This window comes from Cibotium barometz, chromosome 63 (genome assembly GCF_041138505.1).
Source record: "Cibotium barometz isolate CiBa-2024 chromosome 63, ASM4113850v1, whole genome shotgun sequence".
NCBI classification, from domain to species: domain Eukaryota; kingdom Viridiplantae; phylum Streptophyta; class Polypodiopsida; order Cyatheales; family Cibotiaceae; genus Cibotium; species Cibotium barometz.
In genome coordinates, this window is record NC_141108.1 from 3147531 (window position 1) to 3291709 (window position 144179).

Genomic DNA, 144179 nt, shown 5'->3' on the forward strand with positions numbered 1-144179 from the left:
ATGGGTATTACTCAAAAGGGAGTGATAATGTTGTAATGCGACAACTAGAGTTGCAAGAACTTGGTGTTTCATGACTCTATTTAGTGCTGGTTTGGCTTCCTTATAACTCTTTTTAGTGTTAGTTGGTCTCCCTTAGCCATAGAGTCTTTGGATGACGTATCCCCTATCTCTTAGTTCTGGTGAATAACTTCTATATCTCTATCTTGAAAATTGTCTAGTATGTCCACTACCTTGTGGCAATACTCAAAAAAGATAGTGTCTAGACATGGAGAGATGCTTGTGAAGCCTCTTTCTCTTGATACTGATCTCATGAATGAGTTTTGATGAAATGGTAAGTCATCTAGCCTTTCTCGAAGACTACATCTCAAGTGGAGATACACTTGGCTATGGTATTATAGTCCCATATGCTCCTTCCTCTTATTTATAGTTTTATAGATTTGAGAAATGGGGCTCCATCTGGCTCCCCACACTGGGTGAAAATCCACAATGAAAGTGTGCCTTAAGGCCTTATAGTCAGCCGTTTCAATTGGGTCCAGTACCTTAAATCAGTGGCCTACTTTTTCTTCAAGAAAAATTCTAAATGAGTAGTCTAAATGAGAAAACCTTGGTGGGATCATCTATCCTCGATTGAACTTTATCCTTGAGATGTGGATTGGCTTAGTCTTACATAAATGTGAGCATCCAAGTGATATATTAGTGGAAAACCCCCCTTCAAATCTCATCCTTAGCACATCTTCTACATATTCACATGGCATTGGTGGGAGAATAAGGGAATGGTTTCCCAAAGCCTCTCTATCTATGTGTTTGATGTTCGTTCATGCCCCATGGGTTTGGGCTGTGTGGTTTTCAAATGGCACTACACTTGCCTACTCTATGGTTGACTAAGTACACATTAGTTAATTTCCCTTTTGTAGAACATTTGGGTTGGAATTAGTCCCTAAAATTGGTCCTCTACCTTTCCTTATGTTGTTCCATGTTCCTTGTCCAAATGGAGAGGAACTAGAACTTGGTTCCAATTGGTGAAGAAGCTTCCATAATGGGCTCCTTTTGAAGGTGGTGCTCCTACTTGTAATGTGTTGTTACGACCCAACTCAAGGTCGGCACCATAAGTTTAGAAAAGTATGGCATACGACATAGTTTCACATCATGCTTTTGGCTAGAGAACGAACCTTAATTATCATTGTCTCCCTCACTAGAGCTTCACCCAAACATGGGTGGCTCAATGCCCTTTTCATGATGTTTATAACACTATTTTTAGCCTATTAGTAAATCTAGGGCTTGGAGAACTATGACCTCCCCATTTCAAGGTATTCCATGGTTTTTCCTCTCATGTATAAGTTTAATTGGCTCTTTCTTATCAAAACTCCTTGCTTGAGGTAGGTTTGAGGAGGTATCAGTACATTTGAATAGATTATTATTTCCAATAAAGGGTTTCTCTCTAGTGAATTGGACTCTAACATGCAGGTCTAAATAGATTCAAGACATGTATGTTCTGCCCATGCCTTTTTTGTATAAAATAGTCTCATGTGGGTTTGGTTAGTCAGACTCATGTCATGCCTAGTAGGCTCATGTCTATGGACTCATAGGATCATCTTTGTGGACTTAGGTCTTATGAGCTCACGCCCTAAATTTGGCTTTCACCTCATTCCTAGCTGAGGGCGCACAGACTTTATTATGAAATAGACTCACATATTTTATATAAGCACACTTTGTGTGGATTTAAAGTAGTGCATGGGGCTCAATGTCTATGAAACAGTTGGTGTGAAAGTTTAAGCAATAATTATACTTAATTATCTAATAATTATAAAGAATTTTTTTTGGAATTTGTTTGCTAGCACATATTGTATGAGAGGAAATTCTTTATTGGACATGGTAGGTGTGTCCTTTAGTCTTCAAGGTAATTTTAATTGGTAGGTACAATATTAGGTTCAACTACCTCTAAATTCATGTCATGTCTCTATAGGCTCATGTCTCATGTCTAGGATCCTCACATCTCAGATCCCATGTCACGTCTCTATAGACTTACATCTTCTATGATGAAACTGTTGTGGCTCAATTTGAGAGGTGCTTTGTTTGCTCTAGTTTTTTGAGATTTTGTGGTTTCTTTAACTTGAAAGGGAGTGATTAAGGTGCTTAATACTAATTAATGGTGTTCATGCAAGTGGTTTGAGTGTTTTTTGATTGATTTTGGTTGATTTTACATGCTCTCTATGCTACTAATTTTAATAATGCATGAACAAAAATTATGAAAAGCATGAACACAAATCACAATCACACAAAATGGACTTATAGCTTATGTTTTTAGAGTCAATTACACTCCTAAATCACAATTGATAAGTTATTTTTTGGCTCAATGTTTAAAAAAATCAAACTCTTTTGGCATTCAAAAAAAATCATGTAACTGGCCAAGGAAATAAGGGTTTTCCCCAATTTCCCTTTTCAAGATATACAAATAGAATAACCTAATATAAATAAGAATGAAAATTAAAATACAAACAGGAATGAAGGGTTTTTCCCTTCCAAGAGATGCATATAGAATAACCTAATACAAATAAGAATGAAAATAAAAATTAAAAAACAATGAATCTAACACATTAACATCCAAGACGTTGAAACCATATGGTTTTTTAAGTGTGACATCCTCATCAACATTGAGCAATATTGGGTGATACCAAAAGCTCAAAATGGATATAAAAAGGGAGGTAAGCCCTATGCTAGTCCTTAGCCAAATATGTTCAAGATAATAGTTTACTTTTTTGAAACAAGTGTTGTTTGGTACTTTGCCCTTGGGGGCTACACTACTAAGAAACCCTATGTATCACGTGCATTCAAGGAGTGTTTAAAAAATTGAGGTTACCTATTGTGAATTTCTCATGAATAAAATGACCTCTTTTTCTTTATAGACTTATGGAGTTTTTTCAAAATCTATTTAAAAAAACCCTTCTGTAAAAAATTAAAAAACCCCTTCATTTATACTCACGTGCTACACATATATTTTTAGGTGAACCCCCTGAGACTTTGATATAGAGGTGCAAATCCAACTTTCCTTATGGGTGTGCTAGCTTGTTGTTGTCGTCATTATGTTATCACCTCAGAATGCTTCCATGGCTATGGGGGTGAAGGAAGAGCTTTGGTGGTTTTCTCTCAAAAGAGGTGGGTAGAGAAGAAGCTCGTGTGAGAGGGAGAAGCCTACACTCAAACCTATTTAAGAAAAAAAAAATCCAACATCATGCACGTATTGTCACACCGAAATGCTTCCATGGCTATAGGGGTGAGGGAAGAGCTGTGGTGGTTTTCTCTCAAAAGAGGTGGGTAGAGAAGAAGCTTTTGTGAGATGGAGAAGCCTACACTCAAATTTATTTAAGCAAAAAAAACAATCCAACATGCAAGAATCCAAGAAAACACAAGCAAGCAAGAGAGAAGAGAAGAGAAGAGAAAGAGAAGAGAGAAGAGAGAAGAGAGAAGAGAGGAGAGAAGAAAAGAGGAAGAGAAGAGAAGAGAAAGAGCTCGCAAATATTCTATTATAAGGGAATGAATGTGTTTTTTTTAATGTCAAAGTTTACTTATAAACAAATGGTTAGTGTTCACACTGGCCAATTAAATGGCTAGTATACACATTTGGCCGGTCAAATGGCTAGTGTTCTTGGCTAGTCATCACAAGCAAGCAAGAGAGAAGAGAAGAGAAAGAGAAGAGAGAAGAGAGAAGAGAGAAGAGAGAAGAGAGAAGAGAAGAAAAGAGGAAGAGAAGAGAAGAGAAAGAGCTCGCAAATATTCTATTATAAGAAAATGAATGTGTTTTTTTTAATGTCAAAGTTTACTTATAAACAAATGGTTAGTGTTCACACTTGGCCAATTAAATGGCTAGTATTCACACTTGGCCGGTCAAATGGCTAGTGTTCTTGGCTAGTCATAACTTAGAAATGGTATCAAGCTTCTAGTTCTAGCCTTAACAAGTATATACATGCGATTTATCACTTCCCCATCTGACATTAAGCTCTAGGTAAGGTAGCTTCATACAATCCAGTGTCATCCGCCTTACAAAAGATGGGTTTTTGCTATATGTGGGAGATGGCAAAGAACCTTATCGTAGGATGGGAAGGTGAAACCATGTTTGCCTAAAAAGTGGTTAACATATGGATACATATTATATTAGATATCTCTAGGTTGCTAATTTGGGGACCAATACACATTGTGTAAAAAACACTTGAAGCCATCAAGTCTTAGGTGGCTTTTCCATGGCCAAGTTTAGATATTAATTGATCATTCATGATGGGTCCATCAATGCATTCTAATGGTAGCCAAACACAAGTGGACTTTATTGATCTTAAAACATCTAGAAATCCAACACCACATAGAATATAACATAAATATCATTTACATAAAGTCAAAATTAGCATGCATCCTTTGCATGCTAATTTTGACTAAAAGAATAAAAGAATCGCCTTCCAGAATTGCCTAGTTTGAAATCACTCATTCTTTCCTAGACATAGACAACATTATCAAAGCAGCCTTCATGTTGAGGAAGATGATACGAGAATAAAAGAATCGCCTTCTAGAATTGCCTAGTTTGAAATCACTCATTCTTTCCTAGACATAGACAATGTTATCAAAGCAGCCTTCATGTTGAGGAAGATGATCATGATCATCATTAGACACATCTATTGGAAATTTGAAGTGGTGTGGAAACTAGACCTAAGGGTGTGTTTCCACACTTTCAAAACCTCAGCAATGAAATAATTATTAGATTAGTTGTTGAGGAAAATTTGAAATTTTTTTCTCTCTTGAGTTTAAAATGCATTAAATGTGCTTTTGGTGGTTGCCAACTCAAAGGAGAGCTTAGCTACTCAACTCACAATCGAGTTGTAAACTTCACAATTTCACCTCCAAAAGGATGCAACAATTGAAAAGTTTAAACTCTCAACTCCAAAATGTTGCAACCCAATTATTGGCAATGGAAACAAAAACGTGGTTGCCATTACACCTCTAGGTGCATTGGGAAAGGCAAAAGGAACATAAAAATAAGCCCTAACTTTTTAAAAAACAAGGTAATCCTTAAAATAAGGGAAATAAAAAATCTTAAATGTTTTTTCATAATTCCACCTCGTAAAAATACATGAAGTTGCTAGTTTTTTCAAGCGCTGGTCCCACCAAAGTTAATAGGGTGGGTGGGGCCATCCCAAGCAAGGGCCACACAAGAACTTGGAGGGAGGGGTAAGCACTTTTGCTTACCACACACCGCAAAGCAATGAGAATGATGAAATGAATAAAGCCACTTTAAAATTAGCTTAGAACCCTATTTTTGGTAAGGTTAGCATTAGAACAACAACAAAAAATTCAAAAGCCCCTTTTGGGGGATGCAATGCAAGCATTGCACCACTCACACACACCACAAATGTTAGGGTTTGAACCTAGGTCCATTCATTTGGGTAGGGTAGAACGGCCTAGGCTAAACCACTCAGGCTAGAGCTCGCTGACAATGTTAGAACAATTTTAAAAACTAAGAGATCTAGTTTTTCCATGTAAACAATTGTTTGCCCATTTAAAAAACTAAATTTCTTAATAAGAAAATAATGAAAATGATTTTTGGGAAACTACTAAATTTCACTCCAAATACACATAGCTTTCAAGCCCTCACTCTACAAAAATGCACAGTTAATGCCCTTGGGATGAGGGTCATTAACCTTCAATTTGGGTTTTTGGTACTACAAGAGGATTTAGGTTGGAAGCTCTAGAGCATTTACTCAAGAGGAGTTAAAGAAACATTAAGAGTAGAAGGCTTGGATGATCCACAAGCCTTAGACGTGGAGGATTTCAATTTGGAACAAGACTCAAAGTAGGAAGATCAACAGAAAGATTTGTCCATGGGGAAGTGTACCATCATCTCACTATGGCCCTGCACTTGTGGGTTTTCCTTGTACTACTACTATACACCAAAGCTAGCATATACAATCATATACACATGTACCATATCATTGTAGCCAGCACCATCATATACAACCATGTACACCTATATCATATGACCATTTACAACCATATACAATCATGTACACATATACCATACAACCATATACACTATTACCACTTATGGGGTAATACTACTATACACCAACACCACACCAATACCAATGCTGCTATATATACATCCATATATGCATGTACCATATCCTTACCCACCACCTCCTCCACCATCCCCCCTCCTATAGAGTAGGATGAGGGGGGCTTCTACTATACAAGGAGGTTATTGAAGATGTGCTTAGATTAGCCATTGAAATAGGGAGAGGGTCACATAAGGGAAAGCACCAACATTATCCTAGCAAATCACTTAGGAGAATGAAACCACACCATATCACCTATCCTAGAAAATCACGTAAGAGAGTGAAACCATCTATACTAGCAAATAGCTTAGGAGAGTGAAACCACTCCATATCTCTAAGCTAATGTCCAAGCTTAATTTTACTGGTGATCCTATTTTGCATCTGAAGATGTTTAACTAGATCTATAAGACTTATAGTCATATGGGTGACCAAGTTAAGATAAGCAACTTTGGCCTCATAATGGTGGAATGTAAAGCAAGGAAGTGGCTTTATTCTTTGAAACCCAAAGATAAGGCATATTTTAATGCATTTTTTTTAAGTCACTTTTGGGTGGGCACTTCTAACAAGGAACTTGGACATCTTGGTCATGTGAAGTAAACTAGAGGGGGAGTTCATTAGAGATTACATCGATTGTGTACTTCTTTAAAGGAACTTTTGGGTGGGTACTACAAGGAACTTGGACATCTTGATCATGTGAAGTAAACTAGAGGGGGAGTTCATTAGAGATTACATCAATCATGTATGATAGTAACTCCATTCTCATTATGCCAGTAGATACAAGCTCTACGTTGCTAACATGAAGATTCCTACGTCATCTCCACTCCATAAAGCTCTTTATGCCCAAGAGCACATGTCTTTTGAATAGCGCTACCACAGTACGCTACCATAGTATTGTAGTGTAACTAACTTATGTTGAGAATGCAAGCTCATTCATATCTGGGGACACCATTAGATGTGAGTCTAGCAATGTTTGGACAATAATGGCCATGCCCAAGTAGCCAAGTGTGTGTGGACATTAGTACTAGGTTATGTACTATGTTTTGAACTTATGACTTGTAGAATGTGCTGATTTTGGAGAATGAAGCTAGCTATGGAGCTTCTCAACACTCTGTCAGATAGATTAATGAGAGCAATAAGGGTTTTTGTGTATCTCCTTTGGTCGTCTTATCTATTCACTTTTCATGGTAACAGATCCTGGTGCTCTCATTCTAGGGTTTTTTGAGTGTGAGAAAGAGTGGTGCAGAAAAAGCTATTTGGAGCAAGGAAGAATTTATAAAGATTGTTTTGTGCTTTCATTCTAGGGTTTTGTGAGTGCGAGAAAGAGTGGTGAAGAAGATGTTTGGTGCTCTCATTCTATGGTTTTGTGAGTGTGAGAAAGAGTGGTGAAGAAGATATTTGGAGCAAGGAATATGTTAAAAAGAACCATTGGAGTGGAAAATCAGAAGCAAATCATAGAGCTTGGTCAAGAGGTGAGATAAACAAACCCTTCCCTTGTGGATTGCAGGTATTTGGTGAAAAGAGAATAAATGGGAACACAGGAAACACACCTAAAACATACTTGCTCTCATTTCATCAACACAAACCAAGTAGAGAAGCTCCATAGCTTTCCTTCATTGCACTCCACAAAACACAACACATTTCTTAATGATAAGTTCACACTAAAATAAACCTAAAGCTAATGTCCACACACTTGGCCAATTGGACACGGCCATTATTGTCCACACACACACTACTAGACTGGTGTCCACACGCTACCGCTATCCTCCAATTCTTGATGAGCTTACATTCTTAACACTTCCCTCAAGCTCACCATATATCCATCTGATGTACTCCAAGCTTGTTTCTCAAGTACTTAAACTTCTCTTTATACCAAGTGGTAAGATATCTGCAACCTGCTCTTCAATCTTCACATATGTCAACTCGATTTTCCCATCCAACACTTTCTCCTTGGGATGAAATGATAGTGGACCTCTATATGTTTGGTCCATGCAAGATAAACCGGATTACTTGTTGCCGATTGTATGTTGCTCATGTTGTCACAATGTATATAACAACTTTCCCATCACATCGATATCCCAAATCTTTGAGTAGCTTTTTTAGCCATACCACCTCACCTGCAAGCCAAAGCTGCTCCTCTATACTCTGCCTCTGTGCTAGATAAAGCAACTGTGGGTTGCTTTTTGCTACTCCAACTTACCATTGCACTTCCCAATGTGAAAGCAGAGCCACTAGTTAGATCTTCTATCATAAGAACTACCTACCCAATCTACGTCTATATATCCATGAACATCCTTAGCTTTACCGTACTCATAAATGAGTCAAAAATGTACTGTAGCTTTCACATACCTCAAGATTCTTCTCACTGCATCCAAATGTGGTTTCCTTGGGTCTTCCATAAAATGACTCACAAGCCCAACCGCATAGCCTAAATTTGGTCTACTGATAGTCATGTATAACAAACTACCAACCATCTTTCTATACATTGTCACATCCTCAATATTTTCACCACAATCAACCCTTAGCTTCACATTTTTCTCCAATGGTGTACTCATTAGTTTATAACCTATCATACCATATTTTTCTAGAATATACTACCTTTGAACCAACCAAATGCCTTTCTTTGTTTTCACCACCTCAATGCCAAGAAAGTATCTCAATTCTCCCAAGCCTTTCATGTCAAATTCACCACATAATGAAGCTTTCACATAAGTAATATCCTTGCTTGAATCACCTATTCACAATCACGTCATCTACATAGATAACAATCACCACAATACCATTTGTTGTCTTCTTTGCATATGAGTGTAATTTTTTAGGGAGCTTGGTGGAGGAAGCTTTTCTTGTGGCTTCCCTCTCTCTCTACTTGAATAATCTCTCTCTAACTATTGCCACCACCATCTCCGCCCACCACCACCCAGCCTAGCCCATCCCAACAACCCACACCACCCTCTCTCTCCTTCTCCCACCCACTTCCCTCCACCTCTCTCAGCCTAGCCCAGCCCAGCCTAGCCTAGCCCAAGCTGTAAGATTCCTCCTGAGCCTGAATATCAAATAAGCCTCTACTTCAATCCCTTGTAATCATTCTATGTTTCTTAATACAAGAAAATATCATTTTTCCTTGTTTTGCCTAGTGAGATAAAAAAATTCTAGAGAGTGGTAAATCAAAATTGGGATATTTTTGGATAAATAAACTCTTCAATTATCAAAAAAAATGTTTCCTTGAAATAGAAAATCAAAATAGGTTTTCCAAGGTGCAATTGGAATTGATTAAAATTGATTCAAAAGACCTTAGCCCTAAGGGTCTAGATTTTCGGGAAAAAATTTATTATGGTCCAATTAAGGTTCCTATGGACCAATAAGATTAATCCAAGTGTTAGGACAAGATAAATCCAAAGAATAAAAGAAAATACCCAAAAATGAGTAAATGCCCACATAAGATGAAGAGTTGACCAAGTACTAGGTTTATTAGTTAAAAATTATGGTGTATTAATTAAAAAATGAGATATTTTGGAGTAATCATTCATTTTGACACATGTGTAAGGAAAAGGGAGACCTTTAAGAAGGCACCTATTTCACATGCTTGGATGATTTTAAAAATCAAAAATAATAGGATATTTTTGTCTCTCCTCTCTCCTAAATCAAACCAAATAAAAAAGGGAGCCAAACTGGTCCAAAACTTGTCCAAATTCAGCCAAACTGAAGCTGAAAAATTCTAGAACTCAGTTGGACTCACTTAGTGGCCTCCCTCTCCTATAAATCAACCCTCATTCCTTTGTATTATTATCTGTGAACTAAACTATGCCGGTATTACTCTAAACCAAGCTTAATTTCTATTATCTCTCTAAAAACCTCTACAAAATTGAAGAGATTGGAGCTTCTCTCTGTCTTCAATCTTCCTTGGTGACTCCTACGACATACCAAACCAATTGATTGGTTGGGGGCCTCTACAGTGACTAAAAAATCAAGCATTTTAGGAGGTAAAGAGTGGATTATGGTCTTTTTTCTATAATTTCTAAATGTTTCTTTCTTCTCAACCCCTCTCAAGCTTGAGAAGCTTTAATTTGAATGGCTTTTGAATATTATTGAAATGCTTTAATGTACTGTAGTAAAGAAGCACATAAATTTCTATTTATGCTTAATTTTAATGGTTTTTAAGCATTTCTCTCTTTCACCCCAAAGAAAGGTCATTCCTATGACCTATTCTCAATCCAAATGAAGCTTCTCATGAAGCATTTCTCTAATCCAAAAGTAATTTTTATGCTTGTCTAATTGGAGGCCAAAATAATGGCTTTTTAATGCTTTTATGATATTTATCTCATAGAGAAATTATGAATCAATCCATAATTGGATAATGATCCAATTAGTGGTCATTCTAATCATATTAATAATATTAAACTTTATTCTCTCAATTAAATTGAGAATTATCAGTAATAGCAGCAGTGGAGCTATGGTAAAAATTTTATAAAATAAACACATAAAATATTTTCATTCATAATATGAAAAGAAGACTTCCTACCATATTCTAGGAATTATCATCCTAGATTAATTGAATGATTCTCATTGTAATCATGAAGAAATTTATTTTTATGATTATACATAATTAGTAAATTAGGAAAAAGAGGAATTTTTGATCATTTATTTTTATGTTAAAAGAGTAATTCCCAAGACATTGGAAATCCATGTATTCCAATTATTTAGAGAATAAAATTGGAATGCTAAAATAATGTATAATTTATGAAAGATTTTAGTTAAATTTATCTTTTTGTATAGATAAACTTTTATGATGAAAGAGGAATTCCCACCATATTGAAATTCAAATATTTAAATAAGAAAAGTATAATTCCTAGTGCAAAGGAATAAATGAAGATTTTTATTTAATTTTAAGAGAAAATATAGTTAAATTTATCTTTTTGTATAGATAAATTTTTATGATGAAAGAGGAATTCGCACCATATTGGAATCCAATTAATTAAATGAGGAAAGTGTAATTCCTAGTGCAAAGTAATTAATGGAAATTTTTATTTAAATTTTAAGAAAAAAATTTAATTAAATTTATCTTTTTGCATAGATAAGTTTAAATGATAAAAGAGGAATTCCTACTATATTGGAATTCAAATGTTTAGATGAGAAAAGTGAAATTTTTAGCTTAAAGGAATTAATGGTTATTTTAATGTAATTTTTAAGAAGAATTTTAATATATTTAATTTAAGAAAAAGAGGAATTCCCATGATAATTGGATTGCACTCATTGAAATGAGAAAAAGAAGAATTTCAAGTTTATTCAAAAAAATAGGTATTGATATTTTAGTTAAAAGGATAAATGGGCTCACGATTGCTAGGACACCCATGCGTACGTCAAGGAAGATATCTGATGGACAAAAAGGAAAGGTTTTTGGGAACAAAAATTTGATATTGGATCTCGTTGGGTGGCCAGCTTGGTCTTCAACAACGGAGAGTTCAGATGATGCATTTTTGTAATACAATGGACTTGGAATTTTGGAAAATGATCATCAGAAATATTATGATTTTATTCAAGGATTGTCTTAACGCCAGTCGAATCTGTTATAAATGGCAATTTCATATTGGGTGTGTATGTGGTGTGCCTATTTGATTTTTGTATGAATCGCAGGCTAGGGGGTCTGGGAACTCTTTTCCTCGGTACCCGAGCAAAAACCCAATCAAATCTTTATAAAGGAATCCCACCAATTCAGTGGTCGAGTGGTTGGCTAACCCATGGGTCGGATCGGGTTAGGCTGGATCGGAGGATTCCTGAGAAACAACTAGATACGATTAGTTACGTTAATCAGTTTAAATCTTGAGAAGACCTTGTTCTGTGGGAAGGGATCATCGACTCTGCCTCGGAAATGAGGAAAAAAGCGGTGATTCCATGGACCAAGTGCAAGTCTCTTCTTGATTTGACCATGTGACTTCAGGTTTGGTCAAATTAGCTTAAGTTAGTCAAGACTTGACTCGTTAGAGTAATCTCCTAGTTAAAAGATTTTTCACCTTCCTGGCGGAATTGCCCGTGCCTTCCGAGCAAGGAGAGTCTTCCGGGCTTGGTCTCGGAGGGACCGCCCCCCAGGCTAGCCTCTCGTCCCGGACATCCGCCGGCGGCAGGCAAGGCCCCGAGTGTGCAAGACCCCCCGCAGGAGCCCCAGAGCGGGCGGGCAGGGACCTCAGCTGGTATCGGAGCATTGTTGTTGAAAAACTGATAAGGATAAACAAATTCTTATCAGAAATTGATAGTAAAAACTCAGAAAAAGCATTCTTCATAATGTGTTTTCATTCCATAAGCTTCTTTAATGAAGAATTTTTAATCAAAAAAATTATTTTTATAGATGGAAGTTCCCTATTTATCTGGTATTCCTGACCTCACCCAGTCTCAAGATATGAATGTGTTCGCCTTCGAGTATCTCATCTCTTTCGCTTCAACTCGATCAAGCCGAGCAAGGCTCGCACACCATTTCGAGGATTTACATTTTCTTGACCCAGCAGAGAGACGAGAGCATAAGTGGTTTGCAGGGCAATATGTCCACGCCTCTTGCGACCGGCGTGCAATGCTGAGGCGGCAAAACCTCTCATTGGCAATGATTCTGTTAAGGCTGAAAATGGTGTGTGGTGTCATCCTATATCATTCAACGCCTCGGAATTTCAAACTTTCATGCCAAGTCTACAGACTCCTTAGTTGCTTTATTCCTAAGGAGAAGATAATAGCTCCCTTGTCAGTAAGCGAACGTTTGTATCAAGGTATGGCTATGGCCCAGTACTGTTGTCTTATGCGTCTCCTGAGGAGATTTTGAATTTTGGAGCCAAGCTTCTCTATGTACATATTGAAACTTTTATATAAATAAAGAAATGTTTTCTGGAGAAAAATTCCCTGTTGTATAAGTGATTGTTTATGGACGAACTGTTAAAGAAAAATCTGTTATCAGACATATGTCATAGATCTCCAATAAGATCATTGTCTTGTTTAAGAAATTGTTTTCCGAATCTCTTAAGTCTTAGGATCTCGTGGACGATATCAAAATAAAAATTTAATAATATATAATTTTTGGCAGAATCATGAGACGAGGAAACCGTGGCCGTCAGCCAGACCCTCTCTTTGAAGATGATGAGCTTGACCCTGATGTTCGCAAGGCTCTTCATAGAACTCAGCCACCAGGACCCTTCAAAGGAGAAGGGGAGAACCTGGGCGAGGCTGTGGAGAAATGGGTGGAAGCCATGGAAGAATATTTTGACGTCACAAGCGACAATGAGCGGAGCAAAATGGCTCTTGCCAGACTGAAAATAGTGGAAACAGCCAGGGTGGCATGGAGGAACCACTGTGACACCAATCGTCTGGATAGAAATACTCAGTCCTAGACCGACCTTAAAACCTATTTGAGAAAGAGATTTTGTCCCCCTGGATTTTTGGAAACCAAAATGAACGAATTCTTAGAGCTAAAGCAGGGGAGCAAAACCATTGAGGAATATCACCAGGCCTTTGCTCTTCTACTCAAATATTCACCACCTCTAGATGAAGAGCAACTCATGGCCAGGTTCATTCCTCGGGGAATGAACAAACCCTTGGATACACTGGTCAAAAATGCCAAGCCAGTGTCCATGGCAGAAGCTGTCAGAATGGCAAAGGACTTTGCCAAAGCCTTCATCATAAAAGTTCCACCAAAGCGAGCTCCCTCATCCTTCAAGAGATTTCAGACACCGAGAAGTTCTTCCAACTTTCCGCCTCCAAAGAGACACCAAAGTCCTAACCAGAATGTGGAGACAGGAAGCTTCAGAAATGAAGGAAGACCTTTCCCCCAAAGTACATTCTTAGGAACTCCGACTCTCTCCAGAATGTAAAGGGAAGGCCTTCGAAGCGAGAACAGATGCTTCGGATGTCAGGGACTTGGGCAACAGCTCAAGGATTGCCCATCTCCTTCTGTGGGCCAAGGAAGCCAGGGTCCCAGAGTTCCGAGATAGACTCCTTCATGTTAGTCTAATCAGGGTCCCCAGCGCCAAAATCAGGGTAACCCCAGAAGAGTGCTAGCTCAGCCTACAGCCTCCATGCAAAGCAGTCTCCGAACTCTCTCCCAGAGAATTGGAATAACCAAGAGAGAGAGTTCCACCTCAGACCGCAGCAGCCAGAGCAATCACCATAGCTGAGGAAGTGGAGGAAGAGAAAGGACGAATCTATGCAGCAATTGAGCATCAGGGGAATAACCGTCAATTCTCAGTCCTCCAAACTCTAGCAGAGTACCAGGGTAAGAAATTCAAGCTTTTGATTGATTCAGGCAGTACTCATTCTTTTATTTCCCCAGGATGTCTGCGTAAATTAGTCCTAAATAAAAAATCAAGGAAACCTATGCAAATTAGCCAGTGGGAAGATTCTTTTCACTCACCTTGAGACTGACCTTATTCAATTTAGCTTAGATAGGAACGTAGCAAAGTGCCAATTGAGAGTCCTACCCCTGGGAATATATGATGGAATCCTTGGAATGGATTGGCTCCAAAAGAATCTTTGTGACATTCATTGTCACAAAGGAAAAAGGGCATCAAGCAAATAATTGTTGGATCAAATACCCCAACAAAATGAAATGTAACAAATGTAAGCAAAGTGGACACATCACTTCTAAGTGTCCAAATGCATCTTCTTCTATGGGCCAAGAGGCCAATTATGCCTCCAAGCCTTGATCTAGGAGTCTCTTCTAAAACACATATCCCCAAAAACATCCTTGTAAGCCTATGTTATAAAGACATTCCACTCATAGATTTAGGGGGGGAATCTTACCACGTAAGCCAATGCCACCCAATCTATGCCGTGAGCATTGACATTAATAGCATTGAGAGAGGGGGTGTTAGAAAATAAGCTTGGCATATAAACAAGGGTGTAGGTAGAGAGTGTGTGTGTAAATTCACCCTAGGGATTCAAACCTTAACCCTAGGTGACCATGCCTACATAAAGGCATATTGTGTCTCATTTTAAGAGATGAGCATAGTTGTAAGTGTGAGCAACTAATAAGCAAGATTTTTCTTGTATACGTGAGTCTCCTTCATTGTGATTGTGTGGATGAGTTTTTGAGCACCTTATCTCTTTCTTCTTCACTCAACCTTGAGTATGCTCTCACCAATGTGAATCTTCTCATAGGCTATCACCTCCTTTGATATTGAGGTGTAATGTCCTCGAATTTGTTTCTAGCTTCACTAGGCAATGTCCAATGTTTCACATGTGTGCATACAATGACATTAAGTTCTCCAATGATTCAACATCTTTCATACATAGCCATGGATAACCACCTCCGTGTTGGGCTACCAAGTGCTAGATTCCTTTACAACCAATGCTTCAAATGTTGCTATAGCTTCAGATCTAAATGCCAAAACTATTTGCTAAATTTTCATACATCAATACATCAACTCCTCAAGGGTCTACAAAGCCATAAGCCTTATCACAGCTTCCACACTTAAGCATTTGTAAGACGATAAGCACATTGACATCTCCGGCCTTATTCATATATTATTAAGGTATGTGCACTTCATTCCTTCATTCTAAGGATTCATTCTAAGGACAGGGCTTTTGGTGTGGTAGCTAGCTGGCTTAAAGTTAATATCATCTATACACTATAACTCACAAAGACGCAGCCACGTGGTAGAAGTGTAAGTGTGGGGCAAACTGTGCATGGGGTGGGGGTAGTGTCGCAGGCAAAAAGAGGGTGCGGCACTAGTTCTAGTTATGGAGGCTACCTTGACGAATTGCTATGTGAGTATGTGGATAATCTCCCAACCTATATGTAGCACATGCAGCTCTGAAAAGGCTACACATATATGAAGGTATACGCTGAGCTTTCAACAAATCTCATGAGTGCATTCTTCCCATCCTACAAATCGTGCTAAGACCCATTCAATCATATGGCTTTCCTGATTTTAGCTATTCAGGTCAACACTGACTGAGTTTTTGATGCATTTTCTTATGTGTCATTATTGTCCTATAACCAGTAGCCACCATAAAGACTATGACTGTTGTGTGTGGTTTACATTGATGGGTATGTGTAACCCAATAAGGTAGGCATGGAAACACATGGTTTTTTTCATATTATTGATTGCATGCATGTATGGCTCTCCCCATCTCTCCCAGTCTGTATATTAGATTTGATCAATGTAAATCATAGCCTCCTAAGTGATGTAAGGGTGGTTATACAGTAAGGATCCTCACTTTGGTACACCTTCCAAGCTATTTTCTAGAAAAAACAATCATTTTTCACTAAAAATAGCTAATCTCACCCAATTGGCAAAGGAATTTAACATTGAGCTCTTCTAATGAACATTGAGCTCAATGTTCATTAGAACACTAAAAATTAGCTAATCTCACCCAATTGGCAAAGGAATGTAACATTGAGCTCTTCTAATGAACATCACATCCTTTTTTCCTCCTAATAATTTATGGATGGTGACAGTTATCTCCAAAAATAAATTATGAAGCTGAAAGACTCAATAAATTATTCTTCATATTTGTTTACTTTTGTAAATTTTTATCATTGTGCTAATTCCACCAATTCTCATATGATGTTTTAAATAAGAAAATTATGTCTTGAAAATTAATCTAATCATTGAGCTCATTCAACTAATTCCATTAAAAAAAAGATAATTGTGTCTTGAAAATTAATCTAATTTGTTAGTTCAATCCAAAGGGAGTGTCTATGCATGCCCCACCCCCCCACACACACACACAGACACGTTCATGTATATGTATATGTACAAGTATATGGGTGAGGATGTTAAAGCTTGGAGTTTCCCCTTATCAAGTGGTGCAATAGTAGGCAAGTTTACCTATTGGTCGGCATGGTTTATAAAGTTGAGTGCAAGATTTAAGCAGGTTATTTTGGCTCCTTTATTTTTTGGGAGAGAGTTAGTGTGGTTTGCTTGCTACTACTACTTTATCCTCCACACCATGTGAGACTTTTGTGCTCTTGTCATCACTAAGGTTGGTTTTGTGTGAGGCTTTGTTTTTTATTATTTATTTAGGTAGCCATATGAAGGAATTTCCTTCTTGAGGATTTATTTTTGCTGATTTATTTAATTAACCATGCCATATGAAGGAAATGCCTTCATGATATCATGGAGCATGGAGTAGGCATGTGGGAACCCATGTTCTTTGAACCTTTTGGATTGGGTGTCACTATCATTTTATTGTTGAGGTTTATTCTTTTATGTAATCTAAGGGAGTCCTATATTTATTTGGAATTCACACTTGAGCACTACTTTCATAGTATCCTTGAGTTATGCTTGAGTTACAACAACCCACAACATTTGAGTCCGTGGAAGGGTGATGTCAAGCTCTTGTGGGTTTCCAAGGAAGAGTTAATAGTTGGGAACGTTTGGGAGTTGAGTGTGCAAATTATGTTGGTGAGGTACTTTTGAGATTTGCATTGAGTGAGCGGATTGGGTTGGTGAGGTAGCCAAAATGGAATTCCACCTTGAGCTACAAGCCCCACTATTTTTCTACCCATATTTTGATACTTTTGGATATCTTGAAATTTATTAACATTGTAGATTTGCCTTCTTGAGTGGAGTCAAAGGTTTGAAACCCCTCAGCATGAGATTATGAGGAAGTGTTGGTGTTTGTGGTTTAGATAGCTTTGATGATGTTGATGCTTGGGTTTGTAATCTATCTATGTCAAGGTTGATTTACCTTTGTCAACTATAGTAATTACCTTTGGAGTTATATTGGGGATGTCTTAGGGAGGTTTATAAGAGGGGATATAGCAATGACAGATTTTTGATGATAGAAACCTTTTTCTCCTTCTAGTGAGGTTGGCCAAAGGGGGCTTCTTAGAGGAGAGGCTTCATGATTAGGGACTGCAGATGTAGAGGGTAGGACTTGATTAGCAATTACAATTATTGGAGAGGAAATACTATTGAGAAGAGTGTCATGGCTCGTGTTATCTCACTAATGACTTCTTCCTTATAGTAATTTAGCATACTCTTCTCATTAAGCATGGCTCATGCTATCTCACCAATGACTCTATTCTTTCTCTCAACAACAACTACATTTTGTTGAGGTGTGTACTTGCATGTAAATTGCCTTCGCATCCCATGATCTCTCAAGAAATAATCAAATGCATGTGAGGTGAACTCATATCCACCATCTATCCTCAAACATTTGATCCACTATCCATATTGCTTTATATATCTTGAACTCTGTGAAATTCCCAAATTCTTCACCTTTTCCCCTCAAAAAGTAGATCCATGTCATTCTACTATAGTTAACAAAATGAACGTGACATAATACCTTCAAACCATTTATGGATGGGATTTGTGTTAGACCCCATTTATGGATGGGGTTTGTATTGGACCCCAAATATCACTATGAATTATTTTCAAAATCCTCCTCCTCATTTGACCATCCTTTGAAAATGGAATTCTTGCCTGGTTCCCAAACTAACATGCACCACATACATGATTACTTCCATCGTACTTGAACCATGGTAAACCACCAACAATGCCTTTGGTTTGCATAGACTTTAACTTTTAATATTCACATGTACAATCCTCTTATGCCACATATCAATGTCCTGCACAATGCCATGTCTATGATGTGAAAATGCACTGATTTTAACTCCAAGATACTTGCATCCAAAGTGAATAGTCTTCCTTCCTTTTTTTCCTTTGCAATGAGCTTACATCCATTCTTTAGGTCCCTTTATAATGAGCTTACATCCATTCTTGAAATGAGCTTAAATCCATTCTTTTACCTTCCTTTTTATCCCAATGAGCTTACATCCATTCTTGAAGTCCTCAACAAAACAACCATACTTATTGAACCTTACTTGCAATCCTTGCTCAACGATTTGACCAAGAGATGCAAGATTCTTTGTGAATGGCACATACAATTTTGAGATTGTCTTCACTCTCCCATCATGCATCTTTAACATCACACTCCTAACATGAGCAATGAGATGTTGTGTATCATCTCTAGTAACCATATATCCTTGCATTTTTGTGGGAAACTTCCTATCAAACCATTCACCATGACATGTCATATGATTTGATGCACTAGTATCCATGTACCAAGTATCATCTCCTTCACTACGTGAAGTCATAGTTTCCATCACATACTTTATTATAAGCAAATGATCTTCATTCCCATGACTTGCATTACTAGAGGATGCATAGTTACCATGTTGAATTTCGCCATCTCATAAATAATTTTTCTTCTTATAACATTCCCTAGCCATATGTCCAATCTTACCACAATAGTGACACTCAATGCCACTTCCATACTATTGTTAAAGTTGTCATCTACCTCTTCCTCTAGAATTTGATCACCCCTTGCCTTGGGATTACGACTCTCTACCTCCTTGTGTAACAAGGGCTAAAAATTCTATTATTGTTGTGGTGATCTATCCTACCAACCACGTCCGTCCTCTAGATGAGAATCTCCCCCTACTTCTTGCACCTCTTTGTGTGTAAAATGCTAGGTCCCTTACATGCCCAATGCTACTTGATGATGTACCTAATCCAAGCTTTAACTCTTGCATAATATCCAATGAGATGTGCTCTTCAAAGTCTAGGGGATCACCACTACTCACAATGATAGAAGTGGTGATCCTTGCCCAAAACTTTCAATATAATAGCAACCAAATCATCATCATCCATTGGTGCATTGATAGATGCCAATATATGTGCACATGCTTTGATCTAATGTACATAATCATGCATACTCCTATTGTTCCGTGTTACACTATGTATCAACTACTTACCCTTGTGTTCATGTCATACATATTCACCAATGTATCGCATACATCCTTAGGATTATCCATATCCACAGCCTAGATATGACATAAAATTCCATCTATCACACAAATCTACAAGTAATGCAATACTTTAAATGCTCTTTCTAGCCAATTCCTATGTATTGTAAGTTGTGCTTGAGTTGCATTAACTGCAGGAACCCTTGGCTCCATCTCTTCACCATTAATTCTCTTTCCAACCAATTCCTATGCGCTAGAGTTGCATTAATTGCGTCTATCTCTTCATATGTCACTAAATTACAAAGCCATTTGCCTTTCAAGAAGTTTACCATGTGGTACTTCCAAATTTGGAAGTTTTTCTTGTCAAACTTTTCACCAACAATTTTATATAGACCGTCACTCACCTTATCCAAACACAATGCCTCAATAGGCACACTCAACAAATCAATGTAACTAGTGTGATACCATGCCACCTGCTAATACATATACAAGTACAAATCCCATTAATGTAGTGTCAACATCACTTGTACATTTACTTGCTCAATGTAAAAGAATTTTGGAAATCAGTCTCAAACCATGTACATGTCCACATTGCATTCCCATATGCTCATTTTCTTGATACATACACATATAGTTGCATTGCGCAAAAATTGTTCTACCGAAATTCTATAAGCTCCAAATAAAATCCTTCTTACAACCACCTTTAAATCAACTTCTCAAGAGCTTTCCAACACCATGTAGCAATAACAAATTCTTTTAATAATCACAATGTAAACATTACAATTTGTCAAGTTCAACCTACAACATCAAGCTTCAACCAATCTTCTCGGCAATACTTCACATACATCAACACTTCAATTAAATGTTATAGGCAGGCATTCCAAATCTATACCCTTTCAATTAAATGTTATAGGTAGGCATTCCAAATCTATACCCTTAGCTTGATCCATTTATAACTTGAGCTACAAAACTCTAAATCCAATGTTTGAGTAGTCTAAAAAAATCTACGCAAAACAAGCTTTCTATCTATCACACAATACAATTGGTTTTTGAGCAGCACTATGGAAGTTATGGTTATGGGTATCAAAGATACACAGGCTGTGAGGGAGGATTTAAAGAACAAAACTATAAACCATCTCTATGGCCTATTGTAAGTCCTAAAAGAGGAAACACAACTTATCATCACGTACCATGGGTACTAACAAAGGATGAGATAAACACTATTAATGATAGGATGAGATCAATATGTACACCTACAGGCTATGGTGCATCATTGCAAAACATGTTTACTATGGACGATAACAGTCTTTCCGGATAAAAGACACATGACTGGCATAACTTCCTAAAGGTAGGCCATGGCTCTATCTTATTCTTAACATTTGTTAATTTGTGTGGATACTAACATCAAAGGTGGACTATTTGCTAGCATATATTGCCACTTTTAAAATTAATGGTACTTAATCGAGGGAATTCGAGATATCGTATACCGTTTAGGGTCGCTTGTGGAAGGTACTTCTCCTTCAAAAAAGTGTTTAGGGTTCTTCTTTGCAATTGAAGTTAGTTATCAATTATGAGTACAACTTTTCATCTTGTAACCTAAATGAACTTGAATCAAGCTTAATTACCTCATTAGATTTATTATTATGTTATTAATTAGGCACACCCACCATAGGATTACAGTTTCTTAATCATCATAAATAGGGTCTTCATTAGGTAGCTTCCATAGCCATTGCTAAGGTACTCATTTTCTCAACAACAAGACATCACCTCCTCTGGTAACCCCTAGCACTCAACATTCCTCTCACCTTACCATGTCAAACATCCCCTCAAATCATTATGGAGATCCAAAACCTTGCAGGTGAAGACGAATACTACCTCCCAAACTACCTTTTAAAGAGGTCGCGAATGAGGAGTGTGTACCCATGAGTATCATAGTAGTTAGCCAAGGAAAGTAAGATGCCCAAGCAAAAAAGACTTGGCACCCACCATTTAGTCAGAAGCCTACCTATGAGCAATGGATTTACCAAGTGGGAGCCCCATGCAACAAAGTATCCAACCCCCAAGCCCCATTAGATCCCCGTCAAGATGTTAGAATCTCGAGGCTTCTATGGTGGAAACCCTTATGTTTATGTACCAAAAACCTCATGAACCACACCTGAATCTCCAAATCCTAACAGAGTCAACCAACAACCTCGAACACCAACTCAATCTCAGTAAAGTGACATTCCGCTAAGAGCATAAAGCTTCCATGAAGGTAACCCCTACATTTAAGTTCCGAAGTTGAGAAAACCACAAGCCTTATAACCACACCATCATGGAGTGCATCTGGAGTGACTAAAAGCTATGCCCCCAAAGCTTAAGCAGCAATGTAGAACAATGGATTCCACCTCAGTGCATGTGCTGACAACACCTTCTGAGAAGTCAGAGGAGTCCATGGATGCCAAACAGCAAGATGCAGTACCTTGCCCCCATGTGGAGTTGCCTTACCCATCCATGTTCCCATTAAAGAAGAGGCACCCATGGTGCCAAACCACAAAGATAGTCATGCACTCACTTTTGTGAAACCGATGAATAGGCATTGCCGATCGAGTAACCCTAAGGGTCACCCCATGACTCCACAACACCTGTGTTCCATGCCACAACACCAACTTGCCAACTGGAACTAGAAAGACAAAGCTAAATCAAGTGCGACTCCAAAGCCAGTGGCAATGACATCAAGGCTTTCATTGCACAAGTGGGTAAGAAACTCTCCGTTTTACTCCATGCAGTCACACAGTAAGCCCCACTGTACATATAAGACATAGCACTTTATATTAATTGTACATACACATATACCTAAGAATAATTAAAAACTTGAAACCCAAAATAAAACTAAAAATGATAAAAATTAAAGACATGAAAATGCACCTAAGTGCACAAGCACACGGGCACACCCACATTTGTACAAGTGTGCCCTCTGTACAAAAACATGAAAATTAAGCAAAAATTAACAATTTTCACTCTACGTTAAACTAAAAAAGAGAGCTAAAAATCACTAAAAATGCATTCTATTGCATTTTTTACTCTATGGAAGCAAACAAAGCCTAATACACTCTATGTGCAAGCCCTAGAAACATTAAAAACCAAATGAACAACAACAAAAACAATTATTTAAGCTAAAAATTAAGAAAAAAATATTTTTTACAAAACAAAAAAAGAGAGCTATTCCTCACCAAATCACACACAAATCACCATCAAAACCACAGCTTTTTCATGGTAAATCATTACTAAAGACAATGGGCAATATTTTAAAAAATATTTTTTACAAAACAAAAAAAGAGAGCTATTCCTCACCAAATCACACACAAATCACCATCAAAACCACAGCTTTTTCATGGTAAATCATTACTAAAGACAATGGGCAATGGGTAATGTGTAGATTAGAGAAATACCATGGAAAAAGCCAAGGGATGGCTTCCCGACAACAACGACACCAAAAATGTTATGGCTCGCCCAAACCCTCATCGAAACACATCCAACAAGAAGATTACCTAGTGAACTGCAACTATCGTGGGGATCGATTGAACTCATAAGCCTTGAGATCTCCAAGCTCCACCACTCCTTGAGTAACAATTCCAGTGTAGCCTCCCGCATGCGTTGTCACACTGCTGCATTGCACTACATGCACTCGCCCTCCTCTCAACTCACTTCACTCACACACACTTACTAGCATGCATTAGAGATAGATTAGCAAGAGGATTAGCAAGAGCCACACTCAATTGCACAATGGGGAGTTCTTTGTATTATGAGAGATTTTCACTTATATACATGGCCATAAGTGTTCACACTCACTCATTACAAGTTTTCTTAACTGTAAATGTAGGGTTTTAAAACTGTATATGTGGGCTTTTTAGCTATATATGTAGGCTTTTTATGCACACACACGTGTACATACATATATGTATATATATATATATATATATATATATATATATATATATATATGATCAAAGAGGCTTGGAATTTAGGCATCATGCCTTCTACTTGGCAAGAGGGATTAATAAGATTGGTGCCAAAAAAAGATTTGTGTCAAAAACTTTCTTATTGTCACCCTATTACCTTGATGCCAGTGATTTATAAATTGATCTCACTACAATGATCACTAATCGACTTGAACATATTTTGAATGGGGGTATCCATCCAATGCAATATGGTTATGTGCCTCATAGACAAATAACAGATAACATTGCTAATGTCTATGTTAGCATACAATATGCAAAATATACCAAACAAGATGTGCTCTTATTGCACATTGATACTATTAACACCGCAAGACCGCACACCGCAAGACCACAAGACCGCAAATCTGGAGTCTGGACCGCAAGTGTAATGCCGCAGTGCGTACCCTACATGAATAGTCATGATTGGATCTCAAGGGGTGTAAACGGGAGGTCGCGCCTGTTTGAATCTCGTGGCTATGTAACTCTTTAAAAGGCTATATGCCTCTGTATTTAGAGCAATCAATCAATCAATATGTGTTTCATGTGATAATTATGTAGTTTGTGTTAGTGGAGCATTAACCATGTCGCACTGTGTATAATCGTTCATGTATTCATTTAGCATTATAAGTCACCTTTCCAATTAATGTTGTATGCTAAGAGGGTAATCATTCTTGTATTACTGTACTAATGTAAGCACATAATACATAAGGCTTTTGATATAGTCCAATGGGATTACATTGCAAAAGTTATGGCAAAGTTGGTTTTCAGTCCAAAAATGTAGAACATAATTTACTAGTTATATCCAGATAGCACGGCCATATGCATTTTGGAAAAAGGCTTATTATCTAGATGGTTTTTGGGTAGATCTATTCAACAAGGCAACCCTCTCAGAGCCTTGCTCTATGCTATTTCTACTCATCTCTTCTTGACATACATGGATAAGGTCACTAAGGTTGACAGATTACATGGGCTTCGTCTCCCTAATGGTTGGCATTTGGTTACCTAGGCATATGATGATGAATCTTTCTTCTTTCCTCAGAATATACAATTAGATCTGCAATGTCTCATGAGCGCTTTGCATATGTTTGGATTGGGGTAGGTCTTTTATCAATTTTAAAAATCAAAATTGTTGCCTCCTTTCACCAAAGAATCAAAATAACCTTCCATAGGCCAATGTATGGTAGCGCAAGGCTCCAAAATTCATTCAAAAGTCATATGATCCAAAGATACAAAAGTCATATGATCCAAAGATACAAATGAGGGTCCATGAGCCCCTTTTATACTTGAGCCCTATGACCATAAACCTAAGCTATATAACTATAAACCTAAGCTAACTATTAAAGTTGCTACTTCATTACAATGTGTGTGTGTGTGTGCGCACATGTACTTGTGTGCGTGCATGTGTGTGTTGCTCAATGGCACAGTATTCTATGGCATTGGCAAATCATATCGCCTACACAACATGTCAGACATTTGGGATATCCTCTGGGATGGAATCTTTCACTTCATGATGCTACAGATTAGGTGCTACAAAAACTTATGATTAAATTGCAATATTGGAAACTCTCTACTTGGACACTTCATGTCAGATTGAGAATAGTTCAATGGAATTCGATGGCATACATTCAATTTTTTCTCCCTCTTCTAGCATGGTCTAAAAACCAGATCTCTTGTTTTATGACAAAACACATTGAAATATTTTGGAAAAAATCTCATTATAAGGCCTTATGTCTCCTTAAGTATGAATTCATATGCTCTCGCCGAAAATGCATGGTGGGCTTAACATTCTGAATATCCATTATCATGTCTTGCCATGCAAAGCCACTCTGCTTCCAACTTTTATCGCATATTAGCAACAACCCTGGAGGCTTATGATTGCAGCTCTTTTCTTTAATGTGAATATAGATGCATCGACCACCTCATTGGGAAATTTTATTCGGCTATGTGGAGGGTAAGATTGCTTGATGTCCTTATGTCGCTCGTCTCAATGCAGATCGGAAGCTTGTTCTGCAATATATTTAGTGGGTCAGGCAAACCTCTTGAGATTGGTAATACTTTGAGACAAGAAAATATCTTTTGGACCCATGCATTCCCTGCTCCTTTAGCTTTGTGTTCTCCTCAGCAAGCTTAGATTCTCTTTCCCTTAGGTTTCGACTTCTTTAATCTATAGTTAGGTTAATATTTTCCGCACCTTGGTTTGTTGATCGAGTTAATAAGATTTTGCTCCTCACTAAGACAACCCATTGGTGGAAATAAGATCTGAAGAAAATTTGGCATAGTAAATTGCCACCCAAATCTAGATTGATATAATAATGGTGATGCTTGTTTGGGAGTGTTCCAAGTTGGAGAACTTCTTGAAAAAAGACTCATAGTTGCACACCAAAATGCCCTTCTTGTCATTGCACAAAGGAAATAGTGATGCATCTTCTTTGGTCTTGTCCGCAGACCAAAAATTTCCTTTGCCATTTTTCACATTTTCTTCAACTCTGAGGGTATTCCTTCTCTATATTTTTTTGGCTCTTTGACAGTTGGCCTTCTACATTGAATCATGCATAGCCCTTTCTGATCTAGACTAGATATTGGGCTTTGGAGTGGAAAATATGGCATGCGAATCAATGGGTTTTTCATTCCGTAAGGATTGCATGCGATCCCTACTTTCGTCAATCCTTGTGTCAGTGTTTTTTTGACACCATCCACTTGGATCACATCAATGATGGCCAGTTGGCTTTGTTTTTTCAGTGCTTTTAACTTTTATGACTACTCTCTAAGAAGTTTAGCTCTTTTTTGAGGACTTATTTCTTTGTACAGTGAAGCAATAGAACATAAATTTTTACCCAAAAAAAAAGTGTGGCGACCATTTTACATTAAACACCTTTGCTATGTTTATCATTATTCTCTCTCTCTCTCTCTCTCTCTCTCTCTCTCTCTCTCTCTCTCTCTCTCTCTCTCTCTCTCTCTCTCTCTCTCTCTCTCTCTCTCTCTCTCATCAAGCCTAGACCAATGTGATCCTTACATAACATCAACGCACGATGGAGGCCTCTTCTTCTTCTTCTTCTTCTTCTTCTTCTTCTTCTTCTTCTTCTTCTCTCTCTCTCTCTCTCTCTCTCTCTCTCTCTCTCTCTCCCTCTCTCTCTCTCTCTCTATGTCTCTCTCTCTCATCAGGCCGCTCCCAAATCAATGTGATCCTTACATGTCATCAATGCACAATGGAGGCCCCTTTTTCTCAGCCTCTCTCTTCACTATTTTAGATCTTACAGCCATCCTCTCCTGCCTGATGATGGACCCCTCCCCTCCATAGATTCGAGATAGAGTGCATTATGATCATTCTTGTATACTTTATAGCATGCGCCCCTGTTTGTTCTTTGCATTTACCTAGCACTTAGCTTCAGTTACTAGGTTTCCAGTTTTAGTTTCAGTTTTGTTTCAATTTTCCATGATGATAATATTCCATGGATACTTTCCATCGAGCCTTTTGTAAGAAATAAATATGACTTTTCTTCTTCTTCTTCTTCTTCTTCTTCTTCTTCTTCTTCTTCTTCTTCTTCTTCTTCTTCTTCTCTCTCTCTCTCTCTCTCTCTCTCTCTCTCTCTCTCTCTCTCTCTCTCTCTCTCACACACACATGCACATGCACACACAAATCTTAACATCACTTGCAAGACATGCCTACATGCCTTTGCATGTATAGAAGTATGTCAAATGCACCATTGTCTTCTTTAGACTAATGCCTCATCTCTTTCTCTTACAACGTGTTTAGCATCCTTAACTCCTGTACATTTGGACTTGTAATGAGATACATCTCTCTTATGTTTTCTACTTTTATTTATTTTTTGAGAAACGATTGTTTATTATTATATTAATACATTAGGTAGCATATTTTTTTATTGACAAAGCACTCTCTTACATTTTCCATTTTTACACACGCACACACTCCTGTCTCAATCATATACTCTAAACTTTATTATTTACATAACCACCATTAACTAAGATTAAGAGCCTTAATCTCCTCCATCAAGTCCAAAAAATCTCAAAAACTTCAAAAACCTAGCCAAACTAGCCCTCAAAATTGGGGACGTCAGGCCACCACAGTCCTAAAAAAAGATGTCAATCTAGACATGTGAGCCTGCATATATGAACCTAGGGGATGAGCCTGTAGACTCTCTCTCCTCAGAAGTGTTGCGCTCAGCTTTCCTTGCCTAGCCTAAGAGAAGCAAGCATAGCAAGTGCTCAAAATGTAGCGCAGCTCACAACCTCACAAAGAAAGTGTTTCAGTGCCCACTGCATAACATTTTGATCCTTAGGGTTTGCTTATCCTAAAACCTATACATATGGTCTTGTGTGATTCATACACTTAGCATTTGTGGAGTGTGTTCATACGCTTTTGGGTTTGTTTGGGTTTTTGCACATTGTGAGCCTTGTTTACACATGAGTACATTTGTGTGAGGTATTCGTACGCTTTGAGCTTTCATTGGGTATTGTTCACATGCTTAGGGCTTTTAGTGTTCACGCATGTTAGCACATTTTGGGCTTGTGTCACACCATTTGGGTATTTTGTGAGTTTGTTTACTCACCTAAGGCTTTATTAGGGGTTGATCACACGCAACCATGGATTGTTCCTATTACTTTTATCCTTCATTTGATCCTCATGGTATGGATTCACATCATCATCAACATCATTTTGAAAGCATTTCTGATTGGGGTGGTAGGATACTTCTGAGGATGATGTGGCTATAGATGATTATATGGGTGATGAGAAACATGGTGATCATTCATGGGATACATTTCACGAGTTATGGCATGACAGGATTAGATCCTTGGAGGACATGTGTCGAGCATGCTTACACTTTCACCGCTATCACAGTGGTGTTTACATGGGCCTCGATCACTTCTATGACTCACCCCTGACATCAACTAGCCGTCATCTCATTGATTCTCATTTACTTAGACCGACTCATTCATGTATTATGATGGGGATGATGAGGATGATGTTGTATTGTACACACACACAAATGATAACATTGATGTATCACGCACACATGCACATGATCATAGTGATATACGTACACATGATGCTATTGATGCATATGCACATAATGATGATATATGTAATAGTGATGTGCGTGAGTCAGATCATGTGGGCATGATCTCGAGGGTAGAGATGGTAGTGACCATACCGAGCATTGACACTTCTATGCTTATCATCTTTCCTACAGATCATGTTGACACTCTAGTTAATCGTGGTGACATTCCAGAGGATAGAGTACATTTGATTAGTTATCCATTAGCACACTTGAGGATTATAATACTCTGCATATGGGTGAGACAGAGACACCTGTGAGCATAGACCTAGGTTCCTAGTGTTAGATGCATTAGGCTATTCTTCTAGGATTTCTATTTGTAGAGATATCGTTGATACAACCACTACTCCTAGTATTCATAGCATTCTTGGAAGTGTCTAATGCGGATAGAGTTCTTGTATTTGAGCAGTCAAGGATAGTGCATGATGAGAGTAGTGATGATTTTTCTCAGGTTAGACCTCGTAAGAGAGGTAGAATTGTGCATATGATGTAGAGAGATTTATAATTGATTTAGGTTAGACCTCGTAAGAGAGGTAGAATTGTGCATATGGATGTAGAGAGATTTATAATTGATTTAGACATTTTCTTTGATCCAGTGATTAGAGAGATTGACCTATCTTGGGATATAGGTTATACATGGATTCCATTGATAGACACAGACCATGATCATGATGATGACTTCAGAGATTGTGAGGATGAATGGTCAGTGATTTGATGGATGATACCACTTTCATCTCATGTGTGGATACACTATCAGTATTCAGTGATGATGATGCTTAAGGTGATCCTATTGATCATGCTTTTGTTTTGGAGGACCACACATATGCACAGAGTTTCACACATAAGAGCATGTTACATATTTTTGGGTCATGCCTATACACACGTTAATGTAGTGGATCCTAATCTAGATGATTCGAGCTATGCTATAGTGGATGATGGCATTGATTCATGATGCGAGTTCTTGCATGATGCCAACTTCAAGATGTGTTTCTTTGGTGTCCACCATGATTGTCTACATGACCCTAGTTTCTCTAGAGCCGAGACATTCATCTTCGGGTGCATCATATGCCACACTGGGGATGTACGGTAGTTGATTACATGCCATACCATACTGATGCACTTGTGACATCTCTTGGCCTTGATCTACATGGGCCATTTGACATTCGAGTTAGAAGTTTTGCTTCCATTTGGTGGATACCCTAGATGTCACTTCCATGTTTGTCACGAGGATGGGTTTATAAGCTATCCCTCGGGCTTGAGCTTTCCTTTTGACCAAAGAGATTGTCACATTGGATTTGAGGGTTCGTGATGTAAACTTCTTTTATCCATTTGACCCAGGACGATTCATACCTAGCCTCGTCGACATTGGCTTCTTGCACTATACTTTTGACCCTGGGGGGATATTCAGCTACTTTAATCATTGACAGTGGTCTCTTACACTTTCCCTTTGATCCAAGTGGAGATTGCTTAGCTTCATCATCAATAGGATGCCCTCATCCTTCGATTCATCATCGATGGGAGGCCGTCATCCTTTCCATTTGATCTTGGGAGTCATACTCTTCATGTTATGGTATTTGGGTCCATGACAGTGCCTTGGTCATGATTTTTGGCTCATATAGACTTTTGTATATATTTGATTTTTGCATGACCACCCTTTGATTTCGAGGAGGACGAAATCATTATAGGAAGGGATGGTTGTAATGAAGCAACAACTTTAGATTAGGTTTAGGACCTTGGTTATGGGTTAAAGTATAAAAGGGATCTCATGGACTACTATTGCGCCTTGATATCTTTTGACATCTTTTGATATTGGTCATCTTGACTCTTTGAGCCTCGTAGCTTTCATACCTTGGCTTGTGGAAGTTCATTTCCATTCTCTTGGTCGGAGGTTAACTCACTTAGACATCATGGCCATTGTATGAGATTATCTCTTAATCTTGTATTAATCCATGGTAATTATCCCTTATCTCAGCTTTATGATCACTCCATTTCATGGCATTATACGAGTTAGTCATAGGGCGAGTGAGATGCCCAGGAGGATTATCAGAGGAGACCTCTAGTACCATTGAATGAAGCAAGGATGCCCACTGTCCCCCACTCTCTTTGGCCTCTACATCAACGAGATTTCATCCTTCATTGATAGAGGAGGGAGAGGAGGCCTATCACTAGTAGCAAGCATCCTTATTTCCATACTACTTTGATGACATTGTGCTTATTGCAAACTCTCTAGAGGCATCTTGATACGTTTACAGGACTTTTGTGCACAACAAGATCTCATAGTAAACCTTGGGAAAACCAGGGTTATGGTCTTCTCAACACATCCCCTCTTTTCACATCTTGATTGAGTTTCACCTACATGGGTAGCCTAGTGGAGATTGCATACTCATATGTGTACTTGGGAGTCACTTTTACAGGACCGGTCCTCTTGTTGATGAGCCATGATACAAAGGCTAGACTGATACGAGGGTATGCTTCTCTTGCTCTCATGGAGAGACAGTGCTTCAAGGCCCACTTCCAGGAGCCACCAAGGACCAAGACATGGATATTTGATACCTTGGTCACTCCAGCATTAATGTATGGAGCACCCTTCTGGGCACCTAATCTTACAGCGACCAAATGGTTGAGGATAGAGAAGCCTCAAGTCATGATGCTCTCCCGTATGATATACAGCAAACCATCAGTCCCACATGATATTATCTTGACAGAGTTTGTTACACCCATGGTAGTAGAGACACTCTTTGAGACAGTCACATACATTCACAGGATCAATGCCATGCCCCCTAGAGACTCCCAAGTCTCGCCCCCTACTACAGTCCTCCCAGCAGCACAGCAAATGGGCACGAGTCATGGTATAGCCGAGTATGCACCTGGTTCACAAGGTAGGAACTTAGGATGGATCACCTCCCCCCACTCCAATATGACCTAGACTCCCCATTCATCAGGCTTTCTCTAGATGATAGGAACCGGGTGATCAGCTATGATTTATTGGTGCTATACATACAGGATACCAGCTGGATCACAACACATGAGCCACTCTCGCACAAATGGTAGTACTACATAGATACTTTCATGAGGCTTACAGAGGACTCCCCATTCAGGATGATAGGAACCGGGTGATCAGCTATGATTTATTGGTGCTATACATACAGGATACCAGCTGGATCACAACACATGAGCCACTCTCGCACAAATGGCAGTACTACATAGATACTTTCATGAGGCTTTACAGAGGACTCCCCATTCATCATGCTCTCTCAGGATGACAGGAACCGGGTGATCATATATGATTCATTGGGGCTAGACATACAGGATACCTGGATCACAACACATGAGCCACTCTCAGACAAATGGCAGTACTACATGGATACTTCCATGAGGCTTATAGAGGATGGTTTCATACTGAGGACCAAATATCTTGACATATACATTTCACATGCCATGCACATTGCAGTGGGCTAGTTGTGGGTGTCATCGCACCGTCTGAGGATAGAGACAAGGAGAGCCGTGTAGATATCTCATGAGGAGAGGATATGCACTATGTGCCAGTAGGATGTCGAGTCATAGGAGCACTGCATATACTAATGCGCCATATATTATGAGATTCGAGGGAGGTTCCACTGCCTCATCATAGAGGGGTTTGGACCCTTATCTAGGATCATGGATTATCCAGATCAGTGGTGCATGGGCCTCTTCCTACTAGAGCTTCATCGCCACACAGACACTTATTGCTTAGGGAGTCAAGACCCCATGGGAGACATCCACCCCGGTCCCAAGCGACCATCACTCAGTTCTTCCGACCCCACGAGAGGACGCCCCACCAGCCATGGAGGACATACCCACAACCTCATTGAGCCACACATTCTTGATGAGTGCCCAACCACTGCCAAACCCCACTCTGGCATGACTCTAGACCGGGCCACAACACTACAGTGAACCCGATGCCCCAAAGTCCCTAGACCTTGTCAACAACCAGACATCATCCCCAGCTTGAGGAGATCTTGGAGAGGCATAGAGCCACCTTCCCACGCCTAGTGGATTTGCAGAGCCTTCTACAAGCTAACCCCATGCTTGATATCCTTGACAGTCCCCTCCCTTACTAGGGGTTAGCTCCATAGGTTGTACAATGATGATGGTCCCACTTTGTATCATACGGCTCGGATTTGACATTCCTCGCTCATAGCTCTAGTCTTTGTTTTCTTTTGTACCATGATGAGATTACATGGAAACTATTGTATCGCTTTTGGTCTCATAGACCCATTGGGTCTGACGTTTAATATAACTTTCTTTCTTTCTCCATGCACACGCACACATGTGACATATATGTATAATAATTAGGTCTAAGTAATACATAAATGTTTGTTTGATCTTGTTGAGTTCAAACCTTGACGCCTATGATATACTTTATTGGCTTGCCTTTCTATTCATTTAAACTCTCTCTCTCTCTCTCTCTCTCTCTCTCTCTCTCTCTCTCTCTCTCTCTCTCTCTCTCTCTCTCTCTCTCTCTCACACACACACACACACACACACACACACACACATTCATTCCCATTCTCTTATGTCCCTCTTTGGATACTTAACAACACTAGTAATGGGTGGTGTTAATGCTTCTTTTGTAAGCTTACATTTAGATAATTAGTACATATCTTAGTTATAATCACAAGTCTCATTTTCATATTAACACTTTTAAAGTTGATCTATGTTTAAGTCAAGAGCTTACCTTAGCCTTACCGAATCATGTGTCATTGGTCCTTGCGTTTGAGCCATAAATGAAACTTTTCGATGTGGGTATGCTAGCTCGTTTGTCGCGTCCTCACTCTGTTTTGTCGCATTGGATTGCTCCTTTGCTACCAATGGGATGAAGGAAGAGCTCTCTGCACTTAGACGGAATCAAAAAAAGATAGCCTTCATCATGGTTCTCTCACACAAAAGACAGGGGAAGAAGAAGAAGCTAATGCAAGAGGAAAACCTACAAACAAACTTATCTAGCATGCATCCATCAAAGCAAGTAAGATCCAACAATGTACATGAAAGCCAAAAGATAGATCACAAGTATTTTACTGTAAGAGAATTAAAGCCAGAAGACAGAAGAGAGTTCCCACAAGTATTTTATTGTAAGAGAATGAATGCATATTGCTTATCATAAAAGCGACTAGTTTTCACGCTAGGTTGGCCAAACTTAAAAATGGTCCAGTCTCTTATGTAAATCTTAAGCAAGTATGTACACAAAGTCCATAGAATTTTCCTATTTTACGTTAACCTCTCGAGATAAAGTCACTTTATATGTTGTAGCATTCAAGTAGATAAGATGGCAAAACATCTTACGGTAGGTCGACGGGTGAAAATACATTAATCTACAGAGAGTGGTTAACATACACCCCTTTATAATGGCAATGTGTTCTCTTGTCACCCAAGTCGATGTGGAGTTGTTTCCGAGGTGGAAAGGTGTGGATGGTCCACGATGCATCATGAAGTTGGCATGCGAGGTTAAGTGGTATGGTTCGAGACCAATCCATAGATGGATGTAGGGTATATTGGTGAGCAACTTTGGGTAGTCTTGGCAGTAGACACCTTGTGAAGGTGGCATGAAAGGTAAGGATGATGTAGAAGTTCTTCATGATGCGAGACGTTTTGTTTTGAAATCGTTAGTCAAAATTAGGTAGTTGGTAGAAGTGATATGTACTCTGTGATTGGCAGAATGAGTGTCAGGACCACCATGGAATGATTTGCATGGAAAGATGATGATCAAGATTTTCTTGGGCAGCACGACGTAATATTATACTCTGAGCTCATAACATAATGCTTAGAGATTGGGCTTCTTCGTGGAAAATACATCAACCAAGGCAAGGTTTTGTTGGTGTTAAATTGGAGTTAAAGTAGAGGCTACATGAATTGAAGCTCTTTGGAGCTACCCCCTAGGTCAAGGGTGCTGTAGGCAATGGCTCGTACCGTAGTGCAAGTCCCCCTATATCAAGAGATATATCCGGAGGTTAGTTGCAAGTGTGCATATATGTGCATGTGCTGTGAGGTACGAGATGTGGAAAAAAAATATGATGCTCGTAAAATGAAATATGTAGGTGACATGCATGAAAAATGAAAGGATGGTGTACCCTGTGCATGTGCTCCAAACTTTAAGATTTCTCCAATTCACTACTTTCTTCGACATTTACTTGACATCCCTTTTTTTGGGGAGCCAAGATTTCCAAGATTATTAGATTGTTGAGGCATGGCAATAAACTTTTCCCATAGTAGCTGCATGGATCTAGGTGGTCTTTGTGGCTTGAGATATTTGGCATTATCGAGCATTAGGAATAGACGCAGTGTGGATCAATGGGTGGTGGAGTCCAAAAAGAGGCTACGCGGAAGGTTTTTGCAAATTAGAGGAAGGTCATGTGAGACCGTTTGGACCCTCAAATGGGCTCGATAACTCGAGAAAAATGTTTTCTCAATTCGCTATTCAACACTCACTAATGCGGTCACATAGCCCGCATAAGCATGCATCCTACTTGGTAGCGTGCCAAGTCTACATAAGTTGTCGCCTAACCATCTGGCCACATTTGACCCCACCATCTAGTGTCTAAGCTTGAAACTGTCGGTGGGTGCCCAAGTACTTAGCACAATGGCTACTCCTCATAAAGAGAGCCTTACAAAATAGATCACATCCATCACCCACAATAGCAACTGAGAGTAGAGCATTGAGCAAATGCTTTTTCAACACCTCCCTCCTCTCAATATCCACTATTAGGTGAACTATCTCTTTAGTCCAACACTGAGTCAATGAAGATGGCACTCTAGCAAATCTCTTCCCATAGCCTTTGTGAAAATACCTGTACAATTCTCTATCATTGGATAGCAACCAAGCTCCACCACTCCATCCATGATAAGCTCACGCACAAAATGATACTGAGCATGAAATTCCGGGTTCTTGGTGATCACCATGCAACTCTAATTATCGTGCACAAAAACATTGTCGCTCCCTTTTGAGCAACACCCATGTCTCCTAAGATCCTTCTCAACTAGACTGCTTCACATGAAGCAAATCATGCTGCCTATGAGGGATCATATGACTTATGATTTAACTGATGCTTGTTATGTAAAAGCTTATGAAATTGCCCCTATATCTTCCCCACTGCTATCGGCGGCCAGTCCCCTTGGACAACAAAACATGAAAAATCCCATAAAATAGTACATTAATGCCTAAGACAGAATACATAATGTTGAAGAACCACTTGGCTTCATTTTTCTCTATGGACCCCAAAAACAACCACCTTTATATTGTGCATTTTCTAAATCTACACCAATTCAACATCTCTAGGATTTTCATGAGGCTTTGGTACCAATGTAAGCCTATATCAAGAACTCTGTAAAAATGTGGAGATGAATAGAGAGAAGAGAAATAAATATTGATGTAATGTGTTGTGTGTGTGTGTGTGTGTGTGTGTGTGTGTGTGTGTGTGTGTGTGTGTGTGCGCGCGCGCGTGTGTGTGTATCAAGATGTAAATTCATCTATGAGGGAACATATGATTAATGACTGATGAATTGACCCTTGCTATTTATAGGCTCATAAAATTACCCCTACATCTACTTGACTACTATTGGCAAAAACCGTAAAATATCATAAATAGTTGGTTAATGCCTAAAAAAGGCTCCTAATCCTAACTAAAAGAGAGAGTTAATTAAGTATGTCCACATCTGTGCATGTGACATAGGCCGCCTATATGAGAAGGTTGATGTACAATTATTAGGTATCATACTTTAATGTCCCAAGAATTTTTCTTTGAATTTATTAGCTGTTACAGAGACAAGAAAAAGTTGCTAAGCCTCAGAATGAGGCGCGATGAAGGTGTTGCTTCTGAGCCTCCACGAAATGACTCTCCATGAAACGTCTGAGCCACACGAAACGATTGGTTCTGAGCCTCCACGAAACAACTCTTTTTTTTATTGTCTGGTTATGAGCCTACGCACAGTCTTAGTCTACTGCGAGTTGAGATTTGCAGGCAGCAAGGCCATGAGCCAGTTTTAATGTTCTGTGTCTTGGATGCAAGCGCGACTGAACCGGCTTGCTGAGGCGCTTGCAATCAAGTGTTTGCTTGTGAAACTGCACTCACCACCATGAATGTTGAACTAGTCGTTTGTGGTGTCTGCTGGGCAACCCTAACATTGTTGCTCTCAACAGCATACATAGCAATTCCACAGCTATAGCAAAGGGTGCCAATCGTCGAATGATCATGATCTGTTGAGACGCTACAAAAGAACTTATATTGTTAGTAGACGCTGATTACTTTGCCTTTTTGTCTCATGAACTTGTGTGTGTGTGTAAGAAGCCCTTCAACTCCTCTCTTCCTTGATGAATGCGTGAATGTCTTGCATCTTCAAGAATGCTCTCCACTCACAAGACTGATCAATGATCCTTCTATTTGCAGCATGTTGTTGTGACCCTTTGCTTGTTGAGCTCTCTCGAGTGTTGTCGACCCTTGAGTTCTTCCCCAATTGAGTTGCAGTAGCGGTCGCTTATGATGATGGTACTTGTGCAACAAATGGTGTGGTAGGGGTCAGTGTAACACAATAGCTCTTCTCCATTCTATTCTTCATCATTTTAATATACAAGCATTGTGCTTTTTTGCTTGCTGAGCCCCACAAGGCTATGATGCTTTGTCCTTTGCATTCCAATAGTGCTACAAACCACTATCCGAGGGCTATTATAGCCCAATGAAGAGACTATGTGAGCTTGCTACTGTTGTCTAGATCTGCTCACTAGAGCAGTGTTCTTGTTGAGCCTGTAACCAAGGGCAATGATGCTTGTGAAAAGTCTTGAATACCATGTATGTATGGGTTTTACACCACCTTTTTGTGAATGTTGAGGTCTTCTTGCTTGCCTCAAGCCTTGAATGCATTGAACTTCTTAATCTGACGTATATTTCACCAATCTTTGCATGCATACATGGAAACTGTCTTGCATGCATCAGATTCCCTTGCATTTGAGACACAAACTTTTCTAATTTTACCAAGATTAATCACTTATCATAAGCTAAGTACTAATCTTGCACTAATTGCTCAATTCTTGGCAAAGAAATTGTTCAAGTTGCTCTTAAGCATATATAATTGTTCAAGTTGCTCTTAAGCATATAATTATTATGCATTTTACATAAACCTTGCAAGATTAACAACCTTGTAACTTCTAGACATCAAGAGTTGTGATAAACCACAAAAAATTGTTGCAAGCTTTTGTCTACAATCAAGTGTATTGTCCTTTTTTGCATGGAAAAACATTTTGTATAACACTAATTTCTTATAAGATAACAGTAAAGATAGGATAAAGATTGAAAGATTATTCAGGAACACTAACTATTGTCTATTCTTCTCAAGATTTGATTTTTGCACTGTGTCTTTGCAATCTCTTGACAAATCTGCACAATCTTCAATACTTTGCACTGTTCCACTGCACAAACTTTGAAAAACTGTGCACAGCAACCTTTGAAAACTGAGAACTGCTCCAGAAACTCTACATAAAAACCAAAATCTCTGCACATCAGCCTAGAAAACTCTGCACAGTAATCAAAAATTTATGTACCAAATCTTGCACAACAATCTGAAATTTCTACATGCTTCTTGAAATTGCACCAAGATTATACACAACCACTTTCTCCTTGTAATATTCCTTCTAGAACTCAAAGAATTGGCAATCTAGGGTTTCAATCTTAAAGAAATAAGGGCTCTAAGGATTAATCTCTCAAAAATTTTGCTATGAAAAATTATGCTCCCTAAGCAAGAAATCACTCAATAGTGATTGTTAAAATTTTTGTAAACCCCAATTTCGAAAATCAAGAAAATTTCAAGAAATCAAGATCAAAAAGATCAAGAACTTCAAGAAATCAAACAGTAAGGTGTATTAAGGTTCCCAAAATAGTGATTAATACAAATTAAAAAATAATTAATACAAATTTCATTGAAAATCTTCTCAAATTAAAAATTTAACAAATTTAAAATTGAGTAAAAATCAATTCTGAAATTTATTAACACTAATCATGATCAAGAAAATGCATTCTGAAACATTGGATTAACAGTAATACAAAAATGATTATCACTAATCATGATTTAAAAAATGCATTTTGAAAATTAAATTAAGAATAATCTAAAAATAATTATCATCTAATCACTCCCTAAACAAGGATCTAAGCCATGAGCTCTGACACCAATTAAAATGGAGTGATCATAAAGCTTAGATAAGAGACAATCACCATGGATTAATACAAGATTAAGAGATAATCTCATACAATGGTCGTGATACCTAAGTGAGTTAACCTCCCACCAAGAGGATCGAAATGGCCTTCCAAAAGCCAATGTATGAAAGCTATGAGGCGCCAACAGTCAAGATGACCAATATCAAAAGATGTCAAAAGATATCAAAAGGTGCAATAGTAGCCCATGAGCCCCCTTTCATACTTGAGCCCATGACCAAGGTCCTAAACCTAATCTAATGTTGTTGGTTCATTACATGCCATGATCCCCCAAATCATGTCTGATGGTACCCCAAATCCTGGAGTCTTTGGAGTAGTCTGGCTCGAGGCACTATATCAAATGCTTTGCGAAAATCCACAAAGCAATAGTAAACCCGTTGTTTTCGTGCTTTGGCCTCTTCTATGATGGCTCGGAGGGTGAAGATGTGATCCAAAGTAGAGAATGACCTATGGAAGCCTCCCTACCCTGATGCTCTGTGCCCATGTCTCTCTGTTAGTGTGTTGAGCTCAAGCTCAAGTATTGACCCATAAAGTTTGGCCAATGTGTGGCCAATCATAATAGTCATGTAGTTTTTGGGGTCCATGGGATCTCCAGCTTTATGGATGGGTGTGATGATATGGGTTGTCCAAGTGGGCGAGAAGCCCTCCAAAAGAGCCCGGTTGAACATATGGCTAGGAAGGGTGCCAGAGTATCCCCTGCATGGGAGATGTGCTTTGCCAAGAGGCCCTCATGGTCCTGTGATCTACCGTTTTTGAGTCTCCGGATGGCTCGGGCTACCATGTCGAATGTGAAGAAGGTGGATGTGATGGGACGTGGATGTGATCGTGGTGGGATGGGGGGAATAATTTGGTACTTCGTATAGGAATCGTGCATATGTGTGTCATATGGATGGAGATGTGATGGGTGTGGGTGGACATTTCTCTCGGATTTTCTTCCAGCCCTCAGTACAGCTCACACTTTTGAGAGATTGGTATAAGTCCTTGTACTGGCCCTTAGCATGTACTCTTTTCTTACGTTTGGTTGTGTATTGGGTAATCCTTTGAGAATCTCACTCTCGAATTGGGCCAGTTACAACCTCGCGTAAGAGATGCTCACGTGTTGTGCAGCATTCCTCATCATACCAATTGTTCTAGGGCATGGTGCCGGTGGGGGGGTCTGGCAGTAGATTGATTTGGAAATGGGGCTATGGTAGAGGTGTGTAAGATTGTGGTGAGCTGAGAGGTGAGGTTGGCTAGTGGGAGATTGGGGTCTCCATATGTTAGATGTCGGTAGAGATGGTTGGAGTAAGTCGAGTCCACATCATGGTGGAAGTGAATCTGGGTGTAGTGGGAGATGGGCGGTGGTGGTGACAATGGTCGAGAAAAGCTGTGGCGAAAGAAGAGATGGTCGGCTTCAGGGGGCGGGTGGGAATGGTGAAGGTATGTATGGATGTGGCTAAAGCCAGAGATCCCATCAGGTAATCCATTGTACTCGAGCCTCCGCCATGTGGGAAGCATGTGAGAGCTCTAGAGGAAGGCCAGTGGGACATCCCATTGAAGATGGCTAAGCCATGTGTGGTCCCCAGCATGAGGAACTCTCTCCCTGATGCCATAATGTCCCCTCTTTCGTGTGATGCTCGCTGAATGCCAAACTCCTCCAAGTCTATCTTCTGCATGGTCGGCTCCTCCTGGTCATATAGAGATGCATGCTCGCTCTAAGTCCTAACGTACTCCCCGAACTTCGCCCAAGTGTAAACTCAATGATGTCTGCCTGGAGGGAATAAAATTGTTCTCCCTCCTCCAGAATAGCATATGGGGACTTCCTAGGTGGGAAGTAACAAACTGCGATGTGCCACCCTCACATAAGAACTGAGTCAGCTGCAGTAGATAAGTCAATCAACAAGGAGTCGGCATGGATGTGGTGGTAGGTTTTGTGAAGTTCTAAGGCAAGTATTTGAAGTTTGCTAATACTGGACAACAGTATGGAAGCTTGGCGGACATAATTCTAATTGGGTTCAAAAGCAACTGTCTGATTCAATTTTCAATCAGCAATTGATCAATTTGTGTCAACTGGGAGTGTTTTTGGTCAGCTGGTAGCCAATTGAGGGGTTTTAAGTGAAGATCAGCTATTAGAGGTCATGATTGACTTGGGAGGACAGTTGGAGTCCTCAACTAAAGTGGTTTGAGAGATTTTTGAGAGCTTTTCTGTGTCAACGGAAGGACTAAGGATATTAGCTAAGTGGATTGGTGCCCTAGATCTGTGTTGTGCTAGTTTATAGAGCCCTCCCTACGGTGGTGTGTTCGGACGAGCTATAGAGGCAGGTCTCCCCCGACATATCAACATCAAGCCGAGATCACATTGGTCCATGTTTCTCCATCCTGTCAATAGTAGAGAGAGAGAGAGAGAGAGAGACTCTACTAGAATATTATCTTAATTTTAAACTAACAATGTAAAGAACATGAAATTTTTGGAAAAGGAAGGTGGAGAGAGAGTGCATGAGAGAGAGAGAGAGTGTGTGCATGTGTGTGTGTGTGTGTGTGTGTGTGAGAGAGAGAGAGAGAGAGAGAGAGAGTTGGAATAAAAAAGTGAAAAAGGAACGCCCATGAAAAGCCAAATAAATGTAACATAAATGCAGGCCAAAAATGCAATGACAAACTTCTTGAGCCTGAAACTGGAACTTCTTCCCTTGAATATTGCTAAGAGTTTGCTCATTGCATTCATTCACCATTAAAAGGTAAGCTTCCTGTCTTCTTCATGTTGACGTTGTGATGGCCTCTGTTGGTACAGCCACTATATTATGCATAGCAAGTGAAGAGAAGTCCTTATTTGTGTGTGTGGCAAGTTATTGAACAAGCACTAGATGACCTTTTTCATCTGGCTGTTCAAGAAAAATCTTGCACTGGCATGCACTTTGCATGACACCAATTTCAATCGTGAGGTCATCCACAGAGAACATCAATACAGAGAGTTCTCTAAGGACCCTAGAAACCTTTGACAAAGGTCCCAATGATTATATATTACCCCTTCTACAAACACACTCATACAGGTACTCGAAAAAGGCCGTAACATTTGCAGCTTGCACAGCAGGAACAATCTTCAGAGCCTCTGCAACTCTAGTAAATCCCATGTGATGATGCAATTCAACTTCCCTGTCCATGGAAGGAATTCTGGGAGCCTCCAAAATCCTCTTCGGCGGATAAAGAGCCCAATGCATTGCCCATATTGCAAGAGGTCGCATATATGCTAGCGACCTGAAATTACCACTTGTAGTCCATGCCTCTGGTGTCTGGAACCAATAGCTGAAAAGAAAATGGCTTACATCAGTTAGTGTTCAAAATATGGCTACTCAAATACAGGACAAAAATATGCAGGACAAGCTCACTAACATGTCTCTTAAAACCATAATTTGAGGACAAGAGTCTGCTCATAAAAAGGGAATAAAATCCCTCAAGGTAATGATGCACTCGTGTTTTGTAGATCTTTTTTTTCCCCCGACTGACCTTAGCCCAAGATCCTCCCATAGTTACCATTTTTCACCGCCCATAGGCGATGCCGCCGAGGAAGCACCATGTGGGGTTTAACCTAGGACCTGCTGGTCCTAGACAAACACCTCTACCACTTGAGCTATCACCTCATTGGCATTTTGTTTGTTCATTTATGGTAGAGAGGGTGCAAAACCAGGGTAGTTTTATTCAGAAAACCATTGAATGTAGATAGAAATGGCTTTTGGCACAAAAAGGACATCTTTTAGCCCTGCCGGAAAAGGATCCATTGGTAAAGAAAATGCATATCTGGAAAAAATAATAATAATAATAATCCCTCTAATGAGATGAAAGTCTGTAAAAGAGAGAAGGGGCTACTCCGTTTATGATCGGTCACCTTCAGAGGGACATTATACATGCAGGGTGGGGAGAAGAGCCACCACCCAAGGCCTGTAATTCAAAGTGATCTCATCTTGTACCTACAGACAGAGGTTGAATTCCAGATACCAAGAAAGCCTACCCTCTGTTCTGCATAGCCCTGGTAGCTGCCCTAGAGGTGCTCTCCTATTGCCCATGGAGGATGTGAATGAGGTCGACCATACCGTGCTGATGGACTTGGCACACAGCCGTCAGGCCTGGAAGTGAACCCGTGTTCGCTGGCCTCCACTAGTTCGTCAAATGGAGTGCCAAGCCACTGCCGGCAAGGTAAAGTTCCATCTTGCGAGGGTCAATGCACCACACAACTGTGCAAGGTGGAGGGAGACCAGTGACTAGCCATTCCTCAAGCAGTCGATTCCTACTGGTTCTCTCTCACCTCTGTGGAAGGCAATCTTCTCTCTGTGGTCCTCTGCCTTTGGGAAAACCTTCCCCTTTTGGTCTTCTCGATAGGACATCAGGACACAGACCTGAACCTTCCTTAGGACACCACGGAGGATCTAAAGATCCCCTTTTAGTGTGTTCAGGTTTGGCTCTTATGGTTCACACCAATTCTTGGAGGCAACGGATTCCTCTTTCCCCCCAACCTATGCACTGCTCCCCCCCCCCCCCCCCCCCCCTTTTATAAATTTTATAAACACTACAGAAAATCAAGAATAGATCCTTCATTTAGTCAAAAAGAAAGCGCCTACTCAATGCAGACTACAACCCTCAAGAAAGGAAACAAAATACATAAATCAGGTCAAAAAACCAAAAAGAACACGAGGGGAGGCTCCTGGTGTCCCCCAATGGACCATAGAGACCCATGTGAGCTAGCATCAGAGCTCATCAGCAGCATTGCAGCCTGGCACATTTGGTGAGACCAATGCAACAAGGTTACCAATGGTTCTATTACCCTGCCTGCAGAGATGTCCACTCCATTTGGAAAGACTTCACCCAGTCTCCAGGGGCGATCAGAGCACCTCACCGGTGACTCAGACCAGATGCAGCAGGGCTGAGCAGCCTTCTTGTGCACTTGGAACCTCGTGCCCATCTTCACGCAGCAGCCACCAAGGAGGCATGGATGCTGGGATCCGAAAGTGTGTGAGCTATAGGCAAAGACTTGTGCCATCCTCATAGAGTAGAACCAACTGCTCCCACCTCCGTGGCCCAAGCAATCACACCCCAGGTGAGGCAGTAGAGAGTGCTAGGTTTGGAGGCAAAAAAACAATAAGTCATCCATGAAACCTGTTGTGCCTTCAGCTGGAGGAGAAGCATCTCTTCCCCTTATGATCACTTGTTTCCTGCCCTTATATGAGACGAGTTTGTATTTAGCCCTTCGTTGTTGTACTTAGCCCTTTGTGGCTGTTTTTTCTTTAACTAATTGAAGAATCTTTTTCCCAGAAAAAAAAAACACCTGTTGTCACTTCAGGCAGTACCACAAGCAGTGGCAATGCGACTCCTGGAAGGCGCCAAGACTGCATGAAGCTGGGGGGCTGCAATGGCTAACCACATGCCCACCGGAAGGCTCTAGTGAGGGACTAGCCAAAGGAAGAGGGTAATCTTTTGAGGTTGAAAGCTCTCCCAAAACTGACTTCAATAATTCAAAAAACAAAAAAAACAAAAAAAAGAGGCCTCGCGCCTGCCTAAAGGTGGTGGCTGCAGGAGTGTCATCTATCTCCTGCAACAAAATGGGGCGGCCCATTCCCGGAAAAGAAAATGCCACAGCCTTAGCCGAGTCTAAAAAAAGAAATACCTAGGGCCTCTGACTGAATAGTGGGGTTTTGCCAATACAACTCTCCTAGGTCACACTACAAACACAAAAGGGGGCGGTTCTCCCAAAGCTTACGCACCTTTTGGGCAGTAAACAGCCAGGGTTAATGTTAGGGATTTTACCCAAGGCAGTTAGAAAAAGCTAGAGGACATGTACTAGTAGTTAGGCATTTTATGTCTATTTTTGCATTTTATTTGTCCAAGGACCTAGCCGACAACAACTGTTGCATTGGCCGACGGCTATTGCATAGGGGTAATTAGGAGCCTATAAATAGGCAAGATCACTTCCTTTTGTAATCGTGTGTGTTGGCCCAAGAGGGAAGCTAGAGGAACTAAATTAGGGTTACGCACAGCAGCGACACATTCACAAGCAGGCACACACAAGAGATGCGAAGAATAAATTGCATTGGAATGTGTGGAGCTAGAAGGTCAACTCCATAATATCATAATACAACTAAAGTAGAAGGTGTCCTTTCACACCAGATCTCCAAGGCGAAACCCAAAGGGAAAAAGTGCCCTTGGTTAGCCCATGTTCATACGTGGCACTACTCATATCATATATACCAATAAATCCCCCTGTACTGGTAATGTAAACCTATACAAGGTGGGTAGCAAATCACTCTTTGTAGAAGAGTAAGCCCAACTTTGAGCTTCAAACTTCTCTCAATACAACACCTTCGTGAACAAAACTACGACATTGTCCTGTGTAGAGCAGTAAGATAATGTGATCTCCCTTGCATATAACCTCTCTCTAACATAATGATAATGAATCTCGATGTACGTAGTACGTTAGTGGGTGTCTATTGACACTCACGAAGATCAACCATCGATCTCCTCAGCCATACACAATCTAATGTGACTGTAAAAGCTGCCTTGTACTCAGCCTCACAAGTAGATGTGGCAACAGTGGATTGCTTTTTGTTCAACCATGATATGCATGAATGCCCCAAAAAGAAACAATTTCCACTAGTGGATTGCCATGTATCATAATCACCAGCCCAATGTAACTACAAGCTGCCCCCCCTGGAATATACCAAAGCAACATCCAAGGAGCCCTCAAGATAGCCGAAGATTCGCTTCAGTGCTTACCAATGCTTTGTACCTAGGCTATGCATAAATTTACTACACTAGGAAACCCCAAACTGAATATCTGGGCGTGTGTTACATAAGTATATGAGATAGCCCACTCCTTGGCTGTAAACACTCATATCAAAAGGCTCTCCAACATCATACATGCTCAATTTGAGCCCTGCTCCATCGGAGTAGAGATGGGCTTACAATCTTAAAATCCAAACTTATGCAACAGCTTTTGAATGTATTTTGATTGTTGTACATAAGTCCCAACATCTGTCTGCACAAATTGTATGCTCAAATAATAATGCAACAATCCTAAATCTGTCATCTCAAATGAGGTTTGCAATTCAACTTTGAAGGCTGAAATTTTATCCCATTCCCAATGACCAACGTGTCATCCAAATAAAGAATGAGCATAATCAAAGTGCCATGATCCTCTTTCACATAGAGGGTGCTCTCTATTGGACTATTGCGAAAACCCTCATTGGTCAAATAAGTATGTATCTTCTCATACCAAGCTCAAGAAGCTTGCTTGAGACCATAAAGTCATTTTCGAAGCTTGCATACTTTGTTTTCACGACCATGCATCACAAAACCAATGGGTTGATTTACATACAGTTCTTCCTGCAAAGAAAAGCTGATTTTATGTCCATCTGATGCACTTTTCATCCATGATGGGCAGCCAATGCAACAAGACATCTAACTCTGGCCATACGAGAAGTAGGTGCGAAAGTCTCATCATAATCAATGCCCTTTTTCTGGGCATACCCTTTGGCCACAAGCTTGGCCTTGTACCCATCAATGATACCATCAGACTTTCTTTTTAACTTGTATACCCACTTTGTGCCAATTGACTTCTTGCCAAGAGACAAGTCTACCAAATCCCAAGTGTTGTTTTTGTGGATAGAATCCATTTCATTTTGCATGGCTTTTACCTAATGCTCATCTTCATGAGCCTGTTCAAATGAATATGGAATGACCTCATCAATATTGAGCAACTGCTCTCGGAGATCTTGGATCTTCGTAAGATGATCATTACTGTCACCAGGGTTGTTAGAGGCGTCAAAGGCGTTTGGTACAAGGTGGATATGGTACGCGCCTCGAAAGACTCATTTTTTTCTAGAGATGTTAGAGGCGTGTTAGAGGCATCTATTGAGAGAGAGAGAGAGAGAGAGAGAGAGAGAGAGAGAGAAATGAAATGAAATGAAATGATATATTAACGTCTCTAAGAGGCCATAATGGCCTATGAGTCTAAAACTGAGAGTACATCTGAAGTTGGTGTCTCATCAAAGAGAACAACTAAATGAGACTAAAAAGTACCATAAACTGATTGTCCTACAGTTATAAAAACAGAATTGTAAGACTCCGAGATGATACTAAGTAGAAAATACTGAAAAATGTATATCAGGTAGATCCATGTATGCTGATCAGTTGAAGTGTTGCCTTCTCCTTAGATCAAGTATCTCCGCCATGAGGCTGTCTAGAATGGAGAGGTCGTAGAAGCGAGGTAGGTGCCTCCGATGCCGAGCAATAATGGCTCTAATCCGGCGATGGTGAGGATGCCGTGGTCGGGATCCTGGTGGGCGTGACCAACGAGCACAACATAAGATAACTGCTCTATCAGTGGTGACTCCCTAGGAGCGTGGTCGGTGCCCTGATGGCCCAATGGAGGAGGTATCAGGAGGTGTGTGGGCTAGGTTGCTGGCGCCGGTACCGAAGAAATCTGTGAGGGTCCTCTGTCTAGGTACATCATGGCTCGGCCTCCTGTCTGCCAAGAGGGTCTCTCTGTGTCTCCTGAGCTCAAGTAGAAACAATCCCAAGCATCTCTGATCCTCAAACTCCATGACTCTGCGTAATAGCCCAAAACCCTCTCGGAAGAGGCAGTGATATCTCCCTTGGATCTCATATAGACTGTACATCGGCAAATGTAGTGTTCCTCTGTCTCTACCTCCTGGTAGCATAGCTGACAAATGCGGTCATCCAAGATCTGATGCACATATCGCCCTATCTCAATCCCCAGCTAGTGTGATGAGGTCCGGATCTGTCCAATGGCACAACGTATCCCATGTGATAGGTGTACATCCATGTACGTCGGGTGGGTGATAAAATCATCTGGTGAGAGGTGTAGAAAATGGCTCTTGTAATGAGTCATTTTCGTGTCTAAGGGCTCAAGGGGGCTAGTCCATGTCCTCTCTGTGTCCACTCAAATGATATCCATCCTGATCACGCGGTTTTGTTCTGAGCAAGTGAGATCCAAAAATGAGCAATCCAGACTGTACTGAAAGGGTGGTAGTGCCTCTATCCGCAAACCATGTAGGTCAAACCATGATCTCATCTGAGCGTTCGCCGTACCAGCAATGAGTATCTCCATCCTCAGCCAACTGTATGGATGAGGTCAATGCCAATCGGGAGTACCTCTGCTGAGGGAGCTCCCATAGCCCTATAAAAAGGTAACTGCCTGGAATAGGGCCTCAGTTACTACTAGTGGGGCACCCAGCTCAGCCCGAACAATCTCATGTGGTACTGATGATTTGCTCCGAATCATGCGGGCAATCATCATAATCAGTGGTCTCTCCATTTGCCTCCATCCCTCATCTGTCCCTCTCTGAAATCTGTGATGTATACTGTATACCGGGACCCCAAATTGGAGCTCTGTACAGGAGGGTCGGTGTGACAAGCGTATCAAATAGCCACAATTTGCTGCGTGGCTCCTGAAACTGTATGTGTGCACACTACCTCTCAAGTGCCCCCAAGGTTGCATGCCCTCAAGCTAATCTAGCTGCTGTGCTGCCTCCTTCAGGGAGAAACGCGGTCCTGTGAAAGTAACTCTCAAGTAGACATATGGCTTAACGTACTCTACCGGCTCCCCTCGGAAAGTGAACTGAGGCTCTGATCTCATCACCCATGCCTGTGTGGTGTTAAACACCATAACCTTGGTTTTCCCAAGGTTCACTATCAGATCTCTATCCGCACAAAAAGCCTATAATGCATCCAGGTGTCTCTGTAATCCCTCCGGAGATTAGAACAATATCATCAGCATATAACAAGATGGGTATCAACACCCCTGCCAGGCATGCCCCTGGGCCTCCCAATCTGTCTACATAATCAGAGACCGCATCAATGTACAGTCCAAAGAGGGTGGGCGATAGCGGGCATCCTTGCTTCACCCCCATCGTGCTGGTCACCCTATCAGATAGTTCGCCTGGAGCTCGGACTCTGCCTGTCACAGACTCATACAGAGCATATATCCCCCACTGCATATCCTCAAGTACCTCAATGTCATGCAATCTATGCATAAGCCTGGCACGTGGTACGGTATCGAAGGCTTTGCGGAAGTCCACAAAGCAGCAGTATGTCCTTCTCTTATGTGCCCTGCCCTCTTCAATAAGTGTCCGAAGTGTCAATATGTGATCCAAGGTAGTAAATCCTTTCCTGAAACCAACCTGTCCATGTGCTCGATGACCATGCCTCTCTGCCCATCGGCTCAGCTCCGACTCCAATATGGAGCCATATAGTTTGGCCAAGTAATGACCCATCATGATCGTCCTGTAGTTGCCTAATACCATGGGGTCCCCACTCTTATAGAGTGGTACAATGATATGCTCTGTCCAACTTGTCGGGAAACCCTCACAAATGACACGATTAAACACATGTACAATGAGCGGAGCCAAAGTGTCTCGTGCATATGAGAAGTGCTCTCCAACTAGCCCATCATGATCCTGTGCCTTTCCATTCTGTAACCTGTCTATCGCATCTAGCACCATCCGCATAGTAAAAAAGGTGCTGCTAGCCGGTCTAGCTCCCAGTGGAGGGGGGGTGGGGGGCTGTCCTGGTGCATCATATAGCTCTCTAGCATAAGTATGCCATGCCTCAGGTGCAGTAATCGGAGTACCAGGCTGTCTCTCCTGAAACATCTTCCATGCCCTCTTGTTGTCCTTCCCCAGGAAGAGTTGGTAGATCTCCTCCACTAGCTTAGCCAGATAGGCTCGTTTCTTCCTCCACACAAGGCGCCGAAAGATCATCCTGGCCTGTCTATGCGTGTGAGACCCAATGGCAATCTCACGCTATAGCTGAGTTCGTGTCTCACGACACTCATCATCATACCAACTGTTTTGTGGGGCAGTGCTGCGGGGGTGGGTGGAAGGGATCATAGTGCAGGGAAACGCATATGAGGCGGATGCATGTAGTACACCTGCCAATCCTCTCGTGATCTTGTCCAGAGGGCTATGCAGGTCTAAAGCGAACAAGCCATCAGATACTGCATCTCGAGAAACCCCAACTGTCTCTCGTGTAAACTGATATCTCGGGTACCTAGGTAGATGAGTGGCTGGCCCATCTCTCGGGGATCTACCTACTAGTGTGAAACTCAGGTATGCATGATCGGCTGCTATGCCAATGGGCCTACTAGAAATCGTGAAACCCCACACATCAGGTATCAATGAAGGAGATCCCATCAAGTAGTCCACTGTGCTCGCTCCACCTTTAGAGTTCCAGTGTGTGAGAGCATCTGATCCTTGCCATCTCGATAAGCCATTGTATATGACCAACCCATGTGCACTCCCGAGTGTGAGAAAATGCTTGCCATAATCTGTAATCTCCCCCTCATCCTATGTTGATCTCTGCAACCCTACATCCTCTGCCGTGATCTTCTGGTACATAGCCTCTTGAGTATCATACAGCTCTGTCTGCTCTATGCCTGTACGTGCATTAAAGTCTCCCAATAGTAATATGTCTCCCATGCTGGCAAACCTCATGATATCATCATATAGTGGTATATAGGGCGACTCTCCTGATGGTGCAAACCTGGAGTGGGCTAGGGGAAAGTAGCATACCGCCACATATAGCTCGCAGAGCCCCCCCTCTGCATATTTGGGCCCACATGTACCTCGCATCTACGTCTCTATGTACCACATGTATTTTGTCACAAAGCTCCTCCCTGTAAAGTATTGCCACTCCTCCAGATCCTCTAGTATCTCCCACTGTGCGTGGCTGAGGGCGGAAAACTGATTCCCATCTATAACCCTATACGTCAGGAAGCCTCTTGTTTGTGCACTGATGGGTTTCCGTATACATAGCAATATCACTGTGTCTGAAAGTATCCTCAAAGTATCCTGCATCTGTTCTAAGGGCTCTGTTGCAATTCCCACACCGTGAATCGCAAGGTCTCATAGGCCGCGCACCGTCAAGCGGGCCTCCTCTCCGTAATGATGACTCCGCCATCTCTGTATACCGCCCATTTCCCCTCTTTCCTTGCCTCAAGCACACACGGCATGTGTTCCTTCCGGTGTGCTATCTGTGCCGGTGTAAGGTCCTCATCCAAATAAATCTTTTCCCCCTTAAGGGCCATCCTTTTGGAGAGGAAGGCCTTCTTCTTCTCCAAGTCACCAAACTTGATGATCAATATCTTCGCCTTGGTTTCATCTCTACCTACTCGCCATGCTCCGGTAATGGGTACATCAATGGCTCCAATTTTTGTTGCAAGAGCTTTTGCATCCTCTTGGGGATTTCCCTTATCTTTCCACCCAACTACACGTACATGTAAGGCACGTGCCCGTCTCTTGGCTTCCTCTTCCAATGTAGCATTCATCACCTCTACTTTATTGACTGGTGTATCCTTCTATATGTATGAGCCTTGAGGCAGGAAGAGAGAGGGTGTGTATGAGAGAGGGAAAGAGAGTGTGTGTGAAAGAAAGAAGAAAGAAAGAAAGCTGTATTAAACGTCTGCAAAAGGCCAAAATGACCTATGAGACCAAAATAGTACATCCTCATCATCTAGATACATCATCAAGGATACAAATTAAAATGAAATGAGCTGGGATAAACCTAAGTAGGGTATGATGGGGGCTAAGATATCTACGCTCTAAAGTCTATGAGCTGAGGTTGTAACGGATCCAAAACCGGGATCCAACTACAAAGTACATGGTAGAGTTATGAGTATAGAGATAGCTCCAAAAGTGGGTATAAAAAACATCATCATCCTAGTGTGTGTGTTTGGGTCTTGAGAAAGGCTTAAGGGAGAGAGGAAGAGAATGTATGAGAGAGGGAGAGAGAGTGTGTAGGAGAGGGGCTGCCTTGGGCCCCTAAAGCCCCTGTCTATAGACTCAAACCGGCAAAAAATAAAAAAGTGGACGCGTCAACCAGGGAGTCGAACGCCTTGTACGTTAGAGGCGCGCCTCGTAATAACTATGACTATCACCATCATTCATGTCCAAGTTCTCAAGTTCCTTCTTGAGATATGCAACCCTGACCTCATTCTTTGCCTCATACATGGTTTCAAGTACATCCCAAGCTCGCCGTGAGGTCCTACAAGACCTGATATGCACTATGGTTGATCGCTTTACTGACAAAGCAATCAAAGCCATTGCTTGGGTATCACGAGTATCCCATCTCTTCTCCTCCTGTGAGGAAGGAGTAGGTATTGCCACTTGCTGAGCACCACCGCGAGGTGTGTTAGGTGCTATGTCTGCAAGGCGTACATCTTCACCTGATACATAACCCCATAAACCTTTGGCAACAAGAAGGTTTCGCACCATGAAACTCCACAAGGCATAGTTATTGTGTTACGACCCTGTGTTTTTCTCTGGACAACAAGCCGAGCACGGGATGGACAGTGTACATCAGTTTGGATATGAAAAGAAAACCCATATGTGTGGCCAACCCAAGTGTGAAAGGAACAAAAGACGATTTTAAAGTTTATAAGGTTTTTAAACCTTTGATGACTTAAAATATTATTATTGGAAGTTTGCGTTTTTTTTGCTATTTTGCTTTTTGGAGATAGCAGGCGGAATCACATCTCTGGTTATAAAAGCGAAGGGAGTGTCGGGTGGTATCGTGTGGCGCATCACCTTGGCAATCATCTATTGAATCTCTCTCTCTCACTCTTAGACGACTAGCAGGTCTGCAAGACAAGAAGCGCTCAAGCCTGTGTGATTATTGTACAGTAATTTATCCCACCTTCTCAAGCAACTCCTCGCGCTCGCTGAAGCTCACGCTCCCCCCCCCCTGCTCGCACTGCTGCCTGCACACCCTCCCCCCCTTCCCGCCCACGCGTCTACTCCCCCACCCCCGCCCTGCCCTCGCGTTTGCTCCCCCTCCTCTGCCTGTGTTTTTTTCTTGCGCGCCCCTGCACTGTAGCGCCCGCCCCCTGTTCTTCTCTTTCGCGCCCCCCCTCCTTTCTTCAGCGCCCCGCCCCCCCTCCGCCAGCCGTCGCCCGCTCTTCCCCCCCCACCCCCCCCCCTTTTTTTCACGCTGCTTCCGCCCCCCCTAGGGTTTTTTTGTCTTCGCCGCCTTATTCCTGTTTTTTCATCCCCTGGGGTTCTTTTTCTTTACCTTCCGCCTTCCCCCTCCGCCCTTTGTGTGCAGCTCGGCTCTTGCAGGATCCGCATTCGACATAGCTTCAGACTCTGATGGAGGCTCCTCCCGCCCCACCTCAGAGGGACAGCTTTGCTTCTCTACAGGAGGAGACCCCAGCGCCGACTGAGGACCAGGAGATGCCAGCACCCCCTCCTTCGCCCCCACCCCCCCTCCCCCGTCCCCCCCTCCCGCCTCGCTTCCACCTTCGCCTCCTCCCGTCCCTGCTCCAGTTTTGGCAGCCGCTCCTTTTCCACCCCCTTCTCCCCCCCCCCCCCCCCCCCCCCCGCTCGCCTCAGCTCCCCGGGAGGCCTTGGCAGTTCCCTGGCGCTCACCTGCAGTCCGGCGGACACTGAGCACCGACCTTGCTCGAGCACCGCACAGGAGACTTACCATGCCGATTCGGGCTTCACGGATATCCTCTATCTGCAGTCAGCTGAGTCGCCTCGACATTAGACACCACTCGGAGGCTTTTGATTATTCTTTCACACGGCTTTTTGGAGCAGAGGGCCCCCATGAGCCAGCACCCATCAAAGTTCATGTAGTGATACCTCCGGCCCAAGGAGAGGAGGCACTTGATTCAGCGGTGGCCTTCTCATTCCCTCTCTGTGGCCCTAGCGACCAGGAGTGGACTATGGATCTCGCTCTTAGCACTTTGAAGACTCAGGCAGTTGAGTTTTCTCACCATGTGAGCGATCTGGAGGTGACAGACGTGATAGGCCGACTATGGGAGTTGGCTCATTTTTTCTTAGATTCCGAAAGTGTGGATGCCTCCAGGATTCGACATTTGGTGGTTCGCATAGTGACAGACTTAGCACGCGACCCTGGATATGTATGCATACACGAGGGTGCTCTGTCTAAGCGGGAGGCAGTCGCCATGGGTCACAGCCACTCGCGCCTGATCCGAGATTCTTGCAACACACCGGGTGGGCAGATTCGTAGCCGCTCGGATGGGGACTATTCTCCATCCAAGCCGCTTGCGAAGACCCGCCGTACGGCTGAGACAGCATCCACCTCAGGCAGGTCATCCATGAGGATCATCTCATGGAATGTACAGGGCCTTGGCGGCGCACACTATATACGTTATCGTGGTTGCTTGAGGCAGGAGCTTCAGAGATGCCTGGTTGGGGGCAGTGTTGATATTTTGATGTTGCAGGAGCACCATTTGGGTGAGAGCAGGATCCGGAGATATGGTTCGGTGATGCCTGGTAGATGGGACACCTTTTGGTCTACAGGGTTTGGCCCCTTGGGTGGGCAGGGAGGAGTATGTATGGTCATTGCGGATGTATGGCCGCATGCCATTGTGGATCGCGGGATCATTGTGCCTGGTAGAGCACAGTATGTCATTCTGAGGATGCATGATGAGCTCTTTGGCGTGCTCAATGTCTATGCGCCCAACCATGCTAGTGCCAGAGCACAGTTCTGGACCCAGGTTACGGATGCATCGCCAGAGGCCGCACATTGGTGTGTTGGGGGAGACTTCAACATGCTTGAGGACCCGGCCGATAGGATGGGAGGCAGTCATGTTACAGTGCACAGCACGGAGCTTGCAGCTTGGGAGCGATTTTGCATGACACTGAGGATCACTGATGCATGGCAGCATGAGGCTTTCTCCCGCTCTCAGGACAGTCTTAGTTTCTCTCGGTCGGATCCCCAGCAGGGAGGGACTAATCTATCACGGATTGATCGCTTCTATGTGGGCGACTGGCTAGGGGAGCGAGGGGGTTCCGTTGGCATTCTCGCTGGCACCTCTTTTTCAGACCATGCGCCAGTTATTTTGACACTTGAGGAGAGGACACGGGAGATCAACTTGCAGTTGAGGATCCCAGAGAGGATACTTACAGATCCTAGTCTCACTGAGGACATTGAGAGGATATGGCATGATAGCCAGAGCCCTGACCAGGATGCAGCATGCCAGTGTGCCCAAGGACTCATCGAGCTCAGCTCTTTTTTGCACGCTGCAGCCTTGACACGGCTGGGAGAGACACGCGAGCGGGAGCGTCGGTTGAGACATAGCCTTGATTCGCTTCAGCGCCTTCAAGAGCAGCAGCCTACATGTGAGTGAGTGGCGTCCCAACTGAGCCAGGCACGTCAGGAGGTTAGAGAGGCACAGAAGCAGAGACATGAGTTCTATTATCGTCGCCAGGCCTCTCAGTGGACGCAGCTTGGTGATAGAGTGACTGGGGAGTTTTTTGAGATTACTGGACCTCGCCATGCTTGAGCAGGAGTCCGCCAGCTCAGGAGGCAGGACGGATCGGTAGCCACTGAGCCCGGGGAGATCAGAGCCATTGCCACTGAGTTCTATAGAGACCTGCTTTCAGCGGAGCCAGCCACTGAGGCTCGGGATGCTTGCAGACAGACTGTGTGGGCCTATGTGCAGAGGAGGATCACAGATCGTATGCGTACAATTCTGGGTGAGCCTCTTTCAGGGGTTGAACTTGCTGAGGCCTTGAGAGTCCTTCCGCGCCACAGTTGCCCTGGGGAGGACGGATTGACGCCTGCCTTTTTTATGCGCTATTGGGACCTTTTGGGGCCAGGCCTCCGCAGGGGCTTTCAGTATGTTTTGGACACTGGGGTGATGCCACAGAGCTTCTCTGAGGGTTGATATTTCTTATCCCCAAGGGGGAGGGAGTATCAGATGATATTCGGCATTGGAGACCCATTACGATCCTCAATACTGTCTACAAGGTCTTAGCAAAGGCCTTGAGTTTGAGGATCCAGCCCTTCTTGGGGGAGTTGATTCATGCTATCCAGACAAGATTCGGACGACGACGAGTAGGGAGGTAGACAAAGACGTCAACTGAGGACGTGTCAGCAACGGGGACGACAACCGAGCGGCAAACTGGAACGGCATTGGCAAGTAAAGGCAGTAGTAAGGATGGGTTTTATATACCTAGATGAATCCAGGAACATGCCCAATTTCACCTTTTAGGAACGTGCATGTTATATACTCATGGTAATCAACCCACAAGACTATATAACTATCAACTCCATTATGCATAGTATGGACTAGATACGACGACATTCCCACTAACGTCATCAGTGCCCAATAGTGGGTGTAGAACTCTGTATCAAGATATGCTCTCTCTCTCTCTCTCTCTCTCTCTCTCTCTCTCTCTCTCTCTCACACACACACACACACACACATAAGAGCATATGTTCACACAAAGCCCTTCGTCGTGAGTTTCTATCAAACCTCCAGAGATGCAGGGCAAACTCAGCCATAATGAAGCATAGCACTAGGGGAAGTAGCAAATAGAAAGAATTAGTACAACAAATAAGTAGTTGATAGGGCAAATGCACTGCTAAAGATAGAAAGAATTCACACTATCAACTGGCCGCAACTCGGACGAAAACTTCACAATGTGAAATCTGCGTGTCCACTAGTACGGCTAAATTATATACCTAGATGAATCCAAGAACATGCCCAAATTCACCTTTTAGGAACGTGCATGTTATATACTCATGGTAGTCAACCCACAAGACTATATAACTATCAACTCCATTATGCATAGTATGGACTAGATACTACGACATCCCCACTAACGTCATTAGTGCCCAATAATGGGTGTAGAACTCTGTATCGAGATATGCTCTCACACACGCACTCCACACACACACACACACACACACACACACACACACACATATAAGAGCATATGTTCACACAAAGCCCTTCGTACTAAGTTTTTGTTAAACCTCTAGAGATGCAGAGCAAACTCAGCCATAATGAAGCCTAACACTAAGGGAAGTAGCAAATAGAAAGAATTAGTACAACAAATAAGTAGTTGATAGGGAAAATGCACCGCTAAAGATAGAACGAATTCGCACAATATCAGCTGGCCGCAACTCGGACGAAAACTTCACAATGTGAAATCTGCATGTCCGCTAATACGGCTGAATTATATACCTAGATGAATCTAGGAACATGCCCGAATTCACCTTTTAGGAGCATGCATGTTATATACTCATGGTAGTGATATGCTCTCACACACGCACTTCTCACACACACATAAGAGCATATGTTCACACAAAGCTCTTCGTACTGAGTTTCTGTCAAACCTCCAGAGATGCAGGGCAGACTCAGCCATTATGAAGCCTAGCACTAAGGGAAGTAGCAAATAGAAAGAATCAGTACAACAAATAAGTAGTTGATAGGGCAAATGCACCGCTAAAGATAGAAAGAATTCACACAATATCAACTAGCCACAACTCGGACGAAAACTTCACAATGTGAAATCTGCATGTCCACACAGTAAGGATGGGTGTTATGTTATAGCTAGCAGATAGTTGTCTCGCGGCGATTCCGGTTTTCAATTCCTTGAGGAGTTGGATGATTGAAAGATGCTTTATATTCTCCACAGACTTGCTAAGGTTCTATTTTTTTTTTCTTGTTCCCTAAGTCATATGTTGGAGGAACAACAGCTACACCTAAGCCGGTTCCTTGATACGTGGCTATGTAAATTCGATAGACACATATAAACCTGATTTCGGAGCCAGTTGATGTAAGTAGCTAGATTCTCCATCATTTATTTTCAAGAGTGGAAATGTCTTAAATGGGGAGAAATGTTACGTACCTAGCACTAACCCTTGGGGATAGGGACTAATCCAACAGGGTTAGGAGAGCCCTACGATTAGGAATAGCGGATTCAAGTGACTAAGGTTTAGATTTAATAAATCCGATGTTATTGGCTATTTATAACCGGACTATTATTCATTGCAGCAATAAGCATTATATAAGTGAGTCTTGGGTTATTATTGATTCATTGTGGTCTCAACTTGGACCAAGAGGCTTACTTCTACCATGCACATGGCAAATCACGGGTAGTCTTACCGAGGACCCTTGTGGGCAGGCACTGGTGGTATGGAATGCCAGGGCTGACTAGCATGAACTCATGGAAGTGAAACCTTAGCCCCTGGCTTAGTAGGGGAGGTTTGCATGTAAGATTCCTCCCCAGCCTCTCAAGAAGTCCAGTATCTTCCCCTGTAATCAAATCCCTCTTCAGAAATATAAAAGATCTTGTTTCTACCTGTTTTGATCTATAGAGAGAAAATCTTCTAGAGAGAGATGATTCAGTTTTTAAATATTTTTGGATGAAAAAATATCTCATCTTATTAAAATAAATTCTCCCAAAACAAAAGTTCAAAAAGAATTTCAGAAGGTGCATTAGAAATAAATTATAATCTGTTCAAAAGGCCTTATCCTAAGAGTCCAGATTTTCTAAAAATTTTAGATTAAGGTTATGAGGGACCAATTAGATTAATCCAAATATAGAGAGGAGCTAAATTGAAGAAATAAAGAAAATCCCTCCAAAAATGAGTAAATACTTACATAAGATGAAGAGTGGACAAAGACCAAAGGAAATACTAAAAAAATAAATTTTTGACACCTCAGAGTGGGGATTCCCCCTCATGAAGTAGGCGTCTTTTTTCCATCATTGCTTTTGAATTTTAAATCAATAAAATTAGATATTTCATCTCTCCTCTCTCCTAATTCAAAACTGGATCCAAAAAATGAACTAAACTGACCCAAAAATAGTCAAAAATTGACCAAACTAATCTGAAAAATTCTAGAATCAGTTTGCTTGGTTAGAAGCTCACTTTTTCCTATAAATAGAAGCCTCCCCCTTTATAGAAGCTTAATAGTGTTTTATGCACTGTTATTCTACTCCTCCCCAGAGCCAAAAACAGTGAGTTTATTGATAATTCATTAGTTTTTTACCATTTTCTCTTCAAAAGAATTGGTGGCCACTCTTGTTGCAAACAAGAGTAGATCCCTCAAACCATCAAGCCAAAGAAAAGCTCACAAAAATTCATGTAAGCTAGAAATCCTACTTTTTCTTTATTAATGGTTTTTTAATTTTTGTTTTCTTAAAAATGATGTTATGCCTTGTTGCAAAGGCTTTTCCCCTCTCTTCATTCTTGAATTCAGCCTTTCTTTATTCTAGATATATAATTAAATTGTTAGAATTAAACTTTTCATATTGTTTCTCTTTAAAAAGTGAAATTTGATTAGTTTAGAATGCTTAAAACCATTTGGGATAATTTCTAAGTAACTTGAGAATGAAAAAATTTAAAAAATGATCAGCCATACAAAGGAGGTTATGGTAAAATTTTCTTAAATTTCGTGAAATAAGTTTTATTTTTTTATTATTCAAAAAGAGTAATCCCCACCGTTTATGTATTCTAAAAGTGTTATTTTCATTCTAAAAGAACTTTTTTATTATGAAAGTGTTGCTTTCATCAAAATTAATTTTTATGCATAAATAGATGCATAAAAGAATTTTTTTATTATAAAAGTGTTACTTTCATCAAAATTAGTTTTTATGCATAAATAGATGCATAAAAGAATTTTTTTTATTATAAAAGTGTTACTTTGATCAAAATTAATTTTTATGCATAAATAGATGCATAAAAGGATTTCCTTTTATATAAAAGTGTTATTTCTATAGAAGTTGGATTTTATGCATAAATAGATGCATACATAATTTTTATATCAAAATAAGAGTTCTCTTTAATCTTATGTTTAAATCCCATGAATATTGATAAATGAATAAGTAAATACTCTGTGAGAGAAAACTCTACCGTTTCATATTCTCTAAGATGGTAATGAGAAAATTCAAAAAAACTATCGAAGTCGGAATTTTAGATAAATGATTAATTTATTCCTCATAGGAATTTGTGATTAGTTTTGAATTCAATTAAGCAAATACTCAATGAATGAAATTCAATAAAGTAGTAATTGAAATATTACCCTTCGAGAAAGATAGTTTAGGGAGAACCTTTCCAGACTCAAACCCTGAATCAGACTATGACCAAGACATGACTCCTTCGTCAGTTTTAAGAAAAGACGATGTGACCAGTTCAAGAAAATTCACTCAAATCACCCACCGAATCTGAAATCAAGTTAAGACCCTTTGATTCTGATCTGAGGATCAAGGTTATAGAATTTAACAAATTCTGTTGGAATTCAGACCTGCGATCTAAAAGTATTGGGATACGGATTTAAGATATACTCATTATATTCAAAAAAAAATCAAAACTAAAAACTTGCATAGAAACCCTGTTTTCTTAGTGGACTGTCTTATGCCAGAATGCTGGAGGAAGCATTTGGTATATGAGTTTTTCTAAGAGAAGTTCGGTTGCAACAGCTAGCGGGGAGTGTTCAAAGGACGGCTCACGCGGCAAAAACCTGCCCAAGTCTTGACCAGTCGTGGTATGGTGAAAAATGATGTACTTCCGGTACGATGGGCGAGGGTCAACGAAGCGGTCCCTGAGTGAAGTGCCAGGACACCTAAGAAGGATCCTGGAGGGTTCTGACCAAGCGATCCACTCGCGGTGCTTAAGACACTCATGCGTATGTCGTGGAAGATATATATTATATGATGAACCAATGTTTATTGTAATCTGTTACTGGATCTCGTTGCTGACCAGTTGGTCTTAATGGAGAGTCCAGAGTGATACTGTTTTTTTAATGAGAAACAAGGATTGAATGAAAATTTTGAGTTATAACATCTGTAACCAATAATTGTTTGTCAATGGATTGTTTTATAAGTTAAAGTTTAAAGAGGAGTGTGTGCGTATCTGTATTCTAAAGCAAAAGTTAAGAAAGGCATTCAATTATAGGTGGGTGAGTACTTGTCTGGTTCTACCAATCCCAGTGGTTGGGCGATGGCTAACCTATGGGCCGGATGGGGTTAGGCTGGAATCAGTAGAGTTTTAATAATAAAATTGATTAATAGGAATACATTTAGAACTCGAGTAGTTAAATAAAAGCCTGAAGACTTCTCTAATGAATAGATCAACGACTGTGCCTGATTCAATTAGGAAAAAAGCGTTGATCCCTTCAAGTTAAGTCTGTAATAGTTTCCCTTCTATCTGGTTTATTCATATAAAGGTTAGTTCAGTATCTTGATTTCGTTAGAAAAATTCGTTAAGAAAATAAAAAATGGTGGAATCATCCCCGTTTTCCGAGCATGGAAAATTTTCCCGGTTTCGGTTTTCGGAATGACCACCAGCTTAGTCTCGTGCCCAGACATTCGAGGGCGAGGCCCCGAGTGGGAAACCCTGCCCCACGCATGAGAGAGCTACTTCCGCTACCAGCTACCGGGAATCCAGTGTGCGGAGGGGGCAGTGGGATCTCACATTGCATATGCGAACCTATGGTTGGGTGTTCAGCTTGCCTCCACCCCTTTTCTTTGGTTTCTCTAATCTTGTTTATGCATGTGCATTAGGTGATATCCTTGGGACGAATCCCTCTCATCATCTCATCCCAAGTTTGTGAGACATGCCATAGGCTTAGGTGTTTCCTTTTGGAGGCCATGTTGGCTAGGATAGATGTACATATTGGTACATATCTACAAAACAGTGTTACAGCAACATCTCTCTCTCTTCTTGTTCATCTTTGTGCTTTGTACAATTCTTAAAATAGGCAGTTCTTCCGCATGTGACACATGCTCTGGAGGTGAGGCAAAACTTCTTGATCACCGCAGAAAAGCGCTAGAGATTCCCAACCAAACCAGCAAGGTAAGTTACAGTGTCATCTGCAAACTCTGCAACGAGCACCACCAGGGTGCGGATAGAGAGACTGGGTCTCTCCAAACCTATGTCTTGCGAGCATGGGCTCCACAACCAAGAGGGAAGAAAGCGTCCATGGAGCAGCCCTACTGTACCAAGATGGAGATAGGTAAGCGCTCCCTTCTCACCCCCTGATTAACGACCTGGCTGTAGGCCAACGAGTACAGTGCCGAGACCCCCCCGAATCAAAGACACCGAAAAGCCATCTGCACCATGGTGCCCTCCAACAAATGGACTTGTATTAGCAACTGGTTTTGGGAGTACCTACCCCTGACCTGGCAGTGTGAGACTGGTAAAGAAAAATTGGTGGCCTGGCTGTGTGAGACTAGTAAAGAAACTGGTAAAGAAGAATTGGTGGACGCCCTTTCATGACAGCTATCCCTTCTTCGCTTACTCAGCCTGCCAAGAATACCAGATCCAGCTTCGCTAGCGAGGCATCACCTCTCTCTCTTAGCAGCTCAAACTTCTTCGCTCAAGTGGTGAAGGTGTTTGCCTAGGACCACTTTCCATAGAAAAAAGATAAAAGCTGCTTTCTCTGGATCAAAATCAAGCTTACCTCTACCCTAAGGTTTCTTCCTTATTCCTTTGAAGTTAGCCCTAATTCATACTACCTAATAACAGCTAGCAACAACCATATAGATTACTCCTACATCGGATCCAGAAGTGGACTGATGACAATGCTTGCCTCATACACGACATCCAAGGTGCGTACACCATTTCACCTCTAGCTAATGATGATAAAACTGACTGCAAGAAAAACTTAAATCACCTGAAGAACAGTAGCAACAAAGTAAGGACACAAAAGGCACTAACAACCAAAGGCCTTCTCCATGTGCAGGAGGGGGCAGGCATGCATTAGGAAGCAGCAAGAAAAAGAGGCTGCAGGAACAGCACATGCTAAAGCGAAGCTAAATAGGGCAAGGGGGGAAACCAGCAGGCTCCCGGCCATGAAGTACCAGCCCTGCCTGTAACTAGATCATTGGAAGCATGCCCGAAGACCTCAACAACAAGTCATCCTTAACCCTGATCAAAGCCCAAGAGCACCTAACCCTGATCAAAGTTCAACTACGTTAGGATTCAAATTACAGCCTCAAACTATAAAGAGTTTATTATTAAGGCAACAGCACTTACCCAAAGCCATCGTTAGACCATCCAGCTCTAAAAACTCCCTCAGCTGTTTTGAATGCTTCTTCCACTAAGCCTTCATATATCATAGCTGCAGCAACAGCATATGTTGTTCCCGTCCATATTTCACGTGATTGCATGCATGACTCATCAATGCTGCCATCTGGATTCATTCCGTTCACTGCACCCATTTTTCCCCCATTCATTCTCATGACGTTGAACAGAAAAACTTTCTGCAAGGCGCTTCGGGCCTTAAAATCATCAAAAAGGGCAGGCAAACCAGAAGCCCATGCATACCATTGGCCAGCCATCTGATCTGCCTGTATTGAGGTGCTACTGCCAAATGTTCCTTCATCATAATTGAAATATGAACCATTCCAAAGCTTGTTCTCGTACACTTTTTTTGCACGTATAAATTTTGAACGGAAGTGTTTAGCAGCATTCTCATCATTAACTTCAACAGCCAAAGCTGCTGCTGCCTGAAGTGCTGCAAGCCATAGACCTCCACAATAGGCACTAACACCAGTTACAGACCATGTATCATACGTCTGGTCAGGGAATCCATCATTTTCGATCATGCAATCTCTATCTCTGTCAAACTGATCCATGTAAGCCATGGCAGTATACACAGCTGGCCAAACGGCTCTTGCAAATGATTTATTGCCCGTTGCAACAAAATCCCTGTGCACTTGAAGCACAAACTTGGGGTTGAGATCCTTCCACCTGCTGGTATCATGGAGATTGTAAGCATTTACTTCAGTCCAAGGATCATGAAGACCAAGATCATGAGGCACAGCTCCCAAAACTTTCCTTGCGCCTGTTTCTCCTTCGGCAAGGAACTGCACTTGCTCATTATTGTATGACAAAGTGGCAGCAGCAAAGTCACGCTGGACACTAAGTTCAAGTTCAGGGAACAGGGAAAGCAGAGCAAATGAAGCATAGAAGTGCACGTCATATGTCGACCACATAAGATACTCCACTCCTTCCAAATACAAAAATTGTCCAACATTTTCCTCCCCATCTTTAAGCAGCGACGTACCATAGGAGAGCTGTAAAGTAGCAGCATCCTTTGTTTTGTTTGAACCAGTTATTAACATGGCTTTCAAGATTGTAGAAGAAATTTCTGATGTTGGCCCCTCGTCTGTATTATGATCAGAATCCTTGGCATTTCCAGCACCCGAGAATAATTTCGATTCTTCTGGTAAGCTGGTGGCTTGCGGGTTGAAATCTGCCCCCTCTTCCGTTGCTGATTTTACAAAATTTCCTTTAGCCTCCATGCAATCGTCTGTCTCAGAAGGGGAGTCATCAGAGTAAAACGATGTTGCAGAACTTTGATCATCCCCAACATCCTTCTCTTCTCTATTGATAGGACCTAAACCATCTGCGGACACAACCAAAAAGCCATTTAGAAAGGAGCAGTTCTGAATTAACATTTCAGGAGTTGAGTCTTTTGATAACATACCCGTCCATACAGTACCACCTGCAACCAAATAATAAAGCTCATTGAACAAGGTAACCCTGTACCTGCGTCCCCCCCCCCCCCCAAAAAAAAAAAACAAAAACAAAAACAAAAAGAGAAAATGTCAATGCAATTACATTCAAATCTTCTAAAAACTGTCTAGAGCATTCAAACTGAACTTCTTTTGCTGTGTCAAAGTGCACCAAGGATCTCTACCACTCTGGAAGATTCTCATCATTTAAAATTGGCACTTGCCAATTTTCAATAGCCCGTTCCCAACTTTCATGATCTGAAAAAACAATACAGCAACACAACATGAGATTGATATCATAACTTGAAAGACTAAGCACATAGTCATCTGATCGGATTCAGAGCAGCAATTATTCACTTACAGTGTAACAAAGATTTATTGCAAGAAAAAAATCAAACTAGATGCTCCTATATGGCGATTCCTGCTCTATCGATCGTTTGCTCCATCTATCGCCCCCCCCCCCTCCTCCCCCCTCCCTTTGCTTTTCTGGCATGCACACCTTCACTTCTTAGAATATCAACTGATTCAGTCATTTTCTCCTACCCTCATTGAAGATATTGGTGGATGTCATGGAGATTCGCGGTTAAATTTGGGTGAGTGGGTTTGGCAAAGACACAATTGAGTGCTTTCACTTGAAGTCCCTGCTGAGAAGAGACTAGTCAAGCTCCTCAGTGAACTGTTCAGTGGCAGTCTCTTTAGGTGATATGTTGGCAGGAGAATTCGAGAAGTGTAGAAGCCATAGTTGAGGGAAACGGAAATGGAAACAAAAACGGAAACGGAAATTTTGAGGAGAGCCAAAACAGAAACGGAAACACCACATCAGCAAGGAGGGCTAAGGGAGGGGAGGGGTTGAAAGTTCATGATTGTTTGTACTCACATGTGATCCAATTATGACATGAATTTTATGGTTTATACGAATAAAAGGGGAATAAAATAGATATCAGTTGTTGTAGTGTGACGTTTTCTTGCTAGTGCATGTTGATTTGGGTGGAAAGATCTCCGAAACGTGCTGTTGTGGGATACATCAAGTTGAAACGTTTCCCCTGTTAGCTGAAATGTTTCGGGCAGCCGTTCGGGCTTACCGAAACGCGTTTCGGTCCCCTACCTATGTCAAAACGTGTTTCGGCCCTCAAAAACAGCCATTTCAGGCCGTTTCCTGTAACTATGGTATAAGCTAGAAGGACTCATTCGGTCATCTTGATCATGAGAATTTCTTGGTTGCACCATTGCAAGGATGTGATGTATTGCTAGGAAAGCCGTGGCATCACCGCACTGAGCCACGCAAGGAGTAAAAGACCACCCATATTACTTTATGCATATAGGCCGCATGCATGTTATTGATGATGGCCAAGAGGAAGACTCCATCCCAGTTGTATCTCATGTTCATATTAATAAAGCAATGAGAAAGAGTGTTTCCGCATACTTAGTCTTTGTTCGTGATAAGGTTAAATGTAATGATGTATGTGTAGATACTCTCACAAGTAAAAGGCTGAAATTTTTTAATGCATACAAGGATTGCTTTGCAGATGCATTACCAGGAGAGCTACCTCCTGAGATACCCGAGGATCATCGCATTGATTTGGTGCTAGGTAGCTCCCCACCAAATTCCTGCATATAGGGTAAGCGAAGCACAGCAAGAGGAGATTATGAAACAAGTGACGCATCTTTTGGACCGAGGTTTGGTTCAGCAAAGCTCTTCCCTATATTACTCACCGGTCTTGCTAGTGCAGAAGAAAGATGATTCCTTCCGTATATGTGTGGATTACCGGGCTTTAAATAAGCTTATTATCAAGACCCAGTTTCCAATCCCGCGCATAGATGACATCCTCAATAAACTTAATGAGTCTGCATGTTTCAACCGCATTGATCTTTAGTGTGGGATCACTAGGTGCGTGTGGCACCATAGGATATACACAAAACGGCATTCAAGACGTCATTTGGACTATATGAGTTTTTGGCTATGCCGTTTAGTCTTACGAATGCCCCAGCCACATGATGGATCGCATTTTCCGTGAGCATCGGAAATTCACATGTGCGTTTTTTTATGATATCTTGGTATTTTCCAAGAATGAACAAGAGCACCGCAACATTTGGCCATTGTTTTTGAAGAGCTTCATAACCACAAGCTCTTCATTAATGCGAAAAAGAGTGAATTTTTCTTTCCGAGATTCACTATTTGGAACATATTGTATCAAAGAATGGCATAAGGATGGATCTTGCAAAGATTGAAGCCATTCGAAATTGACCTGACCTATCTTCTATACATCAAGTACGAAGCTTTTTGGGTTTATGCTCATATTACATGCGTTTTATCAGACACTTTGCTGAAATTGCTTCACCACTGCATGAGCTCACCAAGAAGAAGGCAGTCTTTAAATGGACAATTGATGAGAAGGAGACTTTTGTTCGTCCCAAGGATACTGTGATAAGTAGGCCTATCTTACTCATTCCAGACTTGCAGAAACCTTTCTATGTGGAGTGTGATGCATCCCCGGAAGTTGCATTGGGGCTATCCTAAATCGAGAAGGACATGCCATAGCTTATAAAAGCCGTCGTTTGCATGATGCAAAACTTTCTTTGGGCATTTATGAGAAGGAGTTGTTGAATGTGATTCATGCCTTGACTATTTGGAAACACTACCTTCTTGGGGCTGATTTTATGGTCAAAACACATCATCAAAGCCTAAGGTACTTCTTGATGCAAACAAAGCTTTCGGAGAAGCATATGAGGATGGCAAACTTATTATCTATATTTCATTTTCAAATTATGCACGCTCCAAGAAAGAAAAATGTGGTGGCGGATGCATTGTCTAGAAAACCATATGTGGTTGTAGCGTCAATTACCTCACATGGGGACTTGTCTACCATGCGTGAATTCTACCATACCGATGGTGATTTTGGACATATATGGACTAATTTAGTGGCTGGACATGCACATGTCTCTTATGTGATCAAAGAGGGGTATCTCATGAAGGATAACTGCCTATGTATTGTGTCAAACATGAGACAAAAAGTCATTAATGAGTGCCATGCTCCACTGTATGCACGACATAGAGGCATAATGCCTACTACATGCATGATTGAGCGTTACTTCTTTTGGCCAGGAATGCGCAAACATATAGATGCATATGTACGTGCATGTATCACTTGCCAGAAAGTATCATTTTGCTCAAGCATTTGCAAAAAGCTCACCTTGAGTTCCCTATTACTGATTGGAAACTAGTGCTTGATACACTAGAAGAAAAATCAAAAAGTCAAATAAACAGTTTGTTTTTTTACAATTTAATAACAAAACAAAACCATCTCTAACATGTATGCATGTGCTGCACATTCCAAACCAAATGTCTAGGGGACAAGGACCAAATCATGCATCAGATAGAGAGATCTGAGGCTAGGGTTTGCTCGAATAGCTTGACTGAATGCTGGTAGGGGTGCTCCAGGGGAGCTAGAAATAGGTGGTGAGTTGTGATATTTACTGCCTGTGTATCTCTCAAGTGTAAAACACACAGGTGAGAGCTTGGTAAACCTAATAGAGATTAGAACCACCTGCCTTGGAGGAACAGATGAGGAATGAGAAAATACCGCAAATGGCATCATGAGCAAGATTTCCTGCAGCATTCCCAAAAGTTCCATAGAACTGTGTATACCTTCTGCATATAGAAATCATTCAAAAAAAAACAAACTATCATTCTCAGATAAACTAACAAGAATTCTTTAGTCTCTTATTTTCCATATTTAGCACATATCTATATAGACTAGAATATCTTCACACTTAAATATTCAGAATTAACTTTCAATTGCACGAACAAATGTGGAGATAGAGAGAGAGATTTAACATCTATGAAAGACCCAAAGGGCCTATGAGACCAAAAGTAATACACATGATCTGTGGATAACTATATGTCAAACAAAACGTGAAAGGAAGAAAACTAGCTACCCAAAGAACAAGACCCAGGTATTACCAGAGAGAGAGAGAGAGAGAGAGAGAGAGAGAGAGAGAGAGAGAGCTATATTAATGTCGACGGAAGACCCCAAGGGTCTATGAGACCTTGAGTAATACAGAGGTACCATGGATATACTGAGCCATGGAAGAACTGGAAAGGGTTTATGTGATCTATCACATCTCCCTCTCTCTCTCTCTCTCTCTCTCTCTCTCTCTCTCTCTTCACCATTGTCATGGATTAAACTTCTCCTTGAACCCTCATCTCTCTCCCTACACTCACATCATGGAAATCTTTCACCCTCCATAGCTTGCGCTTCAGATCTTGTAGATACCATTATGGTATCAGAAGCACATTCGTATGTTTCATGCTGTTTTTCTTATTTCTGTGTTTTAAGGTTTTTGTCTACGTTTTAGGGTTTTTGTCTGTGTTTCAACCCATCTTTGTGCTGATTGACCACCTCCTACCTACGTTTTCTAAACTGAATCATCATGGCTGCATTTTTTATGCTGTTGCTGCTGCCTGAGTTTTCTTACTGCTGTGCATTACACTTGATGCACTGCATCTACATGTGTTGTGCGTTCAACCACTGCAGCAATCAAAACCTGCCCTGCCTGCTCTGCTGTGATCCAGCATCTGCGCCGCCTGTCTCAGCCTCTACCAGCCATCGTCCACACCGTGCCTACAACGGATCCTCAGCTCCAGATCGTGTCGAACTCTAAGTAGGGAACGTAAGCTAAAAAGAAGCCAAGCCTTTTATAGAAACAAGGCTTACAAAAAGACGCCCAAAATATTCAAATTTTGGGGGACTTCAAGGGCGGAGAACCCATGACTACAAAATATTCAGATTTTAGGGGACATCCGGGGCATAGAACCCTTAACTCGTACAAAAAAGGACTAGAAAGCCCAATCATAATCTTCCTCGTCAAGAGAAAGATTTTCCATGATAGTGAGGGATTGATTGCTCTTTGGCCATCTTCTTAAAACACCTGTCTTCTGTACATCCAAGCTTTTTGCAATAGGTGCACTAGATGGTCCTTCTTTCTTGATTGCCTTTCATCTTGAAGAGGAAGGCTTTCTCTGACTCAGGTGTTGCTTCAGTCAGCTCTATAAGACGGCGGTCTTCATCAATGAAAATTGCTATCAACTCGTCATATTCCATCTTACGAGACATCCTTAATACTGGTAGGATCTTATTGTATTTTGAATTCATCAACTTGTGCTTTGCGCCAAGTGCACCAAAAGGGGGTTCCCTTGTGGACACATTTTTGTGCACTTTTGGGGCCTAACCAGTCCCCAACCCTAGTCAGCCAGATCTCAACCACTATATATGGGGCATTTGGGCTCATAAGCAAGGTAGTTTTCACGCATTGCAGACCCCAGCTCTGGTGGCCACCTCCAAGCAGCCTGTCAAGAGCAAAAAATGAAAGCAAGAAGGGTTTTCCATCTCTGAGATCTCTCACTACCTCTCCGCAGCCCGCAAGGAGAGAACACAAGTCACCAGTTCAGTCCCATCCAAGCTGCTGTTTTCCAGCAGTTTCAACCTATGCTTCATGTGTGTGTGTGTGAGCCTCCATCTCTGAGAGGTAAACACATCTACAATTCAGTTATGTGTTTTGGGCAGATTCAGCCCCGTTAGTGTACTCATTCATCACTGCAGTAATAAAGTGAATACTCCTCTCAAAGCAGGAAGCAAGGGGAGGGGCACACACGCATGTGCGGAGAAGGGGGAAAGAAGGGGGGGTGGGGGGGGAGAGAGAGAGAGCTTCAGTGGGTATTGGGAGCCCATCTAGTATGCTGTACATACTACACGTTCTATCTCTCTCTCTCTCTCTCTCTCTCTCTTTCCCCAATCACTATTATTAGCTAGTTTTCCTTTTCATTCAATTTCTTTCCATGACTCAATATTCATGGATTCACTGTACTACTTTTTCGACTCATAGAACCTTGGGGTCTTTCAAAGATGTAAATATAACCTTTCTTTCTCTTGCATGATTAAATTCACATTGATTCCTATCTGCAAGGCTAACAAGAAAGGCCTACAAACTTTCCACATGTTACATCAGCATGAGATCAAAAACAGTCCTTCATCCCCAAGTGGCAAGGAGGTGTGTCTCGGTGTGGCATCCCATGGAAAGTCTCTCTTCTGCTAAGTTTTGGGTCTCTTATGTGTTCAGAGTGAGTGAGTGAGTGAGTGAGTGAGTGAGTGTGATTGTGATTGTGATTGTGACTGAGTGTGAGTGTGAGTGTGAGTGCGAGTGCGAGTGCGAGTGAGAAAGAGAGAGAAACCGTGCCTGTGATATGACTTTCCCTTCACGAACTTAACTTCTGGAGAATCCCATGCCAAAGCAAAAACCACAGTCCTCTTTTCATGGGGCGGAACCACCACTCTCGCTGAAACTGCTGCACCAATGGAGGAGCCTTGTGTTGAAGGTGGCAAAGGTTTTATATCCCAATTACCACAGTCAAATGAACCATGCTGCCAAAAAATTTGTTTCAATTGACCAAATTAACATCTAGTTCTTTCCCTACCACTTGTCTTAAATAGAGATTGATGTATGCAACAACTGAACTGACCTCTTTCATCTCCGACCACATCTCTCTTGCAGAAAGCTTATTTCTTTTTCCTAATAAGCTGTATGAAGGGCAAACAGATACAGAGACATCAGAGGTTTCCTGAGCTGCGATGGCAAATGTAATGGGAGAAGAGGTATTCGCTATCCTGCACAGCATGATTGATAAAAATGAAATGAGTCAAACGTTCAGATAACGTCAGTTGGGTAATAGATATCAGATGGAAATGATACATGATCATCCAGCTTACTGAAAGGAGGCATCTATCAAGCAAAATGAGATCACATACTTATGGTGAAGAAGTGCACCACGAACTCCATCTTCTTCACTGAAACCAAATGAAAAAATTAATGTCTTTCCACCAGAAAAACAGCACATTTGCTGAAAGGCATATCACATCTCTACTACCCATGCAACTATGCTGTCAAAAATAACGCTTGAAATGAGAATAAATGGAAATGGTGGTGAAGGTACTGTGGGAAATCGTTGCCACACCTTTATCCTGGGCCTGAATCTCCCTAACTTACATGAAAGGAGTATTGAAGTGGCCACCAGATAGTTCTGAGCTTCCACCAACAGAATTCTGCATATCACCCCAAAAAAAAAACAAAAAACAAATTTCTTTTTTTTTTGTGGGGGGGAGGGGGGGAGGGGCGGGGGCGATAGAGGACCTTGATCAAAGACAAAATAATATTTCTTTGCGCACAAAAAAATTGCAAAGAGTGAAGAAATTTTGACCACTTACTGTCCAAGTAAAAAGCAAGCTCACGTTTGCTGTATCTTTACCAGTATTTGCAACCTGCAACAACAAGCAACAAAGCATGTGTAAGTGGCACCTGCTCACATGAACCATCTTAATATATATACCTAGATGAATCCAGGAACATGCCCAAATTCACCTTTTAGGAAAGTGCATGTTATATACTCATGGTAGTCAACCCTCAAGACTATATAACTATCAACTCCATTATGCATAGTATGGACTAGACACTACGACATCCCCACTCACGTCATCAGTGCCCAACAGTGGGTGTAGAACCCTGTATCAAGATATGCTCTCACACACGCACTCCACACACACACACATACATAAGAGCATATATTCACACAAAGGCCTTCGTACTGAGTTTCTTATCAAACCTCCGGAGATGCAGGGCAAACTCAGCCATAATGAAGCCTAGCACTAAGGGAAGTAGCAAATAGAAAGAATTAGTACAGCAAATAAGTAGTTGATAGGGCAAATGCACCGCTAAAGATAGAAAGAATTGGCACAATATCAACTCGCCGCAACTCGGACAAAAACTTCGCAATGTGAAATCTACATGTCCGCTAATACAGCTGAATTATATACCTAGATGAATCCAGGAACATGCCCACCATCTTAATCTACACATTAGCTTCAAAAACTGAGCTCAAAGATGCATAAGAAACCTGTCCTTTGACGACCTCAAACACAATCCGTAAAGACTTCTTACATGCACTTTTGAGGATAGAACAATTATTGTTACACGAGAGCTTCTATATATATATATATATGTATCAACAAATCCTAGCATGCATGTAATTTTTGGAGTTATGAAAATAGGAAAACTTTTTACACACTCCCTTTTCAGCTTCTAGACTCTTATGCATGGCTGACACGTGATATACTCCACACAAGCAATTCCAAAATGTGGCACCCCTCTACTGCAAGAGTTCCACGTGGCAGTGGACCACTGGCTGAGGTTGGCGCACAAATACAGCAAGTGCATATACAGGTGCGCAGTCCCCTGGAGTGTGCGGATGTAACATGCAACGGAAGTATTCGTATTGAAGGATCCTGTCACACAAATGCTCACACCGTCTTTTGTATCCTTACTCAAACTTTAGAGAGATATGAGAGAGAGAGAGATGAGAACTGTACACCGTATGGAGTCCTGAATTACCCACTGAAGGGCCCCCTATCTCGTTACCGAGATAGTATTTGCTTTATTATCTTTATAGAGATTGACGGTGTGACTGATGATAAGCCAAACGCAATACCTCTGAAGACCAAGTGTTGGGCTGAACTGTACACTGCTGTAGAAGCACCAAAGATGTCCAATCTCTAGCCTATGCACTCTTCCCAATGGAATGAGGGAGGGATGCAAAGCTAGGGTTGAGAGAGGGGCTGTCTGGGACTGTTCTAGATTGAGTATGAATGCTGTAAATGAATATGAATGCTGCGTTTTACCCTCACCAAGTGGCTGGAGTAAAACGATGATATGATGAATGCTGAAAACTGTATGGATGCAGAAAACTCAAGGTTTACTGATGGCTGAATGTGAGAACTACTGCGTTTGCTGATGGAGGGCTGAATGCACAAGCGTTGATGCTCCTCTTGCTGTAGAACGACACGCTTCTCCAAAACGCATGGAACTGAAGTGGATGCAAGGCTGAATATGATGCGCCTGAATGCTCTTTGCTGAATATGAATGAATGAGAGAATGATTATGCAAGGGCTCTATTTATATAGGCTGAATGAGCCAGTCTGCTGGCTACTGAGCTGGCCGATTGCTCATGTCCAATGAATAATGCATAAATGTGTATAAAATGCTGAAAATGCTGGAAAAAATACCAGAAAAATCCTAATAAATATCTTGATAAATACTGGATGATATCTCGGGTATCTAGATACTATGCATGAATGATGTGCAATATGCAAGATGCTTTCTGATACAAACCCTAAGGTGTCTACTGACAATATATGCATGAATGCATCTCTTTAAGTGGGTTAAGGGACTTAGACTGACTGACTGACTGTTTGACTTGCTATGGCTGAGAATGACCTACGTAGCTCGTGCCTGACTTATCCTGGACTAAGGATTACAATGGGGTCACGGCATATAACAAATATCATCCTAAATGGAACTAATACTGTACAAATGTTGCACTGCTGATGATGAGCCAGTTTGTCACCATGCACTACAGTGCAGAGTGCATGTGACATTCCCTCCTGCTTAGCTTGGCGGCAGGTTCATGGCTTCCAAGTAGTCCGCCAACAACTGGGGGCACTCTTGAAAGAATTCCTCGTCTAGCCATACGGCTTCGTGGGTACCTCGATCTCGGAATTTCACATATCCGTCGACCGGAACCATGCTTCCAACGATGAAGAAGGTTATGCTCGGGCTCGATGACTTCTACTTCATCTACCACGTCTGGCTGCTGTTCATCTGAAACATCAAACACTTCTGGTCCAACATATGGTTTTAGCAAGAAACATGGAAAACATCATGCGTCGTCCAACTAGTAGGCAATTTTAACTTCATGGAGACATCACTTAACTTCTTAACTATTGGAAAAGGTCCAAAACTACGGAATGAAAGCTTGGGACAACGTTTGCCTACTTGTTTCAATCTTTGTTTCATGATACGCAAATAGACCCAATCCCCTTCCTTGAAGTGGACATCGCCCTACAACTAAGGAGTCATGGGCATCATGGAGAAGAGCGGAACGCTTTTCCCGAATGACACAGAGAACCGCCAACCGTTCTGTACTGAATAATGGCTAGGCTCAAAATTGAGGGCCAAAATGTACTGAGTACCAAACTCAGGGGAGTCGACACATTGGTCTTTCATACTATCTAAGTCCTTCCCCATGATTTCGAGAATGGTAGATTCTTGGACCGCCTGGATGCTGGCCTTCTGACAAAGAGCATCTGCTACTACTGGGTTATGCTTACCAGGGATATATTCAATCATTCCTCCAAACTGTTGGAAGAGTTGACTCCACCTGGCCTGTCGATCATTCCACTGGACACTTGGCATAGCTTGAAGCCACTTAAGTGCTTGGTGGTCTGTTTTTACTGTGAAGACCTATCCATAAAGAAAAGGCTTCCAATGTTTGAGCGATGTGGTATACCGAATAATTCTTTTCGGCGACATTAACTTTCTACTGTAATATGCCACGGGTCTATTGTCGTGCTGGAGAATTGCACCTATGGCTACATTGCTTGCATCGGCATTGACCTCAAAAGGTTCATCCCAAGATGCTAACTTTAATACACGCGCTTCTGAGGCGGCTTTCTCGAGTGCACAAAATGCATCAAGCACCTTGCTTGTAACTGAGACTTTCTGCTTGCGAGTCTTCACCCCCTTGAGAAAGTTGGTAAGAGGTGCTACAAGGTTGGAAAACTGATGGACATGGGTACTATAGGCCTGACAAAGACCTACGAATGAGCGGATTTCTTGGGCGGTCTTAGGAATGTCCCAATCTAAGATTTCATTAACCTTTGATGGATCCAGTCTAATCCCATCAGAACCGATGATGTAGCCCAAATATTGAACTTCCTTAACACCAAAGACAGACTTTTTGGTGTTTGTCTTTCTCATGCTGCTCCTCAGTGGCTGAGAAGACTAGTATATCATCAAGAAATATGAAAACACACTTCACAATGAGGACTGCAAAAATCCTAGACATCATCTTATTGAATGTTGCGGGTGCATTTGTAAGCCCAAAAGGCATGACTACGAACTCGTAGTGACCACGCTTCCGGAAAGCTGTTTTTGGAATCTCAACTTAAAAAATGCGGACCTGATGGTAACCACTCGTGAGGTCGATCTTACTGAAAAATTTAGCACCGTCTAAACGCTCCAAAATGTACTCAATCCTTGGCATAGGAAACTTATTCTTAATGGTGAGTTTATTTAATGACTTGTAATCTACACAAAGGCGTGCAGACTTGTCCTTCTTTTGAACAAATAGGATAGGTGCAACAAATGGTGAGGAAGAAGGCCGAATAAATCCGAGTCTGAGGAGCTCACATAACTGTTTTTCTAACTCACCCTCTAAAGTCTTGGAAAGACGATAGGGAAACCTGCTAGGAGGATCCGATCCAGGGACCAAATCAATATGATGGTCCTCAGGGCAAGAGGGTGGGAGACTGGGCGGGAGATCGTCCCTGAGCGTCTGAGCAGGAGGTCTGCTAACTGAGGGACTGAGGATGAGATGGATGCTACCGATGAGGTAGAGGCTGTTTGAGCACGAACATAAAGTAGTGCTCCTTCTGCTCCCTTGCGGATAGCTCGTCGGGCCTGGAGATGCGAAATCAATGGGATACCAAGAATGCTTCTATCCCCACGAATCATGACAGGCTCAGGATTTTGTTAGCCAACTGGGGAGAGATGGCATCCTCAGAACTACCCATATCGAAAAGGACTACAAACTATCGACCCTTGGCAGAGCCATAAGCTCGGATGAGGCTCTTATGTGCAGCATCGCTCTCACCCTCTCGCTTAGCATCAAATACCACGGATGGCATAAGATGCATAGAAGGTAAAAGTTGAACCACATTGGTTGTAGTAGGCGGGACTCGAGGAGCTAGGGAGACTGTGGCAACTGTGGCAGAAGGGGCTTTAGTGGCTTGTTCGGCTTGCAATTTGTCGCAATTCTTCTTACCATGCCCTATGATGTGACAAAAAAAACATCTGTTTTCTGACTGATACTTCTTTTTCTCCTCTAGAGGAAGATAACCTCCAGTAATGCCTACTTTAGCCTTTTCATCGGGAGTTTTCTTAGGCTTAGATTCTTTATCTTTCTTACCTTCTGAATTGGAGCTATTACTGTCGTCCTTCTTAGCATCTTTAGAAGATGCATTACCTTTCCCTAGCTGTGCAGTGGATTGCTTCTGCTGGGGTTTGGTACTGGACTAAGATGATTGCTTGGGCTTACCTCCGTTCATCTTCATTTCGTCATTCTGAGCGATAGTCAAAGCCCGATCATATGTACTGGGTTCAAAGTTACGAACTGTGTACCGAATCCACGAATGAATTGCTCCATCTTGGCCTGCGCAGATAGCCCTAAACTGTTGTGCTAAAGTAATAACCTTGCCGGAAAACTGAAGCACTGGGGATCCGTTCTGTCTGAGTCCATAAAACTCATCTACCAGACTGGTCATGTACTCGGGCGAGAGGAATCTGGTCTTCAGGTCATGGACAAAGGTATCCCAGCTAAAAGCTGTGACACCTGTGGTCTGGTCTGTATAAAGATTAGACCAATGCTGCCACCAAGTGACTGCCTCACCAGTGAGATGGGGAGCCGCTACATGGACTCTATCCTGAGAATCTGTGATCCTAGCTAATGAAAAATGAGTAGTAAATTGATGAATAAACTGATTAACTGCTAAATGATCACACTTACCATCATACTTACTGAAATTTTGTTGACTGCGAATGACGGTAGTTGATGCTGCGGACTGTTGGCTGGTGGCACCTGAGGCGGGAGATGCTGAAGAGAGGTACTGGTATCTAAGATGAATGGCCTCCTTTTCCCTTTGGTGCTCAAGTAACATACGTTCTCGATCGAGCTCTCGTTGGTGCTCCCGAGCGGCGAGTTCAACCTGACGCCGGTCTTCGTCGATCCTGCGTTGGGCTTCCTCTTAGTCCCGTCTTTCTGCTTTTTCTTGTTGTTTTCTTGCTTCTACTTCTGCTTTTTCTTCTCTCCTTCGAGCCTCGTCTTCTCTCCTTTGTTGTTCCATCTGAAAGAAGAGGGAGATGTAGTCGAGAAAAGCTAGAGGCGGAGGAAGACGTGCTGCAGCTGCCTCTAAGGGTTGAAGATGCTCCATGAGCAACTAGTTCTGAGCTCTAAGAAGAGCTATGGTGTCTGCGGTTCTCGGAAGAGTAAGGTCTCCTTCAGGGGAGACTTCTTCCGGCTGATGGGTACTCTCCACTGTCGACATGATGCTGAAGTCAGTGGTCGTGCCGGAAAGCAATCTGACCATCCAAGGATGCTCTCACGCTAGGATACGGTGTGTGTGGACAAGCTGAATCTAATACCAATGTAACATGCAGTGGAAGTATTCGTATTCGAGGATCCTGTCACACAAATGCTCACACCATCTTCTGTATCCTGAGTTTCGCGAGTTTAGCAATCCACTTTAAGATTTCAAACTTTAGAGAGAGATGAGAGAGAGAGAGAGAGAGAGATGAGAACTGTACACCGTATGGGGTCCCGAATTACCGGGCCCCTATCCCGTTACCGAGATAGTATTTGCTTTATTATCTTTAAAGAGACTGACGGTGTGACCGACAATAAGCCAAACGCAAGACCTCTGAAGACCAAGTGTTGGGCTGAACTGTACACTGCTGTAGAAGCACCAAAGATGTCCAATCTTAAGCCTATGCACTCTTCCCAATGGAATGAGGGAGGGATACAAAGCTAAGGCCGAGAGAGGGGCTGTTTGGGACTGTTCTAGATTGAGCATGAATGCTGTAAATGAATATGAATGTAGTGTTTTACCTTCACCAAGTGGCTGGAGCAAAACGATAATATGATGAATTCTGAAAACTGTATGGATGCAGAAAACGCAAGGTTCATTGACGGCTGAATGTTGAGAACTGCTGCATTTGCTGATGGAGGGCTGAATGCACAAGCGTTGATGCTCCTCTTGCTGTAGAACGACACGCTTCTCCAAAACGCATGGAGGCCGAATATGATGCACCTGAATGCTCTTTGCTGAATATGAATGAATGAAAGAATGATTAGGCAAGGGCTCTATTTATATGGGCTGAATGAGCCAGTCGGCTGGCTACTGAGATGGCCGACTGCTCATGTCCAATGAATAATGCATAAATGTGTATAAAATGCTGAAAATGCTGGGAAAAATACCAGAAAAATCCTAGTAAATATCCTGATAAATATTGGATGATATCTGGGGTTCCTGCAATGGTCTAGATGCTATGCATGAATGATGTGCAATATGCAGGATGCTTTTTGATTCAAACCCTAAGGTTTCTACTGACTGTATAAGCATGAATGCATCTGTTTAAGTGGGTTAAGGGACTTAGACTAACTGACTGACTTGCTATGGCTGAGAATGATCTACGTAGCTCGTGCCTGACTTATCCTGGACTGAGGATTACAATGGGTCATGTCGTATGAGAAATATCATCCTAAATGGAACTAATAATGTGCAAATGTTGCACTGCTGATGATGAGCCAGTTTGTCACAATGCCCTACAGTGCAGAGTGCATGTGACAACGGATGTGTGCATGGACAGCCGGGCAAGGCCTGGACAGTGCAGCCAGAAATCATCATTATAAAGCTAGCCATGGACATAAATAACTGGCCGCCAACAGCAGTTTACATGCAAACTAGATATACTCATGCATATATATACATATACATATATGTATATGTATACATGTACATGTATACATATACATATATGATATACATATACATATACATATATGTATATGTATATGTATACATATACATGTATACATGTACATATACATATAAATATACATATACATATATGATATACATATACATATACATATATGATATGTATACATATATGTATACATATCATATCATATATATGTATACATATCATATATGTATATGTATATGTATATGTATACATATCATATATGTATATGTATATGTATATGTATATGTATATGTATATGTATATGTATACATATACATATACATATATGTATACATATCATATATGTATATGTATATGTATACATATACATGCATGTATATGTATACATATACATATACATATATGTATATGTATAGAGAAGATGCTATGTAGGATTCCAACGCTGATATTTTGCAAACGTTTATGATGATTTCTAGGTGCACATATATATACATATATATATATATGTATATGTATATGTATTCCAACGCGGATGAAGGCAGACTCCCTACAACCACGGTCCATTACTCTTTACTTTTGTACTGGGTCAGATATTGGGCTTTCTGGACCATATGGCAGGATCACAACATGAGATATTTTGGGAAACCGTTTTTGCAATCTTATCAGTATTTTAGAAGCTCCTTACGGCAATCTGTTTATGATGCTTGCCACCAAGGAGATCTTCATCAGTCATGCCTGGAAATAGTTTCTCTTTGCTTCTGATTTCCCGTTGAGGCTCTCCGTTTTGGAGACTCTCATGTAAATTTCATTGATAATATACTGTTTATGGATTTACCCAAAAAAAAAAGTATATGTATTCCAACGCTGATATTTTGCATATACATATACATATATGTATACATATACATATATGTATATGTATATGTATACATATATGTATATGTATATGTATATACATATATGTATATGTATACATATATGTATACATATACATATATGTATATACATATACATATACATATATGTATACATATACATATACATATATGTATATACATATACATATACATATATGTATACATATACATATACATATATGTATATGTATACATATATGTATATGTATATACATATACATATATGTATATGTACACCTAGAAATCATCATAAACGTTTGCAAAATATCAGCGTTGGAATACATATACATATACATATATGTATATGTATATATATGTGCACCTAGAAATCATCATAAACGTTTGCAAAATATCAGCGTTGGAATCCTATAGAGCATCTTCTCTACAGTGCAAATCCAGGCCAAGATATACAGCAGTGTGTTTGCGGCTAGGCAGTCGCGTCTTCCTCCTTAGTCACGCCTTTTGTACTAGAGATTCAGTTGTATGACTTTCTTCTTGTACATAATACAGATCAGTTGTCACCAATTGGCCGACCATTTGGTCCATCTCCAATTTTGTGTCTCGTTCACTTGAGGCCAGGCCGGTGTCTCATGTGAAGGGGCCAATATTTTTGCATAACATGGACGAGAGCCAGACTGGTGCCACCCGTGTGTTAGCACGATGGTGTCATATGGACGGCGGGAGCCAGACTGGGGCCACCCGTGTACGACCTGGACTGTGTTCTATCCATGGGATTGTCACGCCATGGAAGAGCCAGTTTTTGTGCCGTGTCTTGCCTATGGGACTATCACTCCATAGGGAGGCTCGTGCCTGGATCTGTGTCTTACCTATGGGACTGTCACTCCATAGGAAGACCGGGATTTATGTTTTCTGTCGTGCCATTTTTGTGCCCGACAGATGTTTTGTACTTGTTCCATGAACGGGAGATATGTCCATGATACTATTTACACATGCATTCATGTTTTGCATGTTTGGAAATGTTTTCGCATGACTTGTATTCTTGTGTTTGCCTGTTTGACGTGCCACTTACTGAGCGGGGACGCCTGCCAGTGAGTCGTGAAGTTTGCTCCGTCTTCTGATGAGTTTTGTTGCGTGTGAACAGGTGGTAAAAGTATTGCACTTGTTTGTTTAATAGCTTTCTTTCTAACCTTTATTTTTATAAGGTTGTAAGTTCACATTCATTTAAAAGTGGGCACCCATTATGGGCACCCACGTATGGGCCAAGGTGGGGAGGGAAACCCCACTCTTAACCCTTTATGTGTCGGGGTGGGTGCATGGCCACCTACCCACACCCCACCTTGAAGCTGGCCGCCCCCATGCAAGCGTGGGGAGCCGGACAGCTGTGGTCGTGTGCTTCCTCTCCAACACCTACAAAGAGGCGACCATCCTATCATCCTGGAAGGAGACTTTTGCAGGCGACCATCCTCTCCTCCATAGGCGGCTACCCTTGCTCTCTCTCTCCGGCAGGCGGCAGTGCCTCCTCCAGCATGCTGCGCTTGCTCTCCACAACAGGCTGCACTCCTCTCCATAGGCGGCTGCTCCCTCTGCCCTGCAGGCGGCTGCGCCACCCCACAGGCGGCTGCAGCCAGGTGGTTTCTACACTCCTCAAGCGGCTGCAACCAGATGGTTTCCGTGTTCTTCAGCTGGCGCCTGCACCTTCTCCTCTCCAAAGGCGGCTGCGCCTCCTCCTCCTCCCTTGCAGGCGGCTGCAACTCTTCCACAACAGGCGGCTGCGCCCTCTTCCATAGGTGGCTACAGGCGGCTCTGCGCTCTCCTCTTCAGGTGGCTACACCTTCTACACAAGCAGCTGCTTCTCCTCCTCCTCGACCGGCTACTGCGCCCTAGTGTCCATCTCTAGTAGCTGCACACAGACGCCTCGGGTATTTGTCTTCCATTAGCGAGCTACAAGTAAGTGGATTCAGATTTAAGTAAAGGATTTTGTTGTAAATCTGATAAAGGATTCTCTCTACCGCTAACACCCGTTCGGTGCCGGGTAGTCCAAGCTTTTGGAGAGCCACGGTCCATGGGTGCCGAGATCGAGAGAGCCAGGCGTTAGTACGGGAGCGCCTGTTTGTGCGTGGTCCTAGAACACCAGTGGGGCGCTCTCCGCGGATTCCAGTGAAGGCACAGGACCGTAGAGACTTGACCACTCAAGTGGTCGCACTCCTTCGAACGTCTACTTCGAGTCTCTTGTTTGGTACTGTATTCATCTCAGTTGTACATGGACATCATCTAGTTCATTGAACCCTTGGAGCATTGTATTTGTTAAATACTCCCAATAATATATCATATATTGAGGGGGGGGTCGGTCCGTTCCGGCCCCAGTGCTGGTGTCCATTGATCAACATTTCATTTCATTTTAATTTTCAGTTGTTATTAAGTTGTCTATTCAAATTGTGATATTTAAGTTGTGCTATTACGCGTGTGGGTGTCCAATGGAGTCTATTCCCACTTGACGGGATCGGTTTCATTGGTATCAGAGCACGGTTATTTCCCTCTTCTTAGTGGGAAAACGAACCTATGCTATTTGGACCATTGTGGACAGGTTTAGCAAGCAAGCTCATTTCTTGCCCGTCAAGAAAACCATTAAAGTTGATCATATGGTAACGCTTTTTCTTGCTAATATCTTCAAGCATCATGGTATGCCTAAATCCATTGTTGGGGATAGAGATCCCTGGACTACAAGCCTCTTTTGGAGAGCTTTATTTGATAATATGGGCACTAAACTTGAGTTTTCATCAGCTTATCATCCCCAAACGGATGGCCAAAGTGAAGCTGCAAATTCAGCCGTGTTGGATTTCTTGAAGTGTTATGTGGCAGATCAAAAGACTGCATGGGAGAAGTATCTTCCACTTGTTGAGTTTGCCTACAACAATACGATCCATGCCTCCACGGGAAAGGCCCCGTTTGAGATTATTTATGACAGAGTGGTTTTCCCACCCATCCTTCGTACAAAGGATGAGATTTTTGCAGCTGATGAATACGTTCGTGACTTGGATGTAGCCTTTGCTCAAGTACGGACAGCCATTGCAAGGTCACAAGATAAGCATAAAATGGCTGTTGACAAGCATAGAAGGGACATGCAAGTCAAAGAAGGTGATTGGGTTTTGCTGAAATTTGAGAAGGCTAGGCTTCGGAAGAGGCCGGGATGAGAAGGATCATATCCTAAGCTTTCTCCTCGCTATTATGGACCCTTCAAGGTGATTCAAAAGATCAATGAAGTGTCATACAGGCTTGATTTACCTAGTCATTGGAAGATTCACAATGCATTTCATGTGAGTCTTTTTCGGAAATATGTGGGGCCAGATCCTGACGAGCCTGTCACAGAAGATCCGCCACAGATTAATGAGCTTGAGGAGATCCTCCAGCCAGAACAGATTGTCTTTCACAAGGAGCGAAAGCTACCTGCAGGAAAGCTTTCCAGGAGATACCTTGTTAAGTTCAAAAATTATTTGCCCATTGATGCAAATGGGTAAACGAGGATTATTTTATTGACTACCCACAGTTGTTGCAGGCATATCTTGAGGCTTTTCAGTTGAGGACAACTCTTTAGAAGCCCGGGGGGATGTCACCAATTGGCCGACCATTTGGTCCATCTCCAGATTTGTGTCTCGTTCACTTGAGGCCAGGCCGGTGTCTCATGTGAAGGGGCCAGAATTTTTGCATAACATGGACGAGAGCCAGACTGGTGCCACCCGTGTGTTAGCACGATGGTGTCGTATGGACGGGAGCCAGACTGGTGCCACCCATGTATGACCTAGACTGTGTTCTATCCATGGGATTGTCACGCCATGGAAGAGCCAGTTTTTGTGCCGTGTCTTGCCTATGGGACTATCACTTAGGGAGGCTCGTGCCTGGATCTGTGTCTTACCTATGGGACTGTCACTCCATAGGAAGACCGGGATTTATTATTTCTCTCGTGCCATTTTTGTGCCCGACAGATGTTTTGTACTTGTTCCATGAACGGGAGATATGTCCATGATACTATTTGCACATGCATTCATGTTTTGCATGTTTGGAACTGTTTTCGCATGACTTGTATTCTTGTGTTTGCCTGTTTGACGTGCCACTTATTACTGAGCGGGGACGCCTGCCAGTGAGTCGTGAAGTTTGCTCTCTCTTCTAACGAGTTTTGTTGCGTGTGAACAGGTGGTAAAAGTATTGCACTTGTTTGTTTAATAGCTTTCTTTCTAACCTTTATTTTTATAAGGTTGTAGGTTCACATTCATTTAAAAGTGGGCACCCACGTATGGGCCAAGGTGGTGTGATGTGCAGCGGAAGTCTTTGTATTGGAAGATCCTGTCACACAAATGCTCACACCGTCTTCTGTATCCTGAGTTTCGTGAGTTTAGCAATCCACTTTAATACTTCAAACTTTAAAGAGAGATGAGAGAGAGAGATGAGAACTGTACACCAGATTGGGTCCCGAATTACCCACTGAAGGGCCCCCTATCCCGATAACGAGATAGTATTTGCTTTATTTCTTTAGAGAGAATGACTGTGGACTGTAGATAAGCCAAACGCAAGATCTTGGAGGATCGGAGATTGGCTGAAATGTTAGAATGCTGTAAATGCTTATGAATGTTGTGTTACCTTCACCAGATGACTGTTGCATGTATGGATGATGCACAGAAGGCGGGGTATTGCTGTAGAACTGATGCAAGACTGAAAACGCAGGCTGTACTGCTGCTGGACAGAAACGCAGGTGTGTTGCTGCTGGACAGAAACGCAGATCAGTACGGCTGCTGCTGGACAGAATACGCAGGCTGTAGGTGCTGCAGATCTGTAAACGCAGATGACTGTAGGTGGCTGGTGCACATGCAGAAAACGCTAGCTGAATTCTGGCGTTGAACTGAGGCTGGACTGTATGCTGAATCAGGGACTGATTTGATGCTGAATGCAGGCGCCTATGGCTGTAGGGACTGCTGAACTGCAGGCGTTGGATGAACAGGGCTGGATGAGACTAGTCTAGTGCTGAAGCAACCTCAAGCTCTCCAAGGGCTGGATGAGACTAGTCTAGTGCTGAAGGCAAGGGAAACTCCTAGGGCTGAGAAGGAAAGCTCTTAGCACACTGAAGACTGAATGAGAAACTAAGCCCTATGCAAGCCTATTTATACTAACTGGAGGTTGGACAAGTTGGCTAGTCATTTAATAAAGTTTATATTTATAAATGACAATAAATGCTAAATAAATACTATAAAATATGAAAAAAATACCAGATAAATCCTAGTAAATTCCCTAAGGCTTCTGGGATGTTCTAAATGATGCACAGGCATATGAATGTATATTATGCAGAATGCAGAGTGCTTTCTGATGCGAACCCTAAGGCTTCTACTGACTCTACATGCATGAATGATTCTCTCCAAGTGGGTTAAGGGACTTGACTGACTGACTGACCCGCTAAGGCTGAGGAATGACCTACGTAGCTCGTGCCTGACTTATCCTGGACTGAGGATGTACAATGGGGTCACGGCGTACGACAAATATCATCCTGCTGGGTTCTAATATTGTACAATTGTTGCACTTCTGATGATGAGCCATCTTGTCACCAAGCACTGAGTGCAGAGTGCATGTGACAGGTGGGGCAAGGAAACCCCACTCTTAACCCTTTATGAGTGGGGGTGGGTGCATGGCCACCTACCCACACCCCACCTTGAAGCTGGCTATCCCCATGCAAGCGTGGGGAGCCGGCCAGCTGTGATCGTGTGCTTCCTCTCCAACACCTACAAAGAGGCGACCATCCTATCATCCTGGAAGGAGACTTTTGCAGGCGACCATCCTCTCCTCCATAGGCGGCTACGCTTGCTCTCTCTCTCCAGCAGGCGACAATGCCTCCTCCAGCAGGCTGCGCTTGCTCTCCATAGCAGGCTGCACTCCTCTCCATAGGCGGCTGCTCCCTCTACCCTACAGGCGGCTGCGCCACCCCACAGGCGGCTACAGCCAAGCGGTTTCTGCACTCCTCAGGCGGCTGCAGCCAGACGGCTTCCGTGTTCTTCAGCTGGCTTCTGCACCTTCTCCTCTCCAAAGGCGGCTGCGCCTCCTCCTCCTCCCTTGCAGGCGGCTGCAACTCTTCCACAACAAGTGGCTACGCCTCTCCCAGGCGGCTGCGCCCTCTTCCATAGGTGGCTACAGGCGGCTCTGCGCTCCCCTCTTCAGGTGGCTACACCTTCTACACAGGCAGCTGCTGCTGCTGCTCCTCGACCGGCTGCTACGCCCTGGTGTCCATCTCTAGTAGCTGCACACAGACGCCTCGGGTATTTGTCTTCCATTAGCGAGCTACAAGTAAGTGGATTCAGATTTAAGTAAAGGATTTTGTTGTAAATCTGATAAAGGATTCTCTCTACCGCTAACACCCGTTCGGTGCCGGGTAGTCCAAGCTTTTGGAGAGCCACGGTCCATGGGTGCCGAGATCGGGAGAGCCGGGCGTTAGTACAAGAGCGCCTGTTTGTGCGTGGTCCTAGAACACCAGTGGGGCGCTCTCCGGGGATTCCAGTGAAGGCACAGGACCGTAGAGACTTGACCACTCAAGTGGTCGCACTCCTTCGAACGTCTACTTCGAGTCTCTTGTTTTGATACTGTATTCATCTCAGTTGTACATGGACATCATCTGGTTCATTGAACCCTTGAAGCATTGTATTTGTTAAATACTCCCAATAATATATCATATATTGAGGAGATCGGTTTCATCAGTAGTTTAGGACTCATATCTGCTGTATGTGTTTGATTCCGCTGCTCTTCTTTAGCACATAGGCACAAGCGTTCTATAGGAAAAATAGTATCCCAGCTCATTGATACAACCATACAGCAGGCCTAGAAAGCAACAGTCCTAAATGCCACCAACCCCACCTACCACCTCCTTACGATTGAGTCGATTACTCACACTATATTCAACGGCTACAATCATGCAAGAATGATCAACAGACATAGACAGGTTGTGTATTTCAGTATATTCATAAAGTACAAAAAGGTACATGATTTCAAGCAACCATAGGCATGCCCCAAAAAGGTGGAAAACCCTATCCTACCTATCTAGACGGCAAACTCTTGTAGAGAGTCAAATGCCCTACTATGAGCAAAGTGATGCCTTTTATAGGCCTTAGAAAGAATAGTAAATTGGCCAACTTGCTGTCAGCCAGTTCCATGGACATGCATAAATCATTCGCTGCCGACACAATCAAAAAGATGCTCCACTACTGGCCGACAAGGTCTTGGTCCTCACACCATGCCTTCCATGCCTGTGACAGCTGCTACTGCTCCAAAACCTAATGTTTTATTTGGTGCAAATCAAGGATTAGCCTGCCCATGTGCATGCACATGACATCCCCTCTTGCTAAACTTGATGACGGGATTCCAACTTCGAACCCCAAATGACTGTCATCATCCCCTGTCTCCAAATATGGTCTCTCCCATACCGGTCATCCTTCCCTTCCTGACAACCTTTTCACTGAAAACCTTGCCTTAGGTCTCTGAATCCATTCCAAATCTGATGTAGAGATCGTAGCATATGTTCCCCTTTGTCCCGTTGCCTCCTTGCCCTGTCCCTGAACATACACATGAATCCTTCTTCTTGAAAACTGGTCCGGGCACCCTTGGCTCCACCCCTTGGATGAACTTCATCCCTTAGAGTGCTCCATAAAAGCTTATCGGGCAGCCCCAACTGCCTACCAACTCTCATGAAACTCTCCCCTTGGGGTTGCCTGACACCAACCAGCTTCTGGGGGTTGACACATGCTGTGTTTCTCTCCTTGGACTCGTGCACTTCTTCTAGGACACTAACAGCACTTAGCCTGATGCTCTAATACCATTGTGACATGCGGAAGCTCTGGGTAGTCTTCTTTCAGTGCTAAGCACTGCATAGGAACAACTCATGCAAGAATAATCAACATAGAGAGAGAATAGAGAGAGAGGTGGCTGTGTATTTCAGTATTTTCATATAGTACAAAAAGGTACATCTCGCACCATATGCATGCCCCAAAAAGGTGGAAAACCCTACCCTACCCATCTACTGTGACCCAAAAAGGTGGAAAACCCTACCCTACCCATCTACTGTGACCCAACTCCTGCTGAGAGTTAGATGCCCTACTACTATGAGCAAAGCGATGCCTTTTATAGGCCTTAGAAGGAATAATAAACTGGCCGACAGCATCAGAAAGATGCTCCACTACTGTCCTGTTCCTCACACCATGCCTTCCATGCCTGTGATAGTTGCTACTGCTCCAAAACCTAATGTTTTATCTGATGCAAATCAGGGATTAGCCTAGGATTAGCCATGCCCACTTTTGTATGACTTCTAGTCTACACATGGATCATATGTACTACACCTTTGGGGGTCCGCTGAAATATATGTAACATAGCACGTGCACTCAACAAAAGGGATTTATTTTGTTGTGAAGTTTCAAGATGTATATATACATAAAGCATTTTCTAATCCCAAAAGAGAAAAAAATATATGTATAGAAGCGATATTTTTACTATCTCAAAATTTCCAAAAGGGGTGTATATTATAAAAATCCAGACAGGTTATTCAACTACCCCTTGTACACAAGTGCTGTATGGGGTTTTCAAATAGTAACCACCCTAGGTCATCGACCCATTGGGTCTTTAGTAGACATTAATACCTCTCTCTCTCTCTCTCTCTCTCTCTCTCTCTCTCTCTCACACACACGCACGCACGCACACACACACACACAAAGAAAAGATTTGAAATTCTTACAGTAAAAGAAAATACACAAGAAGGTAAGCTGCTTTTTCTATAGTTGTGGGGTATAAAGGGAGATATCTGGCGGCAGGAAATCTTCAAGTCTGGATCTGGTTCACCTGTAAAGTTATTCAAAGACAAAGTTTACAATTATAAAGGGACAACGTTTTTTATGTTGACCATAAAAAATGCAACCTCACCATCATAGATGGTCCACGCCCGAGGAAACAAAGCATGATACGAGCAATGCTGACCATGCAAATTCCAGTCCCAAGACGCAATGCCTGAGCCATCATCCTTTTTTCTGGACCAAATTAGGTACAAAACTGGGTCAAATGGATTAAACAAGGGCCTAATCTCAGGGCTACAACGTAACTTCACTGTTCCCATCTAAGCCATCATTCCCACAGAGGAAAATTTGTCCATAAACATATACATAGCGGAAAGCTTAAACTATGAATATGTTCTCATGACGAAATGAAAGGAATGAAACCACCTCCATACCGCTTTTCCTCAGAAAAACCAGTCGCTAGAACAGATGAGTACTTCTTTCCACTCTCCCGAGTTATAAAAACCTGAAAAAACACACAATTGGATGAGTTGCACAAAACTTCTGCAGTAGTGCAATATGATAATTCAGCAGAATATATAGACTATTCCAACACAGAAGTACAGAGGACACACTGAAAACTGATCTCCTTGCACAACTTCCTCTGCGCAAACACCTGGCAGAAGTTGGAAACGATGGAATTCACCTCGAAAACCTCTATTGATGCTCCCTCCCCTGAAAAGCCATGAACTTGTTTCCTTAGACTTTTTGCAATTCAAAATATAAAAGAAGTCCAATATTTGTTGGGAGATTGCAAGCTATCTTGTGACAACACATCACACAAATCAAATAATGGTGTGCTTACCCCATTCCTCCAAGAGGTACACCATTGGAAGCAGCAGGCTTTGGACCTCTCCGAAACGGGTCAATAGGGGCTTTCTGTAAGCACATGGATAATAAGCTACCTCACTTAGAATTAAAAATGCGCCTAAAAGATAATAGAAATTAAATTTACCCTTCCCTTGGCGCGTTCAGATCGAGCATACTGCCACACTCTCCATCCTAGGCCAAGCTGACAGCATTTCATATGGTGGTTTTGTCAGGGCTAGCTCAAACATACCAATACACAAACCCTAAATTTCACTCATTGAGGCAAGTATTACCATTTTAAAGGTTTCCATAAATGTAAGCGTGAACTCCTTCAAAAAATTGGCATGGGAATCCAGCTTGCGTCTCCAGGCTTGGGGTGGGGGAGCTCCCGCATCAGATTCCAACTGCAAGTAGACCACTAGTCAAAATATAATCTAAATGGAGCTTACAGATATAAAGCCTGTGCCCAAGTGAGTTGAGAGCTTACCGCCTGCATAGTTGTCCTGTGAACATAGCTGTTGACTGGCCAGGATGGCTTTCTCTCGTGAAAAATGCTGGTGCTGGCCATCATCATCTCTTGTATTCTATCCATGGTGAAGGGAGATGACTTCCTTGCCTTGTTTGAAGTCGACAAATAGGACAATTTCATCAGGGGATTGTTAGAATGTGGACATGCATGGTTTTGCGCTCCATAACCCTGAGCAGCTAATCATGTAATTCTGAGCATGATGAGGCCAGGTAATCAGTTGGATCATGAATTTGCAGAGGTATTGCGGTAACGATGGTTAAAGCAGGCCAGAGAAACTGACGAGGCTAGGTGATCAGGTTAATCCCTTCTTTGGTGACTCTGAAATATCCAGAGGTGGTATATTGATGATGTCCAAGCAGCTAATAAGGCTATGTAATCAGATCAATCATGAAATTCCTGTGATTAGCAATAGACTATAGATGCCGTAGCAGCTATTAAGGCCGGTTAATGAGACTGAACCCTTATTTCATGAGCTTGCTATGAACAATGGATGCCAAAAAAGCTTTCAGCGTACCGGGAGGGCCTCAAAACTAGCCTTCTCGATAAATGTTAAGTACAATCGCATGGTGGAGACCCTAGAACAGATCAAAAACGGAGTGTATCTGGATGAACTGTAAGTACTACCGCATGGTGGAGACCCTAGAACAGATTAAAAAATGGAGATCCTTAGCTCCGAGGGTATCGTGCAGATGAACCGCGACAATCACCGTGTGGTGGAAACCCTAGAAGAGAACAGAAATGAAGATTACCTTGTTTTCCCTTAGCGTCAAGGTTGCAAGAACAACAATGTTTGTCTGATCGACTTCTGCAGAGGGCCGCAAGGTGGCGATCGAATGCAGCGTCAACACTGAGGGCAGATCACCGAATGCACAGCCGGCCGTAATGGTCTGCCGGACGGTGCTCCGGAAGCAGAAGCTAAGCTACACAGAGAAAGCCTGCGTTTTTGTCGTAGAACAGCAGCATTTCCTTTTCTTCTTCTACTTCCTCTGCCAGACCGGTGCCTTCGCATCAGAATAAAGGCACGGAATTTCTTCAAGCAATGGGACTCCGACAACGGCGACCTGAGAACCGTTCGTGCGCTGCGTCATCGGACGGATGCACCAACAGCATCCGACGGACGGCAGAATTTGCGGAAGATTCGACGGAAATTTCTGCAGACGAGCTTTCGCCAATGCGGAGCGAAATGCAAAATGGCTATTTGGCAACCAAGATTGAAATCTAAATCCAATGAAATTGAAATGAACATGAAATGACGCCGGACAACGATATGATATCAAAAGGTTTGGTCGGTCAGGGCCGGTGGTGGACTGCCGGGCGGTGGACCCACCCGTGAGACCCCAAAATTGCTTCGCACGTGAATAATATCAATGGAGGTTCAGGTCAGGAAAAAAACTCCTTTTTTCAACCAATCACAAAGAAATGCCAAAAATATAACTAAAATGTATAAATTTTGTCCCTTGAAAACTATAACTAAAATATTTAAATTTTGTCCCCTGAAAATATAGGCAACCCCTAATTTCAACCAAAATATTACAATTTCAATTGAAATCAGTCGAGAAAAATACACTAAAGCACCACCGATCACAAACGTTGCCAGTCTCACTGTCAGAAATAAACTTTTTTTCTAACCAGTGAAAAAAAGGACAACTTTCAAGCCCAACCAAGAGGTGCAAATAAGGCCCATTACCAGGAAAATTACAACCGGTTTTTCTCAATTTGAACCGTGAAAATTACACTAAAGGATGGCTTTTTTTTACACTGTTGCCAATTTTCCTATCGGTGTTCCAAAGGTGCCCTTTCGTCTACCTGGGGAAGAGGATGCGGTTCGGGTTGACGCGTAGTGCGACTCGTTAGATATGTTGAGCCATGCGGAACCCTTATCTAACATCAACATTTCATAAGTGAACTATCCAACATATCAACCATTTGAAATTCCAACCAGTTTGTTGTCGTGAAAAATACACGAAGTGCAATTTTCTTCTAGCATTGGTCATAGGTTTCAATTTCATGACGAAAGACAATTTGTTTAGTCATCTACATGTAGACATTGTCACCCCTTATAATGGCAAGACCAACCTCAATAGAAGTCAAAAATTGTACTCACTTTTATTTCCATAAAAAACTTTTCTAGATTCTTAGGAGGTGGCAATAGATTCAATGACATGGCAATAGAAAAGCATATTTACTTTTAATGTTTTTTGTATAGTAGGTTTTAAAACTTGGAAGGATTGCCACTTTGCACCTTTAAAAAATTAATTGCCACTTGTAATGGCAAGAGCAACCTTAAAATTTGTATTGTCACTTCTTTGAAATACATATCTCTAAGAAAAAATTTGTATTGTCACCTCTTTGAAATACATATATATCTCTAAGGAAAGGTATATAGCCTGCCCCTTTTTAAAAAAAGGAAATACATATCTCTAAAAGCCTCATGAGGTCGTAGATGGTTTCATGGAGAACTATAGAAAATTTACACATAAAAATGCATTGGATGTAAAGTTTTGGCTAAAATAATATCTTGGCCACCTAGGTTCGGCATCGTATAGTAATTTTAATGATACGTGTAGTTGAGCCTTGTTTTGGGACATATAAAAAACATACTTTTCTAGATTGTAAGAGGTGGCAATGAATAAACTACTATACTAATGCTTACTCAAGTACCTCTTTGAGATTTCTCTTCAAGGAAGTGAACAAATATGTTACTTTGAATGTTTGTCCTAGCTTTGAAAACTTGGAAGGATCTCCAATTTGCTCAGTCAATCACCATGAAAAAAATGACCTTCCTTGCAATGTCAAGATGAAGGTACTTCATGAAATAGATATTTCCATCCACTTCATGACATTCGAGATGGTGAGTCGTGAGTTTTTTTTTGAATTTTCAAAAAAATGGTTATAAAAATACATCAAACCTAAAGTTTTGGGTTGGTAATATCTTAAAGCTACAACCCTAAATCATACTTGATTGCCTAGGTTAACTATCGTATAGCAAATCCAACTATATAGGTCACAAAACCTTACTTTTGGGACATCTAATTTTCTAGATTCATCGATGTGGCAATGGATAAATTATACTAATGCATTTTAATGTTTGTTGTACCATATCCAAAGTTTGAAAACTTGGAAAGATCACCAATTTGCTTAGGCATCACCATGAAAAAATTGGCCTCCCTTTACCAACCTTAATGAAATTCAAGAATTATACTTAATTTTTTGAAATAGATTTTCCATGAGCCTCATAAGGTCATAAGGTCCTACATGGGGGAAGGTCATGGAGGGAGATTTTTTCTCCTCTCTCTCTCTCTCTCTCTCTCTCTCTCTCTCTCTCTCTCTCTCTCTCTCTCTCTACAAATTTAGTAGTCTCTCTCTTCCCCTTCACCATATGTTCCTCCCATCTCCTTTGCTGAGCCCAACCAAACCCCTCCCCTCCTCCTTTGGATGGGGGAATGGAGCGGGCTTTTTCCTCAACCCGTCCCTCTTTGTTCTCTCTCTACAATTTCAGCCCTCTCATCCCTCCCCAAACCTCAACCCAGCCCCGCCTAGCCACTCTTTCCTCCAACACACAACACACACCCTCTCTCCCTCTCCCTCTCTTCCTCCCCGCCACTCTCTCTCTCTCCCCCTCTATCTATCCTTGTCCCTCTCTCTCCCCCTCTATCTATCCTTGTCCCTTTCTCTCCCCCTCCTGCCACCGTACATCCTCGGTTTATCTCTCTCCCTTTCTATCATTCTCTATCCCTCTCTCTCAAACTCTTCTTCTCCCTCCCTTTCTATCATTCTCTATCCCTCTCTCTCAAACTCTTCTTCTCCCTCCCTCCCTCCCTCCCTCTCTCTCTCTCTCTCCCCCCCATGTTATCTCACCACTTAGCATTCCTTTCCACCTCTCTCTCTCTCTCTCTCTCTCTCTCTCTCTCTCTCTCTCTCTCTCTCTCTCTCTCTCTCTCTCTCTCTCTCTCTCTCTCTCTCTCTCTCTGTGCTCATGCTCTCTCCCCCTCTATCTATCCTTATCCCTTTCTCTCGACGTTAAGCAACTCTCGTCTCCCCCTTTCAATCGTACATCTCTCTCTCTCTCTCTCTCTCTCTCTCTCTCTCTCTCTCCCCCCCCCCGCTAGATCTCTCCCCCTCTCTCTCTCTCTGCTCATGCTCTCTCCCCCTCTATCTATCGTTATCCCTTTCTCTCCCCTCTCTCTCTCTCTCTCTCTCTCTCTCTCTCTCTCTCTCTCATGTTATATCACCACTTAATATTCCTTTCCACCGTTCCGTACTCTCTCTCTCTCTCTCTCTCTCTCTCTCTCTCTCTCTCTCTCTCTCTCTCTCTCTCTCTCTCTCTCTCTCTCTCTCTCTCTCTCTCTCTCTCTTATTACACATATATTAATTCTTTTTCCTTACTTCATAACCTTTCACAAACCTACATTGTGCTGAAAATTCATACAATTAGATGGCTCACTCTCTTTCCCTCTCTCACAAACACTCACTTTTACTATAAAATAGTTCACAAAAGTGGTGTATATTTCTTCACACGAGAAGATTTTTACAACTAAGCAAAGTGGCAACAAGGCATGTGTGGCCACTTTAACATCGAGCTAAACACAAACAACATTTCTCCCAACATGTCTGTATACCCTGGCCAAATCTCCTACTCCAACAAACAAGTCTAGGATAACATCCCCTGGTTTTGTCATGGAATCCAATATGTGTTTCCATGTCTATCAAGCGCATTGCAAGCCTCCTACACATATAAACAATAAAAATGTGCCTCAAACATCTGTACATTGGGACTTATGAATGGGGTCCATTTTAGAAATTTCTCTTGCCTCTCCATGGTTTCCCATTGTTGTCTCGTATCCATTCATTTTCTCTGTAGTCATCGAAAATATGGTCAACTTGTGGAGCGTCATACTCTAGTGCAGTACCTTCTCTCATGAAAGCCGTTCATGACAAGTGTCCATGTCTATAAAAAACCTCAAAATAAATGAAAATCACCACACATGCCAACCATACATTGCATGTATTCTTAGATGTCGCCAACTATAATGACAATTATACTTACATGTGCACCGCATATCATTTCAACCTCTGTCTTTCACCTTATGGTCTACATGAATTGTAGCTACCTATCCCTTTACATAGCAACATGAGAAATAAATTGCACTATACATAGTGCCTATAATAACTAGTGTCCCACTACACAAGACTCTACTAGCAATGTCAAACAAGTACTCGTCATCCCCTGGAGTATATTGATTCCAATCTTTAATCCCATCCCTCGTTCCATACACATCACCTCCAATGGGCAGACTTTGCCACAATCAAGTCACATACCGCTGGCTGCCTATCTCCTCCCACAAGATACTCTGTTTCTGATTGGCAAAGTGACCCCAACGCTCCTATAATACACTGAAAGTTTAGGGTTCCACTATCCTTTGTTAATTTTGTGGCTATTTCTATCATATCGCTGACCACAAGCAAGACTTTATCAAGGGCTATCAACTCTGTTCACATCATGGTTCCATTAATTATTTCATGATTCATACATGTTTCTCATACACCTCATATGTTGTAGAAGGCAAAATTATCATTACGCAATACTTTTTTATTTTAGTTTCACTACTATCAATTTGATTTACCCAAACTAGGACCATTAGCTACTCTCCTACTCTGTCAAACATAAAAATATATTACTCGTAAACGGTCAATGTTACATGTGCACTTACTTTTTCCCTAGGAACACAAGGCTCATCAAATCGTTATCATCGCTCTCACTATGCTCCTTTACTATTGGAGTAGGCACACTTTGCTTATCATAGCATTTTACATTATATCTCATTGTTCCAGAGATGTAAATCAAACATTATTAATAAAGTGTACCTTAGCTTTTTTATTGCGTATTGCACATTGTCATTATTTATCCATGTGCACACTTGTAACCTTTGAACCACACACAACACTTCATTACTTCTACTTATTGTTACTCATATGTTGGAGGTTTGCTTGCAATTACAATGTGCATATCACGACCCAGGGCCAGCAGGTCGGACGCATAACGCACGCATCCACTCGACCTATTTCGGAAGGGAATGTGGGAGTTATGGTCGAGAATCGTCTAGAGCAAGACATTTCCTTGACGTATCCAATTCAGTGGGGCGACATGTATATGTTACATGATGTCGTGAACTCATTTGTGATATGGGAAAATGTTAACTTTGTAAGTATACTTTGTTAGTGTGACTTTCATGATTTGTGTAGTTTGTTTTAACTACTAATAGTAAGAAAACAGGTTAAAGGAGATGCGAGTACAATACATGCATCTCAAGTAGACACGCACATAGCACATCTAGAAGTCCTCACTCAACAATCATAAAGGCCTCTACAATCAAGACGATCGAAGAGAGAGAGAGAGAGAGAGAGAGAGAGAGAGAGAGAGAGAGGAAAGAAACAACAAGATAGTGAGAGGATTACACAAATAAAGTGTCAATGACATCTAGAAAGCGAGGCATGCAAATGAAAGAAGACCACAACGACAATGACTACACAGAAGGCTTGCAGGAAGCCAAAAGGTAGAGAGCATCACAAGTGGAGGAGGAAGATATACAATTGAAATTAAAAGGCAAATCAAAATCCAGCAAGAGTACCACTCAAATAGTGGTGATGTGAGGATGAGTGGGACGACGATGAGCAATGAGATGCTTTCGTTATCAACTATGGTAGCGAATTGTATGTCGACATGCTATAAGAGGTGTTGGATAGATTGACGGTATGACAAGCTCTGAAAAGCTGAAAATATGAATTAGAAAGCCTCTAGTCAAAAAAACTATTTAATCTTATCATTTTTTTCTGATTAAAAAAAGCATGCCTACTCCATTAATTCCACTTTGCCATTTGGTGTCGAATCCATCCATCCATCGAGTCAATGTATGGTACATGAAGCTATGTGTTGAGTTTTTCAACCATGGTTACGTGTGCACAAAAGGAACATTCATATGTTCTATTGTAACTCCTTTGCTTCAGACACATGAAATAATGGAAAGCGACAAAGGTCTGTGGGATGAGATAAGGGAGAGAAAAAACCAAGAGTTTGAGGATCAAATCAAAGGGACGGAGTGGAAGTCCTTATCGCCGAAAAGTGTTTTACGTCTTAGATGGCAACCACCGCTTACGCACTTGGATGGAAGAAATCAAAAAAGGTATAGTGTTGTTAAATGTATCTTGTACCGTGCATAGAGTATAGCTTTGCGTATTGAAACAATTTCAATGCAACATTCACACACAAGAATTCAAGATATCCATTTGTGGAGGTGACCCTAAGGAGAGGTGTTTTTGGTGATCGCTCAACTTAACAAGTGAGTTTTCTATGCTATATCTCGATAGACTAAAATGTATGTAGCTTCATTACTAAAATATAACATTGAAGCTTGCAACATTAATGAGAATGGATAAGACCAAATAATACTATTGTTATCTCGACTTATTCTAGATCATCTCACAGATCCAATTGTGTCAATGATGCTAGCCATCTAGAAGATGCGTATTATCTACATAGCAACCATAAAACATATTGTCCACACATGACTGGGCTATTCAATGTGGACGCTACAATTAGACCAACTTAAAACTATATAAAGTTATGGATTGGAGCTCATTAGATCTACCATATTCCCTCTCTTTGAACATATAGTGTTGCCATGAATTGAATAAAAGAGAATAATCATGGGAACTAGAGGATGTAAATGTGTGGACTTGCTCGTTTTAGTTAGAGATCTCTTGTTTATATGGACTTTTTCGTTCTTAATAAATGTCTGTTTTTTAATAAACTTAGACTATTTTCGTAGGATATTTAATTGTGTACATGAAATTATTTTAGCAAGTATGGTATCGTTTATTTTTTCCTTCAATAGTTTTTCTCTCCTTAAAGATTAGATTTTGAGTATTTACACGTAAATAAATTTGTGTTTGAGAGAGAGAGAGGGAGGGAGGCAGGGAGAAGAAGAGGGGGAGAAGAAGAAAATACATGGTTAGAGAGAGAGAGAGAGAGAGAGAGAGAGAGAGAGAGAGAGAGAGAGAGAGAGAGAGAGAGCAAGGAGAGGGAGACAGAGGGATAGAGAGAGAGAGGGCGGGAGAGATAGAGAAATTGAGAGATTGGTTGTCAAAAAAAGCCCGCTCCATGCCCATCCCCTTCAAGCCCTACCCAGCCCTCTCTCTCTCTCTCTCTCTCTCTCTCTCTCTCTTGTTTCTTAAGCCCCCTTTCCCACAATTCAACAGATTACTAAAGACATATGCCCCCTCACCCTTGAAATATTTGGCCTCCTGTTACCAATCTTAATGAAATTCAAGAATTATACTCAATTCTTGAATTCCATGAGCCTCATAAGATCCTACACGTGGGAAGGTCATGGAGGGAGGTTTTCCCCCAACCACTCTCTCTCTCTCTATAAATTTAGCAGTCTCTCTCTTCCCCTTCACCATATGCTGCTCCCATCTCCTCTGCTGAGCCCACCAACCCAGCCCCTCCCCTCCTCCTTCTAGCCTTGCCTACCTAGCTCAATCCGTCATCCCTCTCTCTCTCTCTCTCTCTCTCTCTCTTTGTAATAGAAGATATATTACCAAAATTACTTTACAAATGGCCACATGGCCGCCATGTGATGTACTAGATTTCCCTCACTAATTACTCCAAACCACATGTGTAGCTCGAAGTACCTTCATCCAATATATAGTCATGTCATTCTCCACCAAATGAGTTGACTGCGCAGGGAAGAGAGTTGCCACAATAGTAGCCCTTTTATATGACCCATGTGAGTTGTAATACCAACTTTTGCATCAAATATGAAGGCATTCATAGTTAACCAAATATGCCACAAACCTGTCCACCTGAAAAAATGAAAGAAAACTAAATGTTCTGGGTTATTTGGCCCATTCAAAATCTTGCCAAAAATCCAATCTTTAACCTTTACGGGCCTATTTGTCAACGGATTCCATACACGAGAAAGGAAATCCCACACCTTCTTTGCCACCAGACATGAAATGAAAAGATGTGGGCATTTTTCCAAGCATGTAGTACAAAACACACAATTACCAGAAGCAATCCACCGCTTTCGACTGGTCCCCCAATGGTAGGGCCTCCAATTAGCATGCGTCATAGGAACACCTTCCCTTGATATGGAATCTTAGACCACCAGCCTTGTTAGATTACTTCCTTCCACTAGGCCCTACTCTTCCTGATGTTCCATACCCTATTAGCCTTCTCAATGATCTAACGCTTATCTTCTACCATGATATGGTACACTTGATTTGTTGTACATTGGACAATGTCCCTGAGGCTTTCTAATGCCCAATCTAACCAAGGTTGCTAATCCTCCTGAGGAATATCACCAAATGGTGTAAGTGTTGCCCTCCTTCTCCCATAACTATACATATCCACGTGAAAATCTTAGTAGTCCCAATCGAGCCATTCTATTGAATTTTAGCCGCTCAACAAGTTTGTTAGGCCACTTCAGAAGTCGTGAAGTAGCTAACACCTCACCTGCCATAGAATTCAAATGTAGCTGCCCGCTGATCTGAAGTTTTCCATTTAGTGTGTGCCAACACCTCCTTCCATGAGATCATCAAATGAGAAAGGAGAGGTGAAGCCACGACTCAAACCTATTGGGAACCATTCACTATATTCCACCATGTACCATCAATCCTGGTATTACCATGCACAAATGCAACATCCTCTATGAGGGCATTAGCCATTACCACCCATGGCTCTTGAGATACACACATATCTTATAATAAAGTCCATCTCCTAGTGACCATATGTAATCTGACATCTAATAGGCTGCCCCTCCATTCCTCTTCGGAGTAGTAACATGTTCTTAATAAGAAATCCATGTCTGTCCTAGTTTATTTCCTGCTCTTTTCCATAACATGAATCGAATTTGTAAGATTCCTCCCCCACCCCCTTTTTGATGTCTAGTATCTTCCCCTGCAATCAATCCCTCTTCAGAAATATAAAGACCTTGTTTCTAACTGTTTTAGCCTAGAGAGAGAAAATTATTCTAGAGAGAGAATATTCAGATTATGAATATTTTTGGATAGAAAAATAACTCATCTTATTAAAATAAGTTTCCCTGAAACAGAAATTCAAAAAGAATGTTCCAATGTGCAATTGGAATTAATTGGAAATGGGTATAAAGGACCTTAGTCTAAGGGTCTAGATTTTCAGAAATTTTTGGATTATGGTCCAATTAAGGTTCCTATGGGCCAATAGCATCAATCCATGTGTAGGGAGGAGATAAATCCAATTTCTAAAAGAAGATACCCAAAAATGAGTAAATGCTCACATAAGATGAAGAGTTGAAAATGTACAAGGTTTATTAGTAAAAAACTATGAGCAATATTAAAAATATGAGATATTTTGGGTATCCAAAAATGAGTAAATGCTCACATAAGATGAAGAGTTGAAAATGTACAAGGTTTATTAGTAAAAAACTATGAGCAATATTAAAAATATGAGATATTTTGGGTATCCAAAAATGAGTAAATGCTCACATAAGATGAAGAGTTGAAAATGTACAAGGTTTATTAGTAAAAAACTATGAGCAATATTAAAAATATGAGATATTTTGGGTATCCAAAAATGAGTAAATGCTCACATAAGATGAAGAGTTGAAAATGTAAAAGGTTATTAGTAAAAAACTATGAGCAATATTAAAAATATGAGATATTTTGGGTATAATCATTCCATTTTGACACATATGTAAGGAAGGGGAGTTCTTTAAAGGAGGTGCATATTTCACATGCTTGAATGAGTTTTAAACTCAAAAATAATGTGATATTTTTATCTCTCATCTCTCTTGAACCAAACCAAATCAAAATGGAACCAAACCGAATCAAAAAGTAACCAAACTAGGTCTAAATCTAGTCCAAATTCAACCAAACTGACTTGGAAAATTCTAGAATCAGTTTGTTTGGTTAGGAGCTCAATTTTTCCTATAAATAGAAGCCTTCCCTTGTTGAAAAAAATATAGTGTCTTATGCATTGTTACTCTACTCCACCTAAGCCGCCAAGAACTATGAATTCTTTAATAATTCACTAGTTTTTGACACTTCTCTCTTTCTTAAATCCCCATTGGTGGCTCCATCAACATACTAAACCAATTGATTGGTTGGGGGCCTCTACTGTGAATAAAGAATCAAGCAAATTATAAGGTAAGTATAGTGAATTTTGATCTTTCTATACTTTCTCAATGATTCTCTCTTCTCAACCCCTCTCAAGCTTGAGAAGCTTAATTGGTATGGTTTTTGAAATGCTATTGAAGTTAATTAATTAATGATAGTAAAGAATTACATAAATTTTCATTTATGTTTAATTCTAATGGTTTTTTTTCTCTCTCTCACTCAAGAAATCGTCATACTCATGACCCATTCTCAATCCAAATGAAGCTTTTCATAAAGCTTTTTCTTAATCCAAGATTAATCTATGCTTGAGAATAAATTAATAGTTTTTTTAAATCTATGCTTTTAGTTTATGATTATTTTTTATTTAATCCATTAAGGGTTAATGATCCAATTAGGGATCATTCTAATCATTCCCTTAAAGATAACCTATCTTTTAAAATAATTGAGATTTATTAGTTATAGTAGCGGAGCTATGGCAAAATTTTATAAAAATATACACATAAAATAATTTCATTCAAAGCATGAAAAGAGGATTTCCTATCATATTCTAGGAACTATCATCATAGATTAATTAAAAGAATTTTATTATGCATGGAGATGTGGATGTTTGCATGTAGATGTAGATGTATGGATGTGAGTGTGAATGTAGATGTGGATGTATGCATGGAGATGTGGATGTATGCATGTAGATGTAGATGTATAGATGTGGATGTGATTGGAGATGTGGATGTATGCATGTAGATGTAGATGTATAGATGTGGATGTGAATGGAGATGTGGATGTATGCATGTAGATGTAGATGTATAGTTGTGGATGTGAATGGAGATGTGGATGTATGCATGTAGATGTAGATGTATAGATGTGGATGTGAATGGAGATGTGGATGTATGCATGTAGATGTAGATTTCTAGATGTGGATGTGAATGGAGATGTGGATGTATGCATGTAGATGTAGATGTATAGTTGTGGATGTGAATGGAGATGTGGATGTATGCATGTAGATGTAGATATATAGATGTGGATGTGAATGTGGAGGTGGATATATGCATGTAGACGTAGATGTATGGATGTGACTGTGAATGTGGATGTGGATGTATGCATGTGGATGTAGATGTATAGATGTGGATGTGATTGGAGATGTGGATGTATGCATGTAGATGTAGATGTATAGATGTGGATGTGAATGGAGATGTGGATGTATGCATGTGGATGTAGATGTATAGTTGTGGATGTGATTGGAGATGTGGATGTATGCATGTAGATGTAGATGTATGCATGTAGATGTAGATGTATAGATGTGGATGTGAATGGAGATGTGGATGTATGCATGTAGATGTAGATGTATAGATGTGGATGTGAATGTGGAGGTGGATGTATGCATGTAGACGTAGATGTATGGATGTGAGTGTGAATGTGGATGTGGATGTATGCATGGAGATGTGGATGTATGCATGTAGATGTAGATGTATAGATGTGGATGTGATTGGAGATGTGGAAGTATGCATGTAGAAGTAGATGTAAAGATGTGGATGTAAATGGAGATGTGGATGGATGCATGTAGATGTAGATGTATAGATGTGGATGTGAATGGAGATGTGGAAGTATGCATGTAGATGTAGATGTATAGATGTGGATGTGAATGTGGATGTGAGATCCCTGTTCCCACCGAGCAACGGATTCGGGGTACTAGCAGCGGAAGTAGCACTTCTCGCGCGGGACAGGGGTCCCACACTCGGGGCCTCGCCCACGGATATCCGGACAAGAGACTAATCCGTCGGTTTGTCCAAAACCGAAATCGGAAAAACTTCCTTTACCCGGAAAGCACGGGCGATTCCACCAGGATAACTCTTTACTCTAACGTAGTCAAGATCATTACTGATCAAACTGATCTGACTGCACCTTTAACGGTACTTGGTCAAATCAAGGAAGAACTTGCACTTGGATCATTGGGATCAACGCTTTTTTCCCCATCAAGAGGCACAGCCGTTGATTCCTATCCATAGAACAATTTCTATCCGGGATTTACTTCATCTATCGTAATAATAGAAATTAAATCTCGATTTACGGATCCATCAGTCCAGCCTAACCCCATCCGATCCCATGGGTTAGCCAACCGCCCAACCACTGTAGTGATGGGATCCAATTTGGAATTTGGTTAGGTTTTGTCCCGGGTACCAAGGAAAAGAGTTCCAAGGCCCCCTAGCCGGAAGTTCATGCAAACATAAAACTAGTCATACCACTTACACACCCAATATGAAATTGCCTTTTTCTTAGCATCAACTAGCTTTAAAACAATCCTTTAATAAAACCATTATGTCACTGATGACAATCCTCAAAGTCTCTGGTTGAATCCTTATTTCCAGTCATTCTTTCATCGGTATACTTATGGCATCATTGGCAACCAAAACGCTCACCACCTGTTCTCTCAGGGGCCTTTTCCATGGTTCCTAGCTCATAGTAATCGTCAATATATTCATATAATAGAATGGAGTCTCCGTGGAAGATCAGCAAGATCAACCCACAGATCCATATAAAAGAGCCATGGACTCATCTGTTGAGGACCAGCAAGGTCAATCAACCAGATCCATGCCCGGTTTCAGAAAACAACTCTTACTCCTTATTCCAATATCTTCCACGACGCACGTGTGGGTATCTTCGGCGACCCAGAGCCCGAGCACCGTATGGTCAGCACCCTCTAGGATCCTTCGCAGGTGACCTAGCGCTTCACTCATAGGCCGCTTCCTTGGTCCCTCATCCACCGTACCAGAAGCTCACCATTTTAAATCGAGCCGAGGCTGGTCAAGACCTCGATCGACCTTGCTACGCGAGACGTCCTCCATTGGCTCTCCGTCAGCAGTTGCAACTTTATCAGTTCAGTCTTCATGACCTTAATCCTCAAGACGGTCAAAATGCTTCTCCAGCATTCTTGACATAAAACAGTCATTTACAAACAGTCACAAATACAGTTTCTATAACGAACTCTTGTCTTTCCATATTATCCACTCTCGGACCACATTACTTATTCCACATTCCATTCAGTGTGTACTCGTTCTCATCCATTCACTCATATAGACTACATTATCTCACATACATCTTCATATTCATTATTCTACATACATATCCATGTTCGTACGTCCACATCATACATCCAATTTCACATTCATACATACGCATCTACATGCATACATCCACATCTACATTCATACATCCATACCTCCATTTCCACATCCACACATCCACATTCATATTCATACATCCACATTCACATGCATACATCCATTTTCACATCCTCATTCATACATCCACATTCACATACATACATCCACATCCGTATCTACATCCATACATTCACATCCACCTCTTCATTCACAATCACATCCATACATCCACATCTACATACATACATCCACATCTGTATCTACATCCATACATTCACATCCACCTCTTCATTCACAATCACATCCATACATCCACATCTACATACATACATCCATACATCCACATCTATATACATACGTCCATTTTTACATCCTCATTCATACATACACATCCACATACATACATACACATCCGTATCTACATCCATACATCCACATCCACATCAACATTCACATTCATACATATACATCTACATGTATACATCCACATCACATTCATACAACCATATTACATCCATTCTCGTCCTAACACATCCCATATACATCTTAACACATCCTAACTCATCTTAACACATTCTATCACATGTCATACACATCTTATCACATCTTTTTACATCTCATACACCTCTTATCACATCCTATCACTTTCCATACGCATCTTATCAAATCTTATCACATCTCATACACATCTTTTTACATCTCATACACCTCTTATCACATCCTATCACTTCCATACGCATCTTATCAAATCTTATCACATCTCATATACATCTTTTTACATTTCATACACCTCTTATCACATCCTATCACTTCCATACGCATCTTATCAATTCTTATCACATCTCATACACCTCTTATCACATCCTATCACTTTCCATACGCATCTTATCAATTCTTATCACATCTCATACACCTCTTATCACATCCTATCACTTTCATATCTTTTTTTAAAAAGAGAATTCTTATATTTGATATAAGATTTCTCTACACATTTATTTATACATAAATTCCATTTAAGGAGACTAACACTTTCGAAATTAAAATCAATCTTTTATGCATCTTCTTATGCATAATTTCAATTTGGTAGGGAATTACACTTTTAGAATAAAAGAATTTCTCTTATGCATCTAAGTTAAGCATAAAATCCATTTATGAGGAAAATCACACTTTTAGTATAAAAAGAATATCTTTTATGCATACCTATATGCATGAAATCCAATATGATAAAAGTAACACTTTTGATATAAAATTTTTTCCTTTATGCATACTTTTATGCATGAAAATTAAAAATGATAAAAGTAACACTTTTGATATAAAAAATTTTCCTTTATGCATACTTCTATGCATGAAAATTAAAAATGATAAAAGTAACACTTTTGATATAAAAATTTTCTTTTATGCATACTTTTATGCATGAAAATTAAAAATGATAAAAGTAACACTTTTGATATAAAAAAAATTTTCTTTTATGCATACTCCTATGCATAAAAATTAAAAATGATAAAAGTAACACTTTTGATATAAAAAATTTTCTTTTATGCATACTTCTATGCATGAAAATTAAAAATGATAAAAGTAACACTTTTGATATAAAAATTTTCTTTTATGCATACTTCTATGCATGAAAATTAAAAATGATAAAAGTAACACTTTTGATATAAAAAAAATTTCCTTTATGCATACTTCTATGCATGAAATAAAAATGGTAAAAATAACACTTTTGATATAAAAATTTATCCATTATGCATACTTCTATGCCTGAAATAAAAATGGTAAAAATAACACTTTTGATATAAAAATTTATCCATTATGCATACTTCTATGCATGAAATAAAAATGGTAAAAATAACACTTTTGATATAAAAATTTATCCATTATGCATACTTCTATGCATGAAATAAAAATGGTAAAAATAACACTTTTGATATAAAAACTTATCCTTTATGCATGATATTAAAATTCAATTTCTCCATGATTGTAATGAAATTCTTTCAATTAATCTAGGATGATAATTCCTAGAATATGGTAGGAAGTCCTCTTTTTACGCTTTGAATGAAATTATTTTATGCATAATTTTTATAAAAATTTTGCCATAGCTCCGCTGCTATGACTGATAAATCTCAATTTTTCTAAGGGATAATGCTTATCATTAAGGAAATAATTAAAATGATCTCTAATTGGATTATTAATCCATAATGGATTGAATCATCAATATACATAAACTAAAAGCATAGAAAAAAGCCATTAATTTGACCTCAAGCATAGCTTAATCTTGGGTTAAGGAAAAGCTTTATGAAAAGCTTGATTTGGATTGAGAACGGGTCATGAGTATGACCATTTCTTGAGTGAGAGAGAGAATTTACATAAAAATCATTAGAATTTAAACATAAATGAAAATTAACTTCAATAGCATTTATTAAATTATGTAACTCTTCATTACTATTCAAACTTCAATAGCATTTAAAAAAAACCATACCAATTAAACTTCTCAAGCTTGAGAGGGGTTGAGAAGAGAGAAACATTGAGAAATTATAGAAAGATCAATATTCACTAATTACCTTACAACTTGCTTGATTCTTTGTTCACGGTAGAGGCCCCCAACCAATCAATTGGTTAAGTATGTTGATGGAGCCACTAATGGGGATTGAAGAAAGAGGGAAGCTCCAAAAACTAGTGAATTATTAAATGAATTCACAGTTCTTGGCTTAGGTGGAGTAGAGTAACGATGCATAAACACTATCTATTTTTCAACAAGGGGGAGGCTTCTATTTATAGGAAAAATTGAGCTCCTAATCAAACAAACTGATTCTAGAATTTTCTAAATCAGTTTGGTCAATATTTGACCATTTTTAGGTCAGTTAAGCTAACTTTTTGGAACTAGACTTGAATGAGGAGAGAGGAGAGATGAAATATCTCAATTTTTATGAGTTTAAAACTCATTCAAGCATGTGAAATATGCACCTCCTTTAAAGAACTCCCCTTCCTTACATATGTGTCATAATGGAATCATTTTAATATTGCTCATAGTTTTTTTACTAATAAACCTTGTACATTTTCAACTCTTCATCTTATGTGAAATATGCACCTCCTTTAAAGAATTCCCCTTCCTTACATATGTGTCATAATGGAATCATTTTAATATTGCTCATAGTTTTTTACTAATAAACCTTGTACATTTTCAACTCTTCATCTTATGTGAAATATGCACCTCCTTTAAAGAATTCCCCTTCCTTACATATGTGTTATAATGGAATCATTTTAATATTGCTCATAGTTTTTTACTAATAAACCTTGTACATTTTCAACTCTTCACCTTATGTGAGTATTTACTCATTTTTGGGTATCTTCTTTTTACAAATTTGGATTTATCTCTTCCCTACACATGGATTGATGCTATTGGCCCATAGGAACCTTAATTGGACCATAGTCTAAAGATTTCTGAAAATCTAGACCCTTAGACTAAGGTTCTTTATACCTATTTCCAATTAATTCCAATTGCACATTGGAAAATTCTTTTTGAATTTCTGTTTCAGGGGAACTCATCTGAATTATAAGAGATATTTTTCTATCCAAAAATATTCAAAATCTGAATATTCTCTCTCTAGAATAATTTTTCTCTCTCTAGGCTAAAATAGTTAGCAACAGGGTCTTTATATTTCTGAAGAGGGTTGATTACAGGGGAAGATACTAGACATCAATGGGGGAGGAATCTTACATTCTACCCCACTTAAAAAACGCGAGATGTCCTCATCTCGCAACTTGTGATAATTTTGCAAGATTCACGAATATGAGACTTAGAGAAAAATTTTAATCAAGATTAACCACCAAGATAAGTCTTAAAGAGAGCAAGATTCAAAATACGAACAAGATTTAAACTTTATTCATTCTCGGAACTTATACAGTAAAGATAAAGGAACTCTTTACACTTCCATAAGCCCGTCCATCATATGGTCACAAAAGCAGTCCTCACAAGCTGCACAAGTATAAGGTAACTCATCTATGGGAATGATTCTGTGGGTTATTGCTGCGCCTATCTCAGTGGTATGAGGTGTTCTAACAAAAGGACCTCTGAGAGGCAAGCCAAAAACGGGGTAAAGGCATATCTTCTCATGAGGAAGAAAACACGCCAGTAAGAAGACCCGCTCAGAAAACCCAAGATGTCTTGATCTCATGACGCAGTAGTATCGAGGACCCAAACCCAAGGCTTCGATAACCATGGCCAAGCGGACATTGTTACGAAAGTGCTGCTGACCCCAGGGTGTTACCCTAGTTATGTCTTGATAGGTCCGCCATTTGGTCTGCGCTACAGAAGTTCCTAGGTGAGGAAAAAGTGAGCGCTCATACTGTTCTATAAAATCCTTCTTCACAGACTCACTTGCGTCTTGAAGGTGAGGAATCATTATGGATAAAACTAATTCTTGTTGCCAAGCCATGAAGGAGATTAAGAAAGAAAGGAGATCGATGGGAGTAAGATTACTGTGAACGACAAGTAAAAGTTACGACTTATATAAAGGAAGGAGCTAGCGTAACTTAGAAGCCAACGGTAACTTGCCACTGAAGTTTTACCGTCTTTCCATGATTTGGGTTTGGCATATTTTTCTATAGAAGGCATTTAGAACTTTGAGATGAGGAGATAAAAGAAGTTCGTAAGCTAAATCACCTACTTTCTTTGGTCCACAATATCTGGGAGATAACTTCTTATACTTCCCAAGAGATAAAGAACTTCTTTTGGGCCGTACTCGAATGAAGAACAAAACCTTGATATCCAAAACATCGATTCTCACTTCTGAACTCATTGTTCTGAATCTTAAAACATGTGGGACTCTTGAGAAGTATTCAGGGAAAAGGTTCTTCCTTTTTTAAACAGAATCTTTCTTTTATTTTAGAGAGAGAATAATTATAAGATCAGAAAGGGAGATTCTTACTCCTGTATACCTCGAAGGCTGGGGGAGAATCTTACATTCTACCCCACTTGAAAAGTGCGAGATGTCCTCATCTCGCAAGGTAGAGGACAACTCTTTTTCTTAAGATCCAATTTATTCTGGGGTTCCTTATATTCTGGTCAACCCAACAGAATACGGGGATAATTATCCCTTATATAGAACTCATCATTAAATAACAATTCATTCAGATCATATCATTCATATCTTTAACACGATAATGGTCCATTAGACTGAAAATTTTCCTTCTGAACATTCCTCCACAGGAATTTTAGTTAAGCAAGTTCTCAATTTGTCATCCCTTAACTTAATCTACCGTCTCAAGTGTTAACAGTAGCAATCTGACAGCACAATCCACTAATCTCATAGTGATTTGGTGAAATCATTATCATCATTCCAGTTATGAATATCATCACTGGGACTCGTCCCATTCATCCTCATTGTGGTTTCGCTCAGCTTATTACATTTCAACTAAATTTCGGAAATCGTCATTTTTCAATCAGAATCCAATTCAATTCATCAATTCTCAAACAGAATTAAAAATCATATCAACCACATTCGAAATCATCATCTGGATAGCATTAACGCTTATAATTTCAAGTCTTAGATTTACTCGTATATACTGTCAGTAAAGAGCTACAGTTATACTCTCGGTATATACGGGTAGTCATGATACTTGGAACTATAAGATAGATACCATCATGTCTAGGCCTCAAGCAAGTCAGGGTTCCATACAATTGCGGCATCTGAAAACCCAATTACTAAATTACAAATTTTTCAGTTTGAATATCAAATTGTATGAATTATATCACACAATTACAACCTTTTTGTGTTTCTTGATAAATTTTTGACATATTTGGCTTCTCAGTTGATCTTTATTAGCCAATTGCTCTGATGATTGTATCCTGTGACATCAAAATACTCTTCCAAGGCTTCCACCCATTTCTCCACAGCCTCACCCAAGTTCTCCCCTTCTCCTTTGAAGGGTCCTGGCTGAGACCTATGAAGAGCCTTGCGAACATTAAGGTCAAGCTCGTCATCTTCAGAGACAGGGTCTGGCTGACGACCACGGTTTCCTCGTCTCATGATTTTGCCAAAATTTATATATTATTAAATTTTTATTTTGATATTATTCACGAGATCCTAAGACTTAAGAGTTCGGAAAACAATTTCTTATACAAGACAAGATCTTAATGGAGATCTATGGCATATGTCCGATAACAGATTTTTTTTCTTTATCAGCAATAGATCGTTCGCCATAAACAATCATTTATTCAACAGGAATTTTTTAACCGGAAAACGTTTCTTTATTTATATAAAAGTTGCAATATATACATAGAGCAACTCGGCTCTGAGTTCAAAATCTCCTCGAAAGACATATAAGAGGACCGTACTGGGCCATAGTCATGCCCTGTTACATAAGTTCTCTAACTGCGAAGGGAGCTATTATTTTCTCCTTAGGGATAAATCAACTAAGGAGTTTATAAACTCGGCAAGCACGTCTGAAATTTTGAGGCGTTGAAAGATATAGAATGACACCACGCGTCATTTTCAGCTTTATCAAAATCATGGCCAATGAAAGGTTCTGCCTCAGCATTGCACGCCGGTTATAAGAGGCGTGGATATATAGCCCTGCAAACCACTTATGCTGTTGTCTCTCCACTAGGTTAGGAAAATATAATTCCTCGAAATGGCGTGCGAGTCTTTCTCGGCTTGTTCGTGTTGAAGCGGAAGAGATGAGATGCTCGAAGGCAAATGCAATCATATCTTGAGACTGGGTGAGGTCGGGAATACCAGATAAATGTGGAACTTCCATCTATAAAAACAATTTCTTTGATTAAAATTTCTTCATTAAAGAAGCTTACGGAATGAAAATACATTATGAAAATGCTGTTTCTGAATTCTTATTACCAATTTCAGATAAGAATTTAATTATCCTTATTAGCTTTCAATTTGGCTCTGATACCAACTGTAAGATCCCTGTTCCCACCGAGCAACGGATTCGGGGTACTAGCAGCGGAAGTAGCACTTCTCGCGCGGGACAGGGGTCCCACACTCGGGGCCTCGCCCACGGATATCCGGACAAGAGACTAATTCGTCGGTTTGTCCAAAACCGAAACCGGAAAAACTTCCTTTACCCGGAAAGCACGGGCGATTCCACCAGGATAACTCTTTACTCTAACGTAGTCAAGATCATTACTGATCAAACTGATCTGACTGCACCTTTAACGGTACTTGGTCAAATCAAGGAAGAACTTGCACTTGGATCATTGGGATCAACGCTTTTTTCCCCATCAAGAGGCACAGCCGTTGATTCCTATCCATAGAACAATTTCTATCCGGGATTTACTTCATCTATCGTAATAATAGAAATTAAATCTCGATTTACGGATCCATCAGTCCAGCCTAACCCCATCCGATCCCATGGGTTAGCCAACCGCCCAACCACTGTAGTGATGGGATCCAATTTGGAATTTGGTTAGGTTTTGTCCCGGGTACCAAGGAAAAGAGTTCCAAGGCCCCCTAGCCGGAAGTTCATGCAAACATAAAACTAGTCATACCACTTATACACCCAATATGAAATTGCCTTTTTCTTAGCATCAACTAGCTTTAAAACAATCCTTTAATAAAACCATTATGTCACTGATGACAATCCTCAAAGTCTCTGGTTGAATCCTTATTTCCAGTCATTCTTTCATCGGTATACTTATGGCATCATTGGCAACCAAAACGCTCACCACCTGTTCTCTCAGGGGCCTTTTCCATGGTTCCTAGCTCATAGTAACCGTCAATATATTCATATAATAGAATGGAGTCTCCGTGGAAGATCAGCAAGATCAACCCACAGATCCATATAAAAGAGCCATGGACTCATCTGTTGAGGACCAGCAAGGTCAATCAACCAAATCCATGCCCGGTTTCAGAAAACAACTCTTACTCCTTATTCCAATATCTTCCACGACACACGTGTGGGTATCTTCGGCGACCCAGAGCCCGAGCACCGTATGGTCAGCACCCTCTAGGATCCTTCGCAGGTGACCTAGCGCTTCACTCATAGGCCGCTTCCTTGGTCCCTCATCCACCGTACCGGAAGCTCACCATTTTAAATCGAGCCGAGGCTGGTCAAGACCTCGATCGACCTTGCTACGCGAGACGTCCTCCATTGACTCTCCGTCAGCAGTTGCAACTTTATCAGTTCAGTCTTCATGACCTTAATCCTCAAGACGGTCAAAATGCTTCTCCAGCATTCTTGACATAAAACAGTCATTTACAAACAGTCACAAATACAGTTTCTATAACGAACTCTTGTCTTTCCATATTATCCACTCTCGGACCACATTACTTATTCCACATTCCATTCAGTGTGTACTCGTTCTCATCCATTCACTCATATAGACTACATTATCTCACATACATCTTCATATTCATTATTCTACATACATATCCATGTTCGTACGTCCACATCATACATCCAATTTCACATTCATACATACGCATCTACATGCATACATCCACATCTACATTCATACATCCATACCTCCATTTCCACATCCACACATCCACATTCATATTCATACATCCACATTCACATGCATACATCCATTTTCACATCCTCATTCATACATCCACATTCACATACATACATCCACATCCGTATCTACATCCATACATTCACATCCACCTCTTCATTCACAATCACATCCATACATCCACATCTATATACATACATCCACATCTGTATCTACATCCATACATTCACATCCACCTCTTCATTCACAATCACATCCATACATCCACATCTACATACATACATCCATACATCCACATCTATATACATACGTCCATTTTTACATCCTCATTCATACATACACATCCACATACATACATACACATCCGTATCTACATCCATACATCCACATCCACATCAACATTCACATTCATACATATACATCTACATGTATACATCCACATCACATTCATACAACCATATTACATCCATTCTCGTCCTAACACATCCCATATACATCTTAACACATCCTAACTCATCTTAACACATTCTATCACATCTCATACACATCTTATCACATCTTTTTACATCTCATACACCTCTTATCACATCCTATCACTTTCCATACGCATCTTATCAAATCTTATCACATCTCATACACATCTTTTTACATCTCATACACCTCTTATCACATCCTATCACTTCCATACGCATCTTATCAATTCTTATCACATCTCATACACCTCTTATCACATCCTATCACTTTCCATACGCATCTTATCAATTCTTATCACATCTCATACACCTCTTATCACATCCTATCACTTTCATATCTTTTTTTAAAAAGAGAATTCTTATATTTGATATAAGATTTCTCTACACATTTATTTATACATAAATTCCATTTAAGGAGACTAACACTTTCGAAATTAAAATCAATCTTTTATGCATCTTCTTATGCATAATTTCAATTTGGTAGGGAATTACACTTTTAGAATAAAAGAATTTCTCTTATGCATCTAAGTTAAGCATAAAATCCATTTATGAGGAAAATCACACTTTTAGTATAAAAAGAATATCTTTTATGCATACCTATATGCATGAAATCCAATATGATAAAAGTAACACTTTTGATATAAAATTTTTTCCTTTATGCATACTTTTATGCATGAAAATTAAAAATGATAAAAGTAACACTTTTGATATAAAAAATTTTCCTTTATGCATACTTCTATGCATGAAAATTAAAAATGATAAAAGTAACACTTTTGATATAAAAATTTTCTTTTATGCATACTTTTATGCATGAAAATTAAAAATGATAAAAGTAACACTTTTGATATAAAAAAAATTTTCTTTTATGCATACTCCTATGCATAAAAATTAAAAATGATAAAAGTAACACTTTTGATATAAAAAATTTTCTTTTATGCATACTTCTATGCATGAAAATTAAAAATGATAAAAGTAACACTTTTGATATAAAAATTTTCTTTTATGCATACTTCTATGCATGAAAATTAAAAATGATAAAAGTAACACTTTTGATATAAAAAAAATTTTCTTTATGCATACTTCTATGCATGAAATAAAAATGGTAAAAATAACACTTTTGATATAAAAATTTATCCATTATGTATACTTCTATGCCTGAAATAAAAATGGTAAAAATAACACTTTTGATATAAAAATTTATCCATTATGCATACTTCTATGCATGAAATAAAAATGGTAAAAATAACACTTTTGATATAAAAATTTATCCATTATGCATACTTCTATGCATGAAATAAAAATGGTAAAAATAACACTTTTGATATAAAAACTTATCCTTTATGCATGATATTAAAATTCAATTTCTCCATGATTGTAATGAAATTCTTTCAATTAATCTAGGATGATAATTCCTAGAATATGGTAGGAAGTCCTCTTTTTACGCTTTGAATGAAATTATTTTATGCATAATTTTTATAAAAATTTTGCCATAGCTCCGCTGCTATGACTGATAAATCTCAATTTTTCTAAGGGATAATGCTTATCATTAAGGAAATAATTAAAATGATCTCTAATTGGATTATTAATCCATAATGGATTGAATCATCAATATACATAAACTAAAAGCATATAAAAAAGCCATTAATTTGACCTCAAGCATAGCTTAATCTTGGGTTAAGGAAAAGCTTTATGAAAAGCTTGATTTGGATTGAGAACGGGTCATGAGTATGACCATTTCTTGAGTGAGAGAGAGAATTTACATAAAAATCATTAGAATTTAAACATAAATGAAAATTAACTTCAATAGTATTTATTAAATTATGTAACTCTTCATTACTATTCAAACTTCAATAGCATTTAAAAAAAACCATACCAATTAAACTTCTCAAGCTTGAGAGGGGTTGAGAAGAGAGAAACATTGAGAAATTATAGAAAGATCAATATTCACTAATTACCTTACAACTTGCTTGATTCTTTGTTCACGGTAGAGGCCCCCAACCAATCAATTGGTTAAGTATGTTGATGGAGCCACTAATGGGGATTGAAGAAAGAGGGAAGCTCCAAAAACTAGTGAATTATTAAATGAATTCACAGTTCTTGGCTTAGGTGGAGTAGAGTAACGATGCATAAACACTATCTATTTTTCAACAAGGGGGAGGCTTCTATTTATAGGAAAAATTGAGCTCCTAATCAAACAAACTGATTCTAGAATTTTCTAAATCAGTTTGGTCAATATTTGACCATTTTTAGGTCAGTTAAGCTAACTTTTTGGAACTAGACTTGAATGAGGAGAGAGGAGAGATAAAATATCTCAATTTTTATGAGTTTAAAACTCATTCAAGCATGTGAAATATGCACCTCCTTTAAAGAACTCCCCTTCCTTACATATGTGTCATAATGGAATCATTTTAATATTGCTCATAGTTTTTTTACTAATAAACCTTGTACATTTTCAACTCTTCATCTTATGTGAAATATGCACCTCCTTTAAAGAATTCCCCTTCCTTACATATGTGTCATAATGGAATCATTTTAATATTGCTCATAGTTTTTTACTAATAAACCTTGTACATTTTCAACTCTTCATCTTATGTGAAATATGCACCTCCTTTAAAGAATTCCCCTTCCTTACATATGTGTTATAATGGAATCATTTTAATATTGCTCATAGTTTTTTACTAATAAACCTTGTACATTTTCAACTCTTCACCTTATGTGAGTATTTACTCATTTTTGGGTATCTTCTTTTTACAAATTTGGATTTATCTCTTCCCTACACATGGATTGATGCTATTGGCCCATAGGAACCTTAATTGGACCATAGTCTAAAGATTTCTGAAAATCTAGACCCTTAGACTAAGGTTCTTTATACCTATTTCCAATTAATTCCAATTGCACATTGGAAAATTCTTTTTGAATTTCTGTTTCAGGGGAACTCATCTGAATTATAAGAGATATTTTTCTATCCAAAAATATTCAAAATCTGAATATTCTCTCTCTAGAATAATTTTTCTCTCTCTAGGCTAAAATAGTTAGCAACAGGGTCTTTATATTTCTGAAGAGGGTTGATTACAGGAGAACATACTAGACATCAATGGGGGAGGAATCTTACAGTGGAGGTGAATGTATGCATGTAGATGTAGATGTATGGAGGTGAATGTGAAAATAGATGTATGGATGTAGATGTGGATGTATGGATGTGAAGGTGAATGTGGAGGTGGATGTATGCATGGAGTTATGGATGTATGCATGTAGATATGAATGTATGCATATAGAGGTGGATGTGAATGTGGATGTAGATGTGGATATATGTATGGATGTGAATATATGATATGTGATGTGAAGGAATCTGAAGTGAGGAGATGGAAAATGATGTGATTGGATGAGTACACATATAAATGGAATGTGGAATAAGTAATGTGGGTTGATGGGGGATAATGTGGAAAAATGAGAGTTAATATAGAAACTGTAATTGTAAACTGTTTGTAAATGCTATTTGTAAATGACTGTTTTATGTCAAGAATGCTGGGGAAGCATTTTGACCGTCTTGTAATTAAGGTCGTGATGATAAACTTGCAACTGTTGATGGAGAGTCAATGGAGGACATCTCGCGTAGCAAGGTCGACCGAGGTCTTGACCAGCCTCGGTTCGATTAAAATGGTGAGCTTCTGATAGGGTGGATGAGGGGCCAAGGAAGCGGCCTATGAGTGAAGCGCTAGGTCACCTGCGAAGGATCCTAGAGGGTGCTGGCCATACGGTGCTCGGGCTCTGGGTCGCCTAGGATACCCACGCGTGCGTCGAGAAAGATATTGGAACAAGGAGTAAGAGTTGTTTTCTGAAATCGGGCATGGATCTGGTTGATTGACCTTGCTGGTCTTCAATGGATGAGTCCATGGCTCTTTATATGGATCTGCTGGTTGATCTTGCTGATCTTCAACGAGAGTCCATCTTGATAAGTGATTATATTGCCGAGTATTATGGGCTAGGAACTAGGAAACGGCCCCTGAGTGGACAGGTGGTGAGCGTCCTAGTTGCCAATGATGCCATAGATACTCTGATGAAGGAATGATGGGAAAATTAAGAATCAACCGGATAAATTGGAAGATTGTGATTAGTGATACTATGGTTTTATTAAAGGATTGTTTTAAACTGGTTGAATCTGTGAAAAGGCAATTTCATATTGGGTGTGTGAGTGGTGTGACTAGTTTTATTTTTGCATGAATATCCGGCTAGGGGGCCTTGGAACTCTTTTCCTTGGTACCCGAGACAAAACCTAACCAAATTCTTAATTGGATCCCATCACTACAGTGGTTGGGCGGTTGGCTAACCCATGGGACTGGATGGGGTTAGGTTGGACTGATGGATCCGTAAATCGAGACTCAAACTTTTGTTTTTATCATAGATAAAATAAATCCCGGACAGTAACTGTTCTATGGATAGGAATCAACGGCTGTGCCTCTTGAATGGGGAAAAAAGCGTTGATCCCAATAATCCAAGTGCAAGTTTCTTCCTTGATCTGACCAAGTATCTTATAGATGTAATTGGATCAGCTCGATCAGAAATGATTTTGACTACGTTAGAGTAAAAAGTTATCCTGGTGGAATCACCCATGCTTTCCGAGTAAAGAAAGTTTTTCCGGGTTCGGTTTTGGAACAACCGTCGGATTAGTCTCTTGTCCGGATATCTATGGGTGAGGCCCTGAATGTGGGACCCTGTCCCGCACGAGAAGTGCTACTTCCGCTGCCAGTATCCTGAATCCGTTGCTCGGTGTGGGAGTAGGGATCTCACAGTTGGTATCAGAGCATTTGGTTAATAAAGATCAACTGAGAAGACAAATATGCCAAAAATTTATCAAGAAAGACAAAAAGGTTATAATTGTGTGATATAATTCATACAATTTGATATTCAAACTGAAACTCGTAATTTGGTAATTGGGTCTTCAAATGGAAGTACCGCAATTATATAGAATCTCTGACTTGCTTGAGGCCTAGACATGATGGTATTTACCTTATAATTCCAAGGGCCGTGACTACCGTATATACCGAGAGTATAACTGCAGCTCTTTACTGACAGTATATACGAGTAAATCTAAGACTTGAAATTATAAGTGTTAATGCTATCCAGATGATGATTTCGAATGTGGTTGATATGATTTTTAATTCTGTTTGAGAATTGATGAATTGATTTGGATTCTGATTGAAAAATGATGATTTCTGAAATTAGTTGAAATATAATAATTTGAACAAAACCACAATGAGGATTAATGGGACGAGTCCCTGTGATGATATTCATAACTAGAATGATGATAATGATTTCAGCAAATCACTATGAGATTAGTGGGTTGTGCTGTCAAACTGTTACTGTTAACACTTAACTGGTAGATCAAGTTAAGGGATAACAAATTGAGAACTTACTTGACTGAAATTCCTGTGGAGGAATGTTCATCAGAAGGAAATTTTTTGGTCTAATGGACCATTATCGTGTTAAAGATATGAATGATATGATTGAATGAATTGTTATTTAATGATGAGTTCTATTTAAAGGATGATTATTCCCGTATTCTGTTGGGTTGACCAGAATATAAGGAACCCCAGAATAAATTGGATCTTAAGAAAAAGAGTGGTCCTCTACTTGGCGAGATGAGGACATCTCGCACTTTTCAAGTGGGGTAGAATGTAAGATTCTTCCCCCAGCCTTCGAGGTATACAGGAGTAAGAACCTCCCTTTCTGATCTTATAATTATTCCCTCTCTAAAATAAAAGAAAGATTCTGTTTAAAAAAGGAAGACCCTCTCCCTAGAATACTTCTCAGGAATCACGCCTATTTTAAGGATTCAGAACAATGAGTTCAGAAGTAAAAATCGGTGTTTTGGATACCAAGGTTTTGGTTTCATTCGAGTACGGCCCAAAAGAAGTTCTTTATCTCTTGGGGAGTATAAGAACTTATCCCCCAGATATTGTGAGCCTTATATCTGAATTCAATGAAAGTAGGTGACTTAGCCTACAAACTTGTTTTACCTCCTCATCGCAAAGTTCTTAATGTATTTCATAGAAATATGTGCCAAACCCAAATCATGGAAAGACGGTAAAACTTCAGTGACAAGATACCGTTGGCTTCTAAGTTACGCTAGCTCCTTCCTTTATATAAGTCGTAACTTTTACCTGTCGCTCACAGTAATCTTACTTCCATCGATCTCCCTTCTTCTTAATCTCCTTCATGGCTTGGCAACAGGAATTAGTTTTATCCATGATGATTTCTCACCTTCAAGACTCAAGTGAGTCTGTGAAGAAAGATCTTATAGAACAGTATGAGCGCTCACTTTTTCCTCACCTAGGAACTTCTGTAGCTCAGACCAAACGACAGACCTATCAAGACATAACTAGGGTAACACCCTGGGGTCAGCAGCACTTTCGTAACAATGTCCGCTTGGCCATGGTTATTGAAGCCTTAGGTTTGGGTCCCCGATACTACTGCGTCATGAGATCAAGACATCCTGGGCTTTCTGAGCGGGTCTTCTTACTGGCATGTTTTCTTCCTCATGATGAGAAGATATGCCTTTACCCCGTTTTTGGCTTGCCTCAGAGGTCCTTTTGTTAGATCACCTCATACCACTGAGATAGGTGCGGCAATAACCAGCAGAATCATTCCCATAGATGAGTTACCCTATACTTGTGCAGCTTGTGAGTGCTGCTTTTGTGACCATATGATGGACGGGCTTATGGAAGTGTAAAGAGTTCTTCTATCTTTATTGTATAAGTTCCGAGAATGAATAAAGTTTAAATCTTGTTCTTATTTTGAATCTTGCTCTCTTTAAGACTTTTCTTGGTGGTTAATCTTGATTAAAATTTTTCTCTAAGTCTCATATTCGTGCATCTTGCGAAATTATCCCAGTTTGCAAGATGAGGACATCTCGCATTTTTTAAGTGGGGTAGAATGTAAGATTCCTCCCTCACCCCCTTTTTGATGTCTAGTATCTTCCCCTGCAATCAATCCCTCTTCAGAAATATAAAGACCTTGTTTCTAACTGTTTTAGCCTAGAGAGAGAAAATTATTCTAGAGAGAATATTCAGATTATGAATATTTTTGGATAGAAAAATAACTCATCTTATTAAAATAAGTTTCCCTGAAACAGAAATTCAAAAAGAATGTTCCAATGTGCAATTGGAATTAATTGAAAATGGGTATAAAGGACCTTAGTCTACGGGTCTAGATTTTCAGAAATTTTTGGATTATGGTCCAATTAAGGTTCCTATGGGCCAATATCATCAATCCATGTGTAGGGAGGAGATAAATCCAATTTCTAAAAGAAGATACCCAAAAATGAGTAAATGCTCACATAAGATGAAGAGTTGAAAATGTACAAGGTTTATTAGTAAAAAACTATGAGCAATATTAAAAATATGAGATATTTTGGGTATCCAAAAATGAGTAAATGCTCACATAAGATGAAGAGTTGAAAATGTACAAGGTTTATTAGTAAAAAACTATGAGCAATATTAAAAATATGAGATATTTTGGGTATCCAAAAATGAGTAAATGCTCACATAAGATGAAGAGTTGAAAATGTACAAGGTTATTAGTAAAAAACTATGAGCAATATTAAAAATATGAGATATTTTGGGTATAATCATTCCATTTTGACACATATGTAAGGAAGGGGAGTTCTTTAAAGGAGGTGCATATTTCACATGCTTGAATGAGTTTTAAACTCAAAAATAATGTGATATTTTTATCTCTCATCTCTCTTGAACCAAACCAAATCAAAATGGAACCAAACCGAATCAAAAAGTAACCAAACTAGGTCCAAATCTAGTCCAAATTCAACCAAACTGACTTGGAAAATTCTAGAATCAGTTTGTTTAGTTAGGAGCTCAATTTTTCCTATAAATAGAAGCCTTCCCTTGTTGAAAAAAATATAGTGTCTTATGCATTGTTACTCTACTCCACCTAAGCCAAGAACTATGAATTCTTTAATAATTCACTAGTTTTTGACACTTCTCTCTTTCTTAAATCCCCATTGGTGGCTCCATCAACATACTAAACCAATTGATTGGTTGGGGGCCTCTACTGTGAATAAAGAATCAAGCAAATTATAAGGTAAGTATAGTGAATTTTGATCTTTCTATAATTTCTCAATGATTCTCTCTTCTCAACCCCTCTCAAGCTTGAGAAGCTTAATTGGTATGGTTTTTGAAATGCTATTCAAGTTAATTAATTAATGATAGTAAAGAATTACATAAATTTTCATTTATGTTTAATTCTAATGGTTTTTTTTCTCTCCCTCACTTAAGAAATGGTCATACACATGACCCATTCTCAATCCAAATGAAGCTTTTCATAAAGCTTTTTCTTAATCCAAGATTAATCTATGCTTGAGAATAAATTAATAGTTTTTTAAAATCTATGCTTTTAGTTTATGATTATTTTTTATTTAATCCATTAAGGGTTAATGATCCAATTAGGGATCATTCTAATCATTCTCTTAAAGATAACCTATCTTTTAAAATAATTGAGATTTATTAGTTATAGTAGCGGAGCTATAGCAAAATTTTATAAAAATATACACATAAAATAATTTCATTCAAAGCATGAAAAGAGGATTTCCTGCCATATTCTAGGAACTATCATCCTAGATTAATTAAGAGAATTTTATTATGTATGGAGATGTGGATGTTTGCATGTAGATGTAGATGTATGGATATGAGTGTGAATGTATATGTGGATGTATGCATGGAGATGTGGATGTATGCATGTAGATGTAGATGTATAGATGTGGATGTGATTGGAGATGTGGATGTATGCATGTAGATGTAGATGTATAGTTGTAGATGTGATTGGAGATGTGGATGTATGCATGTAGATGTAGATGTATAGATGTGGATGTGAATGGAGATGTGGATGTATGCATGTAGATGTAGATGTAGATGTATAGATGTGGATGTGAATGTGGAGGTGGATGTATGCATGTAGACGTAGATGTATGGATGTGAGTGTGAATGTAGATGTGGATGTATGCATGGAGATGTGGATGTATGCATGTAGATGTAGATGTATAGATGTGGATGTGATTGGAGATGTGGATGTATGCATGTAGATGTAGATGTATAGATGTGGATGTGAATGGAGATGTGGATGTATGCATGTAGATGTAGATGTATAGATGTGGATGTGAATGTGGAGGTGGATGTATGCATGTAGACGTAGATGTATGGATGTGAGTGTGAATGTGGATGTGGATGTATGCATGGAGATGTGGATGTATGCATGTAGATGTAGATGTATAGATGTGGATGTGATTGGAGATGTGGAAGTATGCATGTAGAAGTAGATGTAAAGATGTGGATGTAAATGGAGATGTGGATGGATGCATGTAGATGTAGATGTATAGATGTGGATGTGAATGGAGATGTGAAAGTATGCATGTAGATGTAGATGTATAGATGTGGATGTGAATGTGGAGGTGGATATATGTATGTAGATGTAGATGTATAGATGTATAGATGTGGATGTGAATGTGGAGGTGGATGTATGCATGTAGATGTAGATGTATAGATGTGGATGTGAATGTGGAGGTGGATGTATACATGTAGATGTAGATGTATGGAGGTGAATGTGAAAATAGATGTATGGATGTAGATGTGGATGTATGGATGTGAAGGTGAATGTGGATGTGGATGTATGCATGGAGTTATGGATGTATGCATGTAGATATGAATGTATGTATATAGAGGTGGATATATGGATGTGAATGTGGATGTAGATGTGGATATATGTATGGATGTGAATATATGATATGTGATGTGAAGGAATCTGAAGTGAGGAGATGGAAAATGATGTGATTGGATGAGTACACATATAAATGGAATGTGGAATAAGTAATGTGGATTGATGGGGGATAATGTGGAAAAATGAGAGTTAATATAGAAACTGTAATTGTAAACTGTTTGTAAATGCTGTTTGTAAATGACTGTTTTATGTCAAGAATGCTGGGGAAGCATTTGACCGTCTTGTGATTAAGGTCATGATGATGATAAAGTTGCAACTGCTGACGGAGAGTCAATGGAGGATGTCTCGCGTAGCAAGGTCGACCGAGGTCTTGACCAGCCTCGGTTCGATTAAAATGGTGAGCTTCCGGTACGGTGGATGAGGGGCCAAGGAAGCGGCCTATGAGTGAAGCGCTAGGTCACCTGCGAAGGATCCTAGAGGGTGCTGACCATATGGTGCTTGGGCTCTGGGTCACCTAGGATACCCACGCGTGCATCGAGGAAGATATTGGAACAAGGAGTAAGAGTTGTTTTCTGAAATCGGGCATGGATCTGGTTGATTGACCTTGCTGGTCTTCAATGGATGAGTCCATGGCTCTTTATATGGATCTGTTGGTTGATCTTGCTGATCTTCAACGAGAGTCCATCTTGATAAGTGATTATATTGCCGAGTATTATGGGCTAGGAACTAGGAAACGGCCCCTGAGTGGACAGGTGGTGAGCGTCCTAGTTGCCAATGATGCCATAGATACTCTGATGAAGGAATGATGGGAAAATTAAGAATCAACCGGATAAATTGGAAGATTGTGATTAGTGATACTATGGTTTTATTAAAGGATTGTTTTAAACTGGTTGAATCTGTGAAAAGGCAATTTCATATTGGGTGTGTGAGTGGTGTGACTAGTTTTATTTTTGCATGAACATCTAGCTAGGGGGCCTTGGAACTCTTTTCCTTGGTACCCGAGACAAAACCTAACCAAATTCTTAATTGGATCCCATCACTACAGTGGTCGGTTGGCTAACCCATGGGACTGGATGGGGTTAGGCTAGACTGATGGATCCGTAAATCGAGACTCAAACTTTTGTTTTTACGATAGATAAAATAAATCCCGGACAGTAACTATTCTATGGATAGGAATCAACGGCTGTGCCTCTTGAATGGGAAAAAAAGCATTGATCCCAATAATCCAAGTGCAAGTTTCTTCCTTGATCTGACCAAGTATCTTATAGATGTAATTGGATCAGCTCGATCAGAAATGATTTTGACTACGTTAGAGTAAAAAGTTATCCTGGTGGAATCACCCATGCTTTCCGAGTAAAGAAAGTTATCCTGGTGGAATCACCCATGCTTTCCGGGTAAAGAAAGTTTTTTCGGGTTCGGTTTTGGAACAACCGTCGGATTAGTCTCTTGTCCGGATATCCATGGGTGAGGCCCCGAATGTGGGACCCTGTCCCGCACGAGAAGTGCTACTTCCGCTGCCAGTATCCTGAATCCGTTGCTCGGTGTGGGAACAGGGATCTCACAGAATTGGTTGTTGTATCTGATGCAAAGCTTTGCCCGTCCATGGCATCTCTCTCTCTCTCTCTCTCTCTCTCTCTCTACAAATTTAGTAGTCTCTCTCTCTTCCCCTTCACCGTATTTTCCTATGTTGAGCCCAACCCAGCCCCTCCTCTCCTCCTTCTAGCCTTTCCCACCTAGCCCAACCTGTTAGCTCTGTGTGTGTGTGTGTGTGTGTGTGGACCTTTATGACACTTGGATAAGGAACTCTAATTTTCAATTATAAAAATTAGAGCATAACATGTACTTACACAAATTAAAAGCATAAACCTTAAAAAAAATAAAAATAAAGATGGAGAATAATAGAGTAGAGGTCACCCATCGACACAAGATTGGATTGAATCTCCCCTAGATGAGTGTGGCCCTTTTAGCACTCTCCCATATTTATATGTATTAGAAAAAGCTTGCTTTTCAAAAAGATAACTATAAAAAAAAATGCACAAGTGCTTTTTGAGTTTATGATCGTAAAAGCTCTACAGAAATATACCAAGCAATAATATAAAGTCTTGGGCCTACCAAAAGTATAAAGTACTATTTGGTATGTACAAAGGTATGAGGCCCTAGCCTTACAGAAATATTGATGCCTAAATATAAAACCGTAAAAGGTGTTCACATGTCTTCCAAAATATCTCATAGTGGTCCACACATGTTCCACCCGCGATTAACACATAATCTGCCCCACTCAATCATCATCGCGTACATCTAAAATAATATTAGTTAGTGTGCACATAGTTGATTAAACACATTAATCCTGACCATATCATACCAGCACACACATCTGATTAAACACATCAATCATGGTAAGCAATATAAATAAAAGGTATATCCAAAATATCCCAAAATAAAAATAATAGGCGTCCCTAGAAAAGTTATGACTAACAGTCCCTCTTGCTCGGGTTACAATTGACCTTAATTGCGTGGATGGTAAGAGTGGATGAGATTTTGGAAAGAATAGAAAAACTTTTGTTGCATCCATTTGGCATCTTCAATAGGATGGCTCTTGAAAGTGACAAGATACTAGTTAAGTGTTTCTTGTGCATGTAGTGGTGGTCTCATGGTCAATGATAGACTCATACACAAGATGTGTTGGATATGATCATTCAATTATGAATATTGATCAAAACATACTCAAGGTGGATCAAAGCTTGTATAAAACATCATGAACATGAGGGACAAAAACTAGTATATGCAGAAAATTGCTTTAAGATTAACACAAAAAAACACTAATTATGATTAGGCATAAACCAGACTTACATAACCACTTGATCACGACTTGTACCTTATTTAGAGACCCCTCTACCCTATTTTTAGTTACATGAACCATATGCACCAACCATTTGTAGGCTTTACACCAACCACTGACCACTAGCCTAGCCACTACACATTAAATTGGACTAAGGAGTTGGGATTACATTTATCCTACAATCCCCCCTTAAGACCAACTTCTTACAAGAACATGAGCAAGTCTAACATACCTCCTTGACACAATGAGTAAGAGTTCCCCCTTAACAACATAGGGTGGTGTACTCTCCTCTACAACTCATCAAGTTGGAACAACATAAGTCTTGACTCAACCACATATATGACATAATTTAAAAAGCATAATCATCATCTACATCTTTTATACTAAGACTAGAACAAAGATTTGTTTCTTCCTGTTGGTTGACTTCTTCAACCACGTGCCTTTGCTAGCTTTTGATCTCTTTGGTAGCACTTTGCGGATGGATGATTCGTCTTTCCACAATACTCACAAGGATGTTTGGAGAAACAATCCTTAGTAAGATGATTTGTATGACCACAAATAGTACACTTCTTCTTTGCCGATGTCGAAGTAGTAATATATGCATAAGGATCTATCACATCCTTTGTGATCTTCTTGTCTTCTTCCTGCAAAGAATTTATGATACTTTCCAAGGAAGGGACTGGCTCCTTCTCTTTAAGTACCGTCACAATTTGCCTAAAGCTTGAAGGTAAGCTTTTAAGCAAGATAGCAATAGCATCCTCTTCAGGAACAGTTAACATAAACCAATTGTGTCATTAAGCTCTTAAACCTATTAATCACAACTATTAAATTTTCATTACTCTCCATGGTTAGATCAAAGAGTTACATCTTTAAACTGATCTTGGAATGCTTTGCCTTTACACCAAAAGTACGCTCTAATAATTCCCAAGCTTCCATAGCTAACTTAACATTATCAATATAATGAATAAAATCATCTTCTAAAGCAGTAATGATAATACCAAGTGCTTGCTCATCTTTTGCTTGAAGTGCAGCTGTTGTAGCTCTTGTAACTGCAGCAGAAATACTTGCTTCATCTTTAGGAAGTGGCTTGACCATACTCCAGAGATTTTTCTTCATGAGGTAGCCCTTCACCTTGATTTGCTAGGTATGAAACTCAGTTCCGTTGAATTTGTCGGGGAATTTGGAGCTCATGATGATGCAATATGATGTTTGATGTTGACAACTTGCTCATATAGATGATTTAAGCCCAAATAATAATAATATCATCAATATGGATCAAAATAATAAGCACCATGTTGTTGGAGCAAAAGAGGCAGAAAACAGGCAACTAGAAAAACGCTTCGTACAGCAGCTCTTGTGCACCAATTACTACAAGATTTGGTATGCTGAATCCTCACATTATAGACTTGAAGCACCTAAGAGAAATTAGACTAATTCATAGAGACGGTGCCGAATGAATGCGATTAGCAGAAAACTGTCCGTTTTGATGGCGATGACAAATTCGTGTGAAGAAGCGACCAAATCCGCCTACGATCTCCGTTTTAGGGCTTGCGTGGGAGCAAAGAAAGAAGCCTATATCAAAATATTGAGGTATAATCTCCTCATATGTAAGCATGGAGGCAATCTACAGCATGCTATCCAAACAGGAAAAAAACAGACTATGGTGATTAAGAGATAGATTAGGATTTTTGCTAATAAACTAAACCTAATTGGGTCATGCTCTGATACCAAATGTTGGATATGATAATTCAACTATGAATATTGATCAAAACATACTCAAGGTGGATCAAAGCTTGTACAAAACATCATAAACATGAGGGACAAAAACTAGTATATGCAGAAAATTACTTCGAGATTAACATAAAAAAACACTAATTATTATTAGGCATGAACCAAACTTACATAACCACTTGATCACGACTTGTACCTTATTTAGAGACCCCTCTACCCTATTTTTAGTTGCATGAGTTGCATGAACCATATGCACCAACCATTTGTAGGCTTTACACCAACCACTAGCCTAGCCACCACACATTAAATTGGACTAAGGAGTTGGGATTACATTTATCCAACAAGATGTTCTTCTTCATCTACCAGTTCAGGTGGTTTTTCTAATGTAGGATGAGAAGGTAGAGGTCCTCTTAAAGTTCTCAAAAGAATAATATGAAAAGAATTATAAATATGCCAATTAGAAGGTAGCTCCAACATATATACATTGTCATGGATCTTTGCTATTATCTTGAAAGAATAATATGAAAAGAATTATAAATATGCCAATTAGAAGGTAGCTCCAACATATATACATTGTCATGGATCTTTGCTATTATCTTGAAAGATCCATAAAATCTAGGAGCTAACTTTACCACAGGATTGGTCTCTACAATTTAAGTCGCATTTAATCAATACAAATAAGTACATAATCACCTTTATTGAAGATAACATGTTTGTGTTTACGATTCACATATTTCATGTATTTCTCTTGAGCTTTTTAAATATTCAATTTTACTAGCTCATGAATTTGGTCAAAGTCTCTATAGAATGTGAAAGTATAGTCGTAGGAGTAGGCAAAGCCTTACCATAGAGTATTTCAAATGGTGCTTTCTTAGTAACAGTATAAGAACAGTTATTATATGCGAATTGCAAAATATGCAAATACTTATCCCACTGCTTAGGTCGAGATGAGACATATAATTTAAGCAAATCAAGAATTGTGCTATTTGTTACTTTGGTTTGTCCATTAGATTTGGGATGAAAAGCAATAGATAAATTATTATTAAATACAGTAGTCCAAAAATCAGTACAAAACTTTCTATCTCTATTAGAAACAATAATCTTTGGTAGACCATGATGTACAAACACTTGTATAATGAACATATGTGGAGCTTGATAAGAAGTCAATGTCTTTTTGCAAGCAATAAAGAAAACCTCTTTGCTAAATCTATTGACTATAGTCTAAATCACATCATTCTTACTAGAAGTCAAAATAAAACCAGTAATAAAATCCATACTTGTTCCCATGGTTCATTAGGAAGAATAGACAAAGGCATAAGCAAACCAAATTTATTTCCTTTGTGAGTCTTACTCTTTTGGCAAACAATACATTCACAAACAAACTTAGCAACATCTTTACACATAGTAAGCCAAAAGAAATCTCTACCAACTATTTGCAAAGTAGACGATGCTTCTCTATGACCAACGAAAGGTGGTTATTAATGAGATTATTCAATAATATCTTACCTGAATGGTTTAGCAATGCATAATCTCTTTTGGAAGAAAAGAAAACCATCATCAAAAGAATAATCGAATGAGGTAACCAATCATTATCTTTCATCTTGTTGTATGTATTAAAAAAAATAGAATCATTTTCATATGTTTCCTTCATGTTATAAAGAGAAATGCCTTCAATAATAGATATATTATTAGTGGGAGGTCTCCTTCTCAAAGCATCAGAAACAACATTTTCACGTCTAGGTGTATATTGAATAGTTTGGTGAAAACTTTGAATAAAAAATGCACACTTAATATGTCTATTTGATATTAAAGGTTGTGAAAGCAAATGTTAATAATTTGTTGATCAATTTTAGTGATAAACTCATAATCTATAAGATAATGTTTCGAGATTTTATATGCATGAATAACAACAATCAATTCTTTATCATAAGTACTATACTTAAGCTTAGATGGTTTCAACTTTCTACTTTCAAAAGCAATTGGATGATTATCTTGCATAAGCACATCACCTATATCATGTCCACTAGCATTAGTTACCACAAAGAATGGTCTAAGGAAATCAGGTAGAGTTAATACAGGTAAATGGGTAAGTGCGTATTTAAGTGCATCAAAAGATTTAAGTGCGTATTTAAGTGCATCAAAAGATTTTTCATCCATGTCAGTCCAAAGAAAAACTTTAGTTTTCTTTAATAATTCAGTGTAAGAATTTTTTTTCACAAATCTTCTATGATAAGAACATAAACCAAGAAAAGATCTCAACCAAGAAAAGATCTCAACTCATGAATATCCTTTGGTTTGGGCTATAATCTAATGGTCACTATCTTTTTAGGATCGACATGAATTTCTTTCGTAAACACAATATGTCCAAGGTATTTAATTTCTTTTTGAAAGAATTCACTCTTATCTCGGTTGGCATAGAGTTGATTTTTTTTCAAAAAATTGAATACTATCTCTAGATGTTTCTCATGTTCATCTTCATCTTTCCTAAAAACCAAGATGTCATCAAAGAAAACAACTATAAAATTTTGGTGCTTCAGGAATATACGGTTCATCATGCAACGACATATAGAGCCGATGCATTAGTAAGTCTGAAAGGCATTAAGAAAAACCTATAATGACCCACTTACGTGCGAAAAAGTGGTCTTATAGACATCTTCTTCAGCCATTCTAACCTGATGATAGCTTGACTTAAGGTCAATTTTGGAAAATACTTTGGCTCCTCTCAACTTGTATAGGAGATCATTCACACATAGGATAGGATATCTATTCTTAACAGTATTCTTATTTAAAGCTCGGTAGTCAATACACATGTGGAACATTAATTAGGTAATCCAGAAGGTAACTCATTCAATAAAATGATCTGAAAATTGTGAAATGAATGGTTTGTGTGAGGTGTTTGAAAATCGGTTTAGAGACAGAAACCTCATTAACTATGACTAGATAAGTCTTTTCCTTTTTCCTCATTGCTTGCTTATCTTGGGTATGGCGAAGGAGTACACATTCACTAGATTCCTGTAATCCTTTTAAACATACAATCTCACCATTGAAATCAAAAGATATGGCATGAGAATCATAATCAATGTGAGGATTATGCTCATGTCTCCATGGCATTCTAAGAATATCATATGAATGCAAAGTTGCAACTAGAAAGGTGCAAGGTTGACTATATGGTGCAATGGATAAAACATCTTTCACTTCTTTTGTGCAATTATACTTTGTTCCTTGAAAACCATATTTGATTTCATACTTTGAAGGAGTAGCATTCAATTTAAGTGTATGAAGAAGCTTTTTGGAAATAAAGTCATGTGTACTACCATCATTATGCAATATATTTACTTCCTTGCCCTTAATTTGTCCTTTCATTTTTAATAGCATATGAGGGGAAACTTGCCTTTTAAAAGGCTTAGGCATACGTGGATCATCTGAAATATCTTTCTTTTCCGAATTACCCTCTTTATTGGGATAGAATTTGTTGTCCTATGCATATTCTTCACCATCAATCATGTTGACATATGCGGTTGTTAACTTCTTCTTCTTCTCTGAGCAATTGGGTGTAATGTGTCCTTTTTGTCAACAATTGTAGTATGTCACAACTCGAGGTATAAAATCTTGTTTCTTCTTTGTGTTATTGTTCTTCTTCTTCTTGTTGTTAGCACCACAATTGTTATTGTTGTTTGAAACAACACCTTTGGTATCATTAGTGTACCTATCTAATTTATGAAAAATAACAATCTTTCTAAATTTATTAGCATGAGAATCCTAAGGTGATTTATTGTCCTTTGGTACTCCATTCTTTTGCTCACAATTGTAAGCGCCAAAGAGATCTTCATGAAAAGAGAATGAGGTTGGAACATATTGATCTCAACTTGAAGAGTAAGCTTTAATCCGGCAATGAATTTGTGTTTTTGATCCTTTGTTCTCACTCGTTCAATAGCTTGGAGTTGAATGAGAACTTGCCAAAATTTATCCACATATAGTTGTACAGTCTCCTTGTCAAGTTGAGGAAGCATATCCCATTGTTGAAGTGCTCTTGCTTTATATTGAGATTCTTTTTAACAAGCTTTTGAAATTCTTTTCAAGTCCTTGGTCTTTCATGTCCTTGCTTGATTGCATTCCACCGTAACGTTGTGGTTTCAACCAAGTGATTTGCAGCACGCTTGATCTTATCTTTCTTGAAAAATTCTTTCCCAAAAAATAATCATCAAGCTGACTAATCCATGACAACATCGTTTTTGCTTTTTACCATCAAAATTTTGAAATGTACAAGCTTTGCGAATGATTTTCTTTCCTTTTTGTTTCTCTTGTTCACGAAACATTTCTTTGTAATAATGTCAAAGTCAGATTCAACACTTCTTAATTGTTTCTTGTTAGAGAGTAGTCCCTCTAATTCTATCCTCTTAGCTCGTTATTTATTTAATTGAGCTTGAAGGGATAGAAGTTGCTCGGAAATAGAAGGAGGTTGTGGGTTTGGCATGATGAGGAATGGAGAGAAAATAAAATAAAATTATAAAAATTTGATAGTAATTGAGATAAGCAAATAAACAATATGTGAAGAGTAGTACTTATAGTCCTTGCTTCGAATTTGTTGAAGTCGTATGTTGTCCCAGTTTTATGGAGCAAGAATCCCAACTTTAAGTGTCGCAAAACCCGTAAGTGGTATTTAAAACCTTTGAAAATAAATTGTTGAAGTCGCCCAAAAATGCCTTGAAAGGATGCGTGTGACCAATATACTTTCTATCTTGCCCCATTTGTAGCTCTCTGAACTCTTAGAGCAAGCTTCTGTAGGTAAGATCCTTCAAAATTCAAAGATTTTTAGGCTTTTTAGGAAGATTTTAAGCTTTTCTTCTTAAAAAAAAAAACTTTTTGGAGCTTTTAGTAATAAGGTGTGTGAGGGGGAAGACGCTAGAAGTTTGTAAAAGCTTTGAATTATAAGCTTTATGGTGTGAGTTGTAAAGCTTATGTTATAAGCTTTATAACATAAAGATTTAATATTAAAGCTTTTGTAATAAGCATTTGAATAAATCAATAGCTAGCAAAGCAGTTGACTCATAATGATAAGAAGGGAAATCGGACAGCTGGTGCTGCACACGCGAAGAGGGAAAAAGCATCGTTTGATGGCAACAATGAGAGGGGAGGAGAGGGAAAAATCGATTGGTCACCAGCAAAGCAATACAAAAAAAGAGAGGAGAGAGAACAATGAGACGGTCGCTGGTAGTGTGCACTAATCGAATGTGAAGAGAGAGAAAGAGAAAAAGAGATTCACCAACGACAGTGCACAAGGAGAGAGGAGGATTTTTTCTTCTTCAAAAATTATAGATAAAGAATTAGGCTTTGCCTAACACTGCCAATTATGGATTCTCTGGTTTGGGGAGCTTATGAAAATCTGAATTTAGGAGATTGATATTCAACCCATGCTCTTTCCATTTATAAGGCTAGATTTAGGAGAGGATAGGAGAATCAAAAGATGGTTTTGCTCCTATAAGTGGTATTTGGAAAGTCATTTTTTAGGAAAAAGGTGACAAGGATTTGTAGCCTTGATGTAATATCTATCCAGTGGTTTACGACATTCCCATAAGCCATTTCAACCTTTTTGCCCAAAGGTTTCCATAGCTTTGCTTTCTTTGCTCTTTGGATTTTTATGAGCTCCTCTCTTTGTCCAAAGTACTTATACCCTTGTTGTAGGCTTTTTGCATACCTTTCTTTTTCTCGTGAGAATTCTCCTTTGATTTGTTGAAGCTTCAGTAATTCTCAAAAATCAAAATTTTGGCCTTCTTTGCACTAAATAAATTGCGTAAACCTTGCTCTTGAATTTTCTTCAAAAATCCTTCTCTTTGCGTGGTCCCCAAAGCTCTAATACCAGTGTCAAGACCTTTATGACACTTGGAGAATAAACTCTAATTCTCAATCACAAAGATTAAAGCATAACATGTACTTGTATAAATTAAAAGCATAAACCTTAATAAACAAAATTAAATAAACAAAGAAAGATAGAGAATAGAGTAGAGGTCACCATCCACACAAGATTAGGTTGAATCTCCCCTAGATGAGTGTGGCCCTTGTATCACTCACCTATATTTATAGGTATTAGAAAAATCTTGCTTTTCAAAAAGATAACTTAAAAAATAAAAGAAAGTACAAGTGCTTTTTGATTTATGAGTATAAAAGCTCCACAAAAATATAACAAGCAATAACATAAAGTCTTGGGCCTACCAAAAGTATAAAATACTATTTGTTATGTACAAAGGTATGAGACCTTAGCCTTGCAAAAATATTGATGTCTAAATATAAAACCATAAAAGGTGTTCACATGTCTTCCAAAATATCCCATAGTGGTCTAACACATGTTCCACCCACAATTAACACATAATCTGCCACTCAATTATCACCTATATCCAAAATAATATTATTTAGTGCACATCCTGACCATATCATACCAGCACACACAACTGATTAAATAATTAGTCCTAGTAAATAATATAAATAAAAGATGCATCCAAATAAAATATCCCGAAATAAAATAATGGGCATCCCCATAGAGGTTATGACTAACACACTCTCTCTCTATCTCTCTCTATAAATTTAGCAGTCTCTCTATCTTCCCCTTCACCATATGCTCCTCTCATCTCCTCTGCACTGAGCCCAATCTAGCCCCTCCCCTCCTCCTTTTAGCATTGCCCACCCAGCCCAACCCGTTATCCTTGTGTGTGTGTGTGTGTGTGTGTGTGTGTCTTTCTCTCTCATTGTTAAGCTTCTTTTCCCATAAATCTAATGATCACTAAAGAGATATGCCCCCTCTACAGTGGCACCAAAACATACAAGAGAGAAAAGCTTATCTTTTGCTGTGGGGATGCCTAGTTTACCCATTTTGTAGCTTCCCAAGGGAGGCCACCCAACCATAATGTAGCTAGTTCTCCTATTGTTGTCACTCCAAGGGCTTCCTTCTCTCACAACACTCATGCCATGGTGGTGCAAACAAGATAACCTGCAAAAGGGCTCACTCGCACACTACAAGGACTCATCCTCTCTCTCTCTCTCTCTCTCTCTCTCTCACACACACACACACACACACACACACACACACACACTCTCTCTCTCACTCACGCACTCTCTCTCTCTCTCTCTCACACACACACACACACACACACTCTCTCTCTCTCTCACGCACTCTGTCTTTGTCTCTCTCTCTCTCTCTTACACACACACACACACACACACACACACACACACACACACTCTTATACACACAAGATAATATATAAGGTAGATAATGAGAAGCACATAAGAGCTCTCTAATTCACAAAAGAGAAAACCCTTTCTCATTAGTTAAGTTATCCCCTTTATACAAAAATTGTAAGTGGTCGGCACGCAGGTACCCAATTTTGGGTGGTCAAGCTTTGTCTATATGTTTATGTGGCATATGATAGCCACTGAACATGAGAACCGATTCCAATGTTATGCTTAGCTTGGTCATCCCTTGTTACATCATGTGTAGTAGATTTGAGCAAAGAAATTCATATGATATACAATAAGTGAAAAAATCGCTCAAGTGGACAAAAATTACAAAGTGATGTGAAATATGTGATTTCTTGATGGTGATCAGAAGAGGATCAAGGTGATGGGTTGAACCATGGACCATGCTTTTCGCCCACCAAGGCTCCCTCATCCAAGGAATTACATGGATATCATATGACAAGGTTTGGTATAGGTGCTAGCTATTTTAAGTGCGTATGTATGCAAGATATGCTTATAAAGTGCACATGAATAATGTAGGTATCATTATGCATGGTCTATGAGGGTTGAAGGTGTGGTGCCCATTGTTCTCCTCTAATTGAAAACTCTAACTTCCTGCTTTCTTTGATTCTTATTTCTTCATTCTTGGACATTTTTGGTTGAGAGATTAAAAATAAGGGCTTGTTTCATGCCAAGAATGGGTCATCAAAAAGAATGGTAGGGCGCTCGCTTGCATGCACTGTTTAATGCAATCTAGGCTATGGGTCGTACTATGGACTAGGCTTTCGCCCACCAGGGTTCCCCCATCTAGAAATATATTTGGGCGATTGATGCAAGGGTATGGTGCATGTACACTTCGTAGACACTTAGTTATACTTGGGTTCTTGGTGAGTGACCATGTTCATTGGTGGCCTCACGACTTTGGCAAATTGATGAGAAGGAAAGTTGTGGGCTTCTTCTTTGAAGTGTGTTTGGTCGAGAAGCTTCCATGTAGTGTTCCTAAGTTCTTTGTGTGGGGTTTAAGTCCTTAGTTTGAGGGGTGTTCTCATTTGATTTGTGTGACGTGTGGGGTTTAAGTAGTTAGTTTTTGGGCTTCTTCTATTTGGTCGAGAAGCTTCCTTGTAGTGTTCCTACATTCTTTGTGTGGGGTCTAAGGCCTTAATTTGAGGGGTATTCTCATTTGATTTATGTGACGTGCTCAAACGAGAGGTGGGCTAACTTAAGCAGAAACAATGACTCTATGAAGGGGAAGGAGTGGAACATGGTGAAGGGGTGGTTGTTGAGGATGTATGATTAGGGTGAAAAATTTACGTCCAAGCTCTTGACAATACGCGTGTGAACCCACTCTTGTTCTTTTTTCTACTCCGAGTGTCCGAGTGTCCACTCGGCCCCCTTCCTTTTCGTTTTCCCTCCTCTCTCTCTCTCTCTCTCGTTATCAGTAGCAGGCTGCGTACGGCTTGCTTCGCTCTGTACATGCGCTGGGCTTCTTCTCTGGGCGGCGTTGCGGGTGCCGAGAAGGCTGCAACGCCTAGGCTGGTTGCATAGGGCATCCCGCATTTTAGACTTTTTTTTTAAAAGTTATTTTTAAAATTTTCACTTTCTAGAAAAAATAAAGTAAAAGGGGGGACGGTTTTTTTAAATTACATGGGAAAAAGGAAAGTGGTAGGAGGGGGGGGGGGGGGGGGGGGGGGGAGGCGGGGGGCTCTTTTTTAATGTAAAAAAAGGAAAAAATAGGTTGGGGGAAGAAATCATGGGGAGGTGGGAAAATGTCAAGGGGAGTGAAAAATTAGCCCCCCCCCATCCCCAACAAGGCAGCATGTGTAGGGTTTTTTGAAAAAAGGTGTGTGCATGTATGTGTGTGTGTGTGTGCGCACGTGCATGCACATATAGGTGGTTGTGCACATGTAGATGGTTGGGTGTGGAGAGTGTGCATGTGTGCAAGTGTGTGTGTGTGTGTGTGCGCATTTTCACATTGGTGTGTGTATGTGTGTGTGCAAGTGCAGGTGTATCTATTTGTGCAAGTGTGTATGTAGATAGAGGAGGGGGGATGCATGCAAGTGTATGTGTTTTACATGGAAAGAGGGTATGCATGTGTGTATAAGTGTTCAGAGGGTGTGCACATGCAGGTATGTGTGTTTAGAGGGTGTGCACGTGCATCTGTTTTATAGTGTTTTAGTTTGTGTATACATGTGGGTATTTTGGTCTTTTATTATTTTAAAATTTTCAATCATTCCTAGGTATATATGTCTGTATAATTAGTAGGAGAGGTGCTATGTTAAACATATAAGGGCTTAAGGTTTTGACTTACCTTCTGAGCTCACCGAGTGAAGGTAGAATCCACGATGAAAGCTTTGACGTCACTATGTGGCTTCACGGTTTGTCCTTCCATCCTTCTGTGGTTAATTAAGGATATCTAATTACCACTATGTTCAAAGCATGGCACTTGGGTGATTCCATATATTCCATGTGTAAGATATATGAAATTAGGGATAGCTAGAACTAAGTGTGGATTTATTACTTATGTGCTGTTCTCTGGACTTGTGGCATGTGTTGCTAACTTGTAGTGTGTTTGAATGGACAACCTTGTAGGTTGGTGAGATTGATGTGATGGTGGCGATATGGTGCGAGATATTATCGGGATGGTTCTCATTTTGATATTTTTGCGGTAGTGTCTACTACGAGGTTTTGTATTTGGCCGCCCAGTTTGATGTATTCGGGCATGGACCTATTGAGCCGCCCACTTTTGTTATATTGGGTGTGGATTTATTTATTTGCACATGAATTAGCCCTGGGGTTCTTTTGTCCTTTAGTGTTTAGATAGGAACACTTTAGCCCAAAACTTCATCAAAATCAGCCCAAATTTGTCCGAATTTGTCCCAACTTTGAACTGGAAATATTTTCAGTTTCTTATTCTGGTTCGGCTCAGAAAATTACAGTAATTCAAAGTTGCGGGATTTTCAAATCTGGTCATTTTACGCCTTCCCGAAGCTTAAATTCACTCTCGATTCTCAATATTTTTCTACCGAACGACCTTTCGACGCTTCGAGACTACTTCAAACACTTTGTTGATTGCGTTGGATGGCCACAGGATTCAAAATCTTCAAAATCATTACTATGAGCGAAAAATCATATAAGTATTTCTAACTTTTTCCTATCTTTATTTCTTTTTAGCATTCATGTCTGATCTACCTGCACTTCCGTCTATTCAAGAGCAACTCACAGCTTTACAAGCATAATTAGTCAATGAACGAACTCATAGACTTGCATTAGCACATCAATTGAAATCATGAAAGAGGCATAAGCATGACATTGAAGGTGATAGTGATGAAGATTCTATTCTTCGAACCGTGAAAGCAACTCTAGATGCTCAAATGGCTCGAAAAGAATCTCGCATTAGTCGCAAAGCTTTTTCTTTTCAGAATTTTGATGGAAAGAAGGACGCACGCACTCTTTTGGCTTGGATTAGCCAATTCGATGACTATTTTTTGGGAGAGAAATTTCCTGGGAAAGATAAGGTCAAATGTGCTGCGAATCACTTGATTCAGAATGCTGCTTTATGGTGGAATGCTACCAAGAATGGGACATAAACCTTATACTTGGGAGGATTTTTAGCACGAAATTAAGAGACATTTTCTACCTCCTTAGTACAAGGCTAAAGCCTGACAGCATTGGGATACTCTTAGGTAATTGAAAGGAGAGGATGTCCAAACCTATATTGAAAATTTTTGGAATGCTCTCATTCAAATATAATCTATAGAAAAAGTGCATGAAAAGCATCTTAAAAGGAAGTTCATCTCAGGATTGGATCCAAAGATTAGAGCGGAGGTTAATATGTTTCGTCCTCACACTCTTATCTCTGCTAAATCTCTTGCTCTAAATTGTGAAAAGAAAAATGGTGTGCCCAGGTTCCAACAAGAGAATCGTACTTCTAAATTCTCCAAAGATTCGATATCTTCTAGTGGTTTTGACAGGCGTTCTTCATTCAAGCGACCTTTTAACAAGGGTCAAGATCAAAGAAGCCAACAATTCAACAACAACAACAAAGCAAAGATTGGCAGCAACAATAGCAATGGAGCGAGTGGAGAACCAAAGAAGACAGATGTTCCAGATTCATTGACACGAGATGAAAAAGCAAGCAATGTTCGATGTTACACTTGACATCAGAGGGGAAACTATGCTAATAAGTGTCCAAATGACAACAACAACAACAACAACAACAACAACAACAACAACAAGCTAATGTCATGGCTTAACATGATGGATGGAAATGAAGACACTGGCAATGGAGACGACGATGATGCTTTTACAACGACGACTACGAGCCAGAGTCTGATGGTAACAAGTTCAATGGTAAATCTAATCAAGAAGGTACTTCTAACCTTGATCCTCATTCTTTTTCACCACATACTTTACTTAAAATAAAAGAAAAATTCAAGATAAAGAAATCACAATCTTGCATGATGATGGTAGCACACATGACTTTATTTCTGAACGTCTTGCACATGCTCTTCATCTTGACATGATTCCTTCTCGTTTTAAAGTAAAGGCTGCTTTTCAAAATCAAAAGTATAATTGCACTAAGAAAGTAAAGAATTTTGCTTTTTCTATTGCATAATTTTTAGATCAACGTACTGTCTTAGTAGCACCTTTGTGCATGGTATTGACATGATTTTGGGAATGCCTTTTCGACATGAGTACACACCACAAATTGATTATGCAAAGCACACAATGTCTTTTATGCATCATGGAAAGAATGTTTGTCTACAAGGAATTTTTGAGGGTAAGGACCAACCACTTTTGAGCCATACTGAAGCAAAAAGGGCTTTGAGAAAGAGGGAGAAAACTTTTCTAGTTTTGGTTAACGAGCTTAGTGCTCAAGAACCACCTCCAAATTCTCTAACTATTTTCTCAATGAGTTACCTCCTCGACTCCCTAGTTCATGTCCTAAAGATCATCACATAGACATTATTCCAGGTAGTGCACCGCGTTGTAGAGCACCTTATAGAGTTAGTCCTCTTGAGCAAAGAGAAATTCAGGCTCGAATTGAGGAATTACTTTCTCGGGGACTTATTAGACCAAGTAGTTCACCATATGGAGCACTAGTTCTTCTTGTAAAAAAGAAAAATGGTACTTATCGTATGCGTGTAGACTATAGGGCTCTCAACAAGAATACTATCAAGAATAGATTTCCAATTCCTAGAGTTGATGATCTACTTGATAAATTAAGAGGAGCCAGGGTCTTTAGCAAAATTGACCTAAAATCTGAATATCATCAAGTAAGAATGACCAAGCAAGATATCTATAAGATTGCTTTTAGAACTCAGAATGGTCACTTTGAGTTTTTAGTAATGCCATTCGGTCCTACTAATGCTCTTGTGACTTTTAGTCATATGATGAATAGAATCTTTCTTGAACATCAAAACTTGTGTGGTTGTCTTTTTCGATGATATCTTAGTTTTTAGTAAATTTGAAGAAGAGCACGAAAAACACTTGGAAATTGTATTTAATTTGCTCAAGGAAAATGAACTTTACATTAATCCTGAAAAGAGTAGTTTCTTCCAGAGTGAGATTAAGTATTTAGGGCATATAGTTTCTACTAAGGGCATACATGTAGATCCCAAGAAAATAGAAACTATTGCGACATGGCCACATCCCAAGAATCTTCATGAATTACGATCTTTTCTAGGGTTGTGTAGCTATTATCACAAATTTGTCCGTAATTTTGCATATAAGGCACACTATCTCACTGAACTTCTCAAGAAAACCAAACCTTAGGAATGGACCGAACTTCAAGAGAAATATTTTCTTGCATTAAAATATGCACTTACTTATACACCTGTGTTATAATTACCTGGTTTTTCACGTCCTTTCTTTGTGGTTGTAACCGATGCTAGTGGTAAGAGCATTGGTGCTGTATTAATGCAAGATGGTCATCCTATTGCTTTCGAGAGTAGGAAATTTCATCCTGTTGAAAGTAAGTATAGCACCTATGACAAGGAGTTGTGTGCTATAGTCCATGTATTAAAAATTTAGAAACATTATTTAATGGGCTCAGAATTTCTTATAAAGATTGATCAGCAGAGTATCAAACATTTTCTTTCTCAACCACTAATTTTGGATATACATATTAAATGGGTAATTTTTATTCAAAGTTTTCAGCCTATTATTCAATACCAACCTGGTAAAGAAAATGTAGGTGCTGATGCTTTGAGTAGAAGATCTTCCATTGAAAATATTTCTGTGATTGAGAATTTATCTTTTGATTCTATGTGTGAGACTTATGACCAAGACCCTGACTTTAGTGATATTTGGTCTAGATTGAGAGACAATCATTGGACACCTTTTGCTGAGTATTCCTACGATGATGGATATCTTTTCTTCCAAAAAAGATTATACACTACTTGACCTTTTAGACATTCTATTTTAGAGGAATTACATCAACCACCTTATGCGGGGCATCGAGGTGTTTCATCTACATTCCAGACTATTTCTAATGACTTTTATTGGCCTAAAATGAAAAATGATGTAGCTAAATTTATGTCTGAATGTGATGTTTGTCAAAAAGTGAAAAGTTATAAGGGCAAGAAACTTGGTTTACTCATGCCACTTCCTATTCCTAATGCTCCATGGGAACATATTTCTATGGATTTTATCACTGGTTTCCCATCATTGACTCTACGAACCATAATGATATGATTTGGCCATTGTTGATAGGTTTAGCAAATAAGTATATTTTCTTCCTTGTAAAAAGACTTACTGCACATCAAGCTGCACAATTGTTTGTTAAACACATCTTCACACATCATGGTTTACCACAAGTAATTGTTTCTTATAGAGATTCTAAGTTTTGCAGTGATTTTTGGATTACATTGTTTGATAATCTAGGCACTAAATTGGATTTCTCCAATGCATTTCATCCTGAATCTAATGGTCAAATAGAAGTGACAAATAGCACAATATTGGATTTACTTCGTGTATATGTTTCATCACAACCTAAACAATGGGATAAGTATATCCATATTTTGTAATTTGCATTTAACAACACACCGCATTCATCCACTGGAAAGGCACCTTTTGAAATTGTGTATGTTTGTCACACACTACTGAAGCTGCAGATCAATTCACCATTGATTTCACTTCCATTCATGATCATGTTCGTAAAGCTATTTCTAATGCACAAGAGAAATACACTACTGAAGCTGCAGATCGATTCACCATTGATTTCACTTCCATTCATGATCATGTTCCTAAAGCTATTTCTAATGCACAAGAGAAATACACTAAACAAGCTAATGAGAAAAGGAAGCACATGGTTTTTCAAGAAGTTCAATATGTTCTGCTTCGTATTGAAAAGAGACGTCTTAAAAGTGTTGAGACTAATCTTGTTGTTAAGTTAGCTCCTTGTTTTTATGGTTCTTTTAAAATTACTCATAAGATTAATGATCTAGCATATAGGCTCTCACTTCCTTCTCATTGGAGAATTCATAATTCTTTTCATATTAGTCTCTTGAGGCCTTATAGGGGACCGATTCCTACACATCCTGTATATGAGGAAGCACCTAGTCTTGTTGACCAAGTAGAAGAACTTCAACCTGAGGTTATTATTGACCATGAGACCATTACTACTTGCATAGGTACTGTATATAATAGATATCTTTTGACCTTCAAAAATCATCCTCGCAAAAATGCAAAATGGATGCCTGAGTGGTTTTTCCGCGCCTATCCTGACATCATCCAACATTACTTTCAAACACGGGCCGGTTGATATGATGCAACTAAGGATAGTTGCTATCTCGGGCAGGAGGGATGTCACGGTTTGTCCATCCATCCTTCTGTGGTTAATTGGGGATGCCTAATTACCACTATGTTGAAAGCATGGCACTTGGGTAATTCCAAATATTCCATGTGTAGGACATATGAAATTAGGGATAGCTGGAACTAAATGTGGATTTATTACTTATGTGCTGTCGTGGACTTGTGGCATGTGTTGCTAACTCGTAGTGTGTTTGAATGGACAACCTTGTAGGTTGGTGAGATTGACGTGATGGCGGCGATATAGTGCGAGATATTGCCGGGATGGTTCTCATTTTGATATTTTTGTCGTAGTGTCTACTACTACGAGGTTTTGTATTTGGCTGCCCATTTTGATGTATTCGGGCATGGACCTATTGAGCCGCCCACTTTTGTTATATTGGGCATGGATTTATATATTTACACGTGAATTAGCCCTTGGGGTTCTTTTGTAATTATCCTTTAGTGTTTAGATAGGAACACTTTAGCTAAGCTTGTGTTAAAAGCAACCCCCATTTTTGTAAAGGGCAAGCCCATGCATAAGCGTGCATCTATTTTTGGCTTATGGGCTATTTTTAATTAATAAAGCATAATTACTCAAGAAGTGGAAGGAAGCCGACACTTCTTGAGGGGGGATAGATTGCACCCAATGATTCTCTCTTTTGTGTTTCTATGCTATGTTATGTTTTTATAATATTTATTAATTTTTCAGTTATGGTAATTTAATTGAAGAGATGAACCAGTTGCTATTTGGTTGGACGGTGTGTCTCCCCATGATCCTAGTGTTTTCAGTGGTGGCTCTACGCACATGAGTGTTGTGGGACCATGGGGTGCCCCCCTTACAAGACCATGGCACCTTACATATACAAACTTCTAAAAAATTACAAAATGGTAAAATGATATAGTCTAATATATAAAACAAAATGTCAGATACAACTAGTGGATGTGGTGTGCATGGCTCTCTTTGGGGTTTGGCACCATGCATAGCACTTTGTTTTTTATGGGAATGGGGTTAGGTAGGGCCACTGCACATGGGTTAGGTATTGCCTCTTATTGCTTGATGTCCATTAAAGCTTCTGACTACCTTGGAGGTGTGTCGGCACATAAATTGAAGTGTTAGTAGTCACTCCTCTCCATTCTTGCTTACATTTTAGTAGAGGCATGATTTTAGGTCTTGGTAATGTTGGTTGGAGAGCCTTGTGGTGTGGGTTTTTTGTCCTTGGAATCTAAATGTATGGGTTTCCTTCGTAGAAGCCTTGCACTTCTACAAGATTAGTTAGGACCTAATGGAACATCACTACTACTGGGGTCGAGCTAGGGTTCAGAACTAGGGTTCAAGGCCGCTTTTGACTTTCTTTAGCTTAGGATATTGGGATGCAAAGTGTGAGGTTTTTAGGACCTAGAGTCTCACTCGTAGAAGCCTTGAGTTGCCAACATCTTGATAGGGATCCAACGAGGCTCGAGTCGTGGGTAAAACTCCTTTGCTTGAGGCTCCCACTTGGCACATTTCTACTCATGT

The 144179-nt window shown here is 40.1% G+C and overlaps 1 protein-coding gene across 9 annotated transcripts; it reads right to left on the reverse strand.

Moving 5' to 3' along the window:
• Positions 1 to 41750: 41750 nt before the first annotated feature.
• LOC147603573 (uncharacterized) lies at positions 41751 to 91282 on the reverse strand. Of its 9 annotated transcripts, none has more exons than XM_086796372.1 (20): positions 90838 to 91280; positions 90603 to 90727; positions 90047 to 90456; positions 89853 to 89963; positions 89705 to 89761; positions 89555 to 89628; positions 89325 to 89424; positions 89145 to 89215; positions 88841 to 88944; positions 88656 to 88759; positions 71636 to 71689; positions 71418 to 71473; positions 71180 to 71218; positions 70894 to 71038; positions 70611 to 70795; positions 67958 to 68025; positions 64562 to 64634; positions 64349 to 64410; positions 62893 to 64267; positions 41751 to 42390 (listed from the first exon to the last, which is right to left on the reverse strand). In XM_086796372.1, the coding sequence occupies exons 3-20, from the start codon at positions 90206 to 90208 to the stop codon at positions 42102 to 42104; spliced, it is 3129 nt and encodes a 1042-aa protein (XP_086652498.1). In that variant the 5' UTR covers positions 90209 to 90456; positions 90603 to 90727; positions 90838 to 91280; the 3' UTR covers positions 41751 to 42101. The 9 variants fall into 9 exon arrangements, with proteins under 9 accessions (XP_086652498.1, XP_086652499.1, XP_086652505.1 ...); XM_086796373.1 differs by having other exon boundaries at positions 90047 to 90406; positions 90838 to 91261; XM_086796379.1 differs by having other exon boundaries at positions 89366 to 89424; positions 90838 to 91261.
• Between the last annotated feature and the right edge of the window lie 52897 nt (positions 91283 to 144179).

Bases quoted from the DNA above. Each gene is read 5' to 3' on its own strand.
- LOC147603573 (XM_086796371.1), bottom strand. From the start codon at position 90,208: ATGAAATTGTCCTATTTGTCGACTTCAAACAAGGCAAGGAAGTCATCT. The intron at 89,964-90,046 runs GTAAGCTCTCAA...GTCTACTTGCAG, and splicing joins ACAGGACAACTATGCAGGCG to TTGGAATCTGATGCGGGAGC. The intron at 71,690-88,655 runs GTAAGAATTTCA...TTGTTGTTGCAG, and splicing joins CTTGTGTATTTTCTTTTACT to GTTGCAAATACTGGTAAAGA.